This window comes from Capricornis sumatraensis, chromosome 7 (genome assembly GCF_032405125.1).
Source record: "Capricornis sumatraensis isolate serow.1 chromosome 7, serow.2, whole genome shotgun sequence".
NCBI classification, from domain to species: domain Eukaryota; kingdom Metazoa; phylum Chordata; class Mammalia; order Artiodactyla; family Bovidae; genus Capricornis; species Capricornis sumatraensis.
Genome location: NC_091075.1, coordinates 72,592,729 through 72,736,907, shown reverse-complemented (window position 1 = coordinate 72,736,907; position 144,179 = coordinate 72,592,729). Strand labels below are relative to the sequence as shown.

Genomic DNA, 144,179 nt, shown 5'->3' with positions numbered 1-144,179 from the left:
TGGATTGGAAGAATTAATATAGTGAAAATGAGTATACTACCCAAAGCAATTTACAAATTCAACGCAATCCCTATCAAGCTACCAGCCATATTTTTCACAGAACTAGAACAAATAATTTCAAGATTTGTATGGAAATACAAAAAACCTCGAATAGCCAAAGCAATCTTGAGAAAGAAGAATGGAACTGGAGGAATCAACTTGCCTGACTTCAGGCTCTACTACAAAGCCACAGTCATCAAAACAGTATGGTACTGGCACAAAGACAGAAATATAGATCAATGGAACAAAATAGAAAGCCCAGAGATAAATCCACACACATATGGACACCTTATCTTTGACAAAGGAGGCAAGAATATACAATGGAGTAAAGACAATCTCTTTAACAAGTGGTGCTGGGAAAACTGGTCAACCACTTGTAAAAGAATGAAACTAGATCACTTTCTAACACCGCACACAAAAATAAACTCAAAATGGATTAAAGATCTAAATGTAAGACCAGAAACTATAAAACTCCTAGAGGAGAATATAGGCAAAACACTCTCAGACATAAATCACAGCAGGATCCTCTATGATCCACCTCCCAGAATTCTGGAAATAAAAGCAAAAATAAACAAATGGGATCTAATTAAAATTAAAAGCTTCTGCACAACAAAGGAAAATATACGCAAGGTGAAAAGACAGCCTTCTGAATGGGAGAAAATAATAGCAAATGAAGCAACTGACAAACAACTAATCTCAAAAATATACAAGCAACTTATGCAGCTCAATTCCAGAAAAATAAACGACCCAATCAAAAAATGGGCCAAAGAACTAAATAGACATTTCTCCAAAGAAGACATACGGATGGCTAACAAACACATGAAAAGATGCTCAACATCACTCATTATCAGAGAAATGCAAATCAAAACCACAATGAGGTACCACTTCACACCAGTCAGAATGGCTGCGATCCAAAAATCTGCAAGCAATAAATGCTGGAGAGGGTGTGGAGAAAAGGGAACCCTCCTACACTGTTGGTGGGAATGCAAACTAGTACAGCCACTATGGAGAACAGTGTGGAGATTCCTTAAAAAATTGCAAATAGAACTGCCTTATGACCCAGCAATCCCACTGCTGGGTATACACACCGAGGAAACCAGAATTGAAAGAGACACATGTACCCCAATGTTCATCGCAGCACTGTTTATAATAGCCAGGACATGGAAACAACCTAGATGTCCATCAGCAGATGAATGGATAAGAAAGCTTTGGTACATGTACACAATGGAGTATTACTCAGCCGTTAAAAAGAATTCATTTGAATCAGTTCTGATGAGATGGATGAAACTGGAGCCGATTATACAGAGTGAAGTAAGCTAGAAAGAAAAACACCAATACAGTATACTAACACATATATATGGAATTTAGAAAGATGGCAATGACGACCCTGTATGCAAGACAGGAAAAAAGACACGGCTGTGTATAACGGACTTTTGGACTCAGAGGGAGAGGGAGAGGGCGGGATGATTTGGGAGAATGGCATTCTATCATGTATACTATCATGTAAGAATTGAATCGCCAGTCTATGTCTGACGCAGGATACAGCATGCTTGGGGCTGGTGCATGGGGATCACCCACAGAGATGTTATGGGGAGGGAGGTGGGAGGGGGTTTCATGTTTGGGAACACATGTAAGAATTAAAGATTTTAAAATTTAAAAAAATAAAAAATAAAAAAATAAAAAAATAAAAAAAAAACAACAAAAAAAAAAAATAAAAAAAAAAAAATAAAAAAAAAAAAAAAATAAGTCAGATCATGTCACTTCACTATCAAAAACATTCACCCAATACCTCGTCTTGCTCAGAAAAATCCAAGTCTTCCAGTGGCTTGCAAATGCATATGGCCCTGGATACGTCTCTGACCCAGTCTCCACCTCTCTGTGTACCTCCTACTCGACTCCAGCCACCCTAGCCTCTCTGTTAGCCCTTGAGTCCTCCAAGCATATTCTTGTCTTCAACTCTCTGCTCATGTGTCCTCTACCTGAAACACTATATGATGGCCCCAGTGGGAAATTGTTAAGAAATTATATGAGCTATAACGTTTGGCATTAGAGAAAGTAAACACCTACTTTAAGTAAATCGTCTCATGAATGAAGTCAATGGAGACAGAGTCTGGGGAGGTTCATCATCATAGAAGTTAGTTTAGGGGTGTGGCAGAAATCTCCATAAGTGAAGCAGTACTGAGATGCTTAGGGGTTCAGTGTTACAGATCATCACCCTTGTTAGAGTCTCCCCCGTCCAACTCCACCCCATTATACTCCTGGAGCTCGAGTGCCCCAAAGCAATTTCAGACCCTAGTTATTTGGCTGTTGGAGTCAACTACCCACCCAACCACAACCATCTTCCTCAGGGGAAGGGAAAGTTGAATGGTTGGAGAAACTTATGGGAATGAGGAAAGGGATCCCCTTTAATGTTGCTCCTTCCTGGATCCCTGGAACCAGATGGGAGACTGAGATGGCCTAGGAATGACAATGGCCCTCGGTTGAGGGTTGGTGGGGACATGGGGTGGGGTGGGGCTGGGGGACTGGGGAGGGGCCTCTCTCCGCTTCACCTACTATTCTTGGCACAGACATACTTAAGACGGTCTAAAAGGTGTGTCTGCTGCCAGCACTGCTCCTTAGATGTCTTTGTTAATAATGCAAAATGGAACATTTACATTTTCTTTCATTTATTTTTTTTTTTTTTGGCCATGCTGCGCAGTCTGTGGGATCTTAGTTCCCTGAGCAGGGATCAAACCTGGGCCCCCTGCAGTGGAAGCACGGTGTCCTAAATGGGAAGTCTCCATTTACATTTTCTTAATAGCTATCTCTCAACCATTTACCACCCCGTAGGATCATTACATTTCTCTGAGTTCCTTCAAAATGAAAATAAAAGTCCTAGTGCACATTTGGGGGGTTCACTGGAAAATTAGGAAGATCCCTGCAATGTTGCCACCCTCAGGCAAGTTGCAAGAAGCACCCAAAAATAACTTTTAAATGCTTAATAAATCGACCAACTGTTGCATTTTAATTAACTAAGAAGAGGAAAAAATCCTTTCTAAGCTTCTAAGTAGTTACTAGTGTCTTCCTTAGAGCTATTCCCTGGGCAGGTTAACACTTCAACAGAGTGAATACCCAGTAGCTACTCAATCAAGTTTAACTATAAATGATGGGAATAGATTAGCCTGCCCATGATTGGAAGTTTGCACGCACAAATGGAGGAGTCCTCATTGACGGCCCTCCCCTCAGACTCAGGCAGCCCCAGACTTAATGTAGCTTGAGATCTCTGACTTGCATTCTCCTCTTCACTTTCCCTCCAGGAACAAGAAATGGGAAAAGGGCAAGAAACGCAGTCCCTCCCTTCTCCTGGCCTTCCAGAGAACAGTGGGTGTGGTACTCCTGCCAACAGCAAGACTCTTTACAGAATGCGCTGCCTGGCCTACATGGCCAGCTCTGAGCCTTCTTTCAAGCCTCTCTAGATTTCCCTGCAAATGATTCAAGAGGGCCCTCTTCCTTTCTCTCCCACTTTGCAGTGTGCGTTTCTGCTCACTTCTTCCCTTGTCCAAGACCTTGTTTGCCAATACTTGAAATACATACTTAATAATGTTTTCTTTTTTCTCAACCAGGTATAGTCAGGTAACACTTCCTCCAGAGTCGCTTTCTAGAGAATAAATATGCCCTGAAGCTATACAGTTAAGGACGGTAAAGCATCTGTCTGCAATGCAGGAGACCCGGGTTCCATCCCTGGTTTGAGAAGATCCCCTGAAGAAAGAAATGGCAGCCCACTCCAGTATTCTTGCCTGGAAAATCCCATGGACGGCGGAGCCTGGTAGGCTACCGTCCATGGGGTCGCAAAGAGTCGGACACGACTGAGTGACTTCACTTTCACTTTCAAAAACCAGCACCCCTGCCACCCATTGAAGTTGAGAACTAACTGATAGATCGACACGGTCTCTGGAAAATGGAAATCAAATGTTCTTTATTATAATATAGCCAATAAGGGAGAACACAGATTAGGGCGTAGGCTCCCACAGAATTAAATTCACTACCCAGTCCCAAGTAGCACTGGATCATCATAGAATCTCCTCCAGAGGCCTGGCCCCATGAAACTCCGAGCAGAGCTAAACATATGCTTTATGTGAACAGTCTGGTATGGAGTGGGCCTGGGAAGGAGTAATAGGGAGCAGAAAGAGGCCAGGATTTCCTGCTTCGTGGAAACTTGAAGTCAGGGCAAAAAAAGATCTCCAAGTTATTATCATTCCTTGACTTAAGTAGCTGATACACTAAACACACTGCACACCCCCCATCCTTCCCGAGTCATGAGGGGAATCCATATCCCAAGTTGAGTGGGAGAGGAATTAGTATTGCTGCAGCCCCACTCTCACGAACCTGACTGGCAGAAGCCCTGTATCTGTCTCCTATCTGCATGATCCCACAAACACTAAATACCTACTATGGGTTTGGAAATGTGTTACTAGATATTTCAGTGGCATTTGAGCAAAGTTATTGATGAATAAACAGATGAATGACTCTTACAGAACTCGTCATTCTTAGCCCTTCCGTTCAGTTTTTCTCATTTATCTCAGCACACTGTGCTCCAGACCTCATTATAACCCAGACAGTCTTGGTCACAGAGTATGCTGGGAATTGCAGGAACTGCTCCAGATGGAAATGAGAGAAAAGCATCTAAGACAGTAGAGGGCAAAGCTTTCCAGAGAAGGACCAGCAGGCCAGCTCCAAGGCCAAGCGATGGAATGAATTCAAGTCTATTGTCATGCTGGGACTCAAAGGCTCTGAGTCAAGTGATGGGGTATGGTGTGGGCCCCTCTGTAAAAATGTGAGGGCATCATATCTAGCATAGATCAGAGGAGGCTCAGAAAGCTGGGTCCAGCTCTTGGGAAGAGAAGCTGGAGGAGAGGGGAAGGTCAAGGTCCCAGCTGTTTGGGGATCTAGGGCAGCCTCTAGTCACAGAGGAATTTAGACTGAAACTGTGGGAGTGAGGATGTGCTGAACCCTAGATAAGTGCAGGACACTTGGAGGGCAGGGAGGGACACAGGCTGCAGGTTTTTGAGTGGGATGAGGGGCCCCTTCTGGCCCTTATCCAGAACACACAGCTAACTGTCCAACTGTCATGTGCCAACAGGTGATTAAGGAGCTCCCAACTTACCACATTCCTGGTCTTACCAGATCAGGACAGAGGTGGATACAGAACCCTCAGCTATTCATGATAGTGGTGCAAGCACAGTCACAGTTATTTTCTTGGGGTAATATGATCAATTAATTATTCCACAAAGCCCCTTTTTAAACTGGAAATACCAATAGCAATAGTAAAACTAATGAGTAGAAGTTCTGACCCTTCTTATAATCTTCCAATCGTGATGAGCCTGTCTCAAAGAAGCAGACTGACCCCAGGAGCAGGTGTTTTTAAATGGGAAACAAAGATTTCATGGTCTCTTCACCTCTCAATCCAGAGGCTGGGTATAGTGGATTCTACTGCTGGCCCACAGCCACTGCCTCCCAATTTCTGCCTGCTGACTGTTCCCCACCTCTCTGGTGCTCCATCCAAATGAGGGCTTTCTATACCACAGAACTTGTTCTGACGCCAGGAACAACTGGGGTTCTATTTGTTCTGGACCCTGGCAATAAAAAGGTAAATAAACCCAGGTCCCCACTCTTGAGAGGAAAAAGAGGCAGCCAGTAAACAGAAATACCAAGTTAAAGTTAAAATGCTGAGTCTCCCAGATGGTATAGATGTATTTACATTCGTTGTTGTTTAGTTGTTAAGTCGTGTCTGACTCTTTTGCAACCCATAGACTTTAGCCCACCAGGCTCCTTCTGTCCATGGGATTTCCCAGGCAAGAATACTCAAGTGGGTTGCCATTTCCTTCCCCAGGGGATCTTCCCAACCCAGAGATCGAACCTGTGTCTCCTGCATTGGCAGGCAGATTCTTTACCACTGAGCCACCAGCAAGCCCCTATATACATTATATATGTGCTAAGTCACTTCAGTTGTATCCGACTCTTTGCAACTCTACCACTAGTGCCAACTGGGAAGCTATGTGTATATATATAGTATAGTATTCTTGCCTGGAAAATGCCATGGGCAGAGGGGCCTGGTGGGCTACAGTCCATGGGGTTGCAAAGAGTTGGACACAGCCAAGTGACTGAGCACACACACATACACACACATATAAATATATGTAATATCAAGACAGACAGAAAGAGAAAGAATGATTTATTATGAGGAATTGGCCTACACAATTATGGAGGCTGAGAAATCCCACAGTCTGCCATCTGCAAGCTGGAGACCCAGGAAAGCTGGTGGTGTAATTCAGTCTGAGCCAGAAGGCCTGAAACCATGGGAGCCAATGGTGCAAGTCCAAGTTCAAAAGCAGGAGAAGGCCAATCTGGCTTCTGAATGAATTTTCCCCAATGGGAAACAGGAGAGGCTGGAGGACAGGATGAGAGAGAGGCTGGAGTGCCTATTTACCTGTTCCCCTTGCCTACCCACTGTCTGGCAGCTGCTGTTTCCTCTTTAAATAAAGCCAAAGCTCTGGCCAGACAACCCCTTTTCCATGTCAGCTTCCAGGAGACTCTGGAACCACCTCTCTCTCCCCTTGCCCCTTTGGGTCTGGGGTCATAGTGGCATCCTTCTGTTACTAGTCCCAGAATGCCCCTTAACTGGTCCATGTTGTTCTTTAGTTAGACCCTCTGAGACTGCCCCTGGCTCCTGTGAGTCCCTGACTGATATAGGAGGTGATGGTTTTGTCCGAACAAGGGCTGATGAAGACTGACACAAAGCAAAGGCAGTAGGAATACCGAAAAGCAAAGAAATTTAAGAGCTCTGATAGAAAGAAGCAAAAGAACTCAGTGTCATGAAGTGGATTAGTTATCAATTGCTGTGTAACAAACTACTACCAAGGTAGTAGCTTTAAAACAACACATACTTATTATCTTGTATTTTCTATCAGTCAGGAATCCAGGCATGGCTCAGTAGAAATCTCTGCTTCTAGACATTTCATTAGGCTGCAGTCAGCTTATTTGCCAGGGTTGAGATCTAATCTGAAGGCTCAACTGGAGAAGGATCCAATTTCAAGTTCACATGGTTAATGGCAGAATTCAGTTGGGTTGAGGGCCTAAATTCCTTCCTAGCTATTGGTTGGAGGCTGCCCTCAGCTCCTTGCCATGTGGCTCTCCCTGATGTGACAGGTGGCTTTATCAGAGTCTGTGGGAGAAAGACTTCTAGCTAGACAGAAGTCATACTCTGATGTATCCTGACCACAACAGGACACCCCATCACCTTTGCCATATTCTGCTTCTTAGGAGCAAATCACAGATCCTGCTCACATGCAAGGGAGGGGATTATACCAGAGTGTGAAAATGAGGAGGTGGGGATCCCTGGGAGCATTTTATAATCTGCCTGCCACAGGAGGAAGGGGAGGTGTCTCCTGGGGTTTTTACTTATAAATAATGCCATTTGTCAAGAGAGAAAATGGAAGAACAAGAGGATCAGATCTGAGGGGGAAAGTGGGTAGTGAATCTCAGGGTCAATGGGAATCAGAAATGGAAGTCTGATCAGAGGATCAAATTTACTTCAGCTCAACTGTGCAAAAGGGCCTCCCAGGTAGAGCAGTGGTAAAGAATTTGCCTGCCAATGCAGGAGATACAGGAGATGTTTGTTCAGTCACCGAGTCAGGAAGATCCCCTGGAGGAGGGAATGGCAACCCACTCCAGTATTCTTGCCTGGAGAATCCCATGGACAGAGGAGCCTGGTGGGCAACAGTCCATGGGGTCACAAAGAGTTGGACATGACTGAGCGACTGAGCACGCATACACAACTGTGCAAAGAGAAGAAGGCTTGGATTTGAGGGACAAAGGACAAGGTCAGGCCTTGAGGACTCTAAAGGCAGTTTGTCTTGTTCTGTTCATTCTTCAGTAAAATCAAGTGATAAAATAGACCTATGACCAAATTCTTTGTAGCAAGAATATAGGAGAAGAAAGCCCACTTGTATTTTCAAGAGCAAGAACTGCATTTTTTTTTAAAGGATACATTTCCACGTTTACTGAAAGGGAGCAAGAACCAGACCAATTGTCTCGAGTTCTGAATTTATTTCCTGAAGAAAAGACTGAGGCTTCTTCTGAGAGAAAAATGATACTTAGATGACCCTCTGACGTGCCTGTAAGTGAGTGTTTTGGATTCAGAGAGAAGGTAGCTAAAGGGCTGAGCAGGGTGTGGAGCAATGCAAGAAACACAGGGATCAGAAACCCAGAAATTACTGTCCTAGCGCTATTTCTTAGCTCTGGAACATGCAGCCTGTCCCTCAGTAGCTCCACCCCATTCCTCGAGCTCAGTCTCCAGGCTTCTTCCACAGGGAGAGCATCCTGCTCACCCTTCTGAGCTGTCCTGACGACTAATGAGAGCACTTATTCCATGGACATTCAGAAGGTGACCACAGAGGGAAATAAGATTCAGGCCCCATCCTTGGTGAGTTACAGGCCTGTTGATATGTGTGAGCCTGCTTTGTCAACTACAGAGTGGCCAAGAAATATGACAGATGACCCACAGAACATTTATCTGCAGCACCAGTGCCGTTCCTAACCTAATGTACAGATTAGGAACAGGCAGAAAGTTCAGTCAACTACCCGCAAGAGTTTTCTATTATGACAGAGCCCGAAGTTTTCTGACATGACCACACTTATTACCAATGTTTACCCATTCATCCAACAAACATGTCCTGATTTAATATTTTAAATCAATCTTACTTAATACTATGGGTATTACCACCTACCATCTACTCCTAATCTCTTTGCATTTCAGTTTATTTATCTGTAAAGTGGGAAGAAGAGCAATAACAAGGTAATAATCTACCTCAAATGAGAGGACCAAGAGAGTGAATGGCTATAAAATGGTTCTTTCAGCTCTGTGATGATAGTACAAATGTGAACTAATTTTACTATCTGCTGTGTCTATTTCAGCTCAGACTGCAAGCCTGGAGGTAAATCTATCACCATGCAGCTGAAGTTGACAGTGGCAGAGATTCTCTCCCCCCAGATTCTGTGGCATGCTACTTCTTCTGGCCCCTAGTAATAGAAATAGAAACAGAAATATGGATGCTGGGATAAGTGAAGTTGCAAGCGCTGTATCCTACCTGAGATGATGTGCCTGTGACCACAGACTCATCAAAGGAGCACATGGGCCACACCAGCTTTCTGTATCTGCACTGACCCTAAAGATCATCAAGGGTCACAAAACCCTCATGAGCTGAGATAAAACCCTGGTTCTGAGTTTCAAAAACTTCAGATGAATTCTAAAGCAATGTGGACTGATCAGAATGGTATGAAACCCTTACAGGTACAGTATGGACATGCAGTGGTTTACCTTCAGTTGAATGACTTTTTTTAATGGGAGGGGGAAAATTGTGTACTCACTGTTTACCTAAGACACACTGTCTGAAGGTTAAAAGGAGGTTCCAGCATCTGTAAGCAGTTGCCTTTTTCCAGTGGTCGTGGCTTTGCTCGAACCTAGACAGCCACATTCTCACCTGGTTCCCTTCACAGCAGGAATGTTGAGACTGCTGCTGCTGCTGCTAAGTCACTTCAGTCGTGTCCAACTCTGTGTACCTTCCCAAAATTCATTCTTCTTTTATTCCTGTTAATAACAAATACCTAGTTAACAAGTTTTAGCAGAATCCATAGCCATGGAGATAGAAGTAAAATTTCCCAAGCACCCTTGCAGCTAGGTTTGGCCATATGACTGCATTTGTGCTAAAGGAACTGGAGTGCAGTTTTCCCAAAAGGAGTGGACTCGCTATGGACTTCCTCTCCCTCCTCCTTCTTTCTTACCAGAATGTGAATAGAGTGGTGTTGCTCTAGCTAGGAGAAGGAAATGGCAACCCACTCCAGTACCCTTGCCTGGAGAATCCCAGGGACGGGGGAGCCTGGTGGGCTGCCATCTATGGGGTCGCACAGAGTCGGACACGACTGAAGTGACTTAGCAGCAGCAGCTCTAGCTTTGATCATGTGAACAAAAGCACCATGACAGAAACTCAGGGCAAAAAGAGAGAAGGGACCTGGATGCCCTCCTAGCTCAGTGCCTCTAACCTAGACTCTAGACTCTATTTCTAGATTATTACATAAGAAAGACGCAAGCTCCTATTCTATTGAAAGCTACAGTATTGCAGGTATTTTTGTTATAGCAGCTGAGCCCCACTGACACACCTATACTTTTGTGAAAAGATTGACCAGAACGTAATGTGATTCCAATAGCAACAACAACAGAAAGCATTAATTTATCAGCTCTTACAGATATTAGACCTGTGACCAGGACATTGAACATCCAAGGGCAAAATGAATAATGAAGAATTCAAAGATGATGTGCTGCATTTTCAAGTCCTCACAGCTTACAAGCAATATTGGACCACTAAGTATATGGAAAAGACCTTTCATGGTGAGGGATGTGGAAGAAGGCTGAGGAAGGAAGGGCTGAATATAAATAATCATTTCAGTTCAGTTCAATCGCTAAGTCGTGTCCAACCCCATGAATTGCAGCACACCAGGCCTCCCTGTCCATCACCAACTCCCAGAGTTCACCCAAACTCATGTCCATCAAAGTCAGTGATGCCATCCAGCCATCTTATCCTCTGTCGTCCCCTTTTCCTCCTGCCCCCAATCCCTCCCATCATCAGGGTCCTTTCCAACTCTTCACATGAGGTGGCCAAAGTACCGGAGTTTCAGCTTTAGCATCCGTCCTTCCAAAGAACACTGAGGGCTGATCTTTAAAATGGACTGGTTGGATCTCCTTGCAGTCCAAGGGACTCTCAAGAGTCTTCTCCAACACCACAGTTCAAAAGCATCAATTCTTCAGTGCTCAGCTTTCTTCACAGTCCAACTCTCACATCCATACATGACCACTGGAAAACCCATAGCCTTGACTAGACGGACCTTAGTAGGCAAAGTAATGTCTCTGCTTTTGAATATGCAATCTCAAAAATGACAGAATGATCTCTGTTCATTTCCAAGGCAAACCATTCAATATCACAGTAATCCAAGTCTATGCCCCAACCAGTAACGCTGAAGAAGCTGAAGTTGAACGGTTTTATGAAGACCTACAAGACCTTTTAGAACTAACACCCCAAAAAGATGTCCTTTTCGTTATAGGGGACTGGAATGCAAAAGTAGGAAGTCAAGAAACACCTGGAGTAAAGGGCAAATTTGGCCTTGGAGTACGGAATGAAGCAGGACAAAGGCTAATGGTGTTTTGCCAAGAGAACGCACTGGTCATACCAAACACCCTCTTCCAACAACACAAGAGAAGACTCTACACATGGACATCACCAGATGGTCAACACCAAAATCAGATTGATTATATTCTTTGCAGCCAAAGATGGAGAAGCTCTATACAGTCACCAAAAACAAGACCAGGAGCTGACTGTGGCTCAGATCATGAACTCCTTATTACCAAATTCAGTCTTAAATTGAAGAAAGTAGGGAAAACCACTAGGCCATTCAGGTATGACCTAAATCAAATCCCTTATGGTTATACAGTGGAAGTGAGAAATAGATTTAAGGAACTAGATCTGATAGAGTGCCTGATGAACTATGGAATGAGGTTCATGACATTGTACAGGAGACAGGGATCAAGACCATCCCCATGGAAAGAAATGCAAAAAATAATCATTAACTATGTACCAAAGACCACACTCCACACTTTTCATCTGCCAACAGCAGGAGGTAGATATTATCCCTCACCCCCGTTCCCTCTCCCCAGCCCATCTTAGATGAGGAAACAGGCCCAGAAAGGCTTAATTTGCCCAATATCAGCAAATGCCAGAGCCAGAATTTTACCCCCAGTCTACAAGCATCAAAGCTGCTTCTCAAGAATGAGCAGTCAGTAAAAACAAAAATAAACTGCCACCTCAAAAAATGATGCCCCTTTAAATTATGAGCACTTCATACTCCTCTTAAAGCTCTGCCAAGATCAAGGGAGGGGCCGAAATCTGGAACCAGATTCACTTACTGAGACAAGGACTAGGAGGCTAAACCACACACAGGTGCTGGGGTTCTAGACAAAGTCCTGACTGCCCCTGAGCTGTCATTCTAGCAGGGAGAGACTGATAACAAACATCCATTAATGTACTGAAAACATTCAAGCAAGTAAGAGCGTTGGAGGACAGGAGATGCTCTGTCCCATCGGGAGCTGAGGAAAGGCTTCTCTGAAGAGGAGGGCCTTTGAGACTCATCTGAGAGAAATAGGAAGTGAGTCACACGGAGGGGGAGGGGTGACTGAGGATGAGGAATTCCAAGTCCAAGGGCATCTGAGGTAAAGCCATTTGAGAATCATCTGGAAGCCCAACATAGCAGAAGGGTTAAAAAATGAGTTGCTAGACTCCCTGCTCCTGGCTGTCCTCCTCTGGTGCCCATAGTCCCTGTGGGGACTGAACTGGCTGTGCCTTCCAGCACAGACTGGAATTCAGGCTCCATTCCCTGACCTGAGAGAGACCAGGTCCCTGGACTGGTCACCAGGACAGGCATGAGGCCATGATACCAACACCAGCTGTGAGTGCAGGGCAGGGACGGGTCTCAGAAACCAGGCATCACCAGCTGATAGAAATGGGACACGAGATGGACAAACAGCTGAGGTCTGGGTGCGGAATCCTGAGGAAGGAGGGGGAAAGCGCTGCTGTCCACTGCACCCTCAGCCCCGCACAGGCTGCTGCTTGCTCCTCCATCTTTGTTTCTTCCCTCCCTCTTGTTTACTCCATTCCAGGCACACCTCCCACCTGGCCCAGCATACACCTGCTTCCAATGCTTTGAACTGTTCCTTCCATCCTTCTGGGATTTCCTTCCCTGATACCCTCGGGACTCATTCCCTCACTAACTTCAAGCTTAGCACAAGTGTCACCTTCCAGTGAGGCCCACCCTGCCTACCCGCTGGCAAGTTGCAAACCAAGGCCAAGGACAGAAACCAAACGTCACAGCCCTTTAAGTGTCAGTCTAGCTGCTATGAGTTCTAGATGTCAGCTGATCCTGGCTCCCAGTACTCTCTTCTTGGTGCCTTGAGAGATTTGGGGGCTCAAAATTAAAACTCTGGCACTTATGGATACACTGCTAATCCTTGGGTCTGTGTGCATGAATTTTTGAAAGGAAAAAAGAGTGTTTGGGAGGAGAATATAGCAATAAATTTACAAGATTCAAAATTCAAAACATACAAAAGGGTATCCAGTGAAAAACTTTCCTGCCGCTCTTGCCATTCAACCCCCTGCTCCTTCTACTGAAAGCCACAGATGTGATCAGTGTTTGGTCTCTTACCAGAGATATTTTATAGATATCTTATCAAGTATGTTGCTTCCCTGGTGGCTGAGCAGTAGAGAATATTCCTGCCAATGCAGGAGACAGAGGAGATGCAGGTTCAATCCCTGGGTCAGGAGATCCCTTGGAGTAGGAAATGGCAACCCACTCCAGTATTCTTTCCTAGAATATCCCATGGACAGAAGAGCCTGGTGGGCTACAGTCCATAAGGGTCACAAAGAGTTGGCCACAACTAAGCTACTGAGCATGCACACTAAGTGTGTTTATAGACCCCGCCTTTTACCCAAATGGTAACCTACTATACATATGCTCTTTGACTTTTTCTCAGTTAAATGTCTTAAAGATGTTTTCACTTTAGTTTCTTCAATTTACAGCTGCTTAATAATCTCTTTGGGTGCACTATCATGTTCTATTGAAGTAGTCCCTTTTGATGAATGTGGGGCTATTTCTAACAATTTGTTGTCGAAAACAGTACTGCAGAGAATACCCTTGTGCCCAGGTCACCTCACTATGGGCAAGTTCTAGTTGGGCTTGCAGTACTCAGGGTACAAGCATTCTCAGGTTTGATAGACAGTCCTGCATGGGGGAAACCCTCTGTCAGCACATGTATATCACTTCATCTTAGCCCTCTCAGGCAGAGAACGTAAGACTGCTAACATATGACTTCTTCATCACAAAATCCACTGCTCCAGTACTCAGGGCCTGTTACATAGTTGGAACTCAAAAAAAGATTGTTAGGACTGTCCTGGTGGTCCAGTGGTAAAGAATCTGCCTGTCAATGGGAAGAGTTCACATGCTACAGGGCAGCTAAGCCCATGCACAACTACTGAAGCCCATGCTCTAGAGTCAATGCTCTGCAACGAGAGAAGCCACTGCAAAGAGAAGTCCATGCACCACAACTAGAGAGTAGCTCCCATTTTTCTGCAACCAGAGAAAGCCTGTGCACAGCAACAAAGACCCAGTGCAGGCAAAACTTAACTAATTAATTTAAAAATGACTGTTTGAAGCCTACAGCAAACATTATTCTCAGTGGTAAAAAAACTGAAGGCATTCCCCCTAAGATCAGGAACAGGATAAGGGTGTCCACTATCATCACTGTTATTCAACAGAGTTCTGAAAGTCCTAGCTACAGCAATCAGAGAAGAAAAAGAAATAAAAGGAATCCAGATTGGAAAAAAGGAAGTAAAGTTCTTCCTGTTTGAAGATGACATGATACTGTACATAGAAAACTCTGAAGATAGTATCAGAAAATTACTAGAGCTAATCAGTGAATTTAGCAAGGTTGCAGGATACAAAAGCAATACTCAGAAATCACTTGCATTTCTATATACTAACTGAAAAATCAGAAAGAGAAATTAAGGAATCAATCCCATTCACCATTGCAATGAAAAGAATTAAATAACTAGAAATAAACTTACCTAAGGAGACAAAGTGTGTATGATTACTGGAGTGGGTAGCCTTTCCCTTCTCCAGGGGATCTTCCCAACCCAGGGATTGAATCCATGTCTCCCACACTGAAGGCAGATTCTTTACCAGCTGAGCCACAAGAGAAGCCCAAAACACAAGTGTGTGTATGAATACTGGAGTGGGAAGTGTTGGAGAAGACTCTTGAGAGTCCCTTGGAGTGCAAGGAGATCCAACCAGTCCATCTTAAATGAAATCAGTCCTGAATATTCCCTGGAAGGACGGATGCTGAAGCTGAAATTCCAATACTTTGGCCATCTGATGCGAAGAACCAACTTATTTGAGAAGACCCTGATCTGGGAAAGATTGAAGGTGGGAGGAGAAGGGGACGACAGAGGATGAGATGATTGGATGGCATCGCCAACACAATGGACATGAGTTTGAGTAGGCTCCCAGAGTTGGTAATGGACAGGGAAGCCTGGCGTGCTGAAGTTCATGGGGTCGCAAACAGTCAGACATGACTGAACTGAACTGAAGGAGACAAAAGAACTGTACACAGAAAATTATAAGACACTGATGAAAGAAATCAAAGATGACATAAACAGATGGAGAGATAGTCCATGTTCCTGGGTAGGGAGATCAATATTGTGAAAATGACTATACTACCAAATGCAATCTACAGACTCAATGTGATCCCTATCAAATTACCAAAGGCATTTTTCACAGAACTAGAACAAAAAATTTCACATTTCATATGGAAACACACAAGACCATGAATAGCCAAAGCAATCTTGAGGAAGAAGAATGAAACTGGAGGAATCAACCTCCCTGACATCAGATTATACTACAAAGCTACAGTCATCAAAACAGTATGGTGCTGGTGCAAAAACAGAACTATAGACCAATGGAACAAGATCGAAAGCCCAGGAATAAACCCATGCTCCTATGGGTGCCTTATTTTTGACAAAGGAGGCAAGAATATACAATGGGGAAAAGACAGCCTCTTCAATAAATGGTGCTGGGAAAACTGAACAGCTACGTGCAAAAGAATGAAATTAGAACACTTCTGAACACCATACACAAAGATAAACTCAAAATGGAGTAAAGACCTAAATGTAAGACCAGAAACTATAAAACTCTTAGAGGAAAACATAGGCAGAACACTTGATGAGATAAATCAAAGCAAGATCCTCTATGACCCACCTCCTAGAGTAATGGAAATAAAAAGAGAAGTAAACAAGTGGGACCTGATTAAACTTGAAAGCTTTTGTGCAGCAAAGGAAAGTATAAGCAAGGTGAAAAGACAGCCCTCAGAATGGGAGAAAATAGTAGCAAATGAAACAACTGACAAAGGATTAGTTTCCAAAATATACAAGCAGCTCATACAACTCAATGCTAGAAAAACAAACCCAATCAAAAAGTGAGAAAAAGACCTAAACAGACATTTCTCCAAAGACATACAGATGGCTAACAAACACATGAAAAGATGCTCAACATCGCTCATGATTAGAGAAATACAAATCAAAACTGCAATGAGATATCACCTCATACCCGTCAGAGTGGCCATCATCAACAAGTCTACAAACAATAAATGCTGGAGAGGGTGTGGAGCAAAGGGAACGCTCTTGAGCTGTTGGTAGGAATGTAAATTGATACAGCCACCATGGAAGGCGGTGTGGAGATTCCTTAAAAACTAGGACTAAAACCACCATATGACCCAGCAATCCCACTCCTAGTCATATACCCTGAGGAAACCAAAACTGAGAAAGACACACATGTACCATTGTTCATTGCAGCACTATTTACAATAGCTAGAACATAGAAGCAACCTAGATGTCCATGGAGAGATGAATGGATAAAGAAGGTGTGGTACATATACACAGTGGAATATTACTCAGCCATAGAAAGGAATGCATTTGAGTCAGTTCTGATGGGGTAGATGAACCTAGAACCTATTATACAGAGTGAAGTGAGTTAGAAAGAGAAAGATAAATATTGTATTCTAATGCACATATACGGAATATAGAAAAATGGTACTGAAGAATTTATTTACAGGACAGCAATGGAGAAACAGATGTAGAGAATAGACTTATGTACATGGGGAGAAGGCAAGATAGGGTGAGATGTATGGAAAGAGTAACACGGAAACTTACATTCAGTTCAGTTCAGTTCAGTCGCTCAGTCATGTTGACTCTTTGCAGCCCCATGAATCGCAGCACGCCAGGCCTCCCTGTCCATCACCAACCCCCGGAGTTCACTCAAACTCATGTCCATCGAGTCGGTGATGCCATCCAGCCATCTCATCCTCTGTCATGCCCTTCTCCTCCTGTCCCCAATCCCTCCCAGCATCAGGGTCTTTTCCAATGAGTCAACTCTTCGTATGAGATGGCCATTACCATATGTAGAATAAATAGCCAATGGGAATTTTCTGTATGGCTCAGGAAACTCAAACAGGGGCCCTGTATCAATGCAGAGGGGTGGGATGGGGTGGGAGATGGGAGGGAGGTTCAAAAGGGAGGGGATATATGTATACCTATGGCTGATTCATGTTGAGGTTTGGTAGAAAACAACAAAATTCTATAAAGCAATTATCCTTCAATTAAAAAATAAATTGAAAAAATGATTGTTCAATAAGTGTATGGGAGGATGGAGAGATGGGTATATAAACAAACCAATGACGAAATTCAGGCCAGATCTAGTACAGCCTCCTTCCAGAAGTTCTCTTTGAAAACTCAAGTCTATACGTACTCCTCTCCCTTTTGCTGCCAGGACCACAGAGTTTAAGATTTCATTGTTCTCTGCTTCATATGTGTTCCTTTTGAGTTCTCAAATAAAGGGTTAATTCCTAACAGGCTGAGAACACAAAGAATGGCAGTAAAGATCACGGCATAAAGTGAAAGTGAAAGTCACTCAGTCATGTCTGACTCTTTGTGACCCCATGGACTCTATAGTCCATGGAATTCTCCAGGCCAGAATACTGGAGTGGGTAGCCATTCCCTTCTCCAGGGGATCTTTCCAACCCAGGGATTGAACCCAGGTCTCCCACATTGCAGGTGGATTCTGTACCAGCTGAGCCAACAGGCAGGCCCAAGAATACTGGAGTGGGTAGCCGATCCCTTCTTCAGGGGATCTTCCCAACCCAGGAATTGAACTGGGGTCTCCTGCATTGCAGGTGGATTCTTTACCAGCTGAGCTACCAGGGAATCCAAAAGAACATAGCAGAGGGAATCCCAGCTCCACGTTTAACAGCCTAGGACTCTGGGCAAGTTACTAAATTGACCTGGTACCAGTTGCCTTGTACATCAAATGGAGATGATCACGCTTGTACCTTACCCACCTACCTCGAAGGCGGTATTTAGAGAATTGAACATGCTAATGCTAGTAATGAACTTGTAACATGCCTGGCCAATAGCAAATCTTCAGTAATGAACTTACAGCATGCCTGGCCAATCACAATCATCCTTACAACTGCGCTTTTGTTGTATCGCCTTCATTGCCTTGAATAAGGGTGGGCACACAAGGAGCATCCCACTAATATATCACCGCTGATTCCATATACTTTAAAAATAGAAGTTACCATTCCTACTGAACATGCTAGGCTTTATCTGCCTAGCTCAGGTCAAGTAACCTTTGAGCAAGTCTACATTAACTTATTCCATGAATATTTAATTTTCATGTGCTATGAGCCCAGATTACAGCAGTGAACAGGACAGCAAATCCTTGCCTTCATAAAGGGTTTATTTTAGCTCACAGAGCTAAGTAAACGAGGCAGCCACTCTGGGGAGTGCATTGCATAACATCCCTTTGATTTGGAAGGTGCAGAGGCAAAATTATGCAAATTGTCAACACCTCCCCAACTTACCTGGCTATTTGTTCATTTATTTTAGCCATGAAGGTGTACCTAAATGCTCTGAATTTCTTCTTTCTTGAATATTCCTTTAATGAGATCCCTTCTTCTGCTCACCTCCTTGATCCTGCTTCTCAAATAGAGTTGCTAATGATGTGTGCATGTGCCAGACTTGCACAAATGTTGAACTGCAAAACTGCTCTGTGTCTGTTAATTTCATCCTCCACTTGGGCAGGGATCCTTGAGTTAGAGCAGATGCTGCTTCCCCGGGGCTTTCGCGCCCATCGATCAGCTTTGTTGATGAAGGAGGGAAGGAAAGTTTCCTCCATGACTGCCATTTGAATATAATTTACTGTGTTCTGAAAGAAAAGAGGCAAAAAGAAAAGGTCCTCATAGGCGACAGCACAAATGAATGGTGATGGATGACACTCAGATTTCTGTTGCAGAGGAACATGCTTGAAAGCCTAGAAATGATTGCAATGGCGAGGTGAAATTCCCCACAGCTCTGCTAGACGGGCTTCTTCTAAATGGCTAAGGTGCCTGTGGGAGTCCCATGGGGAATCCAGACTGATAAATAAAGAAAATGATAAAATGATCACATATCATTTAAGAGCAAGGACACTATAAACAGATGGTATGGATTTGAAACCCAGCTCCACCCTTGAGGCAAGTTACTTAACATTTCCTCCTGTGTAAACAAGAATAATAGCAATTCCTCACTCAAGGGTTGGGAAGAGAACTAAATGAGTTACCATATAGAAAGTCATTAGAATAATGCCTGGCACTTAGGAAGTTCCAAATTGATGTCTGCTCTGCTTGCTGTCATTTATGGTGAATTTTGCTTTCTGCCAGGTCCCAACCTAAGCTTGCCTGTCCACAGCTTCACTCTTGTTCTCACCACCACCACCCGCAGACACCATGATTGCCCTCAGTCTTTAGAAGAGGGAATGGCCACATACTTGCCTTCCAAATCCACTAGAATTTCTGACCTTGCTCCTCCCACTATTTAGGTTTCATATGAGTGTCTCCTGATTGTTCATTCATTCGCATTTCCAATTATGTCTAGAAAAATATGTATAAGACTGGAAATAAATTCTCCAAAAGGATTATAAGGGTCTACTTTTCTTCCTTCTATTTTTCAGCATTTTACAACTTAAAAAAAAATAAACAACAAAGGTCCTACTGTATAGCACAGGGAATTATATTCAATGTCCTATGATAAATCATAATGGAAAAGTACTCAATATGAAAAAGAATATATATATGTATGTATATGTATAACTGAATAAGTTTGCTATACAGCAGAAATTAACACAACACTGTGAGTCAACTATGTGTGAATAATTAAAAACAATTTTTTTTAGAATAATTGTGCTGCTCCTGCTGCACCTGCTGTGACCAACATGGAGGTTTTGTGCCAAGTCCAGATCTTAGTGTTCAAGTGGCCCAACCTGAAGCTGAAGAAGCACAGCCCTGTTTATGCAAGCCATTGACCGTGATGGTGTGCGTTCTGGTGATGGTGTCTCACTTCCTCACCACTAGAGAAGCAGTTTATGATGTAACTGTCAAAGTTCAAGTGTGGGCTTTGTGGCTGATGAGCATGGGCAGCAGGTCCACAGCTTTCTTGGCCTGTGAAATAAATGGACAATATATTGGAAAGACACACGTCCAGCTTCCTGTCTACAATGGGAGGCTGGGGTTTCATAATCTTCGACTTATCCAAGGCACCAAACACTCCAAAACTCAACTGACTTTTTCTTGTATTCACTGGATTCGTCTGTGTCCTACGGAGTGTTTTCATGGCTAGAGTATTCATGAGAATAAAACTGCTGGACTAGCTGATGGGTGAGAGTGCCTTTTGAGAAGAAATCAGTGGATACTGGATTTCCTCCTATTAATAAATTTTTAAAGGCCGTACCAACCCTCTGATTTGGAATATGGAAAAGGATGGGTGAAAAGCAGCAGAAAAGAAGCTCTAGTAAAAAACATAGGAAGCATATTAAAAGTCTGGGCTAGACTTCTTGGTGTCCAGGTGACAAACTCACAACAGTATCTTTTCTGCTGCCGTAAACACCATGTACCAATAATGTTACATGGCATTTTCTTCTTAGTTTTTCACTATGTAAAGAAAATGTACTGTTTCTACAGCTATCATATTGAATGAAGTAAGTATTTTTTACAACCCCCATATAGCATTTTTCTGGAGATGATATTTTTGACTTTCAGAAATTAATGTAAAATCAGGAAGGGAGACCCCATGAGATGAGAGCCCTGGGCAGCTAAGCAACTTTCCCTGTGGTGCTTTGCCTTTAAACAGAGTGTGTGATGGTACATTGTCTCGGATATGTATGTAAGACTGTTTCCTGAACCGTATGATGTGTGAAAGGAGCAGAAATAATTTTTCTGATTAACAATAATGATAAAAATTGAATGCTCTGTTTTTACAATGAAACATAGACGATGAATGTTTAAAAAACAGAGGAACAACAGATTTAGTACATTCACCCTTTTCCTCAAATAGGGTAAATCCTCCTCATCAGAGCAAATTAATAAGAAATCAGGAACTCAGTGCTGTACAGAGGACAAGACTGGTGGATGCTCTTCTTGCTGTTTGCTGAGGGGTGGTTGCTGTCCGGGAACTTGCTTGACCTGTGAGATACCTGAGCCCATTGATGATATAATTGCACAGTAGGAATCTGTGCTGAGAAATACTGCATCTGAATGAAGGTACATCTATACCCTAAACCATTCAAAATTAGAATGAAAATAACAGCAGCAGCAGCACCTCCCCAACGAAAGGGTGAATTGCTTAAATTTTAGGTGGTTTTTGTTAGTTTCTTATGAATTGGGCACTTCTATTTGCAAGGTCCTACCCTGATGCTAAGGTTAAGTAGATGGTACTTGGAACTGTAGAGACCATTTCTCCTTTAACAATACCATTCCAACTTTCATTTATCTTTTCCTGTTTCCTGTTCACTTGAAAATCTGTTGAGAAGAGATTATAGGCTTGATAGATTTGATTAAAAAAAAGGAAAAAATTAAATAAAGTCAGTATTACCTCACATTCACCCCACTGAAGAAAGAAGCATGAAAACTCTAAGGTAGATTTTCCAAGTGCAAGCACTCAATGGGGATTTGAAGTACTTCTCAGTCAGTCTGTAGTCTCCACCAATCCTTGGCCTCCATGAAAGATGAGTGATAGTAATGCAAGCAAAGCATATGTCATTTCCATACCCTCCCGTACCGGTATTATTGTGGCAATAGAAACTCAGGAGGAAGAATTAGAATAGTGCAAAGTGTCAAAATGTGATAGAAATTTGTATCAGTTATATATTACCAAAATAATGCTGTGCAATAAATCACCCTACAGCTAGTGGCTTAAAATAGCAATCGTGGTGTAGGGAAAGAGCAATTGGCCAGGATGGCAGTGGTCAGGCTCTCTCACCCCATGTACTCTCGCTCTCACCCTACATTTTTTTATAAATAATGATGTTTCAGCTGAGATCATTTATAACACTGTGCATGCACCACCTGAAAAGCTCTTGCAATTGCCTTGCATTGTATTGCCTTGCATTGCGGCAACCATGAGAGAATAAAGCATGTCTGCCTTGCTGCTGCGAATAAAGAATGTCTGCAGTTCCTATGGCTCTTTGCATCTTCTTCCAGCTGCTTATCTGCTTCCTAGCTCATGCCTTTTCTACCCTGGGTTCAGCGATCAGCCAGACATATACAGAATTCCTTGGTGGTCCAGTGATTATTACTCCATGCTTCTACTTCAGGGATTACAGATTCGATCCCTGGTTCAGAAACTAAGATCCTGCCTGCCCTGTGGCCGAATAAAGTAATAGCAATAATAAATGAAGTCTCAACTAATAAAAATAAATAAATAAAAACCTTAAATAACAACCATGTATGGGTTCTCAGCTGAGCAGTCCTGTTCACCTGGGCCTGCTTGGTTCATCTTGACTGGGCTCAGCCCCGCATCTGTGCTCATCTGGAGGCTGGCTGGGGGCTGGGCCTTTGCTGGGCTGACTTGGCCCTAATCCACACAGTCTCCCTCTCATCCTCGAGTAGGCTAGCACAGGCTATAGTAGATGTGCACACAGTCTGAGCCCTAAGCTCGGTACTGACATACCCTCACATCTGCTTCATCCCATTAGCCAAAGCATAACACAAATCCAGCCCAGATTCCAGGGCTGGGGAAAGAGATCCTATCTCTTAATGGGAACAGCTTCAAAGTCCCACTGCAAAGGTTGTAGATACAAGGAGGGATAAAAAAATTGGGGTGACATTTGCTGTCAACCTACAAGCTTAAAATATGGTGGGGTGTGAAATAAGCAACAGCAATTGTGAAACACATTTCACTGTTGAAATCGTTTTGAGACAGTATAAATCACAGGATTTTCATCATAAGAAACAAAAATGTTCAAACTTTTAATCAAGGACCACCTGAGAAGACATCTACCACCACCACATCAGATCTTGCCTCTGAACACCCCCCAAATCCAGAGGATTTTCCTCCCCACAAGGTTTCCTGATCTCAGGGCTTTTCTAACACAATCAAGTTTTGACATAACTTGGGCTATTATTCTTTTAAATACAACTCAAAAAATTCATGTTTAAAATTGCACACATATTCTGGTTGCTGTCATGGAAAGCTGTGTATGTGAAAGGATAAAAACGGACCAAGAATACAAAAAAGGGAAAATGATTATATTCAGATGAGGAGATGGTTATATTTTTCTCATTTTTCAAAATAGTCTTTAATGCTGGGGTCACACTATCAACAATAAAAAAGGAAGAGATGTAAATAAGTTGAAAGCAAAGATTAACGAGTATGTATTTTCGACAGTCTACACATTGTACAGCAGCAAAAACTCAGTATTGTCTTTTCATTTTATCATCCTTGGGGCCGACAATGAAATATTCAAATGCCAAGAAACACAAAAGCAGTTAAGAATTATACTTGAGGAAGAGTTATGTGACTCTACTATCATTACTTAATTCATACAAAGTGCCTTAAATAAGTGGTTTTATCTTCATCTTCTGATTTTTTTTTTTTAGTAGACTTCTATGTTGGTGTCTAATGATGACAAGCCAGCAGGGCCCACATGCTGAAGCATATCTAACAGTGCAATCACAGTAATTTGAAAAAAAAAAAAACCAAAAGAATAATCATGGTTATATATTCTCTTGGTGGTTTTGAATACAAATGCAAAAATGTGGGTAAATGTCACAATTAATGTATCTGAAGCCAAAAAGAAAGACCTGGCTCAGTAGGAAACATTTTAACTCAGAGCATCAAATAATCAAGTTAACTTAATATATTAGCAAAGGAAACATGTTCCATATTTTGTTTTCCAGAGTTTAGCATAAAGCTTTTAATCAGAAACTTGATAAAACAATGCAACATTATCTGAATCAGAAAAGTAGTTTTTGCTCTTAAAATTAATTTTGTAGCTTGTGAGAGGTGAATTGATGATTCCATCCTAGTCTTAGATCCCACCCTTGCCTAATACTTCCCTACCAAGACCAGAAATAACCACAAGAAAAGATTTTATATCCATGCCAGTGGATTAACCAGCACAGAAATTAACATCCCCATTTTACTAATGAAGACACCAAGACTCAAAGAAATGTAAATAACTCATTCAAGGACATATAATGGGTAAGAGGCAGGACTGGTTAGCATCACCTTTATGAGCAGCAGGAAAGGAGGGCACTGGGAGATGATGTCTACTACTAAGAAAAATATATAATACTACACACTTGTTAAAAATCAAAACTTCAAAAGCAAAAAGATCTTTCAAAATGCCTGTAATTCCATGGTAGAGTGAAAAGGCTTGCTTAAAACTCAGTATTCCAAAAACTAAAATCATGGTATACAGTCCCATCACTTCATGGCAAATAGATGGGAGAAAAATGGAAACAGTGACAGACTTTACTTTCCTGGGATCCAAAATCACTGTAGACGCTGACTGCAGCCATGGAATAAAAAGATGCTTGCTCTTTGGAAGGAAAACTATGACAATGGTATATGTGTGTCTTTATCAGTTTTGGTTTCCTCAAGGTATATGCCTAGGAGTGGGATTGCTGGGTATGGTGGTTTTATTCCTAGTTTTTTAAGGAATCTCCACACCGCCTTCCATGGTGGCTGTATCAATTTACATTCCTACCAACAGCTCAAGAGCGTTCCCTTTGCTCCACACCCTCTCCAGCATTTATTGTTTGTAGACTTGTTGATGATGGCCACTCTGACGGGTATGAGGTGATATCTCATTGCAGTTTTGATTTGTATTTCTCTAATCATGAGCGATGTTGAGCATCTTTTCATGTGTTTGTTAGCCATCTGTATGTCTTTGGAGAAATGTCTGTTTAGGTCTTTTTCTCACTTTTTGATTGGGTTTGTTTTTCTAGCATTGAGTTATATGAGCTGCTTGTATATTTTGGAAACTAATCCTTTGTCAGTTGTTTCATTTGCTACTATTTTCTCCCATTCTGAGGGCTGTCTTTTCACCTTGCTTATACTTTCCTTTGCTGCACAAAAGCTTTCAAGTTTAATCAGGTCCCACTTGTTTACTTCTCTTTTTATTTCCATTACTCTAGGAGGTGGGTCATAGAGGATCTTGCTTTGATTTATCTCATCAAGTGTTCTGCCTATGTTTTCCTCTAAGAGTTTTATAGTTTCTGGTCCTACATTTAGGTCTTTACTCCATTTTGAGTTTATCTTTGTGTATGGTGTTCAGAAGTGTCCTAATTTCATTCTTTTGCACGTAGCTGTTCAGTTTTCCCAGCACCATTTATTGAAGAGGCTGTCTTTTCCCCATTGTATATTCTTGCCTCCTTTGTCAAAAATAAGGCACCCATAGGTGCATGGGTTTATTTCTGGGCTTTCGATCTTGTTCCATTGGTCTATAGTTCTGTTTTTGCACCAGCACCATACTGTTTTGATGACTGTAGCTTTGTAGTATAATCTGATGTCAGGGAGGTTGATTCCTCCAGTTTCATTCTTCTTCCTCAAGACTGCTTTGGCTATTCAAGGTCTTGTGTGTTTCCATATGAATTGTGAAATTTTTTGTTCTAGTTCTGTGAAAAATGCCTTTGATAATTTGATAGGGATCACATTGAGTCTGTAGATTGCATTTGGTAGTATAGTCATTTTCACAATATTGATCTCCCTACCCAGGAACATGGACTATCTCTCCATCTGTTTATGTCATCTTTGATTTCTTTCATCAGTGTCTTATAATTTTCTGTGTACAGTTCTTTTGTCTCCTTCAGTTCAGTTCAGTCATGTCTGACTGTTTGCGACCCCATGAACTTCAGCACGCCAGGCTTCCCTGTCCATTACCAACTCTGGGAGCCTACTCAAACTCATGTCCATCGTGTTGGCGATGCCATCCAATCATCTCATCCTCTGTCGTCCCCTTCTCCTCCCGCCTTCAATCTTTCCCAGATCAGAGTCTTCTCAAATGAGTTGGTTCTTCGCATCAGATGGCCAAAGTATTGGAATTTCAGCTTCAGCATCCATCCTTCCGGTGAATACTCAGGACTGATTTCCTTTAGGATGGACTGGTTGGATCTCCTTGCATTCCAAGGGACTCTCAAGAGTCTTCTCCAACACTTCCCACTCCAGTATTCATACACACACTTGTGTTTTGGGCTTCTCTTGTGGCTCAGCTGGTAAAAAATCTGCCTGCAGTGTGGGAGACATGGATTCAATCCCTGGGTTGGAGAGATCCCCTGGAGAAGGGAAAGGCTACCCACTCCAATAATCATACACACTTTGTCTCCTTAGGTAAGTTTATTTCTAGATATTTAATTCTTTTCATTGCAATGGTGAATGGGATTGATTCCTTAATTTCTCTCTCTGATTTTTCAGTTAGTATATAGAAATGCAAGTGATTTCTGTATATTGATTTTGTATCCTGCAACCTTGCTAAATTCACTGATTAGCTCTAGTAATTTTCTGATACTATCTTTAGGGTTTTCTATGTACAGTATCATGTCACCTGCAAACAGGGAGAGCTTACTTCTTCTTTTCCAATCTGGATTCCTTTTATTTCTTTTTCTTCTCTGATTGCTGTAGCTAGGACTTCCAGAACTCTGTTGAACAAGAGTGATGAAAGTGGACACCCTTGTCCTCTTTCTGATCTTAGGGGGAATGCTTTCAGTTTTTCACCACTGAGCATAATGTTTGCTGTAGGCTTCAAACAGTTATTTTTAAATTAATTAGTTAAGTTTTGGCTGTACTGGGTCTTTGTTGCTGTGCACAGGCTTTCTCTGGTTGCAAAGGATGAACTGTCTGTTCCTAACACAACTGCCTCCATTCTGCACTCCAGCCAACTTCCTTTCACCTGCTGGAAGATTCACTCTGCAGTTTACTTCTTATCTATTGTTCCCCCCGTGCCAGGTCATGTCTGTCAGTAAGCAAACTACTGTAATCTCCCCCGTCTGGAAAAAAGAAGCAAATAAAGGACAAACTTGTGTTTCCCCTACATCCTTCTTCCATTCTGGCCCCATCCCTCTGCTCCCCTCTATAGCACACCATCGCTAAAGTGTTACTTAGACTCTGGCTCCTACTATCTCTTAAACACATTTTATTTAAATTCATACTCCTTTACAACTTTATTTTTATTGAGATTCCATTGTATAGACTATTATTTATTTAACCAACCCAGCATTGTCAATTATTTAGATTTCCATTTTTTTCCATGCTTATAACTTCTAGGCTAGGTTTATTTAAAGGTCTAAGTCTGGTTTCGATATGTAGCCATCAGCTACATGCAACTATTGGGCATTTAACATGTGGTTAGTTAGACTGAGATATTCTGTAAAAGTAAGATACACATCAGATTGCTGAGGCTTAGAACCCAGAAAATAAATGTAAATATCTTATTAACAATTCATTATATGTTAAAATGATAATATTTGGGGTATATTGGGTTAAATAACATGTTAAAATTAGTTTTACATGTCTATTTTTTCTACTAGCAGATTTAAAATTACATATGTGGCTCATATTTGCATCTCATTATATTCCTGTTGGACAGCGCTAGTCTAGACTTTTAAAAAAAATTTTCATAGGCAGATAATTGCTCTACAATAGGGTGGACACTGAAATTCCATTAATTATTCATTCTTTGAGCTAACCAGGCCTTCTTTCAGAAACCAACACAATCCAAGGCTCCCATCCTTTCATTTACAGTCTTAATTTGTTTGATTTGATGCTTCTTTTCAAATAATTTGCTGCTGCTGCTGCTGCTGCTGCTAAGTCGCTTCAGTCGTGTCCGACTCTGTGCAGCCCCATAGACGGCAGCCCGGGAATACAAATTTTTATGTTGTTATATATAAATTAACCTTTGCATTTTATGTGCCTGTTCTGATATTGCTTGTCCTCTTGGCACCTCCAATCCACAGTCTTGTGGTCCTTTCTGAAAGAGGTAGGTCCTGATGTATTGATTATGCAAGAGGTGGGTGGGTAGGTGAAACTTAGAATGTGTGCTCTAGGCAGGCAAATGGGATAACCTTTACATTCCTCATTCATGAAAACACTCTGTTATCAGAGACTTTTATATGTGCCCCCTGCCCATGACCAATGTTAAAGAAATAGGTTTCTCTTTAAAGGAGACAGAGCTGAGTGAGAATAAGTTAAAATTTACAGGCTTACCAACACAGCTCATATTATGTATTTACCCACTTTCAGTTTCCATTTCCTTGTCTCCTTATAGTATTAAAATAAAGTTGTAAAGATAAAATGATAGCTATAAATATATTGATACATATTCAAATATATATTGATGTATTTCCAGATATATATCTGAAATAAATATATATATATAGTTATATATCTGGCATATATAAAATGGTATTTATATTTATCTATAGATATAGATAGATAAATTGATATCTATTTATTAGATACAGATATCAATAAATATCTGTTCATATGTCTCATAGATATATAAAGTTCTCAGTCCACAACAGACTCTTCACAAATACCAGCCAATCACACACACACGCACAGACTCCTAATCACTGGCCTTTTTTCACACTTAAAATAAGAACCAGCTGATTTAAATTATAATCCTCCGCCAGTGCTCACGTGTGAAGAATTGGTACTTTCAGACCCTGGGAAGCCTCCTCAGCCGGCTGGGAGACAGACTCAGTAGTGTGAAGCTTTCCCAGGCACTTGGTTTGCATCAGGCAGATGCCCACAAACCTCTCATTCATAGAGCGCCCAAGCCTGGGCTGGGGCAGCAGAGCAGATGGGCGATAACCGGGTCTTTCATGCACTTAGACACTGAAAAGAATTTCTAGGGGGTTTCCCTCTCTCTGGGCAGGCTGCTCTTGACTTTGCACCAATAAACAAATTTTGTAAATGTGGACATCAATTTAGAAAATATATGCATGGTACCCAGGTTTAATCAATGGATACCAAAACTGGCCTCACTAACTCTCTAGTTTAGAAATGATACTACTCATGAGGCATCCAGACACAGCAGCTAGGACAGCTGATTATCTCCAACTGGCACCCCCATTTCATATACACTATCTCAGATCAGAGTAGCGGCTGCCAGAGAGGACATGGTCGGGGATGGAGTGGAGGGCCATCTGACTAAAGGGGATCAGTATATGGTAACACATGGAAACTAAATTTTTGGTGGACAGCATGCAGGGCATACAGAAATAGAAATACAATGTTGTACACATGAAACTCATGTAATGTTATAAACCAATGTTACCTCAATAAAAAATAAATGTAAACACACATACACACAAACACTTGGTCCTGTCAGATCCCCTATTTCAAATACGCTGTGAGGCTGTGTGTGTGTCAGGCTGTGTCCTGGTTTGGGTCTTTGAAAATACGGTCACCAGTTAGAGACAGAGGAGAAAGTAGGACATCCTTTTCTTCTCAAACTTAAAAGAAAATTATTTATTACAAAACCAACATCCTAGCCAGCAACATGACCAGAAATTTTACTGAAAGAAAAACTCACCCCTAAACCAAACATAGCAAGAAATCAAAATGTTTTCTTTTTTGGATGTACCCTTTGCCATCCCTAATTTGTGAAATATTTGTGATCAAGCATTTAAAAAAAAAACCACCAGGCAATGCCAAGGCTATGTGAGCTCTCAGACCTGCCCTCTCCCACCCTCTCGGCTGGCTCTCCTACAGACACATAGATGCAAGCCACGGGACGCCATCCCCTCCTCCCCAGCCCACCTGCAGATGGCCCAAGTGAACACCACTAACTCCCTATCAATCAGTGTTTCAAAACATCACCTACTGCGTGTTCAGTGCTGTTCTAGACACAAAGGGGTAGGGGAGGAGGGCTGCAGGAAAGAAACAGAGGGCCTGGTCCTAACTCTCCAGGGGCATTTCCATGGCAACAGGAAGGGGGGTGGTGGAGGGGGTGGAAAAGGGCACAGTTTGAGTGAGAGGCCAGGGCCCAACTGGGGTTCGTGCCCTGTTTCGTGTGTTCAGGATGCAGCTGCCTTCTTTGTCCTTTGTGAATGAAGCCACCGATTGTAGTTTCTGGGGCAGTTTCCCAAAAGTGTGTCATGAGAAAGAGGCAAGATGTTAATGTGCTGAGCAGAAAAAAACAATTCCATGGCCAGATGAGTTGGGACATGAGGGTTAAGGAAAAACAAACAGGTCTCTTTCTGCAAGAGATCTTAAAGCATTTTTTCTCCTGAGGGGCAGCATGCATCTCAACCAGGGCACTGAAGCTTGCTGCATTTCTCAAGTGTGTATGGGCCCAGAGGAGAACATCTCCAGAAAGCAGCTTCAATAATTCACTTTGGGAAATGCAGCTGGAGAATATTCACTCGCATACCTGCTGAAAACCGTATACTAGATTCTCCCAGGTATTTCCAGCCAAGAGGAAGCCATTCTCTTGCCTTCTTTCCCATGCCTGGGAAATAGAGGAATTGGAGGGAAATTAGATGTTAGGCCAGAAGACACCTATGCAGAGAGGTGTCCCAGAGAGGACTGAGAAGGGAAAGGATCCAATAAAAGATACCGTTTACAAAGCACTTTCCCTTAGGAGTTACTTAGCACTTTTTCAAAGGACTTACTGGGTCCCAGCTACTGCTATAACCAAAATCAACTGTAGTCCCCAAACAGAAGTTTCCATGGCCACCTTTCTGACGTGCCATAGAAACCTCAGCCTTTCGCCTCATTGCCTTCTCTTTCTGAATATCCTCTTCACAGTTTCAATGGGGACCTGGGGAATGAGGTCATGGAAGACTCTGTGGCTCACCCTTCTCAGATGACTTAGGCTGTTCCAGGTCCCTTCCCTTCCCTCCAAGTTTCCTCCTGTGTCTCCTGAGGTCACTCCATTCTTCTTCTCTCTAGTCCAGTGGTTCCCAACCTTAGCTGCACATTAGAAATAGCTGAAGTTTTTAAAAGGTCCCAGTGGCCAAGTCTCAGCCCAGACAAATGAAGTCAGAATCTCTGGGGGGTGAAACTCAGGCATCAGTAATTTTAACAGCTCCTCGGGTGATTCCAATTTGCAACCAATGTTAAGAATTGCTGACAAAGTCCAAGAACAGAATTTTTAAGCAAGCCTATTTCTCAGGAAGCAGACTTGTTTTCATCTGGAAGCCAGCCATCCTTTATTTGGAGCCCCAGATATTCTCTCCTGGGTACCCAAATCCTTATCTATTGGTGTCTCTTAGTTATGACTGAAGCATTTTCTGGAACCATCATGTTCTCTGCTCTGGGGCTCCAACTTCACTTCTGTTCCTCTGACATCTCTATAGTTCAATCTGTATGTTAAGGGGCATCATTAGGCAGTCAGAGTGCAGTGTCTGCTTCTAAGAGCTTTGCTGCTTAATGATTCTTGCCAATTCCCAAGTTCTATTACTAACTCCAATTTCACCATCTTGATGCCATTAAGCCACTTTCTTGCTAAGAGTGACACCCCCAGACACTCATCTCCACCATTTCTCTTCTCAGAGAAGCCTAAGTGCAGAACATCAGCTCCCCTGTAAGATTTTAGTCTGTGATTAGAAGGGTGCAGTAGGCTATGCCCTGAAATTGGGGGAAATGAATAGAAAATGTCACCTGACCTAAAATGGGAAGGAATGGAATCAATATAAAACAGATAGAGCAACCTTTCTGATCTCATCTAAATAACCTACTTTAAAAGACGGATTTATAAGGTCAGTACAAATGAGAATCAACTAGAATAAAAAAATCATATGATTGAAGTGTAACATGAGGTCTGGGGTGGATTTAATGCAAAAACAAAAAATTCTAAAACAGTACTCTTTAAATGGAGAAGTGAAGTGAAGTGAAAGTCACTCAGTCGTGTCCGACTCTTTGTGACCCCTTAGACTATACAGTCCATGGAATTCTCTAGGCCAGAATACTGGAGTGAGTAGTCTATCCCTTCTCCAGCGGATCTTCCCGCCAGGGAAGAACCAGGGATCGAACCAGGGTCTCCTACATTGCAGGCAGATTCTTTATCAACTGAGCTATCAAGGAAGCCCTTAAATGGAGAAGACAAGACAATATGGCGTATGCATGCATGTGTGCCCAGTCACTTCAGTCATTTCTGACTCTTTGAGACCCCCCAGACTGTAGCTTGCTAGGCTCCTCTATCCGTAGGGACCCTCCAGGCAAGAATACTGGAGTGAGTTGCCATTTCCTTCTCCAGGGGATCTTCCCAACCTAGAGATCAAAACATGTCTCTTACATCTCTTGCATTGGCAGGCAGATTCTTTACCACTAGTGCCACCTAGGAAAAAATTAGTATTTCAACTTAGATTAAATTTAATTTAAGGAGTTCCCTGGTGGCTCAGAGGTTAAAGCGTCTGCCTCCAATGCGGGAGACCTGGGTTAGATCCTTGGGTTGGGAAGATCCCCTGGAGAAGGAAATGGCAATCCACTCCAGTATTCTTGCCTGGAGAATCCCATGGACGGAGAAGCCTAGTAGGTTACAGTCCACGGGGTGGCAAAGAGTTGGACACGATTGATAGTAGTACGTGTATATGTTTTATAAATAAATATATATAGGGTTTGCATTCAAAATGTTTTAATCATAGGGGTGCACAATAAAAAAAAAGTTTGGATATTACTATTCTAAATAATTACATTACAAAATTTTGATATATATAGAAAGCCAGTGGTCAGCTTGGAATGAGAAGAAGATAGTGAAAATAGCAAAAGGTGGTCAGTATTTATCACACTGTTGAGAAACCATGCCCTGAATCAGACAGTTATCAAAGTTGTCCCGCTAGTATGGTTTACATGTCAGTTCTTTAGAGCTATCCAGTCTCCTGTGATACTCACTAGGCAACCTTCTGGCAGCAATCTGACTTCTCATGTAGATTTTCCTACAGGAAGATCATGTATAAACCAGCCAACTTCTGATTCCAGCTCTGTTTGGAGACATTGTAAATTTATAAAACAGCTTCTTGACTTGTCAAGTGGTTTGGTGGTTTGAGTCAGGGTTTCTAGCAAGTTGGATAAGTGCAAGTCAAATCTCCTGAGCCTGATCACTTCTGATGGAACAAGAGGCCCTGGGCATTTCTGAAGTTCTGTCCTGAGCACCACCTTAACACACTGCTTGACATCTATGGAGCTTGATTTGTCTCAATCCCACACATACCAGGTTTTACTAGTCCACCTATGTTTTCAGGAAAGGGAAATAGGTCTTGTTACTAGTAGTGGAACCCCAGACACTCTAGGACACACGAACAGTACAGGTGGAAACAGTCCAAATGTCCATCATTCGACAAGTGGGTAAATTAGAAATGGCACATCAGCACAAGGGGTTATACACCACTACATACAGAATAGGCTACCCTGGTGGCCCGGTGGCAAAGAACCTGCCCGCCAGTACAGGAGACTCAGGTTCGATCCCTGGATTGGGAAGATCCCCTGAAGAAGGAAAGAGCAACCCATTCTAGTGGTCCTACCCAGGAAATCTCATGGACAGAGGAGCCTGGTGGTCTACACTCCATGGGGTCACAAAAGAGTCAGACACAACTTAGCAACTAAAACACCACCACCACATGTAAAATTGATAAACAGTAAAGATTTACTGTATAGCCTAGAGAACTTATTCAATATCTTGTAATTACCTATAATGAAAAAGAATCAGAAATATATATATATGTATATATATAACTGAATCACTTTGTTGTACACCTGAAACTGACACAATATTGTAAATCAACTATATGCTGTGTGCTTAGTCGCTCAGTCGTGTCTGACTCTTTGCAACCCCTGGACTATAGCCCACCAGGCTCCTCTGTCCATGGGGATTCTCCAAGCAAGAATACTGGAGTGGGAACCTCCAGGGGACCTTCCCAACCCAGAGATTGAGCCCAGGTCTCCCACATTGCAGGGGGATTCTTCACCATATAACTGGGGAAGCCCAAATAAACTCTACTTCAGTTGAAAAATACAACATATTATTTGGTCATCAAAGGGAATAAAGTTCTGATATATGCTATAACATGGATTAACCTTAAAAACATCATACATGAAAGAAGCCAGTCACCAAAATATATATGTGTGTGTAATTTACACAGTAAATATCCAGAATGGAAACCTACAGAGATAGAAACAGCATCAGTGGCTGCCAGGACTGAGAGAGGAAGACTCTGGTGAGAAAGGGGGATGATAGCTAAGGCATATGGGTCTTTGTGTTGGGGTGACAAAAATGTTCTAAAATTGACTGTGGTGGCGGCTGCACATATCTATAAATATACTGACAGCCATTGAGTTGTACACATTAAATGGGTGAATGTGTATGGTACCTACACTGTACCTCAACTCTTTTAAAAAACGAAGAAGAACATGTTGATCAACAGTTCTCTTCTAGGTACTAGAAAGAAAACCCGAAGGAAGAGGTTCACAGATCTGACAACTCACAACTCAGTTCATGGTAGAAAAAGGAGTTGTGAGCAGAGAAATTCTGATCCCTACCTCATACCTCTCTGCAGTTCCCGTACCCCTGAGTGAGTGAAAGTCACTCAGTCGTGTCTGACTCTTTGCAACCCCATGGACTATACAGTCCATGGAATTCTCTAGGCCAGAATACTGAGTGGGTAGCCTTTCCCTTCTCCAGGGGATCTTCCCAACCCAGGGATCAAACCCAGGTCTCCTGCATTACAGGCAGATTCTTTACCAGCTGAGCCACAAGGAAGCCCATAACCCTAATGACAGATAATTCCCAATCAGAAGAGACTAAGAAAATTCCAGTAAAGCTGATAATCTGGATTTTTGGAATATCCACCCAGTGTACATAAAAAGATTTAGAATCATAGAATTTCAGACCTGGAAGTTCTTATAGAATTCAAGGTTTAATTCAACCCTTTCATCATACAGGCAATTTGATCAACTCCCTCCCCACAGGATATGGAGTAGAAACTTCCTCTGTCTTCTCACCCCTAAAGCTGCCCACAGAATGTCCGTTGTCCACCTTCTCCCAGAGCCCTTTGCTTTGTCTTACTTCTTCTCTCCTCTCCCTCTAAATGCCTCCTCCTAGTTTAGAACGTCTGAAATTGCCTTCCTATGTGGCAGGAAATTGAATTTGTCATAGCCTACATTCTCCTAGTTCTGTAGTTTATAGGAAAAAAAAAAAAAAAAAAAAAACCTCTCAGTCCTCCAAGCTCTGGTACTGAATATTTAAAGAAAGGCCTTTGGAATTTGGGAAAATATGTTATTTTTTCTCTCAAGGGCCTGGCTCTTGCAATTCAGTGCCTCCTTGCCCAAGTACAATTGTTGCAACAAGCATTAAGAGTCTATTTTGGCCATCAAGTCCTCAACTTTGTCTCCTTATTTCTCTGTGCTTTCCAACTATAAAATCCTGACCCTCCCTAAGGGAATGTGCCTCTGATTGAATATCTGGAAATGTACCAGATGTACCCAAAAAAAGTACCTAAAAATGTACCCCCCAAAGAAAGCATAGTATCATTTATACATCTAAAAACAACCCACAGAATATATATATATGTATGTATAACTGAATCACTTTGTTATATAGCAGAAATTAACACAGCATTGTAAATCAACTATACATTGGAAAAGACTCTGATGCTGGGAGGGATTGGGGGCAGAAGGGAAAGGGGACGACAGAGGATGAGATGGCTGGATGGCATCACCGACTCGATGGACATGAGTCTGAGTGAACTCCGGGAGTTGGTGATGGACAGGGAGGCCTGGCGTGCTGCGATTCATGGGGTCGCAAAGAGTCAGACACGACTGAGCAACTGAACTGAACGGAACTGAACTGATACTTGAATAAGGTAAATATTTAAAAACAAATTAAAAATAGCTCATAATTAATTTTTTGACTCAAACATTTTATGAGTCTCTGACTTTAACCCAGGCCTTGGTCTTCAGTGATCCTTCCATGGCAGCGGACTGACCTCACTACCATCAGTTTCTCAGTCTTCCCATAAATTCCTGGGTGGCACCTCCTCCTCCTCCCGCCCTCCCCTTTCTTTTTCTCCATATGGAAGGGTGATGGTCTTCTAAAACCATCTCTCATTGGGTTGTCAGAGGATGGTCATGTGGCCCCAGAGCCCCACATCATAGTCTAAAACAAGTCTATTTGAAAGTCGTTCAGTTATGTCTGACTCTTTGTGACCCCATGGCTAGTCCATGGAATTCTTCAGGCTAGAATACTGGAATGGGTAGCCTTTCCCTTCTCCAGGGGATCTTCCCAACCCAGGGATCCAACCCAGGACTCCTGCACTGCTGGTAGATTCTTTACCAGCTGAGCCAACAGGGAAGCCCATACCCAAAAACAAGTCTATAAATGCTTTGAAATCACTTGTTTTTGTCTTGAAGATTCATGCATATACTCCATTCTCCTCCAAAACTGATTACTACTTATTTTAATTATTACAAATAAATTTTAAATGACATATCAAAACACTTATCTTATCCTCTTAATCTTCAAAAGACATTGACCCCCCAGTATAAAGCACTGCTTTGATTCTGTAACTTTCTGATCAATTCTAATACATTGCTGAGGGCCCCCAATGATGGACACAAATTTTGAAAATGGGGAGATGATTTGTCAATACTAAATCTGTGGTGCCACCCTGTATTTCAAGCCACAGTAGCACTGAGTTTATCAGGGAGTTGAAACAACATCTGTGAAATGAATTAATTTAGAAGAGAAAATAAAGAACCAGCCACTCTGAGCAGAGCTGAACACCTATTCAGAAAATGGCAAGGAATAAAAATTGTTTTGCTGGTTGTTCGGGATCAACACTAGCTTTTCAGCATTGACTGCAGGCGTATATAATATCTGCATCTTTGTAGCATATAATGGGACAATATTTGGGGGTTAGAATGGCAACCCACTCCAGTACTCTCGCCTGGAGAATCCCAAGGGCGGAAGAGCCTGGTAGGCTGCAGTCCATGGGGTCACGAAGAGTCAGACACGACTGAGTGACTTCACTTTCTCTTTTCACATTCATACATTGGAAAAGGAAATGGCAACCCACTCCAGTGCTCTTGCCTGGAGAATTCCAGGGACGGCGAAGCCTGGTGGGCTGCCGTCTATGGGGTCGCACAGAGTCAGACATGACTGAAGCGACTTAGCAGCAGCAGCAAACCACCCTATTGGGCTTCCCAGGTGGCGCTAGTGCTATAGAAACTGCCTGCCAATGCAGGAGACTTAAAAGACATAGGTTCAATCCCTGGGTCAGGAAGATCCCCTGGAGGAGGGCATGACAACCCATTACAGTATTCTTGCCCAGAGAATCCCCATGGATGGAGCATCCTGGTATGCTACAATCCCTAGGGTTGCAAAGAGTTGCTGCTGCTAAGTCGCTTCAGTCATGTCCGACTCTGTGCGACCCCATAGATGGCAGCCCACCAGGCTCCCCCATCCCTGGGATTCTCCAGGCAAGAACACTGGAGTGGGTTGCCATTTCCTTCTCCAATGCATGAAAGTGAAAAGTGAAAGGGAAGTCACTCAGTCGTGTCCGACTCTTAGCGAGTTGGACAAGACTAATAAGCACACAGACACAAACCGCCATATTAAACTTTGATTGTCTTCAGTTCCACATCATTCTAGAAGATCCAGAGCAGAAGTCATTTCACATCTAGAGTTTTCAGATCATAGGGTTCCTTGGAATGGTACAGAAGAAAGTCCTTCCCATGTGGTAGTAGGGCCACAGGGCTGGCTGTTCTTGGACAGGTACAGCCTATCGCTTCCTATTGGAAGAACTTTAGGGAGAAAACGGGAGAGAGGGGTTGAGAAGGAAGATAAAAGGATGCTTCCACTCCCCATCTCCGAGCACTCTCCCTAAGAGGGGAATTGTGTTTGTTTTCTGAGCTGGGTAACAAATTCCCACACACAGTGGCATAAAACAACACAACTGATCATCTTAGTTTCCATGAGCCAGGAGTCCAGCATGTTTTAGCCTTATCCTCAGCACAGTGTCTCACAGGGTGGAAGTCAGGTGTTGGCTGGCTGTACTTCTACCTGGAAAATCAACTAGGGAACGATCTGCCTCAAAGCTCATTCTAGTGATTAACAGGATTCATTTCCTTGCAGTTGTAGAACTGAGGTCCTGTTGTCTTGCTAGCTGTCACCCAGGGATGATTCTCAGCAACTAAAGGCTGACCTTGGCTCCCTGCCACGTATATCACGTTTCCAATCTCTCTGAGTCCTCCGTCTCTGACCACCAGAGCTGGTTAAAGGACTCATGTAGTTAAAGGATCTGGTTCACTTGGGTAATCTCCCTCTCTTAAGATCAACAGATCTGCAAAATCCCTCCTCAGCAGCACCTAGATTCGTGTTTTATTGAATACTAGCTGCAGATGTGACTACATCAAGGGTTGGGAACCGTGGGGTGATCTTAGAGTTCTGCCTACCCCAGGCAGTCATAAAGACCCAGATAGGAACTAGGAAAGAAAGATAAGCACCAAAGAATTGAGGCTTTGAACTGTGGTGTTGGAGAAGACTCTTGAGAGTCCCTTGGACTGCAAGGAGATCAAACCAGTCAATCCTAAAGGAAATCAGTCCTGAATATTCATTGGAAGGACTGATGCTGAAGATGAAACTCTGATACTTTGGCCACCTGATGCGAAGAACTGACTCATTAAAAAAGACCCTGATGCTGGGAAAGACTGAAGGCAGGAGGAGAAGGGGATGACAGAGGATGAGATGGTTGGATGGCATCACCAACTTGATGGACATGAGTTTGAGCAAGCTCTGGGAGATGGTGAGGACAGGGAAGCCTGGCGTGCTGCAGTCCATGGGGTCACAAAGAGTCGGACATGACTGAGCGACTGAACTGATTGAAGACTGAGGAACAGGAAGACTGAAAACATCTGGGCTGCTGAGCGAGTCCCCTGGCACTCTGTCACTTCTAATGTGATAAAGACAGTGAAGGACATTGTGGCAGAGGGCAATAATCAAATGAACCTGAGGCAGCACTTCTGGTTCTCCAAGTCCTTCCCCACAGCAAGAAGGAGACCAGAAGTACCCAAGTCTAGAGTGATGCCTGCTGGGTTATGGAGAGCTGGGGACCTGGCCTGAGGACAAAGCTTGGGGAAAGGAGTAGATGAAAAACTGAGGCCCAAAGGGCCCAAAGAGAGCCATGGTGGGAACACAGTCTCTGAAGCTGCCCAGTCCGTCAAAACAGGATCCAGAGAATTCCAAAGGGATCCAAAGACCCAGGCTTCTCTTAGCTGCTCTGAGTCAGGTGAACCGTTTCCCCATCATGCCAGAGCCTTCCTGGAGAACAGAGGGGAGCAGGGAGATTGGAAAGCCTGAGCAGCAGTCCCAAAGAGGCTGAGTTCTGCTTTTCCTGAGACTGACGGGGAGTCCCACGCAGAGGACTTTGAGTTTTAAAACTGGCAAAATCCTGGTGAACCAGAATGATTGGCACCCAAGTCTGAAGATGGTCTCAAAGATTAAATTGAGCTAAAGATTTCAACTTTGTTGCACTAACTTGTCACACACACACAAACACAAGCACTACTCACCTCATCAGTAGAGAGAAATAACCAGCTGCATTTTCTTTGCTTACCTAAAGTAAGCAAAGTAGTGCTAGCAGATTTCCAATCGTGCTTTACCATTTTTCTAAGTACTTTCACCCATGCTTTCTTGCTCCATCCTTATATCGGCCCCATAATACAGACAGAAAGATGGACCGTATTAAAGATGAGGTTGAGAGACGCGCCTGAAAGCACATGACCAGTGAGAGTACTAGGGGACCAGACTGTCTGATTGTTTGCAGCACATGATGAATCTTTGGAACCTATGAATTTGCCACCTATATTTATCTTTTTCAGTGATTTGCTTAATTTCATTAATAAATTAAATCCTGCATATTCACGGATGTGAATTGAATGTCCATTCACTGTATGGCCAAGATAAGACCCCAGGCAGGCATAGTCATGGCTGAACAGCAGCCACCTGCAGTGGTCCTCACCTGCCTTCCTTTTGTGGAAGACAATAAGAAAGCCAGAACAAAGAGCAGGTCCAGCCTGAGTGCTATCTCTGTGTGATGCTTCCCCCTTGTGGCCAAGTCGTTGCTTTGGACAGGAAATAAAGAATTCTCCAAAGGTCTTCCATACCTGGAGATTATTTACCACTCAGGTAAGAAGCCTGGGCTCTTTCTGAAGGTAAGTACCATGGGCTCCCCCGGACCCATGCCCAAAGATTTCACATGAAATTCTTACCCTGTGAATAAGGGAGGTGGAGTCTTGCACACGAGAAATATGGATGTCCAAAGATTAACATGCACAGAGTGAAGTCTCTGACCTTCAAACTGACCTACAAATTCCATCCACAAATTTTATCCTTGCTCGGAGCTGACTTCTAAGACACAGCAGCACTTGGCTGCCAACAAAGGCACATCACATCTCAAGGCTGTCAGTAGATTATAAACAACAGCTGATGTCAAAGGATGGCTTGTGTAGAGAATTATTGTTCACTCGCTAAGTCGTGTCCAACTCTTTATGGCCCCATGAATGGCAGCAGGCCAGGCTTCCCTGTCCTTGACTATCTCCTGGAGCTTACTCAAACTCATGTCCATTGAATCAGTGATGCCATCCAACCATCTCATCTTCTGCCACCCCCTTCTCCTCTTGCCCTCAATCTTTCCCAGCTTCAGGGTCTTTTCCAATGAGTCAGTTCTTCGCATCATGTGGTCAAAGTATTGGAGCTTCAGCTTCAGCATGTTTTTCCAGTGAATACTCAAGATTGGTTTCCTTTAGGATTAACTGGTTTGATCTCCTTGCTCACCAAGGGACTCTCAAGAGTCTTCTCCAGTGTCATAATTCAAAGGCATCAATTCTTTGGCACTCAGTCTTCTTTATGGTCCAACTCTCACATCCGTACATGACTACTGGAAAAACCACAGCTTTGACTATATGGACCTTTAGGTAAACAATCTGCCTGCAAAGCAGAGGACCCAGGTTCAATCCCTGGGTCAGGAAGATCCCCTGGAGAAGGAAATGGCAATCTACTCCAGTGTTCTTGCTTAGAAAATTCATGGACCAAAGACTCTGGTGGGCTATAATCCATGGGGTTACAAAGAATCAGACACAACTGAGCGACTACACTTTTACTTTCATAGGGAACTTTTTGGCAAAGTGATGTCTCTGCTTTTTAACATGCTGTCTAGGTTTATCATAGCTTTTCTTCCAAGGAGCAAGTATCTTTTAATTTCGTGGCTGCAGTCACCGTCTGCAGTGATTTTGGAGCCCAAGAAAAGAAAATCTGTCACTGTTTTCACTTTTTCTCCGTCTATTTGCCATGAATTGATGGGACCAGATACCATGATCTTTGTTTTTTGAATGTTGTTTTAAGCCAGCTTTTTCACTTTCCTCTTTCACCCTCATCAAGAGGCTCTTTAGTTCCTCTTTGCTTTTTGCATTAGAGTAGTATTAGCCGCATATCTGAGATTGTTGATATCTCTCCTGGCAATCTTGATTCCAGCTTATGAGTCATCCAGCCTGGCATTTTGCATAATGTACTCTGCATATAAGTTAAATAAGCAAAGTGACAATATATAGCCTTAAGGAGAACTAGTTGGGAATTAACTATTCTATAACCTTCATCAGAGATGCCCTCAAACCCTCCTTGATATTCTTATTCTTTCATTATGTATATATTCCTCCAATTTTATATAAACTTCAATAAAAGTACCTTGGGAAACTCTTATTTTTATTTCTATAAAGACAGCTCTAAGGGCAGTTCCTTAGGACCCCCTGCCATCTCCCTTGCCATTTTTAAGACCCTCTTGTTCATCACCGATTCAATGGACATGAGGTGAGGTAAGGTGAAGTCGCTCAGTCGTGTGCGACTCTTTGCGACCCCGTGGACTGTAACCTACTAGGCTTCTCCATCCATGGGATTCTCCAGGCAAGAATACTGGAGTGGATTGCCATTTCCTTCTCCAGGGGATCTTCCCGACCCAGGGATCGAACCCGGGTCTCCTGCATTGGAGGCAGACGCTTTAACTTCTGAGCCACCAGGGAGACCGTCAATGGACATGAGTTTGAGTAAACTCCGGGAGTTGGTGATGGACAGGGAGGCCTGGCGTGCTGCAGTCCATGGGGTTGCAAAGAGTCGGACACGACTGAGCGACTGAACTGAGGGACTGTTCATTATCTGGGGGCCATGATAGACTGAAAACTCTTAAGGGCCACCACAATCTCACTTATCCATGGTGACCTAGTCCAGGATCCTAGGGGATGGTGAATACAGGGGCATGTTTAGCTCGGTATATAGAGCCTATCTCTACACAGTTTCCAACAAGAGTAGAACCAGCCTAAGATGGCAGAGAGAATCTGAGCATAGAAACGTGGGCAGGAACATGGTGGAGGTAGAGGCAGAGAGATTAGCATCAAATTCCTGTGTTGTTTTTCTGAAATCAGAAGCTTTGAGAAGATAGCATTATGGTAACTGATGGGTTAAAAAAGGTTTCAACTGAACTTGCCTCACTCTGGGTTTTCATCTGTTGGTCCAATGTAAACCTAGGGATAAGAATGCAGAGGAGAGTTAAAGGTGAGATGGCAAAAACATTCCCATTTATATGCTGGACAGAAAATTCACTTTTCCTTCTTCTCCTTGTCCCTCTAAGACCAGAGGCCCCTTTTATGTACCTTCATAATGCCCTATCTTTCTACTTACAGCGCTGATAAAAACTCCTATGAAGTAACTATTTGACTACTTATTTTACTAAGTGTTTCCCCACCACCGAAAACTGAAAATGAGGACAGGAAAGAACATTCCAGGCAGTGAGAACTTGTATGCCAAGGCCTGAGACAGGGACCTACAAGGCTGGGCCAGAGTGAAAGGAGGAAGACTTATGCAAAGCGTGATCACTCAGGGCCTTTTAGTCCTTGTTATTGACCTAGAGTTCTCCCTAAGGGCAACAAGAAGCCATTGATTGGTAGGAAGCTAAGAAGTGACATAATTAGGCTTGTGGGGTGTTTTTTTTTTTTAAATAATAATTTATCTGGCTGAGTGGATTGAATGGAGGAAGTGTGGATTGAATGAAGGAAGAGTGGACAAAGCTAGACCAGTCAAGAGGCTGTGGAGGCTACGCAGGTGACAAGTGATGCAGGCTTGAACTTGGAGATGGAGATGGAGTAGGCAGAGGATTCAGGAGTCAGTTAGGAGGAGAACTAGGAGATTCAGAAGGAGTCCAGGTGACGTTCAGGTCTGGGGCTTGAGCAGTCAGTACTTGGAGGAGGAGCAGGGCTCCAGGCTCATTTGGGGACTTTTTGAACTTGGAGGTCCTGTCTCCCAAGGTAATTTTCTCTGTGCATCTGGAGCCCAGAAGAGATGGCAGCACTGGAAATGGAGAATAAACTGATGGTAAGGGACGCTACACAAGTTCAAGATAAGAAGGTGGAGGGACTGACTCCATCCAGCAGCCACTGAGTAGAGGGACATTTGGCAGCAACCTTCCTTTGTGTGGCTTCCTGGTAGCTCAGATGGTTAAAAAAAAAAATCTGCCTGCAATGCAGGAGACCCAAGTTCGAGCCCTGGGTCAGGAAGATCCCCTGGAGTTGGGAATGGCTACCCATCCTAGTATTTTTGCCTGGAGAATTCCATGGACAGAGGAGCCTGGTGGGCTACAGTTTGGGATGACGAAGAGTCAGACACGACTGAACTACTAACACTTTCACTCTGGGGCTTCCCTGGTGGCTCAGAGGGTAAAGAATCAGCCCGCAATGCAGGAGACCTGGGTTCAATCCCTGGGTAGGGAAGATCCCCTAGAGAAGGAAATGGCTACCCACTCCAGTATTCTTGCCTAGAAAATTCTATGGACAGAGGACCCTGGTGGGCTACAATCCATGGAATCTCAAGAGTCAGACACAACTTTAGTGGCTAACACTCCTTTGTGGAACTCTGCTTGCATCTTGTTTTCTAATCTCTGTATTCTCCTGGGCAACAGACAATTGAATTCTCATACATGGTAGAGGCTGCCTACCGCGTACCCATATTCTCTATATAACAGACTCCTATTATTGTCAAGAATCTCAGTGTGCCCAGCTAGAAAACTACATTTCCCAGCATCCTTTGCAGACAGGAATGACATTGTTGTTGCTGTTGTTCAGTTGCTAAGTGCTGTCTGTCTCTTTGAGACCCCATGGACTACAGCACACCAGGCTTCCCTGTCCTTCACTATCTCCTGGAGCTTGCTTCAGTTCTTGTCTGTTGTATTGGTGATGTTAATCTAACCATCCCATCCTCTGTCACCCACTTCTCCTGCCTTCAATCTTTCCCAGCATCAGGGTCTTATCAAATGAGTTGGCTCTTTGCATCAGGTGGCCAAATACTGGAGCTTCAGCCTCAGGATCAGTCCTTCCAATGAATAGTCGAGGTTGATTTCATTTAAGATTGACTTATTTGATCTCCTTGCAGCAATGACTGCTGCTGCTGCTGCTAAGTCGCTTCAGTCGTGTCCAACTCTGTGCAACCCCATAGATGGCAGCCCACTGGGCTCCCCCATCCCTGGGATTCTCTAGGCAAGAACACTGGAGTGGGTTGCCATTTCCTCCTCCAATGCATGAAATGACTAATGTGTTACAAATGAAAGTTGTGGAATAAGACTCCTAAGAGGGCTGGCTCAACAAAGAGGCTTATAACTTTTGCTCTTCTAACTTCTTTTATTTCCTCCCTGGAACTTGGGCCTGATGGTGAGGCTCCAGGGGCCGTCTTAGACCATGAGGTAACTTTAAAGATAAAAGCCACACACAAAAGGTGAAAGAATGGACAGAAAAATTGTTTCTGGGCCTCTGATGACTGTGAAGCTACTACACCAACCTGGGTGACTTCCAGGTTGCTCTGAACTGAAATTAAAAATGAACCCCTGATGCTGGGAAAGACTGAGGGCAGGAGGAGAAGGGGACAACAAAGGATGAGACGGTTGGATGGCATCACCAACTCAATGGACGAGAGTTTGTACAAACTCCCTGAGACAGTGAAGGACAGGGAAGCCTGGTGTTCTGCAGTCTATGAGGTCACAAAGAGTCAGACACAACTGAACGACTTAAAAACAAAAATGAATCTCTATACTGTATAAACTACTGGTATTTGGATTTTGTGATTTATGCAGTCAAGTGTAATTTAACTGATAGATCGTTCTTGTGATAATTAGACAAGAGAGTGAATTCAAGAAGGAGACTGTGTAGGAAAGCACAGGAAAGAATAAATCAGGTTAGGCTGGTGCATGAAGGAATAAAATGCTCTTTCAAATATCATCAGAGAAAATTTCCATGTTTCCTATGTCTTGAACTGGCAGTGGAACAGCCAAAGTAGCTCATCCTAAATTTCTCCCCTTGGGACTTTATTAGTTATTGAGCAACTTTGAATCATAAGGGAATGTTAATTCCATGTATGGGAAAGAAATACAGAAATAGTGCTCATCGTGATTAAGACCTAACTGAATAATTGCAATGTTTAGAATATTTCAGACAATTTGGCAAGTGCAGGGGGTGTACATTTATTCTGCACAAAATTTTTAAAAATCCCTATATAAACCTTATGTTATTCTTGGTTCCCTCTGGTCCACTAACTCTTCTAGACTTTTGTCTCTAGTTGCCTGGCCAAAGGAGTCAGTGAGGGTTGAAATTCAGCCTGAACTTAACTCCCAAAAATCTATCATGGCATCATGCCTGGCCACCCTAGAAGCAGTCGCGCTCTTCATAATTTGTTCATCCAGAGGAGGTATCTTTTAGCAATTGATACAAAGATGTTTGTTGCGCTAGTTGGTTCCCTGATAGTTGCATGAGCCAACCTCATTCCTTTCCTTTCTTCTGAAAACCAAGTTGATTTAGATTGCATTCAAGAAGTTGAGGACTAGGAAAGCATATTAGGAGTCTCTCCACACAGCAGAGAAGACAAAAAATTCTTTGAGGGATTGGTACAAAGAAACTCATTACATGCAGAAAAATATGGGTAATCCACAGAAGAGCTGTATCCACTGAATAAATGTAACCCCAAACAGAAGAAAACAGCTTAATTCCTACCAAGACAAAAGAAATGAGGATGTGGCCGAAAGGAGAATTTTTGAATAAGTTTCTTTAGAACTTCTGTTGCTCTCTAGCAACCCCTTGTGGTACTCGAAACAATCTGCAGCCCAGTGCCTCTATTCCACCTCTGGTTGTTAGCTGCAAGATATTTGAACTGTAAGAAACTGAGAGCTTGCACGCATTATACTCCTATCCTAGGCACAGGATCTTAAAGACCTCGTGAGAAAAAGTTAACAGTAACCAAAATAAAGTTAGCGATGAGTCCTTTCCTGTCGTTGTGCTGTTATTTAGTCACTAAATCCTGTCTGACTCTTTCATGACCCCATGGACTGTAGCCCACCAGGCTCCTCTGGGATTTCCTCATGGGATTTCCAAGGCAAGCATACTGGAGTGGGTTGCCATTTCCTTCTCCAGGAAATCTTCCTGAACCAGGGATCGAACCTGTGTCTTTTGAATTGGCATACGGATTCTTTACCACTGAGCCACCTGTGAAGCCTGAGTCCATTCCTGTACACTAACCAAACTCGATTCTTTAAGAAAACCAATTTGGTTAAGAATTTCAACCTCTCTCTTTCTCTGTCTCCCTGTCTCTGTCATCTATCTATCTTCATTCTTCAAACATTTAAGATGGTCCCATTATACATCAGCCCTAGGACTGTGGCTCAGGTCAGTAGATGGACACAATATCATACTTTTGTAGGACAGATATGTAGCAGATGAGTGAATCGTCACTCTTTGTATTCTGCTGAGAAATTTGAAGGAGATAGGAATATATGTAGAATGTAAGCAGGGAAGTCATGCAATCAAATGTGTCATCTGCAAAAGGTCATTCTGGAAACAGGATGAAAGCTGAGTTGGGTGTGGGCATAGGATGATGAGACTGAGAAGTCAAGGCAGACTGACCCAAAAGGCAGAAAGAAAGAAGAGGACAAACTGAAGAGATATTGGGGAGTAGAACTGAAGGGTGTAGCAGAGGGGTTAGGTTTCTAACAAAAGCAACCAAGTGGCTGATGAACTAATATTGCAAACTGGGAGATTTGAAGTGGAGCCTGATGCTGGGAAAAATTGAAGGCAGGAGAAGGGGACAATAGAGGATGAGATGGTTGGATGGCATCACCGACTCAATGGATATGAGTTTGAGCAAATTTCAGGAGATGGTGAAGGACAGGGAAGACTGGAGTGCTGCAGTCCAGGGGGTTGCCAAGAGTCAGTCATGACTGAGCAACTGAACACCAACAAGAGATGCAGAGACTAGAAGGGGGAGAGTTTGATGAGTTTAGGTGGCTTTATGGGAAGAACTTTACGTCTGGAGTCAAGCTCCTGCTTTAATGCATTTTGTTCTAATTGTATTTTTTTGGACTGTATTTGTCATTCATTCATCACAGGGCCAAACTAATGACCAAATTTGTTTACAACTCCCCTGCAATCCAGCTTTCTCAGATGCACCAAAATTACATTACAAACTCTCCAACAAATCTCAAGCCCAGACTCCAACCACCTCCTTTATCTCTTTCACAGACATCAAGTCAGTACTTCCCCTGTCATAAATCAACCCAGGGTCAGACATCTCAAGACAGCCCCTAAGCCCCACAGCTTGCTGGAATTATTTAAACTAGCCAATCCCAGGGCTTCCCTGATGGCTCAGTGTTGAAGAATCTGCCTGCCAATGCAGGAGATCAGGTTTGATTCCTGGTCTGGGAAGATCCCACGTGCCGCAGAGCAACTAAGCGTGTGGGTCACAACTACTGAGCCTGTGCTCTAGAGCCCAGGAGCTGCAACTGCTGAGTCCTGAGCCTCTGTGCTCTGCAACAAGCGAAGCCATCACAGTGAGAAGCCTGCGCACCACCCTAGGGAGTCACTTCCACCCATCGCAACTAGAGAAAAAGCTGTGCAGCAACGAAGACCCAGCACAACCAAAAATTAAATAAATAAACTAGCCAGTCCCAAAGTACTTACCCTGCTTGTCTTGCCCTTCCAGCAGAAACCTCAAGAAGACTGTACCTATGCATTTCCCTTTTCCTCCTGCCTATTGATCAGCTCTGGTACTTCCCCATACGGTCCTACATGGCATGGTGTTTCTCTCCTCTCAGGAAAGGTAAGTAATAAAAATCTTTTTTCAGTGGCATTAACTTCTCTGTCCCTTTTATAAAGTAAGGTGGTGGTTTAGTCGCGAAGTCGTGTCCGACTCTTTGTGACCCCATGGACTGTAGCCCACCAGGCTCCTCTGTCTCTGAGATTTTTCCAGGCAAGACTTCTGGAGTGGATTGCCATTTCCTTCTCCAGGGGATCTTCCCCATCCAGGGACTGAACCTGGGTCTTACCTGGCCACCTCTTCCTTTGTTATTCTAGACGTTACTACATTTTTAAAATTTTCTTTTACTCAGCTAAAATAATATTGACCCTGGAACAACACAGGTTTGAACTTCAGGTGTCCACTTATACACAGACCTTTCCCAGTAGTAAATACCACAACACAACACAATCCAAAGTTGATTGAATCTGTGGATGTGGAACTGTGAATTTAGAGGAACCTCAGGTATAGATGATCAACTCGTGTCCGACTCTTTGAGACTCCATGGACTGTAGCCTGCCAGGCTCCTCTGTCCATGGAATTCTCCAGGCAAGAATACTAGAATGGGTTGCCATTTCCTTCTCCAGGGACCTTCCTTCTCCAGGGATCAAACCCAGGTCTCCAGCATTGTAGGCAGATTTTCTACTATCTGAGCCACCAGGGAAGCCTCTCTCTCTATATATATACACACACACACACACACACACACACACACACACACACACATACACACACGTATAAGTTATGTGCAGATTTTCAGCTGGGTGAAGGGTCCACACCCCATCCCTTGAATTGTTTGAAGGTCCAACTATATGAGAATAATACTAATGAGTTAGTTCATGGGATATCGTGAAGCTTATTTAAGATATGGGATAGCAGCCTTTCCACATTACATGCAAATAACTGTTATCATTAGCCTTCAAGACTCTGATCTGCTAGCAACTTTCCCCAGCAAAACTAACTTCTGAGTTTTTTCTGACAATAGAGTAGATCAATGAATCGTATAGATACAGAGTTTCTTATCATAACCTGAGTAATTTCATGTGATCTGACCAAAGCAACAGATATAGAGCTTCATGGGGCTGAATTGATTGGTCTTTCTTAATGCCATATCATATCAGAAGTCTACATTTAAAAAGACAAAATCAGTAAATGACTCCCTTAATGTATATATTTTAAAAAACTGGATTTATCATCATTCTAATTAGAACTTTTTCAGGAGTCCATCTTAACAGAACTTGACCCTTAAGCCTTTGTCTAAACCCAATTGCTAGTTTATAAAAACAAAACAAAACAACTTTCCATCAGATTCTTAATTAGTGTTGTTGTAAACGCAATTATTTGGCAACAGAAATGGAATAAATGATGTCTTGGGGGGGATAGGAAAGACAATCTGTTTGGGGGAAAAGAGGGAAATAGGAGGAAGATGCCCTTTTCTAGCAGAAAATAGTATTACTATTATTCCAAGAAACAGCAGTTTCCACAGAGAGCTCTCCATAGTTTCAAGATTCTAACAAGGAAACGCTTGTCCCAGACCAGAGACAATCAGAATCGAGAATGGTGACACTATTTAAAGGAAATTTCCTCAGCTTGAGGAAATTCTAGATTTCCTAGAGCATTTGATTCTAATTTCAATAGCTTCGGAATAAGAATTGATCACAGTAGGATTCTGATGACAGGGCAAGCAAGCGAGATGCTTAGAGTGTACACTTTAAGGAGGCACTTGGAATTCTCGGCTCTGGGAGAGCCCCCTGGCTCTCACCCTTCAGGACAAAGCATTTCCATTGTAGTGTCATTCACATAGCGGAGTTCCATCCAGCAGCTAGCCCTCATAGCATAGTTATCATGGAGACTATTGTGCGTCATACTCCACGCTGAAGCCTGCCTCTATGGATGGTCTGGGTTCTTTGCCAAGTAGCCGCCATTGAAACCTAACCAGAGTCCTGAACTTGAAGAGGAATTGAGAGCAAACAATGTTTGCTTATTCATACCAGAAGTGGAACAAATTCTCAATCCTGGTGAGGTAAAAGTCAGTGTTTCCGAGAAACTCAACTCAAGTTCTACAAATACATGAGTGTATTTTTTATGAAAATAGCCGCCACCCAAGACCTCCCACATACTTAATTCCTATAGTGATTGGGATCAGAAATTCTTCTGTCTCTGGCTCTTCTTACTTTTGCTTCACTCCAGGCTTGAACAGACTGTCAGCAAAACTCTGGGTTTTATTTAAAATACGAATGTAATGCTTCCCCTTAGTCTAAATAGGATATCATGGTGGTAAATGGCTCTCAATGGAGGGTTTACGTTTTCCAGAGTCAAGAGCAGCTCTATTGAAACACTTTTCCATGACCTTTCAGATACGTCCCTGCTAAAAAGCTCCCATACTTTCACTATCATGTTTGTTGTCCCTTTTTCACTAGAGAAGAACACAGTCCTTATGTCACAGGCATTTTGGAATGATGCACATGGGCAGGTCAGCAAAAGGCCATAACAAGGGTATATCACTGATGTGTTCTTGAAACAACAATGAGGCCAGTGAGGTTGGAAGGGAGTAAGCAAATGAGAGAATGGGAGAAGTTGGAGGGACAGCAGAGGCTAGATCTTAAAAGGCTTTGACAGTTATTTTAAATGCTATGATTCTTTCAGTAGTCATGTATGAATGTGAGAGTTGGACTATAAAGAAAGCTGAGCGCTGAAGAACTGATGCTTTTGAGCCGTGGTGTTGGAGAAGACTCTTGAGAGTCCCTTGGACAGCAAGGAGATCCAACCAGTCCATCTTAAAGGAAATCAGTCCTGAACATTCATTAGAAGGATTGATGCTGAAGCTGAAACTCCAATAGTTTGGCCACCTGATGTGAAGAACTGACTCACTGGAAAAGACCCTGATGCTGGGAAAGATTGATGGAGATGACAGAGGATAAGAAGTTTGGATGGCATCACCGACTCCATGGACATGAGTTTGAGTAAGCTTCAGGAGTTGGTGATGGACAGGGAAGCCTGGCGTGCTGCAGTCCATGGGGTCTTAAAGAGTCAGACATGACTGAGTGACTGAACTGAACTGAACTGAACTTAAATACTTTATGTTTTACTTCAAGTAAAACAGGAAGTCACTGCAGGATTTTGAGCAAAGCGGTGACCATGATCCTACTTCATCTCAAAGGTTCACTCTGGATGCTGTCTTGAACAGTCTGGGACTTTCCAGTGGTTAAGAATCTGCCTGCCAGTCTGGTTGGCAGGGGAGTATGGGGGAGAAGGGGTACGTGTATATGTATGGCTGAATCTCTTTGCTGTCCACCTGAAATTATCACAGCACTATTAATCAGCTATAAAGTGAAAAGTGAAGTTGCTCAGTTGTGTCCGAATCTTTGCGACCCCATGGGCTGTAGCCTTCCAGGCTCCTCCATCCATGGGATTTTCCAGGCAAGAATACTGGAGTGGATTGCCATTTCCTTCTCCAGGGGATCTTCCCAACCCAGGGATTGAACCCAGGTCTCCCGCACTGCAGGCAGACTCTTTACTGTCTGAGCTATCAGGGAAGCCCCATTAATCAGCTATACTCCAATATAAAATAAAAAGTTAAAAAAAAGAAAATAAAAGAATCCTCCTGTCAATGCAAGGGGACATAGGTTCAATCCCTGGTCCAGGAAGATTCCACATGCCCTGGAGCAACTAAGCCTGTACAACAGAACTACTAAGCCCAGAAAGAGCCCGTGATTCACAAGAAGAGAAACCACCATAATGAGAAGCCTGAACACCACAAATACAGCCACCCCTGCCACCCCCCACCTCCTACTCACCACAACTAGAGAAAGCCCACACACAGCCACAAAGACCCAGAACAACCAAAAATAAATAAGCAAATTTTTTAGAAGACTTAAAAAAAAAAAAACTTAAAAAAAATGTCTGTTGTAGAGAGAGAGCAAACCAAGGTACACATTTTAGGAAGTTACTGCAGTAGTCTGGGTGAAAAGTGATGGTGGCTTGGCCCAGGGTGGTAGCCATGAAGGTAGTAAAAAGTGGTCAGATCCTAAATATATCTTGAATATTCTTAAGGTAGAACCAAAGTCTTGACAGATTAGAGGCAGAGTGTGAGAAAGAAAAAGAATTGTCAAGAATGACTCTGAGATTTAAGGGTAAAAGCCACTGGGAGATTATCAAGTTGCCATCAATGGAAATGAGGGAGCTTGCAGGTGGATCAGCTAGAGGGAAGAAGTAGGAGTCAAGCTCTGAAGTTCAGAGGTCAACTCTGATATACAAGATGTTGAGCAGGTAATTGGACATACGAATCTGTAGTTCAGAAGACAGGACTCGACTGGAAACATACATTTAGGAGTTGCTAGCGTATAGGTCGGAGAAGGCAATGGCGCCCCACTCCAGTACTCTTGCCTGAAAAATCCCATGGATGGAGGAGCCTGGTGGGCTGCTGTCCATGGGGTCACTAAGAGTCAGACATGACTGAGCGAATTCACTTTCACTTTTCACTTTCATGCATTGGAGAAGGAAATGGCAACCCACTCCAGTGTTCTTGCCTGGAGAATCCCAGGGATGGCGAAGCCTGGTGGGCTGCCGTCTATGGGGTTGCACGGAGTTGAATACGACTGAAGCGATTTAGCAGCAGTAGCAGCAGCATATAGATCCTATTTGAAGCCATGAGGATAGATGAGACCAAAAAAAATGAACTCAAGGATTTAGCCTTAGGCCACTCCAACATAAACAGAGGCCAGGAGAAGAGAAGAGTCAGCAAAGAGACTGACAAAAAGCCACCAGTAGTACAGCAGGAAAACCAAGAGACACTGATGTCTTAGAAGCTCAGTGAAGAAAGTATATCAAAGATTGGAATTACAAACATGTCTATACAATATTTTCATTTCTTGCAAAAAGGTTGCATGACTTAAGAAAGAGTTTGTTGCAAGTGATGGAAAACATGAAATTGGTCATTTAAACGTGTGTTTTTCTCATGCACAAAAGGAATCTGGAAGTAAGTAGGTCAGAGTTAATGTACCCGAACAAGAATGTTATCGAGGAGCCTGGCTTTGTCTCCTGGACTGCCATTTTTTACTGTGTGGCTTTTAATTTCATGGTCCCAAAAATGGTTGCTGCAACTCCAGTCAGTGTCCTCAAGTTCCAGGCAGGAAGATATGGGAAGGACTAAGTGAGAAAGATGAAAAATTTCTTTTCTGAAGTCTTTCCTTTTTTAATGCAATATGGAAGACCTCCTCAGAAATGACACCTACGTCTTATGGACCAGAATCATGTCACATGGCCAAATATTAGCTGCAAAAAGAATTTGAGTATTTTTGCTTTCCAATTTTGTATTAGAAAAAAGTAACAAAAACCATGTATAGAAAAAAGACTGAGTGAACCAGTTTATACCTGCTGCACAGGGTAAGAAATTGTACAGAGATAAAGATCTCATAGCTGTAGAAGTTGGAGCTTCCAAAATAATGTCTCTCTGATAAATAAATGCATCTTAATGACTCTGTATTCATATTTAAAGTGTTACAAACAGATCGCTCTATTGCTTCCGTTTGTATCTCTTTTTACCTTTATTCTCAGCACTGCCCAAGAAGTTCACACATGACAGCCCTTTTCTTGACCTGTATTGGACCAATACCATTTAAAATGGTATCAACTAAGATGACTGCAAGAGCCAAACATTCAGTCCCTTGATAACTTTTGGTTTATGGAAATGCCAGGATCTGTCCCTCCTTTAAGGACATGTTCTATCTGTAGACTACAGTTATTAAATATTCATGAGCACACTTTATAAAGGAAAAGTCAGGACTTCCCTGGCAGTCCAGTGGATAAGACTCCATGCTTCCAATGTAGGGGGCATAGACTTGACCCCTAATCAGGAAACTAAGATCCCTCATGCCAGTGAGGCCAAAAAAAAAAAAACAAAAAAAGGAAACATCAATTCATGAATCCTGGTGGACTGTTGTTTTGGCTTAGAATGCTCCTACCTTCCCTGCCTGGTGAAAAAAAAAAAAATCTAGCTCAAATGCTTTTTTCTCTGCAGCATTGCCTAGTTTGATTAAGGGCTCTTTTCTCTGTACTCTGATAATAGTTTGAATTATCATACTGCATTATATCAAAATTTGCAGAATGCATCTAAAATAATGATTACAGGGAAATATACAGCATTAAATTTCTTACATTAGTAAACATTAAGATCTCAAATAAATTCTACCTTAAGAAATGAGAAAAGAACAAATTCAACCTAAAGTTAGCAGAAGGAAAAAGCAATAAAGATGAGTGAAAATAAAATCAATGAAACAGAAATGTAGAAATAGGACAAACAGTAGGGAATAGACAAACAATGAAAACAAAAGCGAATTCTTTGAAAAAGTATATTACTCACTCAGTCATGTCCGACTCTTGTGACCCCCTGGATTGTAGCTCGCCAGACTCCTCTGTCCATGGAATTCTCCAGGCAAGAGTACTAGAGTGGGTAGCCATTTCCTTCTTCAGGGAACCTTCCTGACCCAGAGATTAAACCCATGTCTCCTGCATTGTAGGCAGTCTTTGCAACCTTAACCACCAGGGAAGCTTTGAAACTATCACTAAAATTGATAGACCCCTAGTCAACATCATCAGTAAAAAGAGAACACACAGATCATCAGTATCATGAACGAATGAGGAGACTTCTAACCCAGAGATGCAACATTGTTGGGCTTTTGGTAATCAGTCAATACAATTCATGATATCAACAAATGTAAAAAGGATGATAATAAAAATATGATAATCTCAACAAATGCAGAAAAATGATCAGCTCTCACCATTTCCATTCAACTTTGTACTAAGTCTCTTAATTATGAATAGTTATTAGTTATCCAAACCAGAAAGGAAGAGGTAAAATCATCTTGACTTACAGGTAACATCATTGTCTATGTTAAAAAAAAACAGTCCTTAGGACTCTACTGGGTTACATAATATGAAGTCAATTACATTTCTACATAATAGCTATAGATAGCAATAGAAAAACTTCCATTTATCATAGCATCAAAAATGAAATATTTAGAAATAACTTAATAAAATATATATAGGTACACAAAACTACAAAATATAACTGAGATAAAATAAAGAAAGCCTAATTAAATGCAGAGATAGAGCATGATAACAGATTGGAAGACTAATAGTGTTGAGATATCAAGAGCAAAGTCCCTCGACACAAGCAAACTTCAGGTATCTACTGTATGATGTCTGTTAACATCCTGTTAGTCTAAGAGGGTCTCAAGGCCAACATCAATGAAGCGAGAATATCTACTCCTATGAGGATGACGGGGAGGAATATAGTGCCAAAGTATAATTTGATTTACCACAGTGTTCACTGAACATTAGTGATATTAGTATCCCTAGTTCTTTACATGGAAAATGGCTTTTGAATGATCACTAAATAATGTCCTTTTAGAAAAAGTATGCCAAAATATTGCTTTATGTTTCAACTTGAAAGGCTCTGCTTTTCCAGAGTCGTAACTAGAGAGTCATAGCCTCAGCAGACAGGGATGACACTACTTCATCCACATCTCTTAAACATCACTATAGTCTCACTCTGGTTCCAAAAGGAGCTGCTGTAGCAGCTGAGCGACAGCACCAGAATACGATTGTTCTTGCTAGGAGTGGGAAATTGCCATTAGTTTCTTTCTGTTTTCTATAGAGTTGAGGTATGACGGTTGGGTTGAACATGTATAAGAATAGAAAATAAGCCTAATTTATTCATGTCCCATAACTCCCCCTAAATACCTATTCTGTAGAGTCCCTTCTTTCTGTCCCTTTAGATTTAGTCAACTCACTGATACTCCTTGTCATGTTTAGATAATAAAATATTCTCTACTTCCACCAGCACAGTAACCATAAACTCTGAACTTCATGTGCAGCTCTAATTTCTACCTCGCCAACTTCAACCTCCTGAAGAAGTAAAGGCTGTAATAGTAAAGTGATGAATATGATCACTTTCTTCTCTGTTTTCCTCAACTAGAGCTTTTATATTCCTCCTCTGCTCACTTTATTGCCTCTGGACTCTCCAGGGTTGGACGAAGGGTATTATCTGGGGAAGAAATCGAGAAGATGAGAGAAATCTTAACATGACTGGTACTATGCTGACTTAGTGTCAAGACTATAAAGGGTCTGACAGTTTATCCTATTTGCAAGCTAACAAGTCAGCCCCCCAGCCCCAGTTTCATGGATGCTGCTGAAGACACAAGACTCTTGTGTCAGAAACAAAGGACCTTGTGGGAGTTTCCTGGTGGCCCAGTGGTTAGGATCCTGGACTTTTATTGCCATGGCCTGAGTTTAATGCCTGGACAGGGAACTGAGATCCTGCAAGCTTCATGGTGCAGCCAAAAAAAAAAAAAAAGGCTTTCCTAGTCATAATACAGTAAAAAGCATGAACCTTATATTTATGTCAGCTCTCCCTGTCCCCCAAGCCCTATGGAGGCAATGCAAAGTGGCCTGGATGGGTGGTACATGGGCAACAGGTTTGTGTCACAGCTGAAGAAACCTAAGTTTAGGTAATACCAGTCTCTTATAATGGCCTGAAAGCAAATCTGACCAACTATTGTCCCCGAAAGAAACATAGTACTGGCCATCCAAAAATCTGCCCTCTTCTCTAGTGGAGTTATGGGATATTAATAAATTAGAGTTGTTTTCTATTCTTATACATGTTCAACCCAACGATTACACCTTAACTGTACAGAAAACAGTAAGAAAATAATGGCAATTTCCTACTCCTAGCAAGAATGATTGTATTTTTATTAACACAACATTGTAAATCAACTATACCCTGTCTTCCATGATACAGAGATCTCATCACTTGTATCAGTTTTTGGATCTCAGGGCTTAAAAGAGAGTCTAGCTCAACAGCGTCAAAGAATAGAAGGATGGAGTTTGGAGGGATGTGTGCGAACGTGGCCATGGTGTCTGGAATCAGGCAAAGACAAGAATTGCAGGAAGCAAGGCCCCCCGGGTCTGGCTAACCCTGCCCCAGCTCCCATTTTTAAATGTTCCAAAACACCTGTGTCCTCTGGTTGCAGAAAAGCTTTTGTTTTGTCAGAAGGCTCCATCCATATCCTACTCCTCCGGCTTTTTTTACTCCCAGGTAAGGACTGCCGCCTCCACCTACCAGTTTTCTTCTCTGTGCTTCTCTACCATCCCACAGTGTCCCCCTTGGGTAAATTAGCTGGTTGGAATCAAGTCTGCCAGCTGCCTCATTTAGGTGTAAGCATTCTAGAGATCTCTTGAACAGCAAGAAGATCAAACCAGTCAATCCTAAAGGAGATTAGTCCTGAATATTCATTGGAAGGATTGATGCTGAAGCTGAAGCTCCAATACTTTGGCCACCTGATGTGAAGAACTGATTCATTGGAAAAGATTGATGCTGGGAAAGATTGAAGGCAGGGAGAAGGGGATAACAGAAGATGAGATGGTTGGATGGCATTATCAACTCAATAGACATGAGTTTGAGCAAGCTCTGGGAGCTGGTGATGGACAGGGAAGCCTGGTGTTCTATACTCCATGGGGTCACAAATAGTCAGACACAACTGAGTGAATGAAATAAACTGAACTGAACTGATTCTAGAGATCAACAAAACACAGAAAAGGCTGTCCTCTAATATATATTTGTTGAAAGAATTAATTAAAAAATGACTTTCTGGAACCAGATCATTTGCATCATGTTCTCATGCATTTTCTCCACCTAGAAAACCAAACCCCAACCTTTCTGCAGAGAAAGGATGTCTAATTATCTCAGGCTAATGAAAGATGCATCCACTCTGGCACTGTCTTCATATACACCAGATATCACACACCATCCAGTAGGAGAGCAAGCTCAACAAAAGAAGAAATGCAATGCAACATTCAGGACAGAGAAGGAAAAGGTTTTGCTTTATTTCAAAGAGTTATTTAATTCCTAATCAAATCTAAAACTTTGACCATCCGAACAATTGGCAGCTTAAGCGCCACACAGAAAATACTGGATCTGATTCTGTTTGGAGCAGTCAGCATGAAATGTAATGAAATTCAAAATAGACAGGATACACATGCTCCAGAGGGAAGTCATTAATACCCATGAATAATGATAAAGCAAAATACCATCTGCCAGGATAATGTGGCAAATCTTTTTAAAATTCCAATTAGCCTATAAACCAGAAACAGGGTACAAATATGCTCCCCTGGCCATGTGAGATCATGTGTCCTTGACGTCTCCATCGCTTTATATGTAGACAAGAATGTGACTGATGGAAACATTACCCATATATGAATACATTTTGAAGGATATGTGCATTATTCTTTAGGGCACGGATGCTATTTATGTAACTGGGTGGAACAGAATGTTGTAATCTGCTAATTAAAGCCACATACATATTTTCACATATATTTTAATGATGAGGGCAAAAAATTGTTATAAACACAGTACATTAATTTTGCTGTAACGGTGGTTGGACTTAATCCTTATATGTATTTGGAGTCAGAGATAATGAAGCATTTCTATTGCCTTGTTATCCCAGGGAAAACTGCCTAGTTTATGATGGCTTCAGATATTCTAAGCCATTTTCCTGAGCTGTATTTTATGAAGCACATAGCTATTAAAATCATAATGTCCATTATTAGAACTGTAGTACAGCCTGAAAGAAACTTTTATATAAATGCACAGAAGAGTTTTATAGGCCAGCTTAGTTTACCACTTGTCTTTTGAAACATTTCAAGAAGCAAAGCAACCTACTTCTGAATACTGACATTTCTTGGTAACTGTTTCTTTTCCACAGTTCATTGCCAACAACACTGGAATTAGTATATTTGGAATTCTTAATCCCAGTGTTCTCATTACTGAGTTGTATGATTTTTAGAAATCACATGGTTTCCTCGGCTACCAGCCTTTCCTGCCTCAAAGCACTACTGTAAGATTCAACATAAGTAGAGGTAACAAGGATCTCTGAAAAGTTTTAAAACTTTCCGACAGTAAAAGTCATTTTTATTATCATGACTGTATGAAGTAGACAGAACTGCCTGCATTAAATTGAGAGGTAGAATTATACATTGAAAAGGAGAACAAAAAGCTCTCTGGGCAGGCTTGGAGCACTGATTTGATGCTAGATTAGTCAGCTATTGTTTAATCAGCGGAATTATTGTTCTCGAAGATCTGTTTCCCTCCTGGGGCTGAAACCAGAGGCTGAGCCAACACCTAACCTGCAGCCAAGCTCCGTTCAGCTTTAACTCCAAGGAGGTGGGCTTTAGTCTGCAGGCTACCTGAATGTGGGCAATAAGGACTTATTTTGGAATAAGAAGTATATTACAATTATTAACAATATAATTAATTTCCATTATCCACAAGTTGAAAATACGGTGAGTTGTATCTTTTTTTTAATCCCTAAAGTCTTTTGTTTCCATGTGGTTCAGAATATAAAACCCACATCTTCCCACACGTATCACATCACAGCGAGCCATGTGAGGCAGAGGAAACCCGAGCAAACTGCAGGTAACCAGTAAAGCAGGTGATTCACATGCAGACCTTCAAGAATTTATTGTGACAATCATATGAAGCCTTGGGCTCAACGTCAATTTATTTCTGCACTCTTTAGCACAGCCATTTGTTTTCAGGAATCTATTCTACGAAACATTACTATATGTCCACAAGGGTGCATGTGCAAGGATGTCTGTGAAGTCATTTAAATAGCAAAGGATTAGAAACTATAAATGTACCTACAGAAAATGATTGCATAAATTGTGGTATATGTACACCATGGGATACTATGCAGTTGATAAAGAATGAGGGAGGCCTATCTATATATACTTCTGATAGAGCTCTCTAAAAGATGGCACTTAAAGAAAAAACACTGGGACTTCCCTGGTGGTCCAGTGGGTAAGACTCTGAGCTCCCAATGGAGGGGGGCCCGGGTTTGATCCCTGGTCAAGGAACTAGATCCCATACTTGCAACTAAGAAGTTCACATGCCACAGCTAAGACCCAGTGTAGCCAAAATAAATAAATATTTTAAAAACGAATAAACACGATGGACTCTGGTGATACAGATGCGTCAGTGTAGGTTCATCAATCGTAACAAAGGTGCCACTCTGTGGGGGAGGATAACGGTGGGGGAAGCTAAGTTAAGCATGTGTGGGGGGAGAGGGTATGAAGGAAATCTGTACTCCTGCTCAATTTTGCTGTGAATTTTAAAATACTGTTTTAAAAAATGAAATATACTTTTAAAAAAAGAAGAAAGAAAAAGAATAAAGCACATTACAAAGCATTATGTAAAGTACAAGCCCATTTAGGTAAAATATAAAGCAGATGGGCACATGTGTATGTATATAAGCAGATGCACAAAAAGGGAACTGAAAGGATAAAAGAAGACACACAAAAATATAATTCTGCCTCTGAGAAATGGGGAAGGGACAGGGAAGTAGATGTAGTCAAAAAAGACTTTAATCTTTTATTTTATGCACATCTACAGTGTTTGAATGGTGTCTAGAGAAAAATGCACAAAATGCTACTATAACAAACAAAAGACAAGGTCAAAGATGAGCCAGTGCCAGTCAACTTTAAGTTAAACACTGGGTCTGAGAGCTAACTCAAATAATGTTTACTTTTCCACTAATTTCACTAGAACCATAATACAGAGTCCTACTGGGACGTCACTGAGAAAGTAAATTAAACAGGATTGCTTTCATTTATACTGTTAAACTAAAGACAAAAATGCTAAAACCTTAGCATAACTTTAAATTATATAATCTCATTTATTGAAATATAAAGATCTTCATTTACATGTTTTAAAACAAAAACAATGAACAGGGGCATCTGTAATACAATTGTATTGGTAGACCCTTCCTACCGAGTTAGTTCTTGAACATTCACCACACCACTGTTTTGGGAACGTTTAGGTATTTTTCTCTTTATTATTTCTAAAATATAAATTTTGGACATTCAAAAGTGCAACAGTTAATGTGCCTGTGGGGAATATCACAGTTAAAAAAATATAAACAAAGGCAGTGATACAGCTTGTCATAAATGTTTTGGCAGTATTCTCCAAGTCTATATAGAAATACATATATACATATTGATGTATAACATCACTTTATCTCACGTCCCTCTTCACAAAAATAGGACCATTTTGTACAGATTGGCAGACCACATTTTAAGGACATCATCAATCATTTTTTTAAAAAATCACAAATTGTGTTTCTCAGTCCAACTTTGATTGTCTTCATACAAATAGAAAGCAGGAAGGGTTGACAAATTTTCATCTGGGGTCTTTGCAGGAGGCCAAAAAGGAAACAAATCTGTGATACACTGAAAACATTACTTAAGAAAAAAAAAAATGCTGCCATATAAAAACTAAGGTGAGAGCATTCATTAGGACTAGAACCTGCTGGTCTGAGAATTTTCATCCAGCCCCATGATATCATGCAAGATTCAAAGGACATCAAAATGCAAAGCACCAATAAAAGGAGGCTGTATGAGGAAGAGGGAAAGGGAGTGATCAGCAGAGTGCTTGAGCTGTGATTCTAGAAACACAAATGTATTTCAAGTCTAAGTGGCTCTACAGAATCTCATCAGGTTTTCTTTTAATCGGCCAATCTGGCTCAGTCTTCACGCTTACCATGAAAAAGGTGGGGCTTGCGTTGAGATTACACCAGTAGGTAGTCAAGTACCTTGTTATTGCTTCTACATCTCCCAAAGCATCCCCTGCCAGGAGCACACACAGTGATTGCGGTAATCACAGTCCATGTTTCATTCATAGGGTGTCAGCAATTAAGTGGTATTGCAAAGAATGCCGATGAACCCACGATGACCAGTTTGACAGTTTGGATGGATGTGACAATTTGTCCTCCCATCTAACCCCGATATATCAGTAAAACTTAAAAAAAAAACAATTTTCACTAAAATATTGACTTGATCATCCAGAGACTTGGTACACTGAATCGCATCATTTTTGTATATGCCTTTTGAGGGGAAGCTGGCGGGGAGAGAGCTCAGTTCCCCCTAAGCAGGCAGAAGATCTGCCAAACCAAGATTTGGCTTGCTCAGTCTCAGCAAGGATTGGAAAGTAAAATTAAGGGTAGCAATTACTAGATATAAGGCATTAAATGTCACTGACCCAAAGCCAAAGATTTAAATAGTAGGCTTCTTCTATGGTTGATCTCTAGCCCAGTTCCTAATTTCAAATTATTTCTTCCCATGGCAACTTCCTGTCATCTATGCTGGTGTTCCCCAGATCTGGCTGATCAGAACAGCCAGGATGTTTATAAAAACACAGGTCTCTGCTCCCCTAGAACTGATAATTCAGAATCTCTGGGATGGGGATGTAGAATCTGGTAATTCTGGCTGCCAGTTACATATGGTGACCAAGGGTCCGGGCTAAGGCACACAGCACCTTCACTGAACAATGCCTTTATTGTCTCAGACTTTCAAACTATTTCTCCTGAGGGTAAGAGACAAAGGAAGGGAGCTCCAGTTCAGGGCATCCTTCTGAATTTTTCCTGAAAAATTCACAAAATTAAAAATATATACATGTGTTGAGATGCACCAGAATTATCACAAGGCATGAACAAACCTCTGCAAATCCAGTCTTTTTTGCTGATAAATACCTTTTCCACTGGGCAATAACATGAGAAGTCATGTTAGGGAAAGACTCCTGCCTTAATATTGAGGACCTTTAGGATCTAGGGGTTTTATTTATTTATTTCAAATCTCATTACTTTAAAGGGCAGTTAATTGTTTTTAGTACAATGGATTAGGAAACCTACTCAGTACGGTTAAAAACTCTGACTTCCTGGAAGACACTACTTTTGTTTTCTATGTTCAACTAAATTTTATCCACTAAAGCTATAACCATATTTTACAGAGAAAACGTTATTTAATAGAATGTCAAAAACTGTCAGACTTGTCACCTATTTAGTAAGGATTTTTTTAAAATTGTGCTTTTTCTGTAGGGAAAACATGTTACATATCACACATTTAGAATTACTGATAACAGTAGTATTATTATAAACGTAGAATACAATATGAGTTGTTGGGCTTATAAATGACCCAAATCTAATAAACAAAGTTGGTTAATTATCCTTTATCTCCTCAACACTAAAAAAAAAAAAAAAAAGCAAAATGCTATAGTACCAGTACCTTTTAAGGTTCAAAAGTGGTTTTGCATGTACTTCACAAGAAAGTTCAACAGCAGCTGATACCAGGTTTCAAGCAGGAAGTACATGGATGGACTGAGTGGTCTCTCCAGAAGTCCAGAGAAGTTAATACAAATCAAAACACATCCTTGGTTAGTTATTTACATAATTACAATGCTGGAGTTTTGTTGCAGTAAAAGTTGTGTCCGTTGGAATCTCACCAATGCCCTTGAAACACAAAGTCCATCTTCCCTGGCCCGTGATTTCTTTGTCCATCTACCTATAAAACTTCACACACCAATGAGATGCTACTGAAACACTGCCAGAGGCAACGCCAAAAAAGTTCATTTCAAAATATCCCAATCATTCATCTTTAGAAGGCTCCCAGAGGCCATTGGCTGGGAACTTCTCTTTATACACCATCCAAGTCCTTCTCTCAAACTTTGCATTGCAATAAAGTGGTTTTCTTAAAAGGATCCAAGGTGGGTCCAGGAGTGGAAGTCCTGCCCCCTCCCCGAATCTGCCAGTTACAGGAAGCTGTCCTCCACCAGATCCGAGGAGTCTATGCCAATGTCGTCCATCATGTCGATGTCCTCGATGGTCTCATCCTCTCTCTTGATGAAGGTAGAACTGCTGGAACCTGTCTCAATGGCACTCTCTTCAGAGGTCTGTGAGCTAGAAGAGGGAAAGAATAGGAAAAATCACGATCAGACCAACTAGAATACAGTGGTGTTTCCAAGGTGGCCTCCCAAAGGCAAAGGAGCTCTTCCTGTGACATCCTTTGGCTTTCAAATCCAGGCTGCTCAGCCAGGCATGATTCTTCCACCAAGCCAGAAGCAGCCCCCACCACTGCAGTGGGCCACATGGTCATTTCAACTTCCCTTCTCTTCTGCCAAATCTTCCAGAGTTGCTAACAAGCTGCGACCATTTCTATTCTCCCTACTCAACGCCAGTGGAAGAGAAAACAAGCAGTGCCTGCCTGATCAAAAGGCCTGGGGAAGAAAAAGCAGAGGGATGAAATCTGGGGCAAAGTTCAGCTGAGTCAGTCACTTACTAGCCCTGCAACCTCCTGAATGTCCAAACTGTGATCTCAGGATCTCACCCCATGACCCAGGAATGTCCTCCTTATACATCCAATCCCCTTGAGTCTTGGAAGTCCAGGTGAAGGCTCTTTCCTTACTAGAGGAGCATCTGAGAGGGAAGTTTTAGAGTCAGAAAGCATGAGTCGGACACGACTTAGCAACTGAATGCACACACACACACATATGCAACCCAATGGACTGCAGCCCACCAGGCTCCTCTGTCCATGGGATCTCCCAGTCAAGAACACTGGAGCAGATTGCCATTTCTTTCTCCAGGAGATCTTCCCGACTCAAGAACTGAACCCGGGGGCTTCCCTGGTGGTCCAGTGGTTGAGAAACTGCCTTGCAAGGCAGGAGACACTGGTTCGATCCCTGGTCCAGGAGGATCCCATATGTCGTGGGGCAGCTGAGTCCATGTGCCTCAACTACCAAAGCCCGAGAACCCTAGAGCCCGTGCTCCACCACAAGGAGAGGCCACTGCAGTGAGAAGCCTGTGCACCGCAACTAGAGAGTGGCCCCCGCTCCCTGCAACTGGAGAAAGCCTGCACGCAGCAGTGAAGACTCAGCACAGCCGTAAAAAAATATTAAAAAACTGAACCCGCATTTTTTATGTCTCCTGCATTGCAGGTGGATTCTTTACCATTGAGCCACTGAGGAAGCCCACATGTATGTATACATATCATATATATGTAAGGCAAATGTGATAAAATGTTAACAACAGCTAAATCTAAGTGATAGATGTAATCTTTCGATTTTTCTGGATATTTAAAATTTTTCACAAACACTTTTAGGAAATATTCTTTAGGGCCTCCAGATTGTCACTGTCACCTGGCGCCTTGCCTTCTCTGAACTCTTACTATCTTATCGGTCTCCTGCCTTGTATTGCTAAATTTTTCTGTATCTCTTTTAGCTTCAAGTGGGCTTTCCTGGTGGCTCAGGAGGTAAAGAATCTGCCTGCAATTCAGGAGACCTGGGTTCAATCCCTGGGTCAGGAAGATACCTTAGAGAAAGGAATGGCAAGTCACTCCAGTATTCTTGCCTGGAAAATCCCATGAACAGAGGAACCTGGCAGGCTGTAGTCCATGGGGTCACAAAGAGTCGGACACAACTGAGCAACTAACACGTTCACTTAGCTCTAGCAGATTTTCATCTGCTAACAGGCAGGACTGTGGCTTCCCCTCCCCATGGTGGGGCTATACAGCACCGCACTCCACATATTACAAAAGCCCTACTACTGGCTGGGCAGCCACACCACAGGATGGAGTCTCCCACACGCACACCAAACTGGGGCGCTCGACCCTTTCCACTGTTTCCTGGCCGACAGGCCAGGCTGGACACTCATTCTCTCTCCCCTCCTTTTCATATCAGTTTCCAACCAGAGGACTAAGACTGGCCACTAGAAGCCCACAGGAAACGGCCTGCTGCCCTCTACCCCCGGGCCCCTGTGGCCCAGAGAGTTCTTAGAACCGACAGCGCCACTGGACTGAGGATCCCTTCACAAACCCCCACACGGGCCCTTCCTCAAGACTGAGCTCTTGCTCAGTTCCCTGTCTGTACTTCATCCTCCCCAGCCCCACTCCCACCTTGGTTCTAGAACCTCACTGTGAACCCCAGTCCACTTGGCTGGTCTTAATAACTATCCAGTCCTGGCAGGAAGCCAGACCCAGTTCCTGGGACCTCAGCCAGTGGCTGGAGTGTGGGCACAGTCTTCTACTGAGACTGAGCACCACACCATCCTTGCTGCTGACCAGGCTTCAGGGTGGTCCTGATGCTGATAACTGCGTTTATTTCTGATTCCTGAGTCACAGTATCCACCTTGTAGGGCCTGGCTCCTGATAGGCTCTGACCTAGCACCCCCAAGTCCTCTGAAGCAAGGCCCTGTCTTCCTCAGGCTCACTCACCATCTAAGGCCAAGCCTCCTGTGCCTGGGAAAGGACTTCCACAAGACCACCATGCTCACTCCTGCCTGCCTACACAGAGAGCATCTCAGCTTTTACGGGTTGAATTGTATCCTGCCAAATTCCTATGTTGAAGTCCCAACCCTCAAATGTGACCATATGTGGAGACAAAGCCTTTATGGAGATTCTTAAGTGAAGTCATAAGGATGGGACCCTAGCTCAGTAGGATTGGTGTCTTAAGAAGAGGAAGAGATGCCAGAGATGCATACACAGGAAAAGCTCGTGTGAAGACAGTGATAAGGTGGCCATGTGCAAGCCGAGGAGAGAGGCTTCAGGAGAAACCAAACTTGCCAACACCTTCATTTTGAAATTCTAGCCTCCGAGAGTGGGAGAAATAAATTCCTGTTGTTCAAGCCCCTTCCTCTGTGGCACTGTGTTATGGCAGCCCAAGCTAAGACATTCCCCATATCAGCCCACTTGTCAGGACTGGTCTCACTGACCTAGTACAGTCATTTGGGACATGGTGTGATTCAAAGAAGACCAATAGGAATAGGTGCTAAATTCTGAAGTCCAGCTTTGTGCAACCCCCCAGGACAGTTCCTGGCATCTTTCTAATGTTATTTATTCCAATGCAATTTTCTAACTTTGTTTAGAAGCAGAACCCTTTTTTATAGTCCAACTATTCAGATTCCTCAAACTCAGTGTAACCAAACAGATGACAGATCTGGGGTAAAGTACTCCAAGACCCTCCTTTCTATCCCCATGAAATTCTACAAAAACTACCCAAAGTTTGGAGAAGCACTGCTTGCTAAAGGAATATACATTTAAAAATTGTTCTACGCAGAGGATAAACAGAAAGGTAAGTCTGACAGGCGACTTCCCCCCATCTCCAAATCTCATGTGTGAGAACAAAAATAATTTTATACTTTTAAAATTACCTGGTGCATACAAATAAACAAGGTTGTCTATATCTTACATCTAAATTGGTTAAGAAACCACAATTATAAGCTTCCAAAATAATAATGCTATGTGCTTCTGCCTAAATATTTATATGTAGTCAACTGAATGTGGAAGAGACACAAATATCCTGAATGAAGAAGGGAATAGAGAGAAAAAGAGATACTCATAAGCAACTTGGACCTTGATCCAAGGGCCACTATCACCACCTTCTCCTGCCTCTGTCCAAGGGTTATGGAAAGAGAGAAAGGAATCAGAGCGTGGCCCCTCCATCTGGACCATGTGAACCAATGGTTCTGGTCATGGCTGTGCATTAGTGTCACTTTGGTAATGAATTAATAGGTCTAGGTACAATCACCAATGGCTGCTATTGTCACAAAAGAGAGACAACCATATAGTATGTACCTCCTGTACACAGCATCACCTTTGCAGGACACTTGGCAAAAATCTACTCAATCAGATCAAGCCTCTAGACTACTACCAAATTATAACAAATATAGGAGACAAAAGCATATGATAAAACACACACAGTAAAGCAAGCAGAAAAATTCTAAATGTGGGAGTGGGAACTCTACAGGCAAATGCTCTGGTTTTTACACAAATAATATTCAAGGGGGCAAAAAGAAGCAGGATGAATGTATAGCTCTGTCAATCAATGGCGATGTTTTGTGCGACTCTTACCTGGGTCTTGAATAAGGACAAACCAAATGTAAAACAATATTTGTGAGAATCAAGGGAATTTGAACACAGACTGACTATCTGATGCTCTTCACTATTTACTGTCAATTGGGGGGCGGGGGTGAAATTATGGTACTGGAGCTGTTTCTAATAACTATGCTACTGCTACTGCTACGTCACTTCCGTCGTGTCCAACTCTGTGCGACCCCATAGACGGCAGCCCACCAGGCTCCCCGTCCCTGGGATTGTCCAGGCAAGAACACTGGAGTGGGTTGCCATTTCCTTCTCCAATGCATGAGAGTGAAAAGTGAAAGGGAAGTCGCTCAGTCGTGTCTGACTCTTAGCGACCCCATGGACTGCAGCCTACCAGGCTCCTCCATCCATGGGATTTTCCAGGCAAGAGTACTGGAGTAGGGTGCCATTGCCTTCTCCGTCTAATAACTATAGTTATTTTAAAAAAACAGAGCCCTTATTTTTTTGAGATATATGCTGAAATATTACGGATGGAATGATATGACGTCTAGGATCTGCTTTAAAACAATCTAGAGGGAAGTGATGGAGTAGTTATGGCTATACAAGTTACACAAGCAGACTGGTCATGAGTTCAAAAATGTTGAAGTTGAGTGATGGGCACTTGACAGTTCACGAGTTTACTTGAATCATGCATGTTAGAAATCTTCCATAATACAAAGTTAGACAGGAAAAAAACACAAATCAGCCAGAGAGTACTTGGGCCTCACTGAGACTACAATATGTTGGTCCAGGCAAGGATTGTATAGCAGTACTTTTCAAATCTCCCCAGGTGGTGCCAGTATGCAACTAGGATTAAGAACCACTGACATAGCATCAGAGAGCCCAGTACAACCAGTCTCTCAACTTGTTCCTCAGTTCCAGTGACTTATTAAGAAACCAGCAAGAGAGGCGTATATTACTTCAATAATCACAACTGCTGTGTCAATTTGATCAAATTAGAAGCATGTTCCTCCCTGTCCTACACCTCCACCAGCTTAAGGGGGCAAATATAGGCAGACATTGGTCTTAACAATATTTTTTTGGATCTGTCTCCTCAGCCAAGAGCAAGAAAAACAAAAATTAAAAAATGGGACTTGATCAAACTAAAAACCTTTTGCATAGCAAGGGAAACCATCAATAACATAAAAAGGCAACCTACTGAATGAAAGAAGATATTTGCAAAAAATATGTCTGATGAGGGATTAATAACCAAAATAAATAAAGAACCATACAATTCAACATCAAAAACACAGTACAATAAAAAAATAAGACACAGGACCTGAATAAGGATCTTTTCAAAGGCATACAGATGACCAACAAGCACACGAAAAGACGGTCCACGTCACTAATCATCAGAGAAACGCACATCCAAACCACGAGCTCTCGCCTCATGCCTGTCAGAATGGCTATCATCAAAAAGACAAAAAATAATAAGTGTGGCAAGGATATGGGAAAAAGAGAACCCTAGTACATTGTTGGTAGGAACGTAAATTAATGCAGCCACTATGGAAAACATCATGGAGGTTCCTCAAAAAATTAAAAACAGAACTATCATGTGTGTGCTAAGTCACTCCAGTCGTGTCTGACTCCGCAACCCTATGGACTGTAGCCCCCCCAGGCTCCTCTGTCCATGGGACTCTCCAGGCAAGAACACTGGAGTGGGTTGCCATGCCCTCCTCCAGGGGATCTTCCTGACCCAGGGATCGAACCCATGTCTCTTATGTCTCCTGCATTGGCAGGTGGACTCTTTACCACTAGCACCACCAGGGAAGCCCCCCATAACTACTATATAGTCCAGCAATCCCACTTCTGGGTATTTATCCAAAGAAAATGAAAACACTAATTCAGAAAGACATGCACATCAATGTTCCTAAGAGCTTTACTTATGATAGCCATGATATGAAAGTAAGCTAAGTGCCCATCAACCGATGAACGGATAAAGAAGATACAGTACGTTTATATACACACAATGAAACATGACTCAGCCGTTAAGAGTGAAATCTCGCCATATGCAGCAAAACAAATAGACCCGGAAGGTACTTTGCTTAGTGAAATAAATCAGACAGAGACAAATACCATGTATTTTCACTTGTATACAGAATCTAAAAAACAGAACAAATTTAACAGAAGTAGACTCACCGATACAGGGAACAAACTGGAGGTTACCAGAGGGGAGAGGGGTGGAGGCAGGGACAAAGTAGGCGAAAAGGATTAGGAGGTACAAACTACCAGTTATAAAATAAATAAGTCACAGGGATAAAATGCACAGCACAGGGAATATAGTCAATATTTATAGTAACTGCATATAGCATGTAATCTATAAAAATATTGAATCACTATGTTGTACACCTGGCATGAATAAATATTCTAAGTCAACTACACTTGAGTAAATTTAAAAGAACAAAAAATTTTTCAAGAATCATCTGGGAAGCATTTTCAAAACTCACAGACCCCTTGGGGTTCTGCTACTGGCTCCCCCAAAACAGACTGACCAGACTACTCGGAGGGCCTCACGGGGGCAACGGCTCCTTCCCTTCAGGTGTCGGTGGAAGCTGGCATTGGGAGCTCCTACCTGTGTCTGTTCCTCTTGCCCAGGTCCTCCTCCTCAGGAACAGGGTCGATGTCGGGCAGAGGGATGATGTAGCCGCTATCTGCACTCAGCCTCTGCTCGTCGAGGCCACCCTCCCAGTCCTTCAGCTTGTCTTCTTCATTTTTGTAGGTGACGCCAATGTAGGCGTTGTCGGAGTCCACGCGCATGCGTGCCACAGCGGGGTGGTCACTCTTCAGAAAGTCCAGGTGGATCTTTTCATAGCTCTGCAAACATTGATTTCACACAGTTACTCAAAGGTTACTGACAGAACTGCAAAAAAGAATGCAGACGCTCAGAACTTACTATTGTTTAACTGTCTGTGTTTGCAAACAACCTCACAGATGTGGGGTTTGGACCACTGAAGGAGAATCAGATGTCAACTGTCCCCAGAGATGTGGAACGTGAAGAAAGGGCCACCATTGGCAGAGATCTCCTGCTGGTAGGTCTTGAGATACCAAGAACCCATTCTGCAAGTCAGTAGCTACTACTGTGTCCCCATACACATTCCCTTCTCTGGAACTAGCATCGAGCCTTCTTGTCCCCATCAGATAGTCTCTCTGGGGCTTTGATGGGTTCCTATAAGAGGTGACTAGGGCTTCCCCTGGGAGCAACATACCTGAAACTTTCTTGATCCCTATACACTGGAGAAATCTAATTAAAAACCTAGGGACCATTGGTCTAAAAAGGCTCCATAAACAAGAGCTCCAGTCTGTTCCCATCAACGCATCTTCACCAACCAGAGGTCTTTGACTTTCCTATGGTTAATCTCCTTCCTTCCTTCTGCCTTCCTGCTGCCTCACTTATGGCAACTGTAATGGGCAGTGAGATAATCAATAAACAAAAGTATTTAACTTCGCGTTCAGCTAACACTGCTCTTCCTTGAGAAGAAGGAAGAGAAGCAGCAAGTATGGAAAGTCTACATGGCAACTAATCTGAATCTAAGAAATTGTGCCTGGGTTTCCTTCTCAGCATCTCAGAAGAAAGTTGCTTCATTCATTACCATATCCTGCTTGGTTCCATGAAATTACATTTGTTCCTTTGAACAATGCTTCCTATTCCACAAAAAACCAGCTGGAACCACAGATAACAGCTGAGATTGTTCCTTCCAGTCAGCTGGCAAAAGCCAATTTTGCATGGATTTAAGTGCATTCAAATTAGCGATTTAATGGCTGTGGATGCCCTGAGACTTCTAACTGCACAGTAGCTTCAGATACTCAAACATCTGGAGAATAAAGTGCTTACAGGTGTTGCACACTTAGGATGAATGGGAGCCGTGCAGGAAAGGGAGGGTTTTCATTCATCACTGCTACCAAGGGCCTGGGGAGCACTGCATGAGGCCCCAGCCACTGCATCACACAATCTTTTTCCTCCTTTGAAAGTGTTCCATTAAAATAGTGTTGAACAGCACTGCTCACTCACACAACCAGCTGCTGTCTCCTCCCCTTGCCCATCCCTTGCCACCCACCCATCTTAAGAGGCCCAGACAAACCTTTTTATATTGTCCAGGCAGCAGATTCTCCACAATTTCACTCAGGTGGTAAAAGGAGGGTCTCTTCTCCGGCTCACTGTTCCAGCACTTCACCATGATCTCGTAGCTGGAGAAGTACAAGACGCAGAGTGGGCACGGAGAGGATGATCAGGGCACCCCCACCCCCACAGACCCATCAGGCATGAACACAGGCCCACAGGATGGGGAGGGGCTCACACTTCACTGGTGGCATGGTCAGGCTTGGCCATCCGGTATCCACTCTTGATCTTATTGTAGAATGTAGAATCCACCATCATGCCAGGGTAGGGTGTGCCACCTGAGAGGCCAAGAAGAAAACAACCAGGGTTGACAAGTATGTGGTACACTGTTGAAACACCTGGGGTGATACAGCACCTTTAGAAAATGTTTGGGGATCCCCACTTTGAAGTATCGGTTCTTCCACGGAAATCAAGTGTTACCATCTGCTTGATTTCACAGCCCTACCCAAATCTTAAATTTAACCAAAAGGGAAAGTCCAAACAAACATAGAGCGACACACCAAAACCTTGCTTGCATCACACCACTTAATAGTCCACCCTCCAAAACAAACCACAGGGTTGAGCTACTTTAAAGAAACGTTGTAAGCAATTCAGGTCTATCTAGTGGAGCCAAAATGAACTGCTATGACTCAAAGGAATTCTATGCAAAATGTTTTTAAAAGTTAGCAGGAACTGAAAGAGAATGCCTACTTTCATCTTTGCTGCGATTAGAGATAAGCATTCATGTATTCATGGATTCATTTAACAACTCTTTTAAGTTACTGCTTATGTATTTCATTTATAACCCTATTTCTAAATTAAATGTAACCTATAATTCATTAAAAAAAAATCTAACCAAGACTAGGTTGATCAAGTCCAGAACCCTAGCAAAAATTCTACACATCTAGAAAAAGCACAGAAGTGTTCTTCAATGTTTCTGAGTACTGGATCTATGAATACAAAGCAAAATAGAAAATCCAGAGAAATTCTGAATCACTGAGGGCAAAAAAGTCATTTTCATCAGAAATGTCCAAATAATTAAGGCAGAAGTCTTGGAATGCCTAGCTAATTCTCTGCTTAACAGAATATGAGACTCTCAGTTAAGCCACACACTGGGATGATCCACAGTGACATCCATGGAAGGATGAACCAAAAGAGAAAAAGACAACAAGCAGGAAAAGTCCTTTCCTATCACATCAGGACAACAGTGGGTTCATGAAACAACTTCACACTTTACCAGCCAAGACCAGGTCAGGTTTAATCTCCTTCTAAAACTACTCCAGGACTCCTTTCTCTTTTCCCTGGGCTTCTATTTCAACTTAAAATCAGGACCACATAGAGTATCACTAAATGTGTAAGTTTTATCTCCCCAGCTGAACTGTCCAAGGTCAGGGTCAGCAGTCATCCCCTTAGAAGGCCCTTAACTGGTAGCACGGGACACCTGTGTTGTTCAGTACCTGGTGCCTGACTGACTGGGAGGTTTCTCCCCTCCAGAATGATGACCAGGAAGGGAGTCCCCATCCCCTTTCCTTCACTGCACTACTTTTCTGCATACCCATCACCAAGAGTGATGGGAGTCAGGGAGGGGATCTCCCCTGGTGAACCCACTTAACCCAAAGTCCAAGGTGAAGAAGCGGCTGGTGAGTGGCCGTCATCAGGTGCCTCTTCAGTAGGAGAAAGTGCCTCTGATGTAGCCCAAAGGAGAGAGGGAGGCAAAGGCCAGGGGCAAGGGCTCGGCTCCCCCAAGACCCCTTCTCAGACCGCCTGGACACACACTAGCCATTGTAAGTGCACGTGTTAATCAGCTACATTCCACTTGACTAACACCAGGTATTTTAACATTATTTACATCCCAACGCTTGAAAAACACAGCGTCTTCCTTCCACTGTTGTTCCAGAACAACCCAAACAAGAGGAGCTATTAGGCCCATACCAAGGGAAAAGATCTCCCAGAGCAGGATGCCATAGGACCAGACGTCACTCAGCGTGGTGTAGAGGTTGTCAAAGATGCTCTCAGGAGCCATCCACTTCACGGGGAGAAAGGTCTGCAGGGAAGGGGAAGGACGTTAAACCCAGCATGTGCAGCAAAAATCTACAGCAGCAAAATAGAAAGGGCTTCTCATGGAGCTAATAATAACTTGCACCGGGAACTTCACTCTTCCTGAGCATCTGTACTCCCAGCACTGGAAGAGTGCCTGGCACCTTCTAGAGCACTGGGTGCTCTATGTACATATCTTATGGATGATGGGTGCTCACTCTTGTCTCTTGTGCCCACCCAAGGAGTAACATCCAAAGATATTTAATCCTGAATTTTTATCGCAAAGGTATGAGCCTTAAGTGGACCTGTCCCCTATTTTCAGGTGTTCGTAGGAACAAAATTAAGAACAGACCCAGTGAACTGAGAGCCAATACATTTCTGAACTGTAAGAAACAATGGGAAGAAGGTTCAAATGTGGAACAGAAGGACTATCTTTAAGGAAATTGTGCCTCTAAGACGTATTAACTCAAATGGCTTTAACATTTCAGGGTCACAGACACTATCTGAAAATCTGATAATCTCCAAGGGTGCGCTCCTTGGAAATGAATGCACAATTTACATATTAATAGCTATCACTTTGCTGCTTTGTAAGTGCCAGGCACTGTCCTCAGCCTTTTACACAAATCCACTGATCTAATGTCCCACGGCAACTCAGAAGATAGGTACTGATAACACTTCCCCAATACAGTTAGGGAAACCAAGGTACAGAATGGCCAAGTCACTTGCCCCAAGTCCCTACACTAGTAGGTGCTGAGCCGGTGCTCACACCAAGGCAGTCTGTCTGTAGAGCTTGTGGTTTGCCTACTGACCCCTGGAGCCCATTCTTGAATGTCATGGACTCCATGTTAAAAGTCCGGGCTGTGAATGGCTAGAAGCAACATCTGCTTTCAGAGATTCAAGTAAGGGAGGGCAAGCATGCCAAATGAGGTAGGGGCACGTACACTGCCTTTGGACACGTAGTTCGAGTCATGCATGATGTCTCGGGCCAGGCCAAAGTCACAGATCTTCACGATTTTCCCTTGCGCCAGGAGGACGTTGCGAGCCGCCAGGTCTCGATGGACACACTGCACAGAAAGGGAAGAAGGGATGGGGGTCAATCCACCTGCCACTGGATAGCAGGCCCCCTGCAAGACTCGTCACTTAACAGGGACACTTGGAGGTGCCTGGACACCTCAGGAAGACTGTCCTGGCCCACAGAGCTCACCTCGCCCAGGCTTTCAACCCAGTGCCTCCCAAGAGGGAGAAAGCTCTGGAGAAAAGTGGACACCTGATCCTGCCGGAGGGCCCACTCACCTTCCGGGAAGGGGTATCGAGAAACAAAGCAGCAACTGGCTCCTCCACAACTCTCCTTCCACGCTCACCTCCCCCAGAACAAGGCCTGGGTCTAAAGAGGTCTCTGATGTCTGAACACTTACATTTTTTGAAGCCAAAAACTCCATTCCTCGGGCAACTTGATAGGTAAAGCTCAACAAATCCAACAAAGTCAGGCCTTCTGAGTTATCATCTGAAAGGAGGTTTTTGACTTCTGAGTCTGCAGGAAAAAAATGAAATGTGTTGGTGCTAGTGGACAGCATGAAACATCAGCCACCGTGACACTCTCTCAAGGCTGGGCCACTCATTAGGCTGCAGAGGCTTGTCCAGAGAACATACCTATGATCATGTTCTCATAGTGTCTAGACCTCACAGGTGAGTGTAAACTATGCAGAAATGTCCTCTTTAAAAAGAAATACGGACGTCCCTGGTGGCTCAGTGGTAAAGAATCCACCTGCCAACGCAGGAGACACAGGTTCCATCTCTGGTCCAGAAAGATTCCACGTGCCATGGAACAACTAAGCCCGTGAGCCCCAGCTACTGAATTCTTGCTCTAGATCCATAGATCCACAACCACTGAAGCTCATGTGCTCTACAGCCCCTGCTCCACAGCAAGAGAGAAGCCACCACAGTGAGAAGCCCGAGCACCACGAAGAAGAGCAGCCCCACTCGCTGCAAGCTGAGAAAGCCAGTGCAGCCACAGATAAACAATTTAATTTCAAAAGAAAATGAATAAAAAGAAATACATCCATAAATACATACACTTGGTTTAAATATATATCTCCATAATGACTAGTCTAATAGGTTCTCACACATATTTTTGTTCTTGTTTGGCTCCCAAATTTTCCTTTAGCCAATCACCTCAGCCATCTTTAAAACCCACACCCACCATACCCACACCCACCCACACCCACAACCACACCCACACATCTTCTATGATGAATGTACATGAAGCTTCTAGGAAAAAGAGCTTCTAGGAATTGCTTTTTTTTTTTTCTTTTTAAAGCCACCTTCATAGTACTTGGCTTACTTTATGAATGAAATTAGCCACCAATCAGGCTAGAGTAGCAATCTTAAAGCTCAGTGCCAAAGACTTTGCATGTAGTTCCTTTCTCTGTAACTTGCCCACTTTCCCCAGTTGGTCCCGCCTGGAAGGGTCCCAGGGTTTTCGAGGAAGGAGGCAATCTAGGCCAGCAGCTCTCAGCAGTTTTTGAAAACGCTCAGGCAAGTACAGAGTAGCTGCAGCCATTCACATTTTTCCAGCCAGAAAGCAATGGTCTGCCTGCCAACCGGGCTCGGGCTGAGCATGAATCAGGTTCTCCTGACATCTGGAGCCAGGTCCGGCCTGGGAAGCAATGGAAACTATTTTTAACAATACAGGAGGGGAGCGGAAGTGTTGGTTCCGACAAGTCTTGTTGGCCAACCTTTTAAAAGGGCTTGGAAGTTTACCCAGTTGGCACTGAAAAGTGAATGGAACTTGGAGCTGCAGCAGTGGAAAATATTATTATGTACTACATTTTGCAAAACAAGCACATTCTTTTTTTTTTTTTTTTTAATGATTGTACCTTTCATTCAAGAACCCTGAAAGCATCCAGAGTGCATCAGTGATTTTCAAAACAATTTCCATGGCAGCATAACACCTTTTAGGCGGGACCTAGGGGAGGTCTCAGACCCAGTAATACAAAATTATGCAACAAAGCATGGTCAGATCTCTCCCGAAGCCTCCTCCCAGCTCCAAGCCTGTGATTAGACTAGAACCCTGCAGGGGCCTCCCCCCACCAGATGTGGGGTGGTCCATCTGGTATGGGCATCAGCTAGGCTCCCCGGAGTTTATAAATCAATCAACCCTGCCACATGCTCATCCGCTTTGAAAACAAACGGATCTTCCTTCAAACAACATTCAGTAGAAACACCCAACACCCTTGTCAGATAATATAACCTCAAACTGTCCACTTCACAGTTTCTATCACAAATTGGGCATTAGCAAAGCTAACAGCTAGGGCTATTAAACACAGATATCAGAGATTTATATAATAGAATTTAAAAAAATAATACTAGGAATCAATAAAAGATTGCCAGATTTTAATGTTATCAAGTAAGGGCACTGAGAAAAAATAATTACCACCATACCTTCATTTAAAGCAAAAAAGGTATGTTAAACCAAAAAATGAATACTATTATGTCAGAATAAACAATTCTTCAAAATGATTACGTTTTAAAATGTACAATTCAAGGATGCAATGTACAACATTATTAATATAATTAATCCTGCCACATTTTATATATGAAATTTAAGAGGCTAAATCCTAAAAGTTCTCATCACAAGGGAAAAAATTTTTCTTTTTCTTTTATTTTATATCTGTGTGAGAAAATGGATGTTCACTAAATTTATTGTGGTAATCATTCACGATGTTCGTAAGTCGAATCATTACACTGTACACCTCAAATGTATACAGCCCTATATGTCAATCATATCTCAATAGCTCAATAAAGTCAGACAAAATAAAATTAATAAAATAAAATCACACTTAAAATCTGAAAAATTCATTATATTAGTTCTGTCTCTACGCTTTTCCTTTTTTCAATTCACACGCCAGGACTTCCCCGGTATTACAGTGATTAAGAATCTGCCTGCAAATGCAGAGGACATAGATCTGGGAAAATTCCACATGCCTTGGAGCAACTAAGCCCGGGTGCCGCAACTACAGAACCCTGTGCATCTAGAGACTGCACTCTGTAACAAGAGAAGCCACCACAATGAGAAACCCACACACCACAGCAGAGTAGCCCTCAGTCGCCATAACTAGAGAAAGCCCACACACAGCAACGAAGACCCAGCACAGCCAGACACAGATAATAAATAAATAAAAAGAGTTTAAATAGTATGCGTTCTAGTTAAAAAAAATTACAGGCCAGACCTGCAAAAACGTGTCACAGACCCCGTTGTGCAGATCTGCAGTTAGGGACCATGTGGCCTGACAGTCCTGCTCACCAGGCCTGCTCACCACCTTCTGAGTATTCTAAGTATCATATTAAACCACTGGGAGAGCTCAGCACCCCAAGCACAAGCAAAGACACCTTTACCTAACATGGATTTCTTCTTATACGAGGCTGGGCGATCATACAGCGCTCTCTGGATGTCCGAGTATTTAGAAACCTCTTTTCTCTCCAGCATGGGGACATACTGTGTAGTGTCAGCTTGCTTCATGTCCATGTAGTCACCATTGTTTTCAAAAGATAAGATAACATAACTGTAAAAACAGAAAAAGAAACCTTATCCAGGGTGTCCCTCTGGAGTGATCACCCATAGCTCAGTAGATGAGGACCAGGTACCCACCATGTGCAAGACAGTGGTGGGCACAGGGGTGGCAGGGGAAGGTCATGATGGAGGTCATGTCCACCAGGGCATCCTTCACGTGGGTGGTCTAGTCAGGCAGATGAGCATTAATCAAGGATCACACAAACACACAGACCACCTCAGCTCAACTCTGTCTTTATTCTCTTTTTCAGTTCATAGGCCAGAAAGCTTCACCACGTGGCCAAGTGGCTTGGACAGACGATGCCTTCTACTCAATAAATTTAACACAAATTTGGTATCTATCAAGTTATTTAATATGAAGTGAATTCACATGCAGAACATCATATGTTCAGCGATCTTTTCAGTCACTGTAGATATCTATAGTGGCAGTCATCACTTCATTGGCCTGACTGGTATGCCCGGGTTCAGCAAGGACCAGTGTCTCAAACTTGTAAATCCTCAGACAGTTTCTCACAAGGTATGAGCACTGAGGCTTCCCTGGCCAGAGATACATCTGGAAGTCTGAGGTGGACCACACATAAAGAGCAACTGGCTCCCAGGATGATTTCGACTCTTCCTCTCATTCAAACCTATCAGCAAGGCTTTCCCCAACATGACATCCTGTCTGAAACACCTACAGACATGGGGTATCTCTCAGCACCATGCCACAGGGTGACGGAGCAGGGTAGTTGACTTCAAGTCTTGCTACCTCCTGGCCCTGACTCTGCAGACATGACCTCCATCAGGACATGGGTTGTCTCCATTGGTGAGGCTCATAAGACATTTCCTCCCTGGAGGAGGAAATGGCAACCCACTCCAGTATCTTTACCTGGAAAATCTCATGAACAGAGGAGCCTGGTGGACTACAGTCCATGGGGTCCACAAGAGTGGGACACAGCTGAAGCGACTGAGCATGCCCGCATGCCTAAGACAGTGACTCACAGCAGCATCTGTCTCTGCACCTACCTTCTTGTGCTTTCGTCAGCTGGGTTCAATCCAAAAATGTCCAGCTCTTTCTTTGGCTTCTCTGGATGGTGGCTCAGGAAGCTGTCTCTATTCTTATGCAAATAGTTGACCAAATCCCCATAGAAGCAGTACTCAGTGATGATGTAAATGGGGCCTGTGGGGTCCAAAACCAGTTGGAGATGAGCATGAAGAACAGAGAAGCTATGAACTTGCTGTATCTAGAGTTCAAAGACACTGCTCAAGAACAGGGTGCTTCCCTCAGTGGACCTCAGTCCACAACCCCACTCAACAGACTGACATTTGCTGGCATGTCTGGAGGTACAGCGTGGGGGATTAAAAAGCCTGGACAGTCTTCGCAATGGTAGGTATTCTAGGAAAGTCCTCACTCTCAAGTGAGCAAGCCTACCTGACTTGGTGCAGGCACCCAGCAAGTTCACGATGTTTAAATGTGGCCCCAGGTGGGTCATTATCTTCAGTTCAGACATGAGAGCTTGTTTTTCACTGGATCTGGCTGTGGCTGTTGAAGAAATAAATCATACATCAGTTCAACTGAATTACTTATTTCCCAGAAAAAGCCAAAAGCACGGCTAACCCTACAACTAGCTATCATTTTATTTACCAACAGTCTCAAAGGGAAATGCTAGTAACTCAGTCTACACACTAATAACTTATCCCAAGTCTGCAGGGTAAAAAGAAGCTACTAAAAATAACTCTTGATTTTCCAACATATAAGTGACAAGAATGCTCTAAATAAACCTCACTGACAAGAGTCTAAATACGCAAAAAACCTCAAGTTGAAAGAACTAAGATCTAGTCCTAAATTTGACATTTACTGGCTGTGTGATTTTTGAGTTTAATATCTCCACGTTCAAGAAATCTCCAGAAAAGGAGCACTCACGTTTTAGCATCTTCACTGCTACTTTCATGACAGGTTGAGACCGACTTAATCCATAGGCAGTTCCTTCAACCACTTTCCCAAATGCACCAGACCCCAGGATCCGACCTGTGGGCAACCAGAACCATCAACACACACAGAATCAGGCATCTCATTCAATTCATATACCACGGCCAGCGATCATGGGTGCACAGCTGGGTGGTGATTTTCCCATATGGAGAAAGCATAATAACTCCTCCAAGTCATCATGTCAAAACCAGAACTGAGCCCACAGGGAAGGAAATTAGTATAATTGCTTTTGTCACATAACATTTGCAAAGGAAAGGAAAAACACAGACCGAAAGAAGGGAGGTGCAGCCCTCCCTAGTGTGAGCACTCATCTAGAAAGGAGGTGCAGCCGTCCCTAGTGTGAGCAGTCATCTACCGGCCGGAGAGCTGAGCCAAAGCCTGGGCTCGATGGCACGTGTTCTCTGTGGCTCTGGCCCAAGCCTCCTGGCTCTCTACCCTTCTGTTTTCCCCATGTAAACAGGGGCATCTTTTGCATCAAAAAGACTTTCTCCACTGGAAGTGAAAGTGAAAGTGAACGTGAAGTTGCTCAGTCTTGTCTGACCCTTTGTGGCCCCATGGACTACAGCCTACCAGGCTCCTCTGTCCATGGGATTTTCCAGGCAAGGGTACTGGAGTGGGTTGCCATTTCCTTCTCCAAGGGATTTTCCCGACCCAGGAATCGAACCCGTGTCTCCCACATTGCAGGCAGATGCTTTACCATCTGAGCCACCAGGGAAGCTTCTCCACTGGAAATACTTCCCTATTCAGGACATTATTGATTCCAAGCAGTGACAAAGCTAACTTCAGGCTGGCCCTCTTGTTGTCTGTCTGTTAGGAAGACCAGGAAGGGAGAAGGCTAAACATGCCCAGGAGCACAACACGTTGCCACGTGTTGGGAGATACAAAAGAAAATGGAGGCTCTCGTGCCCACTATTTTTTTTTTAACTTTTTATTTTGTATTGGGGTATAGCCAATTAACAATGTTGTGAAAGTTTCAGGAGAACAGAGAAGGGACTGACTGGGGCATACCTATACACGTATCCGTTTTCCCGCAAACTCTCCTCCCACCCAGGCTGCCACATAACACTGAGCAGGGCTCCCTGTGCCCTACGGTAGGTCCTGTCGGTTATCCATTTTAAAATATTAGTGTGCACATGTCCATCCCAAACTCCCTAAGTATTCCTTCCCGTGCTGTGCCCACTCTTAAAGAGTCTGCAGTCTAAAACAGACGTTTCCGTCAAACCAGGGGAAGACCTGGCTCCTAACGGGCACTGAGAGCCCATAGTGCCGCTGACTGCACGTCTGCCTGACTGGAACTTATTCCTGCAGAGGTACCACTTCCCCAGCAGCTCGACAATACACAGAAGCAGAGAGACACAGGAACTCCTCTTAGCAACGAATGTTGCCCCTTTTCTCCGTATTTTATTACTTTTTCACTTCCCTAAGCTCCTCACCTTTTGTAAAACAAGGGAGAAAATATAATAAAGCAAGCTTAGTTCTCAGACATAGGTATTTGAATGAGAGAAGCTAGGGTGTCTTGTTTGATCTCAGTTTAAGTAACTTTCTAGGAAGACCTAATTTGGCTGCTTTCTGGAATGAGACAAGTAGATAATTTAAAAATGCCTTCGGCGTCCTCCAAAGTGCTGTTAGAATATTCATGATGACACAACCTCAGGCTCTCACCTTCATTTGTCTTTGTCCTGTTTTCATTCATTTAGAATGTAATTAAAAAAAAAAAAATCTCTTGACTAAAGTTTCCTGTACTTGGTCTCAACCCAAGACTGAAATATTTGAGAAGTTTTGCTTTAAAATGTAAAAACTTGTACTTTTGCATTCTATTTTTAAAGAAGTATCTACTACATCCTCAGAAGGTACTAGGTCAAAACATATTTTTGGATTGTCTTCATCTATTTTTCATCTGTTCCTTTTTCATCACAGAAATTCATCTCATTTCCAACGGGTATCATTTCCAAAACAAAGCCACTCTGATGGGTGTCTCCCTATAGTCGCTTCTTCCTTTGTAAAATTTTCTTAACCTATAATTTGCTATGGAAGGAGGTTTTAAAAAAAAATCATCACAGTGATCCGATTGACTCACTTTCAAAGGCAGAAAAATATTTCCAAAAAAGCCAATTTCTAACGCCTCACTCTTACTAAGCACAGGTTCAGATCCTTTCTTCCTCCACAGGCCTGTAAAGAGTAAAGTTGTGGACGAAGCAAAAGGAATCCTGGGAGATCACCCAGCAGGGCAGGAGCTTACCAAGCACGAGTCCATCTCTTGGAAACTCCCATCTCGAGTCATAAGGCAGCTGCATCGGGTCCACATAAATGTATTCATGTCCATCAGGGCTGATTGATTCAATGACCCTCCAACGGATTTCATACCTTGGTTTCTATAAATGACGAGGACAGGTCACTGGTGAATTACCAATGACCGAAGATACCAAAGCTTAACCACAGCAGTAAAGTGACTGGCACGGAAGGATTCAACAACATTCACTCATCATCTAGTTACTGAGCTCCTTCTCTGTGCCAAGCACTGAGCTAGGTTGCTCTTCTGGTTCGTATCAGTAAGGATTTTTAGTTCTTTAAAAAAATATCTACCTGTTTCCAAATGACGACCAGGACAATGAGCGAGATGATTACAATCACCAACAACACCAGGACTGCAGCTGCCACAGTGAGCTCAGAGCGCAGAGCTAGAGGATAAGAGATGGGGCACGGTGAAGAATTCGCACAAATTCACAGGAGGGCAGGAAGGCAGGGTGGCCATTTCTGGGCTGGAAATCTCTCTCTACGGGTGGAGAAGCGTAAGGGCTGCCTGGCTCATTTGGGGAATGGACAAGATCATCTCTCAATTATCTACATGCATGAAACTACTCCAACTCTCCCTTTGGACGGGCAAGGGACAAAATTCGGTTGGGCACACAATTCTTTCTCCAAAGGTGTGAACTGGAATATGAAGACTGATAAATGAGGCTGAGCGATGCCATTAGTTCAGAAGCAAGTGCAGTGTATTTTGAAAGGTTACTGTATACTTATATTGCTTTTGGCTTCACTAATTTTCTTCTTTTTTAAGAAGTCAACCTGTCTCAACTGTTACAAGGAGCAACAAGGCAGAAAATCCTCCTTTCCCATCCTCCAACACCACGCCAGACCAAAGAGACTAGCTCTAGCTATACGCTTATAGACAAACAAAATACCAAGGCGCCTCAGAAAGATGCAGTTTGAGATCTGAAACCAAAAAGGCTCCTACACAGATGCCCAGAGAAGGCCCTTTAAGAGCATCTGGACCTTCAGTCCTATAGGATCCCATCTGGGATTCAAAGTCCCACCAAAGGAAGGAAGGGCTCAGCTGAAGACTTAGTTGTCCTGACCCACGAGCTACTCACTGGGAGCCACCAGCTTCAGCTCTCGGCTTTCCACCCCGAGGAGGTTCTTGGCCAGACACCGGACTGCAATGGTCTCCTCCACTTTGGCAAACGTCACCTGGCCTTCCACTGTGCTCCTGTCTCGGGGGTGGACCTCTGTGATGATGTTTGAAACATTGCTGGCCAAAACCGTCCATGAAGTTTCGTTGTTACATCTGGAGAGAGTAAAAGGCATAGATATAGAGCCCATTGTCGGGAGTCATGGGGGTGGAGCAGTGAGAATCATTTAAGATGGCAAGCAGGGCTGCCCTGTCTGCATTGGCAAGGCTACAGATTGATATTTTAGGTGCAGATTAACCTTAAAACTTGTTCTCCTTGAGAGAATAACCTACAAGTGGGTAATTAAAAGTTAACTGTTGGGACTTGCCTGCGGGTCCAGTGGCTAAGACTGAGTTCCCAATGCAGGAGGCCTGGGTTTGATCCCTGGTTAGGGAACTAGATCCCACATGCCCCAGCTAAGAGTTGGCATCTAAAGATCTTGCATGCCGCATGCCCATGACCCAGCACAGCCAAATAAATTTTAAAGAAGTATTTTAATTTAACTGTTTATGAAAGCAAGGCAGAGATAAACAAGTTCAATCCAACAGAACTACCTGTCACAAGCCTTGAACCCCTGAGCAAACTGGACTTCAAGAATGTTTTAAGTATCCCAACGTCCCACCCCTCCAAAAAAGGCCTGGTGCCCTCCCTTTTCTCCACCCACGCTGTGGGGACTCCCTCAAGTGTAACTAGGATTGGACCTAGAATCCAGCCTCAGTCTAGATCCAAGTCCAGTGCCTTCTGGCCTGGGGTGCTGGTGGGGAGGAGTCTCAGCCTCCAAGAGAAGCTCAGAGGCTTCAGAGCACAGCAGGCACCCCGGGAAGGAGTGCGAGCACACTGCACTCTGGAGATACCCACTGGAGAAGGTCGAGGACTGAGTAGTGAAGGAGGAACTGGCGAGTTACCTCCCACCACACAGCAGGTAGAGAGAAGCCCCCGGGGCAGTATCTTCATGCATGTTCACATTCCAGTTTAGCCACCAAATAAAGTTCATCAAAGACAAAATGTGAGATGAAAATGTGGGCCTGGGTAGGAAAGATCCTCTTAGAGCAGGTCTTTAAATTCATGCTCCTTTCAGATTAGAGACCCTTTGAGAATATGCTGAAGGCTGTAGACCTTCTTCTTACAGCTATTCATGAACACAAAAGCACATGCACATACCTACACACGCACACACACACACAAGGTCCACGTTTAGAACCCTATCTTGTAGTTTATAAGACCTAGGCCAAATAAGAATCCCAAATTCCAGAAACAGAGCCAGCCAAAGAAATAAAATGCATTTGAGGGTCTTTGCACTAAGGCAGAAACATCCTGACCACAAAAGAGAAAGGAATGTGTTCCATACTTCTTAATATCCTTGCAAACCATCCACTCGATATCAGGAAGAGGGGTCCCTTCAGCTGTGCATCTCACAGTCTGGCCCCCATTAGAGCCATGGTGGTCGTCAACCAAGTCCAGTATGGAGGACGGAACTGCAGGAGGTGAAAAGAAATCAGAACTGCATGGCTGGCATACCAGAACTTTGGGGAACTACCAAGTGGAATATGAGTTCAAAACTTGTCCACATAACATTTGAACCTATAAATCAACCAACCGCCCAGGAGGGAGCTGAGACCAGTCATGTGCATAATAACACTCCAGTTTGCACAGATCCAACTGGTTAAGAGCATGCTTAAGGCATTTGTGCCCTGTGGTGTTTTAAATCTGGTGTAAAGAAAGCAAAAAGCCCCTGTGTTGATTTGACTTGAAAGACAAAGAGGCTCTTAGAATTATATTATAGGTTGGAAATCAGCTTATAGATTCATCTAAATGGTAGGGCTTAAAGCAGCATTTACCAAAGTGCCATATTATTACATTTTAAAGATTCTTTTTTGTAACCAGTGATCAAATGTTAGAAATATACTAATACTTGTATCACAGATTGACTGTGAGGGTCAAATGAGCCTACCTAGGACAGTACATGGCCCATGGTAGGTACTCAGTGAATAGGTGCTTAACTGGAATATAAACAGACTTGGGCACTCCGTTCTGGGAGGGGCGTCTATAGAGGTCTATAAAGAAAGCTAGGCACAAAAAGCCAAAACAATCTGGAACAACCTAATGTCATCTGGGCCAAAATATATCATTTCACTCTTTCCAGAACTGGAGGTACCTAACTGAGAAACAGGTGGTAAGGAAGCGACTGAAGCCTAGGAATTCCAAGTCAGACAGTTCCAGACTAGCCTGGAACCTTCCAGAATTATGTAAATTCATAAGTCCAACAGAGCTACACCTGACACCCACACCCCCTGCTTCTCCCTGAAAGGGTTGCTTTTCCCTCCATGACCTGTGGGGACAGGGCTAGGCTCTCCTCGGGAGACTCAGTCACCCACCCACCAAGCTGGAGTTATCTTTATCTGGCTCTTACAAACCTTGAGTCAAGAGTTCAAAAGTATAGCTCTTCACATCATCTTCATTTTGAACTACAACAGTATAATGGCCACTGTCTTCTTCCTTTGCTCGGATCAGCTTTAATTTGCTTCGATAACTTAAAAGAAAAGGACTGTGTTTCAGCAAGGAGTAGTCCAATAAATTCCAATCGTTAAGCAATTACCATTTTCAATCCAAATGTTGTTAAAAAACATCTCGTCCATATGATCACTTTCCTGGGATTTTCCTTATACTGTCTATGCACTGAAGGTCTGAGTTGTAGACATTTCATTCTTAAACAGAAGACCAGAGATGAGCAATGGCTTATGCGGCTACAAGAGCAGTCAGCTCTGCTAAGGCCTGACTTCTAAATGGGAAATAACAAATCCTACCAGCTTTCCTTTCATTTGAATCCTGGATTTTTATGTGTAAGAAAAAAATACTTGCCAACACTGTTAAACAACTATACTCCAATACAAAATAAAATTAAATACTTGATTCCTCTTAACATCCATCTAATACTGAAACAACCTTGGAAGAAATAATAAAGACACTGTCTCTGTATTAATACAGAGAGGTCACTGGGGTATAAAACTCCTGCTTGCTTATATTTGCTTAAAAAACTCTGGAAGGTTTCATAAGAAACCTTCCTAACAAAACTAATAAAAGTACTCCTTGTGGGTGGGGAGGCGGGGGTACCAATGTATACGAGGACAGGAGAGGAGTGAGGCTTCTTACAATGCACTGTCTTTAGGTGTGAATGTTTTTAAAGTGCAAGATGCATCTTAACAAAAAAAATAGAGAAACATATGCTCTCATACCTCATCAAAGAGAAGTTTCTCCAAAAGATTGCTTACATGTATAATAAATGACATTTCGTCGTGTGTGTGTGTGTGTGTGCATCAATAAAGTATTTGCCCATCTGACTGTCCTTTACAACAGTGTGGAAGAGCAAGCGGAGTGAGAGGAAGAGCGCCGTCCTGGAAGGAGACCTGGGGCATTACTGAAACTCTCCAAGCCTCAGGTCCCTTATGCGTACACCATGGGATAACTGTATGCAAGGTGTAGTGTCACTTTGAGAATTAATTACATGACATAATCTATATGAAAGCACTTCAGAGGCTCCAAAATAGCCTGCAAACGTCGAGTCTTCTAGCCAAGACGCCGGACGCTGGGAGATGTGATGAGCACACTGGGCTGGCCTTTCCTCTGCCGCACCAAACCGCACACCTCTGGAATGGATTTCTTTAGAGCCCCCTGAGCACCCCTGGCTGCCAGTGACCAGACAGTCTGCCATCATTCACTTTTTGCACTTGTCCAGCCAAGGAAGCTGTGAATCCATGAGTCTTAGGGAAACCAGACCCCCCTCTACCGTGTGCATCCTTACATTCCCTGGCTTGTCATGGGGACCAGAAGAAGATGTGCTGGAGGAAATCAAAAAACACCTTAAGAGACAGCTCTCCGGGACTGCTCTGCGGACAACCACCATCGCTACTGATGGTAGCTTGCAGACAACCCTGGGTGTCTCAAGTGTTGGCTACGCTGGGATCACCCTATTTCTCTCTGGCCTCACAGCCTAGTAGAAAGTTAGACACTGTCCACTTTGTGTTCCTACATTTCGTGTCTTTAGAAAGCCTTCCAGATTCAGTATCCCACTTCTATCTCTATCACTATTCCACAGAGGTAGTCACATTCCATTTTCCCAGATGTTGCTTCTCAGTTACACATGGAATTCAGTTCAGAAAGAAGGAAGCAAATCCTGAAATTAAGTGAACTAATGGCAGAGGTTCTATCTTCTCCTCTTTCCTGAAGGCTTGAAATAGAGGATTTTGTCTCCTGCGGAAGGTTTCTGACAAAGATGCAGGGCTGGATTAGCTGGGCCCTTCAAGAGGGATCTTCTGCTCTTGGATTCTAATCATGTCTTAAAGCTGCAAGAGACCTCAAAATATCATCCAGTTCCTCATCTTGAAGGACATACGGTATTATTAACCCTACATTATAGATGAGGAAACTGAGGCTGAATGGTGACTTACACAAAACTCCACCACTAGTTAAGAGATGACAACAGTCTACAGCTCCTCAGAGAGCAAGGATCCAAACTATCCATTGTACGTTCTCTCCTAACCAAATGTACTCAGACACTACTGTTATTTCCCATCAAAGCCTCACTGGGCCAAATGTGTTTCAAATTAAGCCAATGATGTTGTGTTTCATGTAGGCATATGTGATAACTGCCCTGGAAATGGAATCACCACACATGTCTACTTGCCATATGGGTGATGGATATCAAGGAATATATATGAAACCCACGTGGGTCCAATTTTACTTTCTTTCCTCCACCCCTTTCTGAATCCAGGAACAAGTCTTTCATTGGGAGCAGAGATTTTTCAGTTCTTTCTTCTCATTTCATTATTGCATACTTACCAACATACTATCACTGCATTGCAACATTATCATGAAATGTACCTAATTTCCAGTATCTCTTATTCCTGATTGCTAAATTTTCTATATTGACTCTTGTTTGGGGTCATAAGACACACACAAACCTCAGTCTATCTAAGAATATACAATACAAAGAAAGGCAAACTTGAGAAGGGTGTTTCTTTACCTTATTTCCTGAATCTTCTCTATGTCAGTGGTGATCTCCGTGAGATTCTCAATCAGAGTCAGGTTGTCCTTTAGCCAGGTTATCTTGGGAGGGGGATAGGCCTGCACATCCACCACAAAATGCTTGACTTCATGCAGGTTGACAGCTTCCAACAGGTTAAAGTTGGGTTTGATTTCAATAAATCCTTTCTCTGTACAGGGAAGAGTTTCCATTAAACAATGATCACCTCATGGTGGATCCCAAGCAGCATGGCCGATGGGCATTTTAGGAAGCAGAGTGTACCGTGAACAGAAATGGTGATGTTCCTCATCTTTTTGACCTCCTTGGTGGCCTGGTGGGCAGCACATTGGTAATCTCCACTGTCTTTCACTGTGGCCTCGGGAACCCTCAGAGTGTACACCAACTTGATGGACGGGAACTTGGTTTCCTCCAGCCTCGTGATGCCTTTGCCTTTCTACAGCAGAAGGGGAGGAAAACTGACTTTAACAAGCTGTTTCCTAAGAGGGAACCCCTGCGTAAGTTATGGACCCAGTGATAAGGATGCACCAATGTGGGTTCCTGGATTGTAACAAGTGTACCGCATTGTGGGGATATAGATGGGGGAGGCTGCTCCTGTGTTGAGCCCAAGGGGCAATACAGAAAATCTTTGTACTTTTTACTCAGTTTTGCTATGAATTTAAAGCTGCTCTAAAGGGACTTCCCAGGGGGTCCAGTGGCTAAGACTCCATGCTTCCAATGTAGGGGCCTGGGTTCAATCCTTGGTCAGGGAACTAGATCCCACACGCTGCAACTTAAAATTCCACATGCCGCAACAAAGATCAAAAATCCCATGTGCTGCAACTAAGACCCAGCGCAGCCAAATGAATATTTTTTTAAACTGGTCTAAAAAATAAAGTCTAGTAAAAAATATTTTTAGACGTGTTCCTTTGAAAATCTGGTTTTGAAAGGATACTTAATAACATAGTAAGGTGTTTGTGCTATACTGCCACAAGAAAAAATATATATCAAAGCACTATTTAAAGTATATCTATTAATTATTACATTTATAAAGTATTTAAAGGACTTATCTCCTTTAAATTATAATGGGGATGGCTCTGGGAAGTGGCTTTTCATCTGTTTTTCTAAATTTTAAAGTTATAACAAGCCTGCACTTTTTAAAAAAATATCAAACAAAAACTATGATTTATAAACCAATACGTTGATTATATATTTGGGGGCCAAACAGCACATAGTTTGGTTTTGAGGGGAAAAATTATCTCCAATAAATGAAAGGAAGCATTTATGTTTTATGGATTAAAGGCATCAGATATGGGCTTCCTTGGTGGCCCAGTGGTTAGGAATCCACCTGCCAGACTTGCCTGGTGATACAGTTGATGAGAGTCCCCCTGGCAAATCAGGGGACACAGGTTTGGTCCCTGGTCCAGGAAGATTCCACGTGCCATGGCGCAACTAAGCCCACGTGCCACACCACTGAGCCCAGGCTCTACAGCCCAGGCGCTGCAGCTACTGAAGCCCTCGAGCCTTAGAGCCTGTGCTCGGAAACAAAAGCCACCACAATGAAAGGCCCGTACACTGCAACAAAGAGTAGCCCCTACTTGCAGCACCTAGAGAAAGCCTGCGCAAAGTAATGAGGACCCCGCATGGGCATAAATATAAACATAATTAGAAAAAAAAAAAAAAAGAATCCACCTGCAATGCAGGGGACATAGGTTTGATCCCTGGTCTGGGAAGATCCCACATGCCACAGGGCAACTAAGACCACAAGCTGCAACTACTGCAGCCCTTGAGCCTGGAGCCCATGCTCTGAAACAGGAGAAGCCACTGCAATGAGAAGCTCTCACAATGCAACTAAGAGAAGCCCCCGCTCTCCCCAGTTAGAGAAAGGTGGAGTGCAGCAACAAAGACTCAAAGCAGCCGTAAAGAAACAAATAAATGAAACTTAAAAAGAAAAGTTTCTATAAAAAATAAAAATAAAGGCAATCAAGTATGAACAGAAATATCAGATAGCTTTACATTTGGGGGAAGATGTATACCTATTGGTCTACGAATGTCTCTTCAGTACATGAGGTTATAGGGCAATATGTGAAAATGTTCAAGTTTCAGTCAGACGCCCCAGGGAGAAAGGAAAGGGGTGGCAAAGCATGGGGGAGAGAAATGGAAAAAAGGAGAGATACTATCAGATGCCAAAAAAAGAGCAAGGAGCAGAAATTTGCAAACTAGGAGTGAAGGGGAAAAGACCATATATATATACACATATATGTTTGTATGTGTGTGTGTGTGTGTGTATATATATATTTATACACAGATGGTTTTTGCGCACTGTTAAATGGTTTCTACGTGGGACCATCGCAGCCTTTTACTTCATACACACTTACCATGATATGTTAGAATGAATGAGAACTGGACTTAACATACACACACCAATACATATAAAATAGGAAAGCAAGAAGGACCTACTATATAGCACAGGGAACTATACTCAATATTTTGTGATAATCTATAATAAAAAAGAATCTGAAAAAGAATATATCTATTTATATAACTGAATTACTTTGCTGTACACCTGAAACTAACACAACTTTGTAAATTAAATATACATCAATAAAATTAAAAAAAAGAATGAATGATACCCTATGTGAAAATTCCCAGGGACCAGAGATGACACAGCGGCTCCCCTTCCCCATCCCCACTCCTCCCTTCTTCTTTCTGTGGATGGGCCAGCTTCCACCAGAGTGCTTGGGATTCAGCAAACATCACTAAATCTTTACTGAATGATTCAAGTTATGCCTGTTCACTGAAGGAAAGTTATGCATAGAAAAACCAGGCAAGAATTCCCAGGCAGTCCAGTGGTTAGGAATCTGTGCTTCCTCTGCTAGGGGCCTGGGTTCGATCCTTAGTGCAGCTGCGAGGTACAGCCAAAATAAACAAACAAATGGACTTTTTATAGAGGAATTTCCCTGGTGGTCCAGTGGCTAAGACTGTGCTCCCAATGCAGGGGGCCCAGGCTGGATCCTGGTCAGGGAACTAGATCCCACATGCTGCAACTAAGAGTTTGCATGCCACAACTAAAAGATTAAGACCTGGCTCATATTAAAACAAAGGCAAGACCAGGCAGGCAAGAAGCAGAGTATCGTGGGCGTCCCGAGGCAGGGAAGCAGGCAAACAACATTATCCAATACCTCAAAACTCAAAGGCATGGGAGCCAAGAAAAGGAGAATTCATGACTTTCATCAATCAGAAGGTTTTAAAATTCATTTGCGTTTTGTTTTGCTAATTTTTGGTCATTATCTTGTAGCCATATAACCTGCCTATCTGATGAAAAAAGAGCACTCAGTGCGAAATCTCTATGCATTCTGAAGGACCTGGTTCAGCTATCATCATCTCAGACTCCCCCATTGCTCTAAGAGCCACAGCGTCCTCTTGTCAGAGTGTGTATCAGAGATGGAAAGCTAAGGTCAAGAGGAGGTCAGTGTCTTGCCCCATGAGCGATAGGTCTTTGAAGCCCTACTGTGATCCACTCCCTGCCACCAGGGGCCTTAAGGGTACTTACCATTTGTCCAGGGTAAGTCCATTGAAAGTCAACCACCTCGTTGTTAAAGACGGTGCAGGTGACCACAATCGATTCGCCTGCTTTATATACAGTCTTAGGAGATTCCATTTCCAGATCAAGTTTTGATGTTGCTATTTAAAAAAAGAACAAACACAAGAACCTAAATATCCAAAGTATAGTCAGGATCTTACAAGGTTTGAATTTTTAAAGAAGATTCTGAAAAATAATTTGCAAACAACATTGATCAAGACAAAATTTTGAAAATCTCAGAAGCCTTGATCTGCGTTAACATACATAATTTGGTATAAAGTACTCCATCCTAAAGGAGATCACTCCTGGCTGTTTATTGGAAGGACTGATGTTGAAGCTGAAACTCCAGTACTTTGGCCACCTCATGCGAAGAGTTGACTCACTGGAAAAGACCCTGATGCTGGGAAGGATTGGGGGCAGGAGGAGAAGGGGACGACAGAGGATGAGATGGCTGGATGGCATCACCGACTTGATGGACATGAGTTTGGGTAAACTCCAGGAGTTGGTGATGGACAGGGAGGCCTGGCGTGCTGCGGTTCATGGGGTGGCAAAGAGTCGGACACGACTGAGCGAATGAACTGAACTGAAAACACATACACGTATATACATATACACACATGCAAAACAATAACAATAGTAATAATAAATTCCATTCACCAGAAGACCACATTCGCATCCTCAAGCATTTGGGTGCATTATGACTGCAATCACTTTTATTGACAGATCAAGGCTTTACTGACTTCCCTTTCCTAGCCACTAGCTCCTATCCCATCATTTATTCTCCTCTTCTCTCCCATTCTGCTTCCCAGTTATTCTCAGCATTTCTAGAACCTAGCATGGGGTCTGGCATAAAATAAGCCCTTCACAAGAGTTAAATGGCATACTCTCACTAACACCATACCTGCATGTAAGTGCTCTACAAATGTGTTGGCCCAAGCATGGTTTATACATTCCCATTTGCATTAACCACTCACATCACAGGGATGAAGTCGACAGCTACCAGCTTTTCTCAAAATCGCTTTTCTGAAGTTATTAAAATTAACCTAGAAGTCCAACCCCCACAGGTGTGTGTTTGTAGTTACGGCCTTTGTAGTCAGGAATGTGACTAAAACAGTAAGAGGCTTATGCAAGAAAAAAAAAAATTCCTTACAGTATACTGAAGTTAACTGATGAAACACGAGATCGTACATGGATAGGAAAGATTTTGCCTTGGGTAATGCCAAGCTTCGTATTATCACAGCCGTAGAGATCAGCTTAACATTGTAGGCTCAAGGTGGGGTTAACCTACCTTTAGGAGGCTAATGCCAAGTCCCCATATCAGAATTCAGGGGCTCCATCACTAGGGACTAGAATTTTAAAAGAAAATTCTACATGCATCTGATGACTTTGCCTGTACCTCTTATTTACAGAAGGTAAGAGAGGGCACAAGTACCTGTGTAAGCATAAACATTGAATGGAATGGTCTGGAACTTCTTCCCTCTGACCGTGGCCTCACAGATATAGAGCCCGACACTGAAAGTTCCTTTAAAGCCTTGTCTGCTGTCATAGGAGGCATGCACTACCCCCTCACTGCTGAGTAAGGTCACCGGAGTCTCAGGATCAGTTGTGCGGCATGGGATGATGACTGAATCTTCGTCCTCCACGATGACCAAGGAATCTGTCATCCCTAGAGGTACGAAGGCTACATCTGGGTCTGACATTTGGGGAAAAAAAATGAAAAACACAGTAAGGATTAATTTCACCTTCACACATATATGCAGAAAAATTACTTCTTTGGCGTCAGTCCTATTAGGTATGAGTTCTACCTTTCCTCATAAATCCGGAAGCGTCACCCCACTGACATTTCTCATCCTAACAGCTAGAAGGTGACTTTTTAAAGTATGCACAATACCAAATTGCCTGTGCCTTCTCAAAAAATACTGAAAACAAATATAAATGGAGGTCAAAATTTAAACTACAAAACATAAAACAAAATGGATATTAAAATAATAAAGTCTGAAAAAAATCATCAAGTCTGCTCAAAACATGAGAAAATACTCATAATTTTTGAATTATGAAATGCTTTTTACAACGCCTATGACTATAGCTGTATTACTTGAAAAGTAGTACAGAAATCTACTAAAAAAATAACCTCTCAAATAATAAATAAAATGTATAATTCCATAGCCTGAGAATTTTCTTTTCAAAAGAAAACCAGCTATTTAAACTACTTGGTAATAAGTACTGAGAGTTTCCAACATCAGTTTCACAAAGGATACACAACTCTAGATAATTACAAACAAAATCTCTAGCAATGCAGAGCCTGGCCGGATGGTGTTTGTGCTAGGGCAAGGGAAGAATAGGAAAAATCTCTGGACAGTCTTAGACAGATCAAGACTCAGTTTAACAAACCCACCTTCCTACCACTGTCTTCAAAGCAGGGGGGCATTTATGTGAGAATGACAATGGGTGACATATTAAATATCTATCCCTTTTGAAACAACTTTTTTTCAAGTGTTAAGAAAGAAAGTTGATACAGATGAGAAAGGCAGAATAGACAGACGAGAATGGCAGAATAGAAGTGAAGAGGGTTTGATCCATAGTTACAGAAGACAGAGAAAGGTGCCAATTTTAAACTTTTTTTTTTGGCTGTTCCATGCAGATAAGGGATGTAGTTCCCTGACCAAGGATCAAGCCCAGGCCCCCAGAAGTGGAAGCTCTCAGTATTAACCAATAGACCTCCAGGAAAGTCCCAAGGAGCCAATTTTAAAAACTTGAAAAAGCAGAAAGTTAGGAAGATATACTTCTGAAACTCCCTTACTCAATGTCTGCTAAAACAACACAGATGGCAAGAGCTATAAATGGTTTATATGCTTGTTTATTGAAGCCAAGTACTCTAGTTTGGGGGCTTCCCATGCGACTCAGGGGTAAAGAATCCGCCTGCCAATGCAGGAGATGTGGGTTTGATCCCTGGGTCGGGAAGATCTCCTAGAGAGGGACATGGCAATGCACTCCAGTATTCCAGCCTGGGAAATCCCATGGACAGAGCCTGGCGGGTTACTGTCCATAGGGCCACAAAAGAGACACAACTTGGTGATTAAATAAGACAAGACCAAAATTCTAATTGTATTCCGCTTTAATTCAACCATCTATATACTAAAATTGCCATGACTTGCATTTGTTTTTAGAGTTCCAAATTCCTGAACTCTATTAGCAAAGATTCCAAGAAACAAAGCCACAAAATAACTTCAGGTTAAAATATACAGTTTGATCTATAACACATCAGCCAGAGTTTCCTTTAAAGTTCAAGTCTTCCCTACCATCAAGTACTGCTTATGCAATGCAAGATCCAGGTTCTATCCCTGGGTTGGGAAGATCCTGCGGAGAAGGGAAGGGCAACCCACTCCAGTATTCTTGCCTGGAGAATTCCATGGACAGAGGAGCCTGGCAGGCTACAGTCCACGGGGTCGCAAAGAGTCGGACATGACTGAGCGACTTTCACTTTTCACAGATATAGACACAGGTACAGAGATAAACATAGATCATTACAAAGGAATGTCCAGAGAATGCTAGGAGGCTGGTAAAGCAAATGAGATGCATGAGCTTGCATCTCAAGCTCATGGCCAAGTCTAGTTGCTTAGGGTGGCTGCTGCCAGAAAGTACCACATATTCTGCCTGACTCTGAAATCCATCCCAACCTTAAGCCGTGCCCTCCAGAGATGTTTCCAGACAAAGACTGTGTGGAACTGGGTCTCCCTAGACTGGAGGACTCCCAGACCTTCTTTATACAGAGGTCTAGGACTCATCTACCCCAACTTCCTTCCCTCTCTCCTTCATTCAGGGTCACACTTGCACTTCAGGCAGACAACTCTCCCAGCCTCTGCAGGATCCCTCCACATTTTCTCTCATAACCAGTGAACCAGTGAAGTTGTTCAGTCGGGTCCAGCTCTTTGCAACCCCATGGACTGTAGCCTACCAGGCTCCTCCATCCATGGAATTTTCCAGGCCAGAGTACTAGAGTGGGTTGCCATTTCCTTCTCCAGGGGATCTTCCTGACTGAGGGATAAACCTAGGTCTCCCATGCTTTACCATTTGAGCCACCAGGGAAGACTTTCTCTTATAAGCCTCCTCTTTAATATAACCCTTGCATATTTAACCCCACCTTACTCCTATGCTGGCTTGCTTCTTGGAGGAAAAAACACAACATCGACCAAAGTTTTTATTAGAAAGAAAAACATCCATTCCAACTCATCAAGGTTAAATACAGGCACACCTTGGTTTACCGCACTCTGCTATATTGGGCTTCACAGATACTGGATTTTTCACAAATTGAAATTTTGTGAATGTTTCATCAAGAAAATCTATTGGTGCCATTTTCCCAACAGCATTTGCTCACTCTGTGTCAAATATGGGTAAATCTTGTAATACTGCAAATGTTTTCATTATCATTACATTTGTTTCAGTGATCTGTGATTGGTGATCTCTGATGCTACTACTGTAAAAAGATTACAACTCACTGAAGGCTCAGATGACGGTTAGTATTTTAAGCAATAAAATATTTTCAAATTAAGGTATGTACATTGCTTTTTTAAGACATAATGCTATTGCACACTTAACAGGCTACAATGTGAGACTTCTCTGGTGGCCCAGTGGTAAAGTCTCTATGCTCCCAATCCAAGAGGCATAGGTTTGATCCCTTGGTCAGGGAACTAAGATCCTGCATGCCACATGACATGGCCAAAAAAAAACCTACAGAAGTGTAAACATCTAATGCACTAGAAAACCAAAAATAAAAATTTGTATGACTCAATTTATTGCAATATTCACTTTATGTTGGGAGTCAGGAACCAAACCCACAATCTCTCCGAGGCATGCCTGTATACGTTTTCTTGAATTTGAAAAATATCATGGTTATTTGGAAGCCATTATAATGAACTATAAGCTACTCCAAGATAAGGCCTATCTAACTAATTTTTGTGTCCCCAACACTTAGCAGTGCCTGATACCCAGTACATACAAGTATTTGCTGAACTTGATCAAAATGAATAGAAATGAGTACATTTCAGATTTTCCTCACAATACCAATAAAAGATGCCACAATGAAATGGTTTTCAAAACTTTCTAAAATGTTAACAATGAATACTTCTGGATGATGACAGGACAAATGATCTTGATTTAAGCTTCTGTATTTGTAGTTTTCAAATTTTCTCTGATAAGTATTTATTTTTTTTATACTTCTAAAAACTTTATGCAATTAACAGGCAAGACAGGACAAGCCTGTGGGGGGACCCAGGCAACTCACCTGGCACATAGATGTAAATATGTCTGCCCTCGATCTCGTTCTCGTCCATCTGCGTGTGGTTGTAATAGCAAGTGTACAGCCCAGTGTGGGCCGCCGAGGCGCTGACCACTTCCAGCACCGTCACAAATAGGCCACTGTTGTTCTCCTCGTTTCTGATTTCCACGTCGGGGTACTCTTCTTCAGACATGGGGTACTGCCAGCTCACTTCACTCTCCCCAAAGCATCTCAGAGAAAAGGATGAATTCAGCTGCACAACCCTCTCATTTTCATTGGGCAGGATGGAGGGTAATGAAAGCTGGCAGAGGATTAGGCTCGGCCCTGTAAAAGGAAACACGCTCTGAACAGGATGCAGCCCGAAAGGACGGTCTCACCCAGAGCAGCTTCTGTGAACAATGACCATTTCTACGCAAAAATTCGTTAGCCTGGATGCCCATGAAAGGCCCCCCATTATGAACAGCACCGCATCTGCTGAGAGCAGCAAATGCTCCAAAGGCCTCAATAGCCCTGTCCAGCCCCTTCTGGGCTCACCCCTCCAAACACTCCAATGGACAGAGGACTTCTCACTCCAGTTCCTTATCTTAGACTCGTATGTGTGACCACGAAATAGTGCAAGATGGCATAAGCTCAAGCTCATATGGGCTCTTTACTGTCTGCGTTCCCTATGGACAGAGAAACGGGCTGATCAAAGCACAAGGCAGATGTGTGCTCAAGAAGCACGCATCTTCCGTTTCTCACAATACTCTGGCGTGCCTCCTCTCTAATGACTTCCAGAAACCAAAGTAGGAGGATGTGGATTTCAATTCAAAAAGAATAAGTCAAGCCCAAGAGTGAAAACTCTTAAGTTCATCTTAGAACCTAAATGTCAGTTCAGCTTCCCCTGTCTATAAAACTGGAAGAGATATTATGACTAAATTATGCACCCAAGATCATTAATCCCCTTCTAAGCCTGGTGTGGGAATTCACCCAACTTCAGTATGTGTCCACTCTGACTGGTCAGCTTGTTAAGAGGGATGTGGAAAGTGCACCTGAGTCCCTATTGTCCTGCAGGTGAGGAATACAGAGTGGACTTCAGAACTCCTAAATCACTGATCATGCTCAATGTTGCCATATCCACCCAGGTGAGACCTAAAGAGACTAATAGGCTTAAGTTAACTCCTCAGACTAGAAAAACACTGGTGTCATGGTGAACATCTGCAATTCATGATTATCTGGATGAAAACTAAGAAAGTCCAATAAATATTTCAACACATGGCCCCGCTGGCATCCTCCTGGTGGAAAAGTTAGAAAGCTTCCCCAAGCGTGAGATAGTCAGTAATTCAGTTTCAAGGCCAAAGGTGACTCAAAGATTTTGCAGCAATTAAAGCATCTTCCATTTAAGACAGGTATAACTTAAGACAGGTATGATTTCCTGGATGAAAATTTCCTCTATTTGTTTCCTTTGAGCATTCTTGAATTTATTTCTCTGACCCACCTCTCCTGGAAACCCATGACCCAGGAAATGGAAGAGAGTGGCAGGCAAGTTTAAACTATGATTCCTAACAGCGTGTCAATGCCATGGTGACAGACTAAAACTGCCACCAGAGAGCATTCTTTTTGGCATTAGCGCAGTACAGCAAGGAGAACTGAATGTGTGTAGTCATTGGAGATAACATCTTGTTTCTCTTTACTCTTTTGGACTGTTTGCAGGAATATAGGCAATACACCCCCAGAGCACAGAACTTAGGGGAAAAAAAAAAAACAGATTTCCCCTACGACAACAAACTCAGAGAGGCTTGAGATCCATACCTGTGAAGAGACAGCCTAAGACCAGGAGTGCCCAATGGGAAGTCCCCATAGTTCTGGAAAACTGAAAAAGTCAAACAGAAACAATGTTAGTCAATAAAACAACTAGTCATGAGCCTAGTTCTCTTTGTGCTTTGAACTATGGAAAATGTTAACGACATCATTTCAGTCAACAACATCCTGGGTTAAGTAAGATTCACAGTTAAAACAGTAAAACGCCCAAGAAGCAGGAATTAGATAGCCTTGTGTGGCCCCAAGACCATGAGAGGAGCCAGCTGAAGTCGAAACCCTTTTTGATTGCCTGCAGCTTTCAAATTCCAAAACGTCTCACTTTATTGTCTTGGAATATGTCCAAAAGTACAGAAGAACGGTTCCTCGTAAACCATTTAAATTGATTGCGAAAAACAAATAAACATGTGTATTTACTCAACTTCTAAACTTGAGCTGTTTTCACTCAAAATGGGTTGTCATTTGCTTTGTGCTTTGCTAACAGAAAGTACGTGATCACATCCTCAGCAGCCTTTAGAAAAGATGCTTGGACTGCCAACGAATGTCTTAATACTTGAGAACCATTCTGTATGGAGGGTACCAGAAGCTGCCCTCACCCAGTGTCACTTAGAGGATATCATACACAGATCTGTAGGCTCAGGCCTGGGGCCCCGGTCCAAGCTCTCCCAGGACCTGCTACACTTAGAGTCAGGCTAAACGAGGCAGAGAAAGCCCAGGGCACAGGCGTGGAAGGCGAAACAGTAAAGGAAGTGAAGAAGTGAGAGGAAATGAGAGAGAAAATGTGGCTAAATTCCTGTTTCAGGGATACAGTAAAGCATAGGATAAAATTCGATGGACAATTCATCTTCACACAGGTCCCTGTACCTTCAGAAAGCAAGTTCTCCACTCTGATCTCCTGAAGCGAATTCTGGGGAACAGAAGAACAGTGGAGAGAGAGATTGAAACCGAATGTCCCTAAGACACAAACAGGGGAAAGCAGTGGCCAAGAAAGAGAGGATCAGGAAAAGTAAGGGAGGGAAAAATGAAGAGGCACTCATGCTGCCCTGAAGCAAAACCATGAAGAGTCTATTCTGGTCCACCTTCTGAAAAGGCCCCTTTATCCTTTTCTTTCCATGTACACCTCACACATTTTATCATCTCCCCCTTCACTTCCCACACAAAGTAACTCAGAAAATGATCTTCCTGAGGTCGACCCAAAGGAGCTTGCAGGGGTTGGGGCCATTGAGCACCCAAGTTTCAAATAAAGAAGCTCCACTGAGAGTCATGGGCAGCGGCACAAGCTACAAGATGATCCTTAAAAAATCACCCAAGCCTGGGCTTGGGATACACTGGGTCCCTGAGTTGCTCAAAACCCCAGTTCACACAACGGAATGAGTTCACGGCACTTAATTTGTTCCATAACTGACTTTGGAAACTAAGATGTGTATGCATGATTCCTGAGTAAACTGTCTAAAAAACAGAAGAATACAGTCAATGTATGCCTGTGTTTAGCCCTTGTTTCCTCCTCCTTTTTTTTTGGTTGCAGAGGATCCAGTAGATAACAGCCTAGTAGTTTTTGGTAGAGCCTGATCATTGATTTTCACTTGAAACTGGAAACTGGCCTACCTGCAGACATCAGATTTCTGCCTCATTAAAGTCTACCAGATAAATGGAGGAGGAAGAAAGATGGAATGCTGATAATGGGGAGGGAGGAGTTAGACAGGAAAAAAAATGATGATAATTCTGATTTCTCCCAAGCAGAACAAGAAACCAGTATTTGCTCAAAGTGGCCATGTGTATGCCATGCTTGTTAACAATAACCCTTTGAAATATCTGATGTTTTAAAGTGCCACTTGAGGCTCAGAGAGGCTTAGCAAATGACCCAATATCACACAGCTGGTAGTAAAGCCAGGATTCTAACACCAAGTCTGTGTAATGCAAAAACCACCCTCTCTCCAAGCCGCCATATGGTCTCTCTCAAGGGAAGGTCTGTGTTTCAGCCTTGTAGGCTTCCCCCACCCTCAACTATTTCCTCATGCAAATTGGGGCCCTGCTTTCCTCCTCCGCTCACTGCCACAGCGAGAGAAGCACAAGGCGCTCTGAACCCGAGAGCAATCTGCACAGTGCTGGCTGGATGACGGCCTCCAAGGATCCTGGCATGTGCCAGGGGTTCAGGGTTTCCTCACTGCTGCAATGACGGGCACAGGGTCCCCAGAGCCAGGCTGGCCAACCTGATTTACCACATGGCCTGTGTGTTTGTACATATAAATATCAGCCTCCCACTGATAATCCACTTAGCCAACTTCAAAGGAGCCCTCCACAGCCAGCTTGATGTCTTGGGTTTTATCACATTTATATCCTGCATTTCTCTAGTGGGGCTTGCCAATGATGCACTTTTAAAGCATTCCCAAGCTTGACAGAGGGGTTCGCTGCTTTTACAGGGCAGGCTCTGAAGGGCATTTTGCCCTGGCCAGGCCCCACCAGACTTCCTTCTGTGCATCCAGATACGGGGGACCCAATGCCAGAGAGGATTACTTACTGACATACAAAGTGGGCAATGAAAACAGGACCTCCAAGCAAGCGATAATGGTGCAAATACTGAAAATCAACATGTGTTTGCTCACCATTTCAAACTCCCATGTCTGATAAGAGTGGTTCCCTGGCTAGAAACCCAGGCGTAGTTGTGAAGTTTCATGTCATTACTCATCTGTGACTCAGACAATTTACTCGTGAATAATTGCAGACTGTTAGCCCTACAGGGAGGTGATGGAAAACAACTGGAGAGAACAGAGCTTTCCCTGCCTCTTGGCCCTGGAGTAAGAATCTCTAGGAGTGGTATTGCTATTTCCACTGTTTTTCTACTCTGAGAATAAATGCTCCTTCTGAATCAATAATCCCTATCCCAGCGCTCATCCAAAAGTCAGACGTGCAAATATAATTGAGATTGCAGATTCAGAGAAACATGGCATGCTATGAGTCAGCAAGAATACATCACTTTGCAAGGTGGAATGATGGATTTCATCCAAAAAAATTTAATCATAATCATCTCTCATGCCAACTGTATGTTGGACTTCTGTCACAATCCTCTATAATTACAGCTCATTGCCACTGGTTAGAGAAACAATCGGAGAAAAAAAGACCTCTGCTGTGTTCACTCTCAGGCAAGTAAGTGTGGCCTCCCCTTCCACCCGTCATTCTCATTCGTTTCTTCTCTCAACAGATGCTGATATGATAGAAATGGCACTGGACTAGGCTCGGATCCCACATCTGACACCCAGTCCACCTCTCTGAACCTCAGTCTCTCTCTGTAAATCAGCACTAAGAATACCTGACTTGCTGGCTTGCTTTAATGCATTATTATAAAGACTAAATTCCACACAGTTTAATTAAAAGGGCTTCAGAAACTGCAGCTGTTGGTTTTCATGCTGCCTCTTTTTCTGTGGGGCTCCAAAGATGTCTTAGCCAAGCGGGACATCAGAGTGGCTACTTCAACGTCTATTTACTGAGAGAGTCAGGCCCCAGAGGCCACTGGACTGGCCCTGCACCACCAGTGTTAGTGGAGAATTGGGTCTGAACTCTGATACGGGGAAGCCTGATGTAGCTCTCAAGACTGTTCCTAGCTGAACCAATATATATACAGTCATGTAAACAGAGGAAAAAATCTGTTTGCAGCCACTATTCTTTCTCTTTAACACACTGCCATGCCCATCCCTGCAAACAGAAGTGAAGAGCCACTAACTATGACTCTACAGTCAAAACCAGCATGCTAAGCCAGAGAGTAAAGAGACGGCAAGCAATGCAAGGGCACTATTTCCAGAATACAGAGCATGGCATTCTTCTCACAAAGCCAGAGAGCTGGCTTCCGGATCACCAACTGCTCAACGCAGCCTGCTCCAGAGCCGCTGAATATTGAATTTCACCCCACCCTGGCATGATTAGAGGCCACTGAAGACTCTCACAGTCCCAAAAGCCACTGACGACTTCAAGATTCAGATTTCCGAGGTTCAGTTAATTTCAGCTCTCCTTACTTAATTCTAACTGTCAAAATTACATGTGCTGTTTTTCTTCCCTGTGACAAACATTCCTGTGACTTCAGTCCAGGCGGTCCAAATGCTGGTTCACTCTGGTGGCAACTTGAGCGAGGGAGTGTTTACTGGGCTCTGCACCTCACCAGAACCTGTTTTGTTGTTTTTATCTTCTTGAGTTCCATTAGACATTCCAGTGCTGGGTGGGAGCTGCAGTATTTTTACATGGGAACATTTTATGGGACAATCTGAGCTCATAAACTTTTCTGCTCCCCTGTACCAGATATTTAACCAGGGGAGACTAAAATGTCAACGTCCTGTTGACTGTCACCAAATTGGTGTTACACCCAATGGGACAACCTTAGGTGCAGCAGCTTGTAGTCCACTTGAGGCTCACCAAATCCCCGACACTAGGGCTGCACTGTAAAAGGAAACGCAAAAACTGGCCTATCTTCTTCGCAGGTCTGCTATGATAACCCGATATGGTGGGCCAACACTTGGCTCATCAGGTAAATACAAAGGATTAACCACTATGGCGAAAGACTACCCCCAAAGTCCATAAAGTAAGAGTTGTCAGTCCAGTGATTCTTGTAGCTTCACAGAAAAAGAAAACTTGGTCCTACCGGACCGAAAAATGCGTCTTGCTGATGCCACGACTTGCTTAAAATCTCCGCGAAGCCGATGCCAGCAAAGGATCGTTGAGGTTCTCATATAAAACCAGCAGGTGGCAGTATTGGTCCAAGAGACAGGCAGTCCTCGGGTTTCGCGGGGACGTAGATGCTGCTAACAAGTTCTGTGTTAACATGTCTCAAATCTTCCAATCTCCTACTTTATTAGCTTGCACGTTTAGGTTTCGTGCTGCCCTCTGTTCAAAGCCCGTAGAATAGAAGCAGGGCAATTGCCGGTGAAAAGGCTTAACGTTCCGCTGGGCCCCAAGAGAATTCGCCAGACATCATCACCAGCACCGTCAGCATCATCCCTGCCCCGCGGGTCGGCTGGGGCGACTGAGCTTCGGGAGCCAGGAAAATGGCGCTGCCATTCCAGGTCTCAAAAGTTTGGAAGGTTCAGCAGGAAAAGCCACTCGGGAGTAGCTCGAGTGGTTCAGGGTTTTGTTTAGGCAATGTTCGCCCCATCTCGCAGTCACCACCCGTTGAGGGGAGACAGACCACCTGGGCCGCGCTAGGTGGGGTCCCCGACGCCGCGGCTTGGCGCGAGCTGGGAATTGCGGGCTGATTGGAAACCCCGCAGGCGGGGGCCGCGACAGCCACGCAGCCTGGGAACGACTGTTCCCGTTGCACAATAACGCGGGGTCATAAAACAACGCCTGCGCGGCAGGACTTTCGAAGGGCCAGAAAACAAAAGTCGCCCCATCCCTCCAAAGGAGTGCCCAGGACCCTATATCCTCCTCTTCGCCCATATTTCACTATTATGACACCCCGACCCTTATCACCAAACCCAGGAACCTCCGCCCCTCTCGCACACCCAGAGTCTCCAGGGCAGACCAAGTGCCTGCAAGGCGTCACTTTGAGGCTCCAGCAGGGGGTAGGGTGACCGAGGTTAGTCGAGTCCTGGGTCCCAGCGCTGCGCTCCGACCCCGCAAGCGGCGCCGACCTCCCGAGGCTGGCGGGGAGCCGGACGGCGCGCCGGACACCCGCTAGAGGGCGCGGCAGCAGCGCGAATCTTACCCGGCTCGCTCCTCGCTCACGCCGGTCGCTCCGGCTCCGGGTCCGGGTCCCCGACAGCGCAGCGGGGACCGCGGCTCGCCCACCTTCGCAGGGGAGGATCTGCGCTGGCACGGTATGGCCCCGCCACGCCCCCACAAACCCGGAGCTGGCTGCGGTCCACGCCCTTGGCCGCTCAGTCACCCTGTGGTTGGGGACAACGACCGCCGGCTCCCGGGTTTAGCGTCCGCATCCGCCGCACTCCTAGCTTAGAGCTGCGGCGGCCGCTGCGCCCTAGACTCGATGCTCGGCGTTTGCATTGTTTTCGACTGAGACCTGAGACGGGGGCCGGACGGGGTGGAGGGAGAAGGATCGAGGGGTTTAGGGTTACAGTCGCACGCCAGCGCCTCCTGTGGGCCTGAAAGCGCCACGGCCGCGGACAGCTGCGCGGAGAAGGCTGCTTGGAGCTGAGGCTGCGCTCCCTCCGCTTTAGAGAATCCAGCCACCCCCACTGCGTCCCCCTCGCCCGACTCTCGCTTTGCCCGGGTTGCCCTGTACACACACGCTCCGCCTGCGCCTCTCGCTCCCCTTTCGCAAGGAAGGGGTAGACTGCAATAGGTGGGAAATTCCGAGGTCCTCTATCCCTTGCAATCTATATTTCCAACGGATCCCTGGTTCACTGTTCAGCTGAAAACAAAAGGAAAATGCCATCGATCCATTTCAGCAAAATACAAGCACCAGCAGAGCCCTAGAGCACTGTGGGGAAAAGCAATCTGCCCCAGCTCTGCATCCCGCGCAGAAGGCAAGATCGCAAGACCTTTCCCCTCTCCCCTCGTACCCCGACGGCTGATGCTGCGCGCGCGGACCCCATTAGATTAGAGGCCAGAGAGATTGAGAGCCGCACCTTTCGGCCACTAAGCAGGCTTTCAGCTTTCCTCCTAGAACTGCCACTTCTCCAACATGTAACAGTTGCAGCTCCCTGGAGGCCAGAAGGAGTCCCACCCACCGGGGTCTGCAGGAAGGCGCCGGCCACCACGTCCCCAGGACGCGTCCCGGCACTGCGCGCCGCCCACGGCCGGTCCCCAGGAGGCACAAAACCGGCCCGCCTCGGCGCCAGACGCGTTTGCAGCTGGAAAGCCTGGCCCCGATGCCCCTCCCCCTACACCCCTCTCCAGTCCGCGCCCCGGGAGGAAAGCGGACCTGGGGCCGGAAGCCGGGGCTCTGCTTCGAGCCCCTCTCTGTCTAAAGACTGGCGGTTCCGGGTGCCTTCTCCCACCTCGTCTGTCTCCCACCCGCCACCACCCGTCGCTTTGGAGTCCAGCTACACTTGGGTCAAACTCAAAGCAAGGCTGTCCAAGAGCCCGCAGCAGGGACTCACAAGGGTGTCAGTGAGCCTGTCGCGGAGTGGAGTAAGGGCCCCCTTTACTGAGAGGATTGCGAAGAGGAGAAAACCAAGAGAGAAGGAAAAGAGGGAAGGAAAAAAGACGAGAGAGAAGGAAAAGAGCAAAGCAGCAGCACCAGGCCCGGGTGGGTCAGATGGAGGTGGGGCTTGAGGGTGGGAGGGAGTGTTAGAACCAGAGCCAGCGCGTCACCGAATGAGGTGCGCACGTCTGGGGAGCCCCTTCCCCCCCTCCACGGGTCCCCAGGCTCGCCGGTCTCTGGGGTGTTAGTCCGGTGAGCTGGGCGTCTGATTGTCGCGCCCCGTTTGCCCCGGATGTCTCTCCCCGCTCTAAAAAGCTGCCTAGTTATGTTCGAGAGCGACAGTGCGGAGGCGAGTCGGTCCAAAACGTTGAGCAATTCGATTGAAGAGCCAAAAAGCCATTTCCCACACAGCGCAGCCCGGGGCTTTTCTAGGCGGCCGGGCCGGGCGCGGGGCAGTCCGGACCTGGTAAGGGTCATCCGCGCTCCCTCTCCAGCCTCCGTTTGTTTCTCACCCTTGGAGACAGAGTAAGTGGCAAGTTCTTCTAAGCACTCTTTCTGCACGTCCTGAGGTCCTAGCAGGGCTGGGGGGAACAAAGTGTGGAGAGGGCACTCTGGCTGCGGGAGAGACAAGGCTGAGACGCTTGGCCAGGCTACTTCACACCTGGCCAGGAGGCCGAGATACCTGGTCCCTTTAGGCAGCGGTCGAGCCACACTCCCTCGCTCTGAACTGACAGAGACCCTTTCCGAACTGAACCGCTGATCCCAGTTGTTTCCGAGCCAAGGGGAAGCTGCCCGCTCCCTTTGCGCTGTCTGGAGAAGTTAATCTCATGTATAAAAGCCTATTTCCATGGGGATAGACGATGGAAGAAGGTGGGGCACAAGGAGGACCGTTCCGGAGCGAACAGAGGCTGGCACAGGGAGTGAAACAGATACAGGGACACTGGAGAGGGTGAAGCAGCGCTGGGCCAGTGCAGGGGCGAGTGCCCGGCACCCCCGTGGGGAAAGGGGCACGGGTACCCCGAGGCAAGCAGTGAGGGCGGTTCGCCTCCCATATATCTGTCTTACCTGGGAACCAAGTTTCTCCGTTCCGAGTTGTCCCTAACTTCCCCCACAAGAAGTTCTCCACTTTTTTTTTTTTTTTTGGCGACCTTCTTTCTTTCCTTCCTGCGGCTGGGACTGGGTAGCAGCAGAGCTCCGGGCTTGGCAAAAACGGTTCCACCGAGGAATGGGGTGCGCAGAGATTGCTGGGGGTGGAGACCACCGCGCACAATGAGGGCCCCTAGGAGCGCAGTTCGAAATTCCTCAAATCCCAGTTGCTGGAATGCGAGGCGACGACGACTTCTTCACTCGGGGCCAAATGTGTTTGTCATTACTCCATAGACCGCCTGCCTGCCCGCCAGCCCGCGCCGCCGTCGCCCCCGCGCTACAGCGCGCGACCCGAGCGCGCTGCGGGGCTGGCGCCCTCTCTCCCTCGCAGTTCACTGATTGCCGCAAACCACTGATCCCCAAACCCTCGCCCAAATCGGCGCCCCCTCCGCTCGTCTCGCAGCCGCCACGGTTGTACTGAGTCTGGCCCTTACCGGGCGCAGCACTCTCCAGTAACTATGCGCCCTGGGTCTGCGCCATGTGCACCCGGTGGGCACCCCAGGTCCGGCCCTCTCCAGCCGAGCCCTTCACGCCTCCCCTCCCCTCAACCCCTTCCGCTCCCCACTCGGCGTTCGTCTCTCCCCACCTCCCTCGGTCCACCAGTCGCGCTCCACACCGCCGGCTACAGTGCTGTCCCGCCAAACCGCGGGCGAGGAATGAAAATACTCATTAAAAACCTGTAGCCTTCCAGGACTCCATGCCAAGAAGAGGGCAAACACCTCTGCCCCCACTCCCAGCACTGCTTGGTGCTCGTCCCAGTATACAAGAATATCACCCCCAACCCCCAAAAGAAACCTCAAAAATGTAAGCCTCAACAATTTCTTTGGGAGGCCATAGAGTTGTTAGAAAAATACTGCTTTTAAAAATAGGTCTGGAAAATGTGTTTTTTTAAACCCCTAGACTTTCGAACTCTATGGTTATCTTCCCTCCAAGTGAAGTTTATTCAGAATAAATTACTCTCTGGACATACAACTAGAATTCGACTCCAATTTTTTTTTTCATCGCCCAAAGTTTGAAGTTACTTCACTTCTAACCCAAAGAGCCTGATTAGGGATTTCTTTTAGAAACAAAAATACTTTTTCTCCTCCCTTACCTTCTCCTCCAATGTCAATTCGCAATGAAAATCCTACATGAGGAGGAAAAAGTGTGTCCACGGCCTGCAGCCCTCTCCTGCAGTCCCCTCCTCTGTTTCTCTCCCTCTAGCTCCAACTGTAATGGGCTCAAAAACCGCGTTTTGTAATTGATTCAATGTTATAGTCCATCCTTCTAAAACTAATCATTTGCTCTAAGTAAATAGCTGTCAGGAAATGAAGCCCCCCCCTCCCCTTGGCCTCTTCAAAATAAGAGTTTCCCTCGAACTCCGTGCGCTCTGAATCTTCCAGCCTCCAGATTGCGCCTTCGCTTTTCGCTCTTACGCAATCAGGGGGTCCAGCCCCAACCCCCAGACTTCGACAACAACTGGGGGGCGGAGAGAAGCCGACCAGATGGGGTGGGGGGGAGGGGGAGGTGTTGATGCTCTGCCGGGAAAGAGGTTCGTGAAAATACAAACTGCCCATCATTTCCAAAATGAGTTTGCCTCTTGATTTCGGGGGACAATTTCCTACACTGCTATGTTGCTTTGTATTTTCTTTGAAAGGAAGAAAAGGAACACGTAAAATTGCAGTTAATGCCCAGAGAGAATATAAATCTGGAGTCGAGAAGTGTCCCTTCTGTAGAGACCCCTAACCCACCCAGAATCCCGGCCGTCGGGAGAGGTCTCCGAGCCGTTGCGTCGACTTGAACCTGGGGTCTTTTAGGGAAAGTGCCGTATAGTTGCTAATCCTTTAATGGGATTAGGCAAGCTGTTGAGTCTAATATGAAGATGATGGGTGGGTTTTTTTTCTTGGGCGGGCAGGGGGTTTGCTTTGGTTTGATTTTGTCCAAAGACAGATTTGAAGTAGGGTACAAAGAGTCGAGGGTCTGCCGTGGGTTTGGAACTTTCTCCGACAGAACGACCTTTACTCTCTTAAAGCACTTATCTTGTCTTGCCTTTGTTTTCATGGTTATCTGGGCGAGGTTGTCCTGGCTTCTATCACGCACACAAAAAGGCTCAGGCTTGATCGTCTGGGGAATCTTCTACAACCAGCCTGCTACCTCCGCGTTCAGGAGGAGGGTACAATTTGACTCTCTCCACACCCTCTCCCGCCGCGTGGATCGGGCCGTACGGGTACACTAGGGATAAGAAGGGAGCCCCCAACCCTAGCCCTGGGGCGCCAGGCAGGAGACTAAGCCGGGAGAGGGCGATCCTGCTCGCGAAGGAAAGGGGGCGCTGACGCTCCAGGAACCAGACCTGGGCAGAGTGGGGCTTCCCAGCGAGGGCGGGGGAGGGGAGCGCGTTTGCCTTCCCCACCTTCTCTAATTTCGAATTCTCTTGTTGGGTGGAGGGCTCAACCTTTACCACCACCCCCGACTCTGCCCCCACCCCCACCCCACACTTGACAGTGGCCAGGGCGGCCTGGTTTAGGCTGGAATGTGGGACAGCCATCACCTTCTCCCTTACTTAGAGAGTGGACACGGAGCAGCCTGCAGGGGATGTTCACAGAGAAGTACTCGAAGGGGTGCAGTATGGAACGGCGACCGGCTCCTGGGGTGTCAGGTTCGTGAAGACGCCTGAGGCTGGGCTAGGGGCCTCATTCCTCCAGTTCTGCGCAACCGCCTCCCGTGCATCTTCAGTTCGGATGACTGCACTGCTCACTATTACTTCCACATGTTCCTTCAGGAAATCATTGAAGGCAAATATATGAACAGCCCCTTGTTCGGAATGCTAACAGGATACCGTAATGTTTGTAGATAACGAACGGCGACTAAAGAACCCCCCAAAATCGGAGTGCGGAATAATAGGGGGAAAGCGGGTGCTGGCTTTCATGCTAATAATAAAATCCAGCTGAGATGCAAATTTTTATACCAAAGACTCGAGAGGGTAGGAGGCGAGGCAGGCGCAGGGCCTACCCAGTAAGGCCTGCTTTGCTGCTACGACATTGCCAGCCTGGTCAAACCGGGATCTCCGGGACGCAGGCCTCTGCTCTCCCCGCCCACAAATGGTAACTTCACAGTTCCTTTCAGAGACGCTTAAAGGGACCCGAAAAGTGGACTGGGCGGGGGTGTCTTCGGGCCATAACTCCTCGCGAGTTTAAAACAGAGAGAACGGATGAGCAAGGAAGCGCTCAGTTGTCCTTCTGGTAGTAATTACCTGCCTAATTTGAATGATGCCTTTGTTATGATCATTAACAAACATTTGCTAAAGGTTTCCATGTGTGACATTCCAGAAGGTTTAAAGGCCTGGGGAGCTGACTCCGGGGATGGAACACCGGTGGGGGGTGGCGCAAGGGAAGCAAATGGTTGGGAGATTTCCCCGAGCCTGGGCCGAGCAGATAGAGGGAGGTCAACATCTGCCTCCCCAGCAAAAGCAAAATAAACCCACTAGTCGGGAGCAACCTCGGGGCTGGAGGCCCACGAAAAGAGGCGGTTAGCTCCTTAAAATGAGTTCTGCCCACCTGCCCCTCCCACTGCTCATAGGCGGGTTTGAATCTTGCCGTCCGCCCTCCGCCGAGGTTCAGCGGATTGACTGCGCGCGTCTGTCAACAGGGGCGTCGCGGAGAGGTGGGGCGAGCCGTTTCCCTCTCCCACTGTTGTTCTAAGATCCTTTCAGATTGCTCCCTCGATGCCCGGGGTCCTGGGTGGTCCAGGAGCCGCAGCGGGCAAGAAATGCCTCCTGGCCGAGGCGAACTGAGAGGTCTCTTCTCTGTCTGCTTCTGCCCGGGGCGTTGCGGGGGACCCACCACCCTGAGCTCCCGGAGGAGTGACCCTCGCCGGCTTGGGTACTTGAGCGAATGTCCCAGCCTCAACCCGGATTTTGATTTTCACCTCTTGTGCTTTTCCCTTGAGAGATCATCATGGAATTACGAATGAGGGTTTTCCCCTCAAGCCCGCAGTCGGGGCGGCTGCGACCCTCTGGGAAGGAGGCCCAACTCGAGAGACGAGCCACGTGGGGAAGTCAGGGGAGCGTGGTGTTCTGGCGTGGCCTTGCGCATCTAGGCCCTCAGGCGACAATGAAATTGGAAGCAAGAGATGGAGCAGAGCCAGCCATCAAAAAGAGCCCCCCACCCGAAGTTTTTAAAACCAAATCCAAATGATCCCTGAAAACAAAACCAAAATCTCTCCCTGCTCTGCCTCCCCGGCTCGCCTACCCAACTCCCGGGCGACCGCGGCCGGCAGCAGCCCCGGGTCACACCTTTGAGTTTCGTGGGCGTTTCCCCGCTGAGTTGGCTTTCTGTTTCTCTTCTCCTCCTTCCCGGCGCTCCAGCTCCACCCCCCAGTTCTACTTTCCTCGGAGAATTCTGAAGGTACTTGGGCTTTGGAAGACCTCTGATTACAGCAGTTATCAAAGACGATAGTAGCGAAAATCACCTTTAAGCCAAGTCGCAGTTGGTCCTTTCAAATGAAGTTGGGGGTTTGTGGTGAGGGAGGGACGCACTTCTAGCTGCTGCTGCTGCTTCTTTTTTTTTTTCCCTAGCTTTCTGAATTGAAAATAAAGGGCCATTTGGTGGCTGGGGGGCGGAGGGAGGCGCTAACTGTCCCATTTCCCACCCTCTTTCAATTCTTGTCTGAGCCTGCAAGAGACACCTCCCTGGGCCGGCAAGGGACCTTAGTGAGGAAGGCTCCGAGGAGGCTTGCGGATGGTGGGGTCCCCGCCCTTGCCTCGGGTCTGCCCCAGCTGAGGTTTGGAAGCTTGCTCTAGTCTCTGCAGCTCAGAATACAGAGGGCCAAGTCTTATTAAAAGAGGAGAAAGAGGGTCCAGACAGGCTCGTGTAACTTGGGGCGACAGTTCTCTCTGGGACCCCCTACACACCTCGTCTTCTTGCTGGTGGCTGACTAAGGGCGCAGCGTCCCTTCTGGGTTCTTAAAGGCTTTCTCTTCAAAGCTTTGTCTCCAAAGAGAAGTCCAAAGCCATTCCCCATGGCTGGAGACCAGCCGCGCCGCCTCTGCTAGGGCTAGGATTCCAAACACTTGAGCCTGCTTGGTGACCCGAGGACCATAGACTGTGAGCTCTGTTTCCCACCCTGACGAGCCCAGGGAAGGACTAAGCTCCCCAGAGCTGAGAAAGACATGGTGGGACTAGACCCACCCTGGGTCTGGATTCTTGGATACCCTCTTCCTAGGGAGAGAGCACGGCTTTCTCAATATGGAGAGGGTTTTGTACCACCTACTCCCCTCTCCTTCTGTTAGACCTTTAGCTTTTAGTTACTTTTAATTTGAAAGCCATGTGAGGGGAGAGGGAGGGATCGAGGAGATTGGGAGGTCTGCTCTTTATTAGGGGCCTCAGCATCCAGCTTTCCAACTCACAGCTGTGGCTTGGGAGGGGCAGGAGGGCTGGCTCTGTTTAGGTCAGCTTGACTGAAGAAAGGGCCTTGTCCTCAGGAAGTCCCAGGAGTAAGGCAAGGGCTAATGATGTTTTTTAAAAAAAAAAAAAGAGGCAAAAGGCTTCCAGCAGAAAGTGTGCGGTGCAAAGCCAGTGGAACCTGGGATCTGCAACTACATTAATTATAGTACAGAAGTTTGAGTGTGAGCCACATTATTTAATCAGGGTATTATTTTATTTAATCCCCCGAACAACCCTGTGGGTTGTGCATGATTACCCCCAATTAACAGATGAGCAAACAAAGTCAGAGGGGTTAAGCAGTTAGTGCACAGCAGTGCCAGTTTCTGCGTAACCATGTCCTGGGTTCCAGTTCCAGTGTGATCTAGTCAAGACAGGTCACATCTCTGAGCCTCAGTCTCCTCATCTGTATGAATTGGCATGTCTGCACTTTGTCCCCAGATTGTTGAGACGGTTAAACAATATGAGGCGGGAGAAGCCCAGGAAGGCACTGGATAAAGTTTCTCTTTCTCAGGCACAGTCACTGACATACTCCTCTCCAGGTCCCTGCTTCCCCTGGATTGGCCTCAAGAATTGGGTGAATGCCAGTCTAGTTTTCTAGTTCATGGTCTCAATTAAAGGTGGGGCAGGGGCATCTTGATCCCTAGCTATTACCCATCAAAAACTGGGTCCTAGGCCAGAAGGCAGCAGGGAGCCAGGAAGGACCAGAACAAGCAGCCAGAATGAGAACACAGGCCTGACACCTCCAAGAGAGGATCTGTAAGAAAGTCAGGAAGAAGGGATGCTGAGGCCTCAGTTTCGGAGAACCTGTGGTGAGGATCCGTGGGGGAGCTTCTGGGGTGTCTTGTAAGCTTGTGCACCAGGCACCCGGACTTTGAGAGGATGCACTTGGTAGGTCAACGTGTGCCATGCCTGCATCTAACACACAGTCACCTTCCTCCACCAGACATCCTCCAACCTTGATTTTGGAAGTTTCTCTTCCAGTTTTTCAATTCATTAAAGCTTATGGCACATCTAAAACTAACACAACATTGTAAATAAACTATAATGTATGTATTTTTAATTTAAGTAAGTTAAAAAAACGATGGCATGTGCCAGTCAGAGTTTGCTCTCCACTTTAGAGAAATGATTCATGGAATTCCCTGGTTTGCCTTCCTGGGTGGCACTAGTGGTAAAGAACCCACCTGCCATTGCAGGAGACATAAGAGACACAGGTTTGATCCCTGGATCGGGACAATCCCCTGGAGGAGGGCAGGGGAACCACTCCAGTATTCTTGCCTGGAGAATCCCCATGGACAGATAAGCCTGGCTGGCTGCAGTCCATAGGGTCACAAAGAGTCAGAAACGACTAAGCAACTTGACAGGCGTGCTGGTGGTCCAGTGGTTAGGACTCTCAGCACTTCCACTTCTGTGGGACCAGTTTCAATTCTTGGTCAGGGAACTAAGATCCAAGCCATATGACCGCCCCCTCCCCCACCGCCCCCACAAAAAAAAAAGTAAGAGAGAAACAGTTGATTCATTGATTGAAAAAACATTTAATGAGCATATGCTTTGTGTCTGGCTCTCTATTAGGCATTAGGGTTACGGTAGCAAACAGAATGGATATGGTCTTTGCCATGAAGGAATTTGCTACAGTACTCTTGATAGCTACCAGTGCTCCCCACCCCAACCGCTGCAGCCTCACTGCTGGGTATTGAGAGGGGCCCCATTAGAATAACACTCATTATTTTCATGAGACTATTATGAAGAAGGTTAAAGAAGGCAGACCTCTTGAGTCGTGGGTCACAGAACCCCACCCCACCCCACCCCTGAACTCTCCAGAATGTGTACAACTGGGATCTCCAGCCTGGCCTAAGAGGAGCTTGTGTGTGTGTGATAGTCGCTTAGTTGTCGTGTCCCACTCTTTGAGACCCCATGGACTGTAGCCCACCAGGCTCCTCTGTCTGTGGGATTCTCCAGGCAAGAATACTAGAGTGCGGTTGTTTCTTTCTCCAGGGGATCTTCCTGACCCGGAGCTGGAACACAGGTCTCCTGCATTGCAGGCAGATTCTTTACCATTACACCTACCAGGGAAGAGAGGAACTTATCTTTATCCAATTTAAGACAATAAATATGTACTGAGCCAAAAATGCCCAAGACTCTATATCAAGGGTTGAGGATACAGACCTGCCTACGTAGAGTTTATAGAATAGTTGAACAAGCAATTAAACAAAGTTGGAATATAGTGCTGTCAGTGAATGTTAGGGTGCACAGTGATGTCAAAACACATAGGAGGAGCCTAACCCCAGCTCAGAGTTCAGAGAAGACTTCTTAGAGGGAAGAAACATCTCCTTTGTGAACCTAAGAATAATCTAGTTCTGGAAGACTCGTGGACATGAGCTTAGAGATGAGAGACAGCATGAAGTCATCAGCAGTAAAAAAAGTTTGGAATGACTAGAACTTCTATGGCTAGGAGCAAAAAGGAGCCAGATCCTGGAGGCCTTCCAGGCTGTGTTGTTGTTCAGTTGCTCAGTTGTGTCTGACTCTTTGTGACCCTGTGAACTGCAGCACGCCAGTCTTCCCTGTCCTTCACCAACTTCTGGAGCTTGTTCAAACTCATATCCATTGAGTTGGTGATGCCATCCAACCATCTCATCCTCTGTCATCCCCTTCTCCTGCCTTCAATCTTTCCCAGCATCAGGGTCTTTTCTAATGAGTAGGCTCTTCATATTAGGTGGCCAAAGTTTATTGGAGCTTCAGCTTCAGCATCAGTCTTTCCAATGAATATTCAGGACTGATTTCCTTTAGGATGGACTGGTTGGATCTCCTTGCAATCCAAGGGACTCTCAAGGGTCTTCTCCAGCACCACAATTCAAAAACATCAATTCTTCAGTGCTCAGCCTTCTTTATGGTCCAACTCTCACATTCATACATAACTACTGGAAAAACCATAGCTTTGACTATACAGGCCTTTGTCAGCAAACTGATGTCTCTACTTTTTAATACAGTGTCTATGTTTGTCATAGCTTTCCTTCCAAGGAGCAAGTGTCTTTGAATTTCATGAAATAAATGAAATTAAAAGGCCCTGTTTGAGTCTGAACTTAATGCTACAGCGGTTTTAGAATTGATTTAAGGACAAATGGGACAGGAATGTAGTTGAATTTTAAGCAAGATTAGTCTGCAGGATGCCTGGAGGCAGGGAGGCTACCACGGTAATCTAGCAAGTGAGGATGCTTCCTTGGCCTGAGGGCAAGGAGTTTGGGGAAGTGAATCAGAGAGAAAGGAAAGTGAAGTTGGTCAGTCGTGTCCGACTCTTTGCGACCCCATGGACTGTGGCCCACCAGGCTCCTCTGTCCATGGGATTCTCCAGGCAAGAGTACTGGAATGGGTGTCAGAATGTGAGCAGTGAGGGAGAGAGGAGTCCTTGGCTTGGGCTCTTGCTATTGATTCAGCTGGGGGACAAAAGGAATACAAATTTTGGAAGGAGAATTATGAGTTCACTCCTCAACATGACACATTTGAAAAAAATCAGGCAGGGAAGTATTAAAATGAGGAGAAAATCCAGGATAGAACCTTGATAACTCTGGTGTGCAGAGAAGATGCTGAGAAACCGTTAGGAATTTTAAAGAGCTATCTATGCTTACCATCTAAGTTCATCATTATAAATTGTGGTCATACATATCAGGTTATTTTATAGTTATGAGTGATTATAAGTATTCTCCTATTTCAAATCCTAAAAGATGATGCTGTGGAAGTGCAGCACTCAATATGCCAGCAAATTTGGAAAACTCAGCTGTGGCCACAGAATTAGAAAAGGTCAGCTTTCATTCCAATCCTAAAGAAGGGCAATGTCAAAGAATGTTCAAACTACCACACAATTGCACTCATTTCATGTGCTAGCAAAGCAATGCTCAAAATTCTCCAAGTTAGGCTTTAGCAGTATAAGAACCTAGAACTTCCAGATGTACAAGCTGGATTTAGAAAAGGCAGAAAAACAAGAGATCAAATTGTGAAAATCTGTTGGATCATAGAAAAAGCAAGAGAATTCCAGAAAAACATCTACTTCTGCTTTATTGAATACGCTAAAGCCTGTCATTGTATAGATCACAACACACTGTGGGAAATTCTGAGAGAGATGGGAATACAAGACCGCCTTGTCTGCCTCCTGAGAAACCGAATGCAGGTCAGGAAGCAACAGTTAGAACCAGACATGGAACAGACTGGTTCCAAATGGGAAAGGAGTACGTCAAGGCTGTATATTGTCACCCTGTTTATTTAACTTATATGCAGAGTACATCATGCAAAATGCTGGGCAGGATGAAGCACATGGAATCAAGATTGCCGGGAGAAATATCAATAACCTCAGATGTGCAGATGACACCACCCTTATGGCAGAAAGTGAAGAAGAACTAAAGAGCCTCTTGATGAAAGTGAAAGAGAAGAGTGAAAAAGTTGGCTTAAAACTCAACATTCAGAAAACTAAGATCATGGCATCTGGTCCCATCACTTCATGGCAAATAGATGGGGAAACAATGGAAACAGTGACAGACTTTATTTTCTTGGGCTCCAAAATCACTGCAGATGGTGATTGCAGCCATGAAATTAAAAGACACTTACTCCTTGAAAGAAAAGCTATGACAAACTTAGACAGTGTATTAAAAAACAGACATTACTTTCCCAACAAAGGTCCATCTAGTCAAAGCTATGGTTTTTCCATTGGTCATGTATGGATGTGAGAGTTGGACCATTAGGAAGGCTGAGCACTGAAGAACTGATGCTTTTGAACTGCAGTGTTGAAGAAGACCCTTGAGAGTCCCTTGGATTGCAAGGAGATCCAACCAGTTCATCCTAAAGGAAATCAGTCCTGAATATTCATTGGAAAGACTGATGCTGAAGCTGAAGCTCCAATAAACTTTGGCCACCTAATATGAAGAGCCTACTCATTAGAAAAGACCCTGATGCTGGGAAAGATTGAAGGGAGGAAGAGAAGGGGATGACAGAGGATGAGATGGTTGGATGGCATCACTGACTCAATGGACATGAGTTTGAGCAAGCTCTGGGAGATGAAGGACAGGGAAGCCCGGAGTGCTACAGTTCATGGAGTCACAAAGAGTTGGACACAACTGAGTGACTGAACAATGACAACATAAATATTCTCCAATACTTTGGCCACGTGATGCAAAGAGCCAACACATTGGAAAAGACCCTGATTCTGAGAAAGATTGAGGGCAGGAGAAGGGAGCAACAGAGGGTGAGATAGTTGAATGACATCAGTGATTTAATTGATATAAATCTGAATCAACTCCAGAAGATAGGACAGGGAAGCCTGGCATGCTGCAGTCCATGGGGTCATAAAGAATCTGACACAACTTAGCAACTACACAACAATAACATAAAGATTCTGGGCTTCCAAGGTGGTGCAGAGGTAAAGAATCTGCCTGCCAGAGCAGAAGACTCCAGAGACACGGATTTGTTCTCTGTGTTGGGAAGATACCCTAAAGTAGGAAATGGCAACCCACTCCAGTATTCTTGCCTAGAAAATTCTATGGACAGAGGAGCCTGCAAAGAGTTGGACATAACTGAACAACTAAACACACACACACGTAAACATTCTATGAAAGCAGGAGAGCTTAATGCCAGATAAACTATTCTCTCATTCATACTCTTAAATGTACATTTGTATGCAGATTTGGCTTTCAGATCACCCAAAGACCTGAGGAAGGTTGAAGCCAGATCCTTTTTCTAAGGATCTCCTCACCCCAACTTGTAGTCCTTGGCAGGCACAGGAGAAATTAAGGCAGGGTTCACTTTCAGAGACAAAAAAAAATGTGTATGATTCCAATGTTCTTTAGTAATCATTCTTCCTTCCTAGTCAGTAATTGAGCTTTGGGGTTGCTCTTGTTTTGTCTTTTGTTTTGTTTTACTTCCTGGGACAAAATCTTCTTTTCATAGCCTTTCTCGCGGTTACATGTGGTCATGAAGAAAAGTTCTGGCCAATAGGATGTAAGCAAAATTGTGGGTGCAACTGCCATGAAGTGTCTTTAATAATAAAGGGCATATCCTTCTTAATCTGATCTTTTTGCTGGATAGAAAGCAGGTGACGACTGGAGCTTCAGCAGCCATCTTAGACCATGAGGCAACTTGAAAACGCAATACACACTGTACTGCAATAAAACAGCACGTTCCTGACCCATGAAGCTCCAAACAGCCCCTTATAAACTACCAAGTGTCTTCTGGAAAATGTCGGAGAAATAAAATTCTATCTTGTTGAGTCTCTTATTTTGAATTTTTCTGTGACTTGCAGCCAAACTTGCTTTTAACTGATGAAGTCAGAAACAGTTTGCTCATTCTAACTACAAATACAACTACCCTCGCTCAAAAATGAAAGCTGTCTGGAACGAGACAGGCTGAAAACACATACACAGCTGTGGGACATCCCATTAAGCCTACCGAGACTGGATGTCTCCCTGCCGAACTGCTCACATTTACGATGTTCCTGTGAGATTCTAAGTGTGTGTGTTTTAAAACACTCATTCAGACATGCTGCTTGTTCAGCTTAAATTTGTCTTTGGATAGTTGGTGACATGAAAGGAAATGTGAAGAGACAAAAGGAAGTACACATTAGCTCTTTTCTCATCTCCTTTCTGCTGGTTTCACACTTCATTTTCACTCTATCCTGCTTCTTACCCTGCATTATATTCTTACAGGTTGCACACTTCTGGCCTTCTCTTCGTACTGCTTTCAGATCCTCAACATATTTACATCCTCATTTGATTTTTAGTGTTTTAAAAACACGCCTTTAGAAAGGTAAACTTCATGCCCACAATTTGGGGGTCATACAACAATCCTGTAGGTAAACAATCCAGAGTTTAGGCCAACTTCGACCAGGCTCTTGGCAGAGCAATCCAGTCTCACCAGGCAAGGAAATGTTGAGGCTGATTGACTCAGGAATTGAATGAGACAATTGAATTTCTCCTCTCTCCATAATGTAGCTATACATCCGCCTCTGGGTGCTCACTCAAGCCTCCAACCCAATTATTACTGTCTTGAATCACATACTTTTTTGTTCATAATTTGAGTGAAGGGATCCTTCAGTGGCTTAAGAATCAAAATCAGCTTTCCTTTATGGCCTGTCTCCTCAGCACTTACCCCACTGGATGGTATCAGTCAGCTGATAAATGTTTATTCAGCCCTGCCTGTGCCAGGCACTGTGCTGGACTGTGGGGGGCCACAAGCAAGACCTCCGCATGGCAAGGCTTAGCTTCTGGTGGGGGGCAGACAGACCGAGAAGAAACCAGGCCCTGATTAAAGTGCTCTGCAGTCATCTGAGGCTGTGAGAGGCCATCCTAGTAAGCCTCCGCTGGGCCAGCGCCTCAAAGTTCACTCCCTGAGAAGCTGCCATTTAAAGCTGCATGCAGTGCTTTTTTTTTTTTTTTCCCCTTTTAAAGCTTTTTATTTTGCATTGGGTTTGGCAACCCACTCCAGTACCCTTGCCTGGAAAATTCCATGGACGGAGGAGTGTGGTAGACTACAGTCCATGGGGTCTCAAAGAGTTGGACACGACTGAGCGACTTCACTTACTCTTCACTATAGCTGATTAACAACATTGTGATAATTTCAGGTGACCAGCAAAGGGACTCGGAAAGCTGCGTGCACTTCTAGGGAAAGTAGGTATATTCTGCTATTATTTTAAAGTCACTCAGAAAATCAGTTCCCACAAGAAGTATACGTTTTGGGCAGTTAAGAAGACAGCAAAGCATACTCTCTGGTTTCTAGAAATGACACTTTTTACTGCCCCCAAAGGAGCTGTAATTTTCTGAAACTGAATCACAGTACGATTGAACACACTCAACTAAAGAACTGTCCTTGTTCAAAAGAGACAATCTGGGGACTTCCCTAGCAGTCCAGTGGTTAGCGGTCCACGCTCCCACTACAGGGGCACAGGTTTCACTCATAGTCAGAAACTAAGATCCCACATTCTGTGTTCAGTTCAGTTCAGTTCGCTCAGTCGTGTCCGGTTCTTTGTAACCCTATGGACTGCAGCACGCCAGGCTTCCCTGTCCATCACCAATTCCTGGAGCTTACTCAAACTCATGTCCTTCAAGTTGGTGATGCCATCCAATCATCTCATCCTGTGCTGTCCCCTTCTCCTCCCATCTCAATCTTTCCCAGCATCAGCATCCAAAGAGTCAGTTCTTCGCAGCAGGTGGCCAAAGTATTGGAGTTTCAGCTTCAACATCAGTCCTTCCAATGAATATTCAGGACTGATTTCCTTTAAGATTGACTGGTTGGATCTCCTTGCAGTCCAAGGGACTCTCAAGAGTCTTCTCCAACACCACAGTTCAAAAGCATCAATTCTTCAGTGCTCAGCTTTCTTTATAGTCCAACTCTCACATCCATACATGACTACTGGAAAAACCGTAGCTTTGACTAGATGGACTTTTGTTGGCAAAGTAATGTCTCTACTTTTTTAACATGCTGTGTGGTGTGGCCATAAAAAGAGATAGAGGAAGACAATTTGGTCCCCTTGGAATTGGTTATCTTGGTTATCCAGGCATTTGAATGTAATCAAAACCCTCATGACAGTCCCAAAGCTGGTTTTGCAGTTATCCTTTGGGTGGAGTTGCCTTAAGGAGATAGAGACACATATACTGTCACCAACCCCCCTGAGCTAATGTTTTACAGACTGACAATGAAAGAACGATTGCCTTTGATTAAGGCACATTTTCGATTATCCATTGGGTACATACAGCCTGTTGTAGAGTTTGTGTTACAAAATAAAAAACCTAAGGTCCTTCAAGGATCCTACAGGAGGTTCCAAGTTCCGATTGCATGTGCATTTGGTTAATTATTTTATTGCTCCCTAAGTGTATTTATGAAAAGACTTCACTTGATTGGTAGATGTCTCCATGGTTAATGTTGATTACTCCTTGGAGAAAACCCAATCAAGCGGTTGAATTCTAGCTCTGCTCATCTATGATTTGAAACCACCAGAGGGCGCAAGAAGCCAGCTCAGAATCTCAGTCCATTCTGGGTAAATTCTTAATTAGTGCCTGAAACTAAGCCAAGTGTTCTCAAATGTTCTGGAAAGAAACCAGTCGGGACCTCTCTCTTCCCCAAGACTCCCCAGTCACCTCGAGAAAGTGGTTCAGTTTCAGTCCAGCCCTCAACGTGCTGAGGTTCCACTGGAAGATCTGGTCCTGTCTGGAGCCATCCTGGGAACACTAAGGTTTGTGTGTCAGTACAAGGGGGAGGGGTTGTTGTTAGTTGCTCAGTCCTTCCTGACTCTTTGTGACCCCGTGGACTGTAGCCTGCCAGGTCCCTCTGTCCATGGAATTCTCCAGGCAAGAATACTGAACTGGTGAGCCATTCCTTTCTCCAGGGATCTTTCCAACCCAGGAATCGAACCTGTCTCCCACATTGCAGGCAGATTCTTTACTGTCTAAGCCACCGGGGGAAGGAGGAGAGGAGGATGATACAATTAAAACTACAGCCAGTTTCCATCCCCAACCAGGTGTCAGGCTCCATGCTAGGTAGACAGGTAATTTCTATAAAAAGGTCATGATAACATAGAGGTACAAATATAAACCCATGAAAGCACAAAATTGGGGCACTTTATCAAACCTCAGAGGATGCAGAAGGCTTCCTGGGGTTGAGCTAAGACTTGCCGAGTAGAAATAGCCAGGGAAGAAAGGTGAGAGAAGTGTTCCTTGCAGAGGGAACGGCTGAAGCACAGGCAGAGAGGTGGGAGAGAGGGGAGGCCGTGCACCCCATCAGAGGCAAGGACTAGCACCTTCCTATGTGAGCAACTCTAGCAGACCTGAACTCCCACAGGCCCCAGAGACTTCAAAGAGCCAACTTAGGACGTGAACTTCAGTTCACCTCAAATGGAAATGTCCTGAATGGGCTCCTTTAACAAATATCACAGCCTCAATAAGGTTGAGTCTGCATGGATTGCCAGAGTTCTCAAACAATGAAACAAACCCTTAGCTGCTGGCAAGGAAAGTTGTAATAACTTCTGCATTTATCACCACAAAAACAGTATTTGGACAGAATTTTCTGCATTGTGGAGCTAAAAGATTTGACTTTCTGAGACTCTCCTGTAGAGATGTGAAGTGAAGTGAAGTTGCTCAGTCGTGTCCAACCCTTTGCGACCCCATGGACTATAGCCTACCAGGCTCCTCCGTCCATGGGATTCTCCAGGCAAGAGTACTGGAGTGGGTTGCCATTGCCTTCTCGATAGTACTCTAAAATCAGCCAGCATCACAGGAAATGTTTATCAAATAAATTTCCCTGGCAGCCCTGTGAAAAGCCTGATATTATTACTGTGGGTTAGCCGAATTTGGTAACTTGGGAGCATAAAGGTCAACTGAACCACAGTGATACATCCAGCTAAGAGACTCATGTTATTATGGTAAGCCATGTTACCAGAGACACAACACTTGACTAACACATGCACACATCTTTAGGAAGAATCCTAATGATTCAGATCCAATACCTATTTCCATTCTCAGTTCAGTTCAGTGCAGTCACTCAGTCATGTCTGACTCTTTGTGACCCCATGAACCGCAGCACACCGGGCCTCCCTGTCCATCACCAACTCCCAGAGTCCACCCAAACCCATGTCCATTGTGTCAGTGATGCCATCCAACCATTTCATCCTCTGTTGTCCCCTTCTCCTCCAGCCTTCAATCTTTCCCAGCGTCAGGGTCTAATCAAATGAATCAGCTCTTCGCCTCAAGTGGCCAAAGTATTGGAGTTTCAGCTTCAACATCAGTCCTTCCAATGAACACCCAGGACTGATCTCCTTTAGGATGGACTGGTTGGATCTCCTTGCAGTCCAAGGGACTCTCAAGAGTCTTCTCCAACACCACAGTTCAAAAGCATCAATTCTTCAGTGTTCAGCTTTCTTCACAGTCCAACTCTCATCATACATGACCACTGGAAAAACCATAGCCTTGACTAGATGGGCCTTTGTTGATAAAGGAATGTGTCTGCTTTTTAATATGCTGTCTAGGTTGGTCATAACTTTCCTTCCAAGGAGTAAGCGTCTTTTAATTTCATGGCTCCAGTCACCATCTGCAGTGATTTTGGAGCCCAGAAAAATAAAGTCAGCCACTGTTTCCACTGTTTCCCCATCTATTTGCCATGAAGTGATGGGACCGGATGCCATGATCTTAGTTTTCTGAATGTTGAGCTTTAAGCCAACTTTTTCATTCTCCTCTTTCACTTTCATCAAGAGGCTCTTTAGTTCTTCTTCACTTTCTGCCATAAGGGTGGTGTCATCTGCACATCTGAGGTTATTGATATTTCTCCCGGCAGTCTTGATTCCAGCTTGTGCTTCATCCAGCCCAGTGTTTCTCATAATGTACTCTGCATATAAGTTAAATAAGCAGGGTGACAATATACAGCCTTGTCGTACTCCTTTTCCTATTTTGAACCAGTCTGTTGTTCCATGTCCAGTTCTAACTGTTGCTTCCTGACCTGCATACAGGTTTCTCAAGAGGCAGGTCAGGTAGTCTGGTATTCCCATCTCTTTCGGAATTTTCCACAGTTTATTGTGATCCACACACTCAAAGGCTTTGCCATAGTCAAGAAAGAAGAAATAGATGTTTTTCTGGAACTCTCTTGCTTTTTCCATGATCCAGAGGATGTTGGCAATTTGATCTCTGGTTCCTCTGCCTTTTCTAAAACCAGCTTGAACATCTGGAAGTTCACGGTTCACGTACTGCTGAAGCCTGGCTTGGAGAATTTTGAGCATTACTTTACTAGCATGTGAGATGAGTGCAATTGTGTGGTAGTTTGAGCATTCTTTGGCATTGCCTTTCTTTGGGATTGGAATGAAAACTGACCTTTTCCAGTCCTGTGGCCATGCTGAGTTTTCCAAATTTGCTTTCTGGTTGAATTCAAACATGATTGTGATGACTTCCAATCTTCAAATTTAATTCTCTACCACTAACCCATCTTCAGGCTTCCCTGATTGCTCAGATGGTAAAGAATCTGTCTGCAATGCAGGAGACCAGGGTTTGATTCCCTGGGTTGGAAAGATCCCCTGGAGAAGGACATGGCAACTCACTCCAGTATTCTTGCTTGGAGAATTTCATGGACTGAGGAGTCCATGGAGTCACAAAGAGTCAGATATGACTGAGACACTAACACTTTACGCTTTACTTAACCCATCTTCTACTAAATAAGAGTGCAATGGCATGATTTTATTTGTTAAAAACACATGAAAGTAAATTTAAGATATATTTCAACACTTCTTGAGACAGAGACATACCAGACTATCTCACACACCACACACACACAATAAGGAATGGCTAATATAAATTTCATCAAACTTTCTTGTAGGTCACCTAAATTTGCCAGTGACAGAATCTGGATTAGATTTGACAGCTCTAGCATTTGTAACTCCTGTTTCTATAGGTCCAAACATGGTTGAACATCAGCAATTAATATGCTTTAGCCTAACACCTAGCTAGGCTAAACTAATCTATTATTAGTCTATAAACTCTTATTAGTCTATAGACTAAAGTAGTCTATTATTGCAGGTAGAAATGCACATCAAACATTTATTTACTCTGCACAAAATAAAGGTTGTCTATAACTAGGTGCTTGAGTATTAAAGTTTTCTCCTGGCCTTTAAATGAGATTTAAATATATTTCCAAAGCTATTGTTTTTCCAGTAGTCATGTATGGATGTGAGAGTTGGACTATAAAGAAAGCTCAGCACTGAAGAATTGATGCTTTTGAACTGTGGTTTTGGAGAAGACTCTTGAGAGTCACTTGGACTGCAAGGAGATCCAACCAGTCCATTCTAAAGGAAATCAGTCCTGAATATTCATTGGAAGGACTGATACTGAAACTGAAACTCCAATACTTTGGCCACCTGATGCAAAGAACTGACTCATTTGAAAAGATCCTGATGCTGGGATAGATTGAAGGTGGGAGGAGAAGGGGACGACAAAGGATGAGATGGTTAGATGGCATCACTGACTCAATGGACATGAGTTTGAGTAAGCTCCGGGAGTTGGTGATGGACAGGGAGGCCTGGCATGCTACAGTCCATGGCGTCGCAAAGAGTTGGACCCGACTGAGCGGCTGAACTGAACTGAACTGAAATGTATTTCCAAATAAAAGACAATTTAAAACTATAGGCCTACACTTCAAATAGTGGTTATCTTATCTGCCTGAGTGCTGTTTGCTTTCCCTTGAGCCACCAATAAAACTTGAGAAGGTAGACTTGGCCCCCACCCTAACTGGATGACCGAGAAAGAGCTTGTCTGAAGGTGCTGCTTAATCCTTGGTCTTTGAGCACAGTGGCCTGCCGGGATTGGTTAAAAAGCACAGCCCTTTCCATGCCCATTACAGGTTTCATTCTAAAGCTGTGTGCCAAGTAGCACAAACTCATAATCACACACACCATTCAGAGGGTGAATGCTCCAAGTCTACTTAATAGCTGAAGTTTGGAATAAAAATAGATTCAATTAGGGACTTCCCTGGTGGTCCAGTCACTAAGAATCTGCCTACAAATGCAGGGGACACAGGTTCTATCTATGGTAGAATCTGTAATCTACAGGGAACTAAGATTCCACATGCCTCGGGGCAAATAAGCCCATGGGCCAGCGCTACTGGGCCCTCATGCCACAACTAGTGAAGCCCAAGCCCCCTAAAGCCCTTGCTCTGCAACAAGCCGCAGCAAGAGGAAACCTTCACACCCAAGTTAGAGTGCAGCCCCCATTGGCCGAAACTACAGAAAGCCCACTTGTAGCAAGGAAGGGCCCATCTGCCACAACGAAGACCCAACACAGCCCAAAATAAATGATTTTTTTAATAAATAAATTCAATTATCCTGAGCTTTCAAAATCCTAACAAACTACTAGAAATATAGGTCACTTTTCTTTCATTTCAATTCTTCTACTCCATTTTAAATGATTCCATGTTCCTATGCCATGTTATACCTTCCAAATGTGTTTCTGAATACACTAGCTTGTCTGATGCCCTTCATAGTCATATAAAATGCAAATCTGACTGTGCCACTCAAAGCTCTTCAATAATCCTCTGATATTATAAGATCAAGTTCCAGCATCCTTGGCACTGCCTACAAAGCCCACCACAGAGTTCCTAATCAACTTCCCAGGATTGCCCTGGACGCTCTGCTTGTGGCCAGCTGTGGTCAAACCTGGACAACTCAGAAAACACTCACTTTTTCTTCCCTCTTGTGTTCTCTGGTTGGTTATTGGGTTCCTTTCTTTTTTTTCCCAACTAAAAGTTTTTCCTTTAATTGCAACCATCTACAACCTAGGGATATCTTCCCAGGTGGTGCAGCATAAAGAATCTGCCTGCCAATGCAGGAAATGCAAAGGGACGCAAGTTTGATCCCTGGGTTGGGAAGATGCCCTGGAATGGGAAATGGCGACCCACTCCAGTATTCTTGCCTGGAGGATTCCATGGACAGAGGAGTCTGGTGAGATATAGTCCATGGGGTTGCAAAGAGTCAGACACAGCTGAGCAACTGAGCACACACATGACCTGAGGGGAAGAGATAAGAATTTTCTACTTTCTGACCAAGAGAAAATAATGTTAAGGATACCCTTGCTACCGTCCTGGTGGCGAGCGTTTGCTTGTTGATCCATTGCTATGGAGGTGGGAAGAAACTGGAGAGACTGTGGCCTCCTAAGAACAGGGGATCTCATTCTGAATGGGAATATTCCTCCTTTATTTTTCCTGAGAATTCAAGATTGGCAAAGCTTTAGGTGTTCTGAGTTATTCGGACCTTCTACATTCAAGCAGGAGACAGCAAGAGTGAACATTGACATTTTAGGAATCAGTGAAGATGCTGAAGCTGAAGCTCTAATATGTTGGCCACCTGATTCAAAGATTGATTGGAAAGGACCCTGATGCTGGGATAGATTGAAGGCAGTAGGAAAACCAGATGACAGAGAATGAGCTGGCTGGATGGCATCATTGACTTGGTGGACATCAGTTTGGGCAAACTCTGGGAGAAAGTAAAGGGCAGGGAAGCCTGGTGTGCTGTAGTCCATGTGGTCACAAAGAATTGGACATGACTGTGACTGAACAACAATTTCCCTGAGGATCAGCCTTGCACCAATGGAGACAGTGGGAGATCTTGATCCACAAACTGTGGATTTCTACCCAAACTTGATTCTCCCCTAGTCTTTCCCATCTCAGGTACTGATACCACCAGCCATTCAGTTGTCCAAATCTAAAATCTAGAACTTTACTTTGTTTTTTCTTCTCCCTTACCCTCCTTGTTCAGGCCATTAGCAGGTTTTACTGATTTTTTCCTTCCAAGAATATCTCAAATTTGTTCATTCCTCTCTGTCTCCACTGTATCTACCTGGCCCATTGAAATTCCTCTCACTAGGAATCACCTTCCAATTGCTTCTCTACACATATTCTTTTTTTTTTTGGCCGTGCCACGCAACTTGTGGGATCTTAGTTCCCCAACCACGGATCAAACCCGTAGCCCCTTCAGTGGAAGTTTGGAGTCTTAACCTCTGGACCACCAGGAAAAGCCCTCTCTTAACCTACTCTTGCCTATTGTAAATTGATTCCCTACACACTAATCAGGCTGCTCCTTTTGAAATGTAAATGCTTTTTAAATGAAAAACATATTGTTGAAATATAACATACACACAGAAAGAACACAAACCATACTGTACAACTCAGTGATTTTACATAAAATGTATGACAGTGTTGTACATGAAACAAATATATTAATGATCGGTATCTCAGAAATTCCTCATGACCTTCCATACCACCCTCTTTCTAAATGTACCTGTCCTAACTGCCAACATCATAGGTTGGTTTTGCCTCTGCTTTAAAATTTTATATAAATAGAATCAAACAGTGTGTTCTCTTCTGGTTCCTTTCACTCAACATTTTGTTAATGAAATTCATCTATGCTGTGGCTTGTAGTTGTAGTTTGTTTATTCTCGTTTCTGGGAAGTATTCCATTTTATGAATTCACCACAATTTATTTACCCATTCTGCTGTTGATAGATACTTGAATAGTTTCCAGTTTTTAGCTATCAAGAGGAAAACTGCTGCAAACATTCTCATGCCTGACTCTTGGTGAGCCTGTGTTAAGCATTTCTGTCTGGAATATACCTAGGAATGGAATTTTTGGTTAGTGGGGTGTGCATACTTAAGTGGGTACTGACAATTTTCCAAGTAGTTGTCCCAATTTATGCTCCCACTCGCAAGATGTAAGCACTCTACTGGCCTTGTAGCCTTGCCAACTCTTAGCTGTTTGTCTGTCTTTTTGATTTTAGCCATTGTCCTGGGCAGTGTGTTCTTTCATAAACCTGACTAGTGTCACTTCCTCCTTAATGGCCTTCAATGACTTCTCATTGAATTTGCTTTTTTTTTTTTTTTTTTTTGGGCTGTGCCACAGGTCATGTGGGATCTTAGTTTGCTGACCATGGATGGAACCCATGTCCTCTGCAGTGGAAACTCAGAGTCCTAACCGCTGGAAGGCCAGGGTAGTCCCTGGCTTCTCACTGAATCTAAAACAAAACCCAGACTGCTAAATGTGGCTCAGTGTACAACTCCAATATCACTGCATACCACTCCCTTTCTCTTTTTTCTATACTATTCTTTTCCTTCTTAAAATCTATTAAAGCTTTTTCCCACTCGAGACCTGCACACTGCCCTCTCAGCCTGGAAAAACTCACTCCATCCTGCCCTCTTCACAAGCTTTCCTTCCCACCCTTATCTCAGATGTAAAGTCTGCCCTTAGGAGGTCCTCAACCCCTCCCTCCAGTTCTTCCCTTCGTAGAACTAATCACATTGTGCTGAAAGCAGTTTGTAGTTACATATTTATCTCTCCCTCACCCCTTTTTGTTGTTTCTCCCATTAGACTATAAAACCCTTAAAGACTGTAAGCCTGTCTGCTTCGTAAACCACTCTAGCCTCTGTGCCTGGCTGACCAGGCACTCACCAAATGTTTACTTAAAGAAACAAAATGAGTGAATGACTACAGTCTATTTTAGACTATGAGTAAAATAATTGTGTGTTTTAAATATAATTGCTTTACAATGTTGTGTTAGTTTCTGCTGTACAATGAAGCGAAGCAGCCATATGTAGACACATCTCTCCTCCCTTTGGGGCCTCCTTCCCACCCCAGCTCCCCCATCCCACTACTAGAAAGTGACAGAGCACTGAGCTGAGATCTCTGTGCTTTATGACAGGTTCCCACTGGCTGTCTGGTTTACACATGACCCTGTTTGGTTCCTTTTAGTGGCCGAGCAGTATTCCACTGTATACGTGTACCACATCGTCTTTATCCATTCATCTGTCACTGGACATCAAGGTTATTTCTGTGTCCTGGCTGTTGTAAATAGTGCTGCAATGAACACTGGGGGTACTTATGTCCTTTTGAATTATGATTTTCTCAGTAGTGGGGCTGCTGGGTCAGCGCAAGAATAGAGATGCTGACGTGGAGAATGGACATCCGCCTCTGCATCTCTCTCCTTGCGCTGTAAATAGGTTCATCGGTACCATTTTGGAAACTGATACAGCCACTGTGGAGAGCAGTATGGAGGTTCCTTAAAAAACTAAAAATGACACTACCATACGACCTAGCAATCCTGGAGAAGGGAAAGGCTGCCCAGTCCAGTATTCTGGCCTGGAGAATTCCATGGACTGTACAGTTGTTGCAAAGAGTCGGACACAACGGAGTGGGCTTTCTTTTTACTTCACTCTGAGGGAAGGTGTGGGTATTCCAGTAAATAGCCCTCTGTATCTCGAGGAAGCACCCTAATGTCTTCCAAGAGGGAATATCCTTTTCTTAAGGGCTTAGATTATTGCAAAGGAGTGGAGCAGGCATTAGGGATCAGCTGGCTAAGAGCCTAAAGCCAATAGCTTTATTGTAAGAAAGAATATGCTTCAAAGATTCAAACGTTCTTAAAACGTAACAATGGGGACAGAATTTGATAATGTGAAAAATAGTGGTGCTGGCAAGAATTTTGAAAACATATTAACTATTAGAATTTGGTAATTTTTGTGCATTTCTCAAGTGTGTTCAATGTCTCCTGTGCTAATGCAATTTCCCTCCGTTGTCTTTTCCATCAAATAGCACCCGTTTGACACCCACTGCTCTAGACTTCCTACTGGACGGAAGAAGCCAGACATGCTGTGGGTTGTGAGCAGAATAGAACGTACAGAGGATTCAAATGAGAACAAGAGCAGGATTTATTGTCATTTTCACTTAAAATTAATTTGCCAGATAATTCGAAGGCATGCATCCTCCATAGTGTGTACATTTAAAAGGTTTACTTTGGCTCCAATAATCCTACTGATTTAGCCACAAAAGTATGTTTCAAATAATGAACTGTGTGTTCAGCATATCTTAGCACTATAGAAACATGCATTTCTGTAGGGCATATGGTATTTTAAATTAAATGTAGTCATTTTATTGTGTAAAATATCTACTTTCAGGGGGAAAAAAATGTGGTTGGAGATCATATCAGTAAGCCCTTGAAGGTATCTAAGGTGCTCAGGATAAAAAGATGTCCAGAAAAGAGCTTATATTTAACAAGGGACAAAAGAGCTAAACAGACAATTGCAATAAAAGGTATTAAGGGTTACAACAGTTTACTCCAGCATGGAAATCACCGTCAAATTCTCTAGGATGCTGTTCTTTCCAACTTAACATTCCTTTCCCCCAGTCATCCAAAATTCAGCTGAAACGCCAGTCCCCAGAGAAGGCGTCCCAATATCTTGGCTGGAATATTCCCACAGTAGGTTTTCTTACCCTTCCCTGAAGGTTGTACTTGTATTACTGTTATTTGCATGCTCTTAGAGGGGGCGGTTTCATGTTGGGAGTGGACGCTGGGGTCAGACAGCTTAGACGGGAATTGCCTGCTGCTTGCTATGACACCTTGCTTAACTTCCCTGTGCCTCGGTTTCCTCATCTGTGTGAAGATTGATTGGGGCTGCATGTGCAGAGCATGAAGAACAGTTACTGGCACACAGTAAGTGCTCAGCAAGGGTTCTATTACTGTTCTGTGAGTGTCATGTCTCTTTCATGTATTTCAGTGTAAGTTCCTCAGAAGCCCATACTAGGCTATTCATCTTTGTGTTCTATCCATGGGCATCAACCATTCTCCACGTCAACTCGTGTCTAACATGGTCCTTCGTGCATTTCAAGTGCAAAAAATAATGTTGCTGTAATTGATAAAGTTCTCCCAGGTGCCACATGGATGAAACTGGAGTTCTTTGTGGAGGTGATTTTTCAAAAATGCATACAGGACTTCCCTGCGGTCCAGTGGTCAGGACTCAACTTCCACTGCGAGGGGGCATGAGTTCGATCCCTGGTCAGAGAACTAAGATCCCTCATGCCACATGGTGAACATCCCACCAACCCCCCTGCAGAAAAAAAGCATACAGCTCATCATTTATATTGAATGCTTACTTACATATATGCTTTTGCCAAATGAATACCAAATACTTACTGAGCATTTAGTACATCCCAGACACTTGACGAAGCATCATACATAAATCATGTTACTTAAATCTGCAAGGCCCTTTCGTACTCGTATAGGGAACTTGAAAATCACCATTACTAATTTTTACTAACATCAAAAAAAATATTATCAATAAAATTAAACTTTATATTATCTAAATACAACACAGATTATATACTATTTCAAAGCCATTTCTTTCTGCAAAGTTGGTATAATTACAGTGGTATTGTACTTCTCTATGTTATAATTCTAAAATTACCATGTGCATAGAGGGGAGATTCCTTTGTACTTTCATAATAGGAGATTTTTTTCCATCACTCTCAAGAGTGCACATACACAAATGCACAGTCAGCTACGTTGTTAGAATATATTGTACAGGTCAAACCATAATTAAAATAATTATTATTTACATAGCACCATAAATGTATCTACTACTTGAGTCATAATCGCAGTAGTTAGAGACAGAAAACAGCAATTATATCATCCAGTCAACCCCTGCAAATGTATGTCAGCCAGGATCCCAGCAGACAGGATCTGAGAATTAATTTCAAGCAAAAATAACAGGCACGTGGAATCACATCCCATTCTCAGATTTCCATTCTCTTCACTTTACTGTGGTCTTCATTCATTCTTTCACTCACGCATTCATTCATTCACTCCCTCATTCAGTCTGTCATTCGCTCATTTGGCAAACATAGTTGCTCCATTGTTTACCATGTGCCATGCCCTTCCTTAAGGAACAAATATCTACAAGAATATGAAAGGGTTCCTGCCTTCAAGAAGTGCTTAGTTCCTAAGGAAAGACAAAGATGCATACATTCAGAGGCTGCCCCCAAAGGACTTATGATCAAACGGGAGTGACTGGTGTATACGCACACTACTCTAATAGAAGCAACTTATGAAACAATAAAAACCTGGCAATTATGAAACTCTTGTAGGTGTTAGTCACTATGCTATGTGCTTTACACATGTTATTTTATTTAAGCCCCCCAACAGATTATTAGGTAGAAATTATTATTTTTATTCATTTTTCACAAATAATGAAAATGAGGCTGGAAAGATGAAGTAACTTAGTCTCCAACAGCCCCCACTTTCTCCAACGCCTGCCCCTCACCACTAAAAATGTCTCCTGAGGCTGTAAATGTCCAGGGGTGCATCTGGGATGCCTTGAAGAAACTATCCAAAGGCTCAAAAATGGATGGGTGTGGGAGGAATTTCCTGGTCCAGTGGTAAGACTCCATGCTTCCAATGCAGGGGACCCGGGGTTCAATCCTTGGTCAGGGAACTAGATCCCAGATGCCACAACCAAGGATCCTGCATGCCCCAATGAAAACTGAAGATCCCACATGCAGCAAACAAACAAACAAACCAAAAAAAAAAAAAAACACCTGGTGCAGCCAAATAAATAAATAATAAAGAGCTTGGTGTCAGTGTGGTTCAGGCAGTTGCAAGCTTAGAGAAACACATCCTTCCCCAAACATGTTTTCTTCTCACCTCCTACTCTCCCGCCTCCCATATCTCACTTTGAGTCCGCACCCTCAGATAATTACACTGTCTGCCAGACTGTCATCCAGGGGTCAACCCATCTCTCCCAAACTGCAAAGGGGTATTTTGAAGCCTCTTTCCTTACTCTAGGAACTCGCACATATGCACCCCAACCCCAACCTGGGCTTTGCTCTGCAGTACTTCATGACAGCATATTTAAATATCAGAATAGCTCCTAAGTTTGAGGCTTCCTTTTCCTTGCTGGAGAGACAGAGGGAAGGGACTGGCCAAGAGTCTCTCAAACCTGGCTGTTCTCGGCAGCCTCTGTGCTGGTGGATCTTGTCTATGGCATTCTGCCAAGGCTGTTCTGCTTCCAATTCCCTGGGGATGGAAAAAAGGAATGATGATGGTTGGATAAGTGGACGATCCCTCTGCCAATGCCTTCTTTCCTTTAGATAAGCGCCAAGCCATATCTGTGGGAGGTGATAGATGAGGAGATCCAAGGGGGGTCTATCTTTTCTATCATTCCCACACCTCCTAATTTATCCTGCATGTAGCTCTCAAAGCCTTCTCAAATCAATGTTCTATGCTGATTTCTGGTTCCAAAGGTAAGCGCAGTCAGGATGCCGTCCTAGAGAATCTTTAAAGTGCTGTAACAGTTGCTTTCAGAATCCTTGGAAAAAACTTCTGGGAAACCTGACAATTGTTTCTGCCACCTACCTATGACTGTTAAGTGCTCTGATGGCTTCAATAAATATGAAATGGAATGTGAATGACTGATCAGCACTGGTTTGCCATTGGTCTTTACTTGGTCACTGACCAACTGGTAGTTTTGTCCTTGTTTAAATATTTTCCCCTAGTAGGAAACATCCTATTAAAATTATGACTGTTAGTAGCAAACATACACTGGATTTCACTGGCAGTCCAGTGGTAAAAACTCCAAACTTCAAGTGGCAAGTGTTAGATCCCTGGTCAGGGAACTAAGATCCCGCACACCACGCCTCCAAAAAAAAAAAAGAAAGAAAGTAGCACACATACACAGGGTTCTCACTACAATGGTACAATTCCACAATATTGGGACAATGGTGAATATTTCAGTTCCATTAGAGGATAATTTATTAAGAGAGAGAAAAGGGTATTTACTTGGTATCCTTCAGCTTGATCCAGATGATTCAAACCCTCTTTGGGAAGTTCTTACATGAACACAAAAAGAACATGTTTTTTATGCTGCCCTGTTTCAAACAATAAGTCTCTGATGTAGACCATAATAAAATGAATTACAAATTATAAAATATTTCATCATTATCCTTTCCCACCACCTTCTCTCTTTCAAGTTATATAGAACCCTGCTTTTTCATTCACAAAAGCCTCGGTTGAAACAAACACCCTAAGAAGGAGGCAAGTAGGCAGTGTAGGTAGAATTAGCTTCATGCAGTGGATAGAAAACTGAGGCACAGAGAAGTTCAATGGTCTGCCCCAATCACACAGTCTGTGATAGTATCAGGCTAAAACACTTACAATTCCAGTTCCCCAAAGGTTGACTCCTTTCCCTAGGTCTGGTGATTTCTGACCCTTGACCTCTGAACTTGAAGATACAAAGGTGAATTCCTTTCTATCTGTATGTTAATGGTTTACTCAAGCATTTGTACTCTAATGGGCTATCAATTATATGGCTAATATCACACACCATGACTATCACAGTTAATGAACTATAAATGAAGTAGAAATTTGCCACCAAAAGTCCTAAGAAATAAGCAAACACACACACAATAACTTTTGAACTCTCCCTCTCTTTTCTTTGGGGGGGGCCACACCATGAGGTATGTGAAATCTTAGCTCCCAAACCAGGGGTCGAACCCATTCCACCTACAATGAAAGTGCAGATTCTTAACCACTGGACCACCAAGGAAATCCCTTCGGTTTGATTTTCATTGAAATTTTGACTTAAAATGTCTTCCCTCATTGAGTGTTCTCCCAGCACTTAATCTGAAAGAACTTATCAATCACCTCCTGTGCATGTGGCAGACTTTATTTTTGGGGGGCTCCAAAATCACTGCAGATGGTGACTGTAGCCATGAAATTAAAAGACGCTTACTTCTTGGAAGGAAAGTTATGACCAACCTAGATAGCATATTCAAAAGCAGAGGCATTACTTTGCCAACAATGGTCTGTCTAGTCAAGGCTATGGTTTTCTCAGTGGTCATGTATGGATGTAAGAGTTGGACTGTGCAGAAAGCTGAGGGCCGAAGAATTGATGCTTTTGAAGTGTGGTGTTGGAGAAGACTCTTGAGAGTCCCTTGGACTGCAAGGAGATCCAACCAGTCCATCCTAAAGGAGATCAGTCCTGGGTGTTCATTGGAATGACAGATGCTGAAGCTGAAACTCCAATACTTTGGCCACCTCATGCAAAGAGTTGACTCATTGGAAAAGACTCTGATGCTGGAAGGGATTGGGGGCAGGAGGAGAAGGGGATGACAGAGGATGAGATGGCTGGATGGCATCACCAACTTGATGGACGTGAGTGTGAGTGACCTCCGGAAGTTGGGATGGACAGGGAGGCCTGGTGTGCTGCGATTCATGGGGTCGCAAAGAGTCGGACACGACTAAGCGACTGAACTGAACTGAACTGAACTGTGCAGGTAGAGAGCCAAGTATAAATTTATATGGGCTTCCCTTGTGGCTCAGCTGGTAAAGAATCGGCCTGCAATTCGGGAGACCGGGGTTGGGAAGATCCCTGGAGAAAGGAAAGTCTACCTACTCCGAAGTTATCTCTGAACTCAAGGAATTTGAGTCTAACTGAGGAGAGACAAGCACAGAGGAAACAATTACTAAATAATGTCAATAGCTCATCATTGTTGACTATGATGATATGTAATAAGAAAACTGAGTCCAGGACATGGATCAAGAAACCATCAGCTGATGTGCCAGTAGGGATGGGCCTGAGTGAGCATTCCAAAGGCAAAAGGTCAGTCCTCTGTTATTGTCTGCAGTCTTCATGCCTGGCTGTCCTAATGGGTTAAACTCTTAAGGGAGGAGACCATTTACTGCTACATCTCTTTATTCCCCCAGCCTCTACTTTGAAAGTGAAAGTGAAGTCAGTCAGTCATGTCTGACTCTTTGCAACCCCATGGACTGGGGCCTACCAGGCTTCTCCGTCCATGGGATTTTTCAGGCAAGAGTACTGGAGTGGGTTGCCATTTCCTTCTCCGGGGGATCTTCCTGACCCAGGGATCGAACCCTCGGCTCCCACATTGTAGGCAGACATTTTAACCTCTGAGCCACCAGGGAAACCCAGCCTCTACTTTAGCAGTTGTCAAAAGCATGCAGCCTCCAAAGCTACTCTCTGGGTTCAAATCCTTATTCTATCTCTTATTGGTCCCATGTGTGTGTGTGTGTGTGTGTGTGTGTGAAGTCACTTAGTTGTGTCTGATTCTTTGCAACCCCAGAGACTGTAGCCCTCTAAGCGCACCTGTCCATGGAATTCTCCAGGCAAGAATGGAGTGGGATGCCATTCCTTTCTCCAGGGGATTTTCCTGACCCAGGGATCGAACTCTGGTCTCCTGCATTGCAGGCAGATTCTTTACTGTCTGAGCCACCTGGGGAGCCCATTGTTCCCATAATGCTGCAAATTATTTAAGTCTCTGTGGTTCAGTTTCCTCATCTGTAAAACAAGTACCTATTTCATAGGGTTGCTTTGAGGAATAAATTAATTCTTACATGTTAAGGGTGTGGAAAAATGCCTGGCACACATGGAAATGGCAACCCACTCCATTGTTCTTGTCTAGAAAATTCCATGGACAGAGGAGCCTGGTGGGCTATAGTCCATGAGATCACAAAAAGTCAGACATGATTGAGCACACACAGGCACAATTGTTAGTAAAGGCCATAGTTTATGTTACAATCCACTATCTGTGTTATACAGTTCTAGGGGTTTGGACAGATGCACCCTGTCATGTGTTCACCATTACAGAATCATTCAGAACAATTTTGCCAGCCTAAAAATCCTCTGTGCCTCACCTATTCATTCCTCCCTTCCCCTGCCCCCAGTCTATGGCAACCCTTGATCTTTTGTTTATTGTCTTTATAGTTTTGTCTCTTCTAGAATATCATATAGTTGAAATCATACAGTAGCCTTTATAGACTGGCTACTTTCATTTAGAAATATAGATTTAAGTTTCCTCCATGTGTTTTTAGGATTTGATCATTCATTTCTCTTTATCACTGAAAAATTCTTCACTGTGTAATATACCACACTTTGTTTATTCATTCTCCTATCAAAGGATTACCTTGGTTTTTTCTAAGCACTTATGAATAAAGCTGCTATAAACATTTGTGTGCAGGTTTTTGTGTGGACATAAGTTCTCATTTGAGTAAATAACTAGAAGCATGATTACTGGATCTTATGGTAAGACCATGTTTAGCTTTGTAACAGGCTGCCAAGCTGTCTTGTAAAGTGACTGTACCATTTTACATTCCCGCTAGCAAGAACGAAGATCATGGCATCCGGTCCCATCACTTCGTGGGAAATAGATGGGGAGACAATGGAAACAGTGTCAGACTTTGTTTTGTGGGGCTCCAAAATCACTGCAGATGGTGACTGCAGCCATGAAATTAAAAGACACTTACTCCTTGGAAGAAAAGTTATGATCAACCTAGATAGCATATTCAAAAGCAGAGACATTACTTTGCCGACTAAGGTCCGTCTAGTCAAGGCTATGGTTTTTCCTGTGGTCCTGTATGGATGTGAGAGTTGGACTGTGAAGAAGGCTGAGCACCGAAGAATTGATGCTTTTGAACTGTGGTGTTGGAGGAGACTCTTGAGAGTCCCTTGCACTGCAAGGAGATCCAACCAATCCATTCTGAAGGAGATCAACCCTGGGATTTCTTTGGAAGGAATGATGAGATGGCTGGATGGCATCACCAACTCGATGGACGCGAGTCTGAGTGAACTCTGGGAGATGGTGATGGAGAGGGAGGCCTGGCGTGCTGCGATTCATGGGGTCGCAAAGAGTCGGACACGACTGAGCGACTGAACTGAACTGAATGACATAGATGTTTAGCACCTTTTCGTATGCTTATTCCACCTGCTTATCTTCTTTGGTGGGTATCCAGATCTTTTGCCAGTTTTTTAGTTTTTGTTTTTTTTAATTGCTGAGTTTTAAAATTTCTTTGTGTAGTTTGGATAGAAAATCCTTTATCAAATATCTGTTTTGCAAAGTATTTCTCCCAATCTGCGGCTTGTCTTTTCACTCTCTTAGGAGCTATATTATTATTTTTAAATTATCTATTCACTTTTATTTCTGGCTGCCCTGGGTCTTCACTGCTGATAGGGTTTTCTCTAGTTGCAGTGTGTGGGCTTCTCACTGCGGTGGCTTTTCTTGTTGCAGAGCACTGGCTCCAGGTGCCCAGGCTTCCATGGTTGTGGCCCACGGGCTCAGTTGCTCCACAGCAAGTAGGATCTTCTTGGACCAGGGCTCGACTCCGTGTCCCCTACATTGGCAGGTGGATTCTTAACCACTGGGCCACTAGGAAAGTTCAGGAGTCATATCATTTTGAATGCAAGTTAATAGTCCTTGATCTCCAAGGGTCAGTATTTCACTGTGGCATAATTTTAGTACCAGTGCTAGCTTCTTTCACAAAATAAACATAGAAGAGACCAAGACAGATGAAAACATCCTAAGGAACTCAGAGCAGTTTCAACGTCCTCAATTAGGGGTGTTCATAGCCATGGTGGCTACAAATGCAGAAGGACATTAGACATTTTCTGTTGTAATTAGAAATTAACAAGAATAGGCTCAAACAGAATCAGAAAAGTTACATTTGAATGGAATTTTGTTAGGAAAAATCTTGCCCTGAATAAATGTATGGAAATAAAGACTAAGTTGCCCCTTCTCCCAAAAATCTAGTACCTTCCATGGGTACTTTTATACCCACCGAGTTCTTTGCTTTAGAATAAGCCTTTGTATATAATAAGTTCCATAGGGAGCATGTCCACAAAGGGGTATTAAGTCTTTGAGGGGTTGTTATAAATCTTATTTCCTGGCCACATTAACAGAAACCCAGCCCAGGACAACCCCCACCCCCAACCCCTACCCCTACCTGAAGAACTTTACGATGTCAGCTAGGCATCCACGTTAATGACTTCATCCATTACCTGGCTGAAACACTGCAATCATTCTGAATCAGAAATAGCTCCACGCCACATCTTTGGAGGGGAGGGGTAGAGAAATTGCAGAGAAGGGATAGGCATGGACATGAACCAGCTGAAAGTTTTCCAGGAACATTTGAAACATTCTTTTTACACTTGTGATAAGTGACATGGGTTTTCTTAATGAACACATACAGCCAAAAAATCCCAGTTCATGCACTGAAAAGAAAACAGTCTCTTATAACAAGCTGCAGTGCTCTGAGAAACCATTCCAGACCCACATGCTTAGAGTTGGCGACTAAACACCCTGTTCTCAGACCACCTGGGAGTGGTGTCCAGGCCTTACCCTGGCCTTTAGGAAAGTCTCAAGGCCACCACTGAGGGTGGCTTCTCAGCTACCAATGGCAAGCAGCACTATTAGCCTGAAGGAAAATGCAATCTAAAGCCTTCTAGCAGAGGAAATATAAAGAATATTTTCCACATGGCACTAAAAGTTTCATTAAAAAAAACCAAAAAGAAACACAACTATTGTGGAAAAGTCAAAGTTAAATGTACTTTTTAAAAAATCTGGTAAATATTTTGCTGGGAAATTCATACTTTAAAGAAACTTTGGGGCTCCTGGACAGAGGTTGTTAACCTGACACAGTTTCAGATCAAAACGACTATTTTGAAAACATATACCTTCAGAGGAAACACCAAGGAGAACCTGGGTCCCTTGTACCTAGGATGCTCACTGTGCACGGATTGCCTGTGTGCCAGGAAGTCAAACGCCACAGAAAGCTAGCTTGAGCCCTGTTCGTATTGGCCAGTGCAGAGAACTGTTCGTTTTGTTTTTCAGCCTGCCCTGACCACATCTGTTCCTTATCTTTCCTCTTCCACTGTGATTTTATTTACCAGGGCTCCAGAAACAACAGGGATTGTGGAATCTCCACACAGATGACAGAAGACAAGACTCCCAGGGAGCTGGCGGGGTCTGCACCCTGAGGAGCCAAAGGTGGGGTTTTCAGAGCGGCCACCCATCCCCACCAGGCACTCAGGCTCAGGAACTGTGACCAGCACTGGAAGGGAGCCAGCCTGGTCTAAGGAAGCTCTAGAAACACAGTTTCTCTAATGGAAGCCAAGCGCTTGCACAGAAGTTCTCCTGTTCTGTGTTGGTTGCTCAGTTGTGTCCAAATGTTTGAGATCCAATGGACTGTAGCCCACCAGTCTCCTCTGTCCATGGGATTCTCCAGGCAAGAATACTGGAGTGGGCTGCCATTCCCTTCTCCAGGGGATCTTCCTGATCCAGGGATCGAACCCGTGTCTCCTGCACTGCAGGGAAATTCTTTACTGTCTGAGCCACTAATAGCTCCATTTGCCACCATTCTGCCATTTCATTCTGGCCTTCTCTTTCATTTCTTCTTTTCTTCCCTAGATTTCAGGACCTCAAGGTCAGAGCAGCCTTACCAGTCCCCGAACACCCTTATTTTTTGGCAGGATGTTTTGATCGTGGAATGAATACCTGCAAAAGGCAATCTGGAGCCCTCAGCTAGACACCCACAAGTTCAAGAGCACACCTGTGACTTCAAAGTAGAAGCCAGGCTCCTCAGCTTTATTATATTTAAAAAATTTTACTGTTCAATGTTTCATGTCAAGCATGAAAAGCATCTGGTCTGAGGTGATACTTAAACTATGGGTGGTAATGCTGCAGAGAAGAACCAGTTCTGACTTCATGTTGGAACTGTTTCTTCAACTTGCTTTTAGTGGCTATTGTTTTTACAATCATACCTAATGGCCTGCTTCAGAAAACCCAGCCCCTCTGCCTGACTATTAAACTAAAGTGCCTTTGTTCAGCTCACAGAGAGGTAATCTGACCCTGCCCACCTGTGAAAGAAAGAAACAAGAAAAGAAAAAAAGAGATTAACACATCCATTCCCTGATGCTGGCCATTCCGGGAGCTGTTTTACAAGACTGATGGCCCTTTTTGCTTTACTGCCTCACTGGCTCTCCCTCTCTATCCTAGACGCTTCTATCTCTGGGTCTATAAAAGGACCTGGCATCCAAACCCTGATAAGATGGTTCTTCTGAGACATTACTCTGCCATCTTCTTGGTCTGCAGGCTTTCCAAATAAAGAAGTATGCCTTATCTCGACATCTTGTCTCTGATTTAGTCTCTGATTCATTGGCCTGTCGTGTGACCCACAGAGCGAGCTTGGACTTGATAACAGTAACAACTGCTGGTTCACACAACTATTGTCTGGTCAACTGTAAGAAGCATGCAGAAATTGAGAGCATTGACTCAATGGACGTGAATTTGAGCAAACTCCGGGAGATAGTCTGGCATGCTGCAGTCCACGAGGCCACAAAGAGTCGGACATGACTGAAAAATGGAACAATTTAGAAACTTTCGCAGCAGTTTCACAATCACTTTATGTCCATTAAATCTATTATTAAAAATTAGGGGGCCTACATTTTATATGTCTTTTTTTGTTTAATTTTCATATATTAATTTTTATTATATTTACAAAGACATTGGGCTGTATTGGATTTCAAATTTAAAAAGAAAAAAAAAACTTTACCGCATAAAGTTAACCACAGAGAATACTATAGAAAATGCTCATGTATCAATTAGTTAACCAGGGTTTGTCAAATTTGAACATTTCACCATATTTGCCTTTGACTTTTCAAAGAGATAAGACATTGTATATCACTCTTCCTTTATCCTTCCCTTTCCTTGTTTCTTGGTTTCACTGAGTTAGACTCAAGGCTGGTTCCAAATAGGAAAAGGAGTACATCAAGGCTGTATATTGTCACCCTGCTTATTTTACTTATATGTAGAGTACATCATGAGAAATGCTGGGTTGGAAGAAACACAAGCTGGAATCAAGATTGCTGGGAGAAATATCAATAACCTCAGATATGCAGATGACACCACCCTTATGGCAGAAAATGAAGAGGAACTAAAAAGCCACTTGATGAAAGCGAAAGAGGACAGTGAAAAAGTTGGCTTAAAGCTCAACATTCAGAAAACTAAGATCATGGCATCCGGTCCCATCACTTCATGGGAAATAGATGGGGAAACAGTAGAAACAGTGTCAGACCTTATTTTTGGGGGCTCCAAAATCACTGCAGATGGTGACTGCAGCCATGAAATTAAAAGACACTTACTCCTTGGAAGGAAAGTTATGACCAACCTAGATAGTATATTCAAAAGCAGAGACATTATTTTGCCGACTAGGGTCCATCTAGTCAAGGCTATGGTTTTTCCTGTGGTCATGTATGGATGTGAGAGTTGGACTGTGAAGAAGGCTGAGCACCGAAGAATTGATGCTTTTGAACTGTGGTGTTGCAGAGGACTCTTGAGAGTCCCTTGGACTGCAAGGAGATCCAACCAGTCCATTCTGAAGGAGATCAGCCCTGGGATTTCTTTGGAAGGAATGATGCTAAAGCTGAAGCTCCAGTACTTTGGCCACCTCATGCGAAGAGTTGACTCATTGGAAAAGACTCTGATGCTGGGAGGGATTGGGGGCAGGAGGAGAAGGGGATGATCGAGGATGAGATGGCTGGATGACATCACAGACTCAATGGACTTGAGTCTGAGTGAACTCCGGGAGTTGGTGATGGACAGGGAGGCCTGGCGTGCTGCGATTCATGGGGTCGCAAAGAGTCGGACACGACTGAGCGACTGAACTGAACTGAACTGAACTTCCTTGTTTCCGGCCCCGCCCCTCTACCTTCCCTTCCCTCTTCCCTCCCCCTCCCTTCCTTATCCTCCCCTCCCTCC

General features: G+C 43.9%; 1 protein-coding gene across 1 annotated transcript; it reads right to left on the bottom strand.

Moving 5' to 3' along the window:
- Positions 1–60,876: 60,876 nt before the first annotated feature.
- PDGFRA (platelet derived growth factor receptor alpha) lies at positions 60,877–109,103 on the bottom strand. Its single transcript, XM_068975540.1, has 23 exons — positions 108,989–109,103; positions 99,657–99,717; positions 97,872–98,189; positions 94,023–94,283; positions 92,561–92,691; positions 89,293–89,464; positions 89,011–89,200; positions 86,405–86,520; positions 85,339–85,465; positions 83,913–84,106; positions 83,125–83,219; positions 82,781–82,913; positions 80,476–80,580; positions 79,984–80,094; positions 79,578–79,731; positions 78,398–78,564; positions 75,418–75,533; positions 74,944–75,066; positions 73,898–74,009; positions 72,165–72,264; positions 71,949–72,054; positions 70,442–70,683; positions 60,877–63,917 (listed from the first exon to the last, which is right to left on the bottom strand). The coding sequence occupies exons 2-23, from the start codon at positions 99,703–99,705 to the stop codon at positions 63,770–63,772; spliced, it is 3,270 nt and encodes a 1,089-aa protein (XP_068831641.1). The 5' UTR covers positions 99,706–99,717; positions 108,989–109,103; the 3' UTR covers positions 60,877–63,769.
- Positions 109,104–144,179: the final 35,076 nt, after the last annotated feature.

What these genes read in the sequence shown, in the direction of transcription:
- PDGFRA (XM_068975540.1), bottom strand. Translation starts at nt 99,705, where the DNA reads ATGGGGACTTCCCATTGGGCACTCCTGGTCTTAGGCTGTCTCTTCACA. An exon ending in TAAGAAGAAATCCATGTTAG is followed by an intron (nt 75,534 to 78,397) that starts GTAAAGGTGTCT and finishes TTTTTCCTGCAG; the next exon opens with ACTCAGAAGTCAAAAACCTC. An exon ending in GGCAAGAGGAACAGACACAG is followed by an intron (nt 63,918 to 70,441) that starts GTAGGAGCTCCC and finishes TCCCTCTTCTAG; the next exon opens with CTCACAGACCTCTGAAGAGA.